The sequence below is a fragment of the Gymnogyps californianus genome, chromosome 6 (assembly GCF_018139145.2).
Source record: "Gymnogyps californianus isolate 813 chromosome 6, ASM1813914v2, whole genome shotgun sequence".
NCBI lineage: Eukaryota > Metazoa > Chordata > Aves > Accipitriformes > Cathartidae > Gymnogyps > Gymnogyps californianus.
Genome location: NC_059476.1, coordinates 6,472,241 through 6,616,419, shown reverse-complemented (window position 1 = coordinate 6,616,419; position 144,179 = coordinate 6,472,241). Strand labels below are relative to the sequence as shown.

The 144,179-nt window shown below is 39.3% G+C and overlaps 1 protein-coding gene across 1 annotated transcript; it reads left to right on the top strand.

The window, feature by feature from the left end:
* The first annotated feature begins 49,825 nt into the window (after positions 1–49,825).
* Positions 49,826–115,927, top strand: PLPP4 (phospholipid phosphatase 4). Its single transcript, XM_050899182.1, has 7 exons — positions 49,826–49,915; positions 71,594–71,702; positions 76,070–76,160; positions 79,533–79,596; positions 81,153–81,277; positions 108,205–108,375; positions 115,663–115,927. The coding sequence occupies exons 1-7, from the start codon at positions 49,860–49,862 to the stop codon at positions 115,860–115,862; spliced, it is 816 nt and encodes a 271-aa protein (XP_050755139.1). The 5' UTR covers positions 49,826–49,859; the 3' UTR covers positions 115,863–115,927.
* The last annotated feature ends 28,252 nt before the right edge of the window (positions 115,928–144,179 follow it).

The window sequence follows — 144,179 nt, the reverse complement described above, 5'->3', positions numbered from 1 at the left end:
GCTATGAAAAAACAAGAAGCAGCCAAGGCTTATTTATAGTTGTGTTAAAGAAGTAGCAGCGCAGTAATGCAATGCGTTTTGGAATGAGCTGAGCTGCAGGCGCTTACATTCAGTTTGCAGATGGGGCAGCATTTTGGGGCTAGGGCTGTTTAGCAAACGGGGACCCTGCTACTGGAAATTAGTACCATAGCTCCTAGTGAACTTCCACTTCTCATTCTGGCTATTCATCGGGGCTTGATTTTCCTGAGGGAAAAGGGTAAACATATGTACAATAATAAGGAAACGGGTTACTTCTTGTTTCAGAGCTTTGGTGGACTGTTAGAAGAAAGTGGCAGCGCTTGCTTGGCCTTTGTTAGTATCATTGCGTTTTTTTTTCAAAATGGATTTCATACATTCAGAATCCTGCAGCCTTGTATGATCCAGCGATTATCCACAAAAAGGGACACATGCATCCAGACTTCATGTTGTGAACCATGCTAGATTAATCAATTTACATTCTTGTAAAACTAGATCTATTAGTTTCCTCCAAAGCATCAAACTCAACTGTGTGTATAATGGTATGTAATGGTGACAGGACACGATTTACTGCAGCAAAGTCAAATGCAATTACCTGACTAAAACTAGCATGTGTTGTTGCCCTGAACTGATGTAGTGAGCCACACAAATTTCATTTACTCCACCCCTTCGCTACTTTATAAAACTCCCAAAACCATAAAAAGTGTTAATAAAAATAACAACAGTGACGGAGCACTCAAAATATTTACAGAATGATACTGTTCCTTCTTATTGCCTAAAATAGCATCTGGGTGCCGACTAAAATCACTGATGTGGAGGACTGTTCTCAGTGTTTTGGCTCTCCCGTTCTGCTGTTGCCTTCTCCATGCTGCTTCTCACATAGCCACAGTCTCCTGCCAGAGGAACCATGGAAGAACCCCTGGAGGTCTCAAGGACAAGAGAGAGGATGAACTCCCCTTGGTGTTCTCAAGCATGAACAGAAGATCCATTTGAATGATCCTCAGTGTTAATTTGCTAAGGTTTCTGAACATCATTACAAGGAATCAAGACAAAATTAAGACTAAAATGCTCTAAAACTGTTCCCCTCAGTTGCTTTGCCAGTGTTGAGCATTCTTTGCCTATTAAGCATCATTGTCTATGGAGTCCTGCACTTGCTTCTCCTGGAACACTCTCTTGTGCAGCCAGTATTCTTATTCTTTCGCCGATCCAATGCTAGAAATAAACACGCAAGACCTATACTTCTCTTCCAAGTTCCTCATGGACTTGAGTCCTTCTGATTTTTTCCTTAATCTGCCTTGACTGTGTTTTTCTGTGCCCGTTTGACTTGTGGAGCCTGTGAATCCCAAACAAGAGTCTCTGTAGGTAAATATAGGTCCCTCTATGCTAAGACTTCCACCTAAATATCAGACAGCAATGACCCCTGTAATTCTGTCTCCAGGAAACATTGAGGGATGGGTTCTACATTAACTACTTTTGTTTCACTGATATAGCACTGCCTTAGTTGTGTAAGAATGGCCTATAAATGCCACACGGATATGTTCTCAGTACAAAACATAGTAATCTTTTCAGGTATCTGAATTAATACGTGCCAAGAAATGAACTTTAGTAGCCAAACTGGATGAAAGGAATTGCAGATAAAATGAAATCCATGTCATCTTAAGGTAATTATCAAGTATTAATGAAGTCTTATAAATGTAGTTAAATCAAAGCTCATAGGTTTTAAGAACTTGAGACACCTGAGGTATGTGAGATGCCACTTCTCAGTTTTTCTTTTAACTCACAATTCATTGTGCATAATTTAGTCATATTCAACTCTTCATTTTGATAGAGATAAATACAAATTTGAGATCTTTTTTGGGCTGGATGTTCATTGCCTGGTCCTTGTGTATTACATTATGTGGCTCTTTCATAATTATAAGGATTTATCTACTCAGAATTCTTCCAAAACAGCTCTTCAGGCATAGTTCCAGCATAGGTTATACTAAATAGGAAAAAGACACTTTAAAGCTGAATTAGAGAGCCTAGCAAGCTAATTATTCTTGACTAGCTATTTTGGTAAACTTCCAAATGCAGACAAATCCTAAGAGTTCAATTAAATACAACCACCGAATACATTTATTGGAGTTGCTCTGTTATAGTAACTACTGAATACTTTTTTTTTTGAATTTCTCCATTAAAGTAATCATGATTGTTACTTTTCAGGACTATATCTGCCTTGTTTTATTTCTTATCTGTCAGCCAAACTTCACTCTGAATTAGAACGGCCCTTCAGTATAGAAAGCAAGGCTGCTATAATGTCATCTAGAAGTAGGGTGAGATCTACCTAGTTTCAAAACAGGCAGTTGTGTGGCCCACTGATTACAGGTTGTATGGAGAAACAAAACTGGGGTATCTGTGAAGTCTGGGGCACTGGCACAGGGCTCAGCTCCAATACGTACAGGTCAGTCACTGCTTTTGTCTTTTGCACTTGGATTCCTCCTTCTTGACGCTTCTTGTTCACCTGCCTTCCCAAGGATTAGTTGCCCTGAAATCCTTGTGCAAGCAGCGTGTGAAATAGACACAAACACACAAATCTGTACAGGATCAGTAAAATCATACTAGAAATCTACTATGAATTTGAGAAAGTTTGTTACAATTTAGAGAAACAATTTACATTGTTGACTTGTATTCAGTCATATTCAGACGTACAAAAATCACACTCACAGAAAGAGTGATGAAATGAGAGATGGTAGATGATACTACCATGGTTATGAAAGACTTTTGTGAGTCTTAGACATCTCCTGGAACCCTGAAGTGTACCTTGATAGGCTTTCGGTTTTGGGTCATGACTGCATCTGTATCAATAGTGGATTTACCAGTCTGGGGATAATAGTTTTCCTTTAAAAAAGCAACAAATAGATTTTCAACTAAACAGACACTTCTACATTTTGACTCTCTTCATTGCATCAGTTTCTAAATTAAAACATAGTTTTAAACTGAAAATGAAATTATTTCATCTAGAAGACACTGAAACAGAGATCTTAGATTTTTTAGGTTTTATTACACTTTGAATTAATTATATGAAGAAACTGAAAGAATTCCCTGAAGCTCTTAGCTCCACTTTTAATTTTGCAATATCTACCTTTCACACTAAAAAATCTTAACAAAATGTTCTAAAACTGTCACTCAGTGCTGTCACTTCTTGGGTTTAACATTTATTATGCCTACAGGCTGGGTACTGAGAGGGAATCCTGACTCAGCTGTGATCATCCTGGCAGATGTGACTTGGATTCTGACTGCAAGACAATTCCCTCTATAACAGTGAGAAGGGTAAATAACACGCAAGGCAGAACCATGTATTGCAGCATATTTAGAAAGTCATAGTTAGAAAAACATAGTGTACCCTCTATTAAATTGTGGATGATACTAAAGGAGGAGGAATAACTGCCAAACAGTTGAGCTTCAATTCGGAGGGGTCTTGAGGACTCGGACAATGAGAACCTTGTGAAATTCAACCAAAATGTTTTGCATGTGGGGTGGAGTAAGCCCGTGCATCAGTACAGGATGGGAACAGCCCTGCTGAAAAAGACGTGGGGTTTATGGTGGCCATCAAGCTGAGCATGATCCACCGGTGTGCTGTCACTGTAAACTTCACCAACTGCAGGTGTGGCTATGCTAGGAGGAGCATGGCAAGCAGACTGACAGAAGTTGTTATCCCTCACCACCTGACACTGGTGAGGCGACATGTGAAATACTGAGGCCAATTAAAGAAGGACATCAAGAAACCAGGAAGGGTGCAACTGAGGGCTAAAGGATGGTCAGGGACCTCGAGCAAGTGTTTAACCTGAAGAGGAGACTTTGTAACCTAAGAGCTACCTTCAGCTGTTTGACAGGGAGTGCCAAAGGCAATGGAGCCAAACTCTTCTGTGGTGGATGGTACAGCACAGGGGAATGGCACTCAGTTGCAGATTGGGAGGGTCAGAATGGACATGTTGGGAAAAACCTTTTCACTAGCGAAGTAGTGCCGTACCACAACAAAATTTCCTAGAAAGGTTGTGGAACCTCCCATCCATGGACGTTTTTAAGATGTGGGTTGACAAAGCCTTGGTTGATATCATCTGTTCTTTGCAACGGTCCCATTTCTAGTGGAAGTTTGGAGCAGATGATCTCCAGGGACCCTTTCTAATCAATATTTATATGATCTTAAAAGTGATAATAGCTACTGCATAACTTTCTCTCAGTGCATTTCATTCCATTGAAACCTTCTCCACAGAGCTGGTTTCTGCCAGACTTTTCATTATACTGGCTGCTCATGAGTTTTCTCCACCTCCTCCACCTAGTCAGACACTGTTTAGTTTACTAAAATTATTTTAATGGCTGTATGTTACTTAATAAATAACAACATACTAATTAACATTAGTATGTTAATATATAGCCATCCTTCAGAACTCATAATCTCACTGCCAGCTCTATTTCTGTTATAGACGCTATTCAATTACAGCCATCTCTCTGATCACAGATTTAAATTTTTAGATTTTCATCTTTTTTTTTTTAAGACCCACAGATCTTAAAAGGTTCTAAGAGGATATAGTTTATTTCAATAAGAATTTGTCCAGAAAAAATGCCCCTAAGGACACTGAAGGATCTGCCTTAGATCTGAAAGGTACCTGAAGGATACCTTAGAAAGAAGCACAGGTTATGCGCTCCAATAACAGTGGAAATTGATTTTTAAAATTTGGCTCTCCTAGCAGGGGTATGCTACCACCTGCTGCAGAACGCTGCAAAACTGTGGGGCACAGCTGGAATATCGTGTGATAAATGTGTCTGTTGATTTCTTTTAAGGGCAAGGGAATGCCTTCAGGAGGGTTTCTTCACTGAAGCTGTTGACTGAAATAAGAGTTTGTTAAATTTTGTTCCTCTTTGCACTGCAAAACAACCAAAAAAGGGAGAAAAAACTATATTTTGTTTTACTGTTGTGGAAACAACACTTTGAAGTAACAGCACCTCAAAAACTCTTTAAACCAGGTGCAATAAAAGCTTGCCAAATAGTCAGAGAATGTATTTCTTCAACTGCTGGCAGAAATGAAACAGAGCAAACCTGTCAAAAGTTCTTCCACCTACTCCAGCTGAAGAAATAAACCACATTAGACCTATTCTGCCATGAAGAATTGAACAGAATCCACTGACTTTCAGGAGCAGTACCTGCAGGTAAATTAGGCAGTAGAGTTCTGTAAATATAAAATGAAAAAAGATGGCCAAATGGCTTTTGATTTGGAATCCAGCAGAATAAGTTCCCTAATGCGTACAATAAAACACATTAGTGTTTAGCAGTGTTTAATGAAACCATTAGTATGATGGAATATTAACCTCATTTGTGATTTTCAACAGTTTCCCAATACAACTTCACGTTGTTCTAGTTTAATTGGTTTTGTCAAGTTGAGAAGTTTATTTGAGGAATAGAAGATGAGAGTCTAAAGGATTTGCCATATGTTAAACAAACTGTGACTCTGATAACTCAGCTCATTTTATATGCAAGGGACAGAATTAATGATATTTTAGATGGGTCTGGAAAATTACATTTGCTAACCCTCTGACCACATGATGGAAATCCCACCATTGCCATTAAGTTTTAAAAATGCAACGTCTGGAGCTGGTACACTAAGAATTCAGAAATTATATTACCTCTATTAAAATGAAGTTTTAATGTCCTGAAACAATTAAAGCTCAAATATTATATGTCTGTTAATGAACTTCATAAATATTTATAAGGTGCCATTAACGTGTACAGTCTCAAATGAGTAAGGAAGGACTTCAGCTGCCTTTGCTTAATTTGAAAGGATTGTGTCGTAACTTGGAGGTTACCTATCTATCTGTTGCATGCAATTCTGTATCCTTTTACCATAGTAAATCAGAGGTAATTACATTAATGCCAGTGAAATTATACCAATGTGAAAGCAGTAAATATGAAATATCTTACTGTTACACAATGTTTTTATTGGCTCCACTCAGTCTGCTCTTTGGCACCAGAAAGGCTGGTATAGACGCAAGGATACAACAGGAGCAGAGATGCAGCAGATTGTACTGGCAAGTTTAAATCACTATTTACTCATGGATGGGCAGGAAGGTACTAGAATTTTCAATTTTTTATAGTTGTGGTGTAGTATTTAAGAGCTGCATAGAGAAATCTTTTCAATGAGGTCCATATTATATTGAAATGCCAAGAAACCCTTGTTCCACTTAAATCAGGTCCAGTGAAGTTAATGAAACTTTACTCATGTAAAACTGACATGCCTGAGAGAAGGGATATGGCACAGTGGTTTTAGCTCTGGTTATAGCTTTAGACCCTGTTAAATGCTTCTCTTTGTTAAAAAGCCTTATTGTAATAACCCCCTCTCTGGCTGCAGTTGGGTAGCCATAAATACTTAGATTGGATAGCTGGGATAAGTGTCTGGGTAGCTGGGATACATTTCCTCTCTCCTCTGTCAAACCAATGAACCCAATTATATCAGGCATTTATGAGTATTTATGAGTATTTAGCATTCCTGCTTTTAGGAAGCTGTGGAAGTTGCTGATTAAAGTAACTTGAAAAAACAAGTTAGTTTAGCCACAGGCTCATTGCGCACAAAGAAAAGTTTTAAAAAGCCCTTGTTCTGTTTGTTTCCCCTTGTCTACATCTTAGTCTTTTCCTACAAGTTTTAATAAAGTGCTTTCAAACCAATTCATTCCAACTCTTGAATTAAGACTGGAAGACAGAAAACAATTGCAGAGTATGTGCTTCTGTAAGAGACTCATCTCCAGCCGTTGCCAACTTGACGGCCCATCTCTGTCCACTGCCTTAAAGTGTTGGTTCTGCCTTTGATATCTGTCTTGGGAAGCTCTTGGTTGGCATCACACAGCTGCATTCCCACATCAATGAGTTTTCATTGTATCTTTAAATAATATGATATTCACTCAAAACCTATCTTATTATTTCTGCTTTTTTTAAATTTCCCATTAGAAATAATAGATCTTAGTTGCTTTGTCTTGTATATTTGAGTTTCCTTACCATAGCTGCTGGATAGCAAATGATTTAGTAGATGAGTCTCCGTTTTTCTCTGTCAATAGCTCGCTGCATCACTGCTGTTAAACAGCAGACCGCAATGCATTAGTAATTGCCTCCCAGATGTAAGTGAAATGTTTATAGTAAGTGTTTGGAAACTTTAGCAGATGAACTTAAGTAGTACCCTTTCAGACAGCACTCTGGTGTTTTTCACAAATTACAAGTCCTCTTCTAGACTGATAACAGATGGAGTTTTCCGGGAAATATTTTTCCTCTTTGATTCTTTAGGTCTTGCTATAGCTGCCTGAGTTTCATCGTTGGAACTGATACAATTTTAGACATGCACAAAATATTCGTTTACTGGAGAAAGCAGAACAGGTTTGCTGATATGAGAGAGGTTCCACTTTGTTTTAATTATGTGAGAGATCAATAATGAGACAATTTTATTTGTTTAATCAAAGTTACTGTTTTAGCTTCCTGGAGTATTTACACAAGGAGAGAAGTACATTACATGGTTTTTGACGCTTACGGCCAGCGAGCACTACATCTTTAACAAAACTTGTATACGAGTTTCGCATACTGTACTATAATTAAAACTCTACAACTGCTGAGGTTTAAATCAGAGCTGACTGATCATGTTTAATTTAAATGTCTTAAGGGCTGTAGTTTGAATAGAACATAGGTACATTAGCTAATCCAGATTTTCTTCATACAGAGAAAGAAGTATGTAAAAATCTCTAAGACTTTGCTCCAAAAAAGCATATAAACCTATAGATTAATTCAGGCAACTAACGATTCCACTGAAGTCAGTGATACCATTACTTGCTTGAAGTTCTCTTTGCATTGAAAGGGTTGATATATCAAGAGCTTAATCTTACAGTAACCTTTTTCTTGCATCAGAAGAAAAACATTTTGATGGAACATGAATATTTCCCTAGCTTCTGATTCTTAGGGGACACAACAACAAGCTGCCTTTTGCTTTTGCATCTGGCATAGTGTATTCAAAGATCCCATATCACTTCCCAGGCTGCGTGGGAATTAATTCCATCCAGAGCAAAGCAGGACATTACTTACACCACTGGGGATAATGAAATCACTGTATGTACTTAAATCATAGTAAAAGAGGGCAATTTTTGGCATTAATTTTGGATTTAATCCAACAGAGTTTGCTTCTTTCTTTACTCCCCAGAATAAAAAGTATCCAAACTTTAACAAGGGCTTTTTGAAGGCATACAATGAACACCAAGCAGTTTTAGGGATAATTATAAACCAGGAATAATTACAAAGTATTTTGAATTGTGAAATTTTTCATCTCCCCTCTGTTTTGCCAAATCAGCATTTTTGAAGAGGAAAAAAATGTTGAAAAATTGTGAAAATGCTTTAGTTTGAAGTCTCTTGCCAAAGGTCATCCTTTTCCTCTAATGACTCAGTGAATGGAAAACTGGAGTGAGGTTTATGAAATTGTTGGTGTGTAAAAATATATTTAAAGTCTGATACTGTATCTAGTTTTCAAAACATCTTTAGATTCAACAGTTCCTCTTCAGAGATATTAGTACAGAGCTGCTATTGAAAAAGGTAATCATTGGGTAGGCGTCTTTACGTGGTACATACATATATATGGCACCTCATTAAGCTGAGTTGTGACATACTGTTTCAATACCCACTGCATTTTATGGCTAATTTTTAAATTCTTGACCAAAGAAGATTTTTAATGGAGTTCTGACATTTTTTTTGATAATCACTACCAAACAGCAGCGGGAATAAGTCTAGTCTACCTAATGATTAGGGCTGTTAAATCCTAACTCGTGTCTCTTTTCTGACTGGACTATACTGAAAGATCATGGGCTTCAATCATTTGGAAATCAAGCACAACTGAAGTATAGACAGAAAATTACATAAAGAATCACTGTTAAATATATAGAAGAAGGGAAGTATGAAAACCAATTTGCTTTTATAAGCTCTAAGCCATATCTTTGGCTCCAGACCTCCCAAATAACAAGGTAATAAATCCATATGAAAACTGAACTTGCTACATCTGTGCTGCCGTTCAGCTAGGCTCATTTCCTGTACTTCCAGGCAACTGCGGCTCTTAGCTGCTTCTTCATGAAGACATCTTAGAAATACCCATTTACAAACACAGGGAAAAGCCAATCTTTTGAAATTTCTGTGTTTCCTATGACTTCACAGCTGTCCCTAAACACAGAAGGGGAAATAACTGCAGTTAATTTCTGTTATCTATCAGCAAATGTTAACTACATTAATGAGATTAATTAGTCATTTAGAGGTTAAACAGATTAATTAGATGCTATCTTATTTTAATTTTCTGTATGCTAATGAATATTTTCTATTATACATTAATATACATATATTATAATTTTATGCATGCGCTCTTCTTGATGCTTCCATTTAAAATGATATTAACAGCTCACACACTCCAGGCAATATTTCATGAATTCAGTTCCCTATCATGTTATGAATGTCTTTTAATCAACTGTTTTTGCATGGAATCCTTTTCTCCTCCTCCATCTGCTAAATCATATTCAGGCAAACTTTTTTCCAGACACCAAGAAGTATTCAGGGGCTCTATCCATAGCTTTGCTTCAGTAAATTCAGTTTTATTTAGAAAGGCATCTACATTCATTCAGTTCTGAATCCCTGGCCACGGGGGCCACAGGCTCCTGCCCTGCTTTCTCAAACGAGCTTTGTTAGATCTTTGTTTTGAAGATGTCTCTCCTCTTCAAAATATTTAGTACCTCTGACTTAAAGTTGCATTCAAGCCCAGCAAATATTCAAGAATGTATTACTAGCTGAAAACATAGTCAAAGGTGTTAACCTCTCAATAAAGCAATAGGAACTGCATAGAGTTTATAGAATGTGACTAACCTCTGAAATATTTAGAGATGATCTTCTGAGAAACATGGGAAAAGGGTGGCTGTGAAGGGAGAGTTTAAAGGCTACTGTTCCATTTTCTCACTGTTAGGGCCCAAATTACAGGGCTGTCAGTGCTTTCACACTGAGAGAATTCTAGAGCCTTAATCTACAATTTACTAAATCTTACCAGGTCAATCCATTCCCAGCAAGGCACGACGCTCATTACCTGAGTCCTTCCACTGTATTTTTATTGTTATTACAGCGCATTTACAAAATGGCTTAATTACTTGTTTGACAAATATATAAATATTAAAAAGAAGGCTAGCTGTTCTCAAAATGTCAGCATATTCTTCCCTCATGTTCCCCAAAGCAAGGACTGCTGATGAATGTGTTTCATTATTCAGCGTAGCGGTATGACAGAAGCACCTCCAGCACCTTGTCCTGGCATTAGCCGCAACCAGAACTTACGCTCCTTTACTCCACATGTAACAAATCTATATTGACCTTCCTATTGCCCACTCAAACTTGGGGAGAAACCCTCCATTCTTAGTGGTTACGGAGGGAAGGACAACTTCTTAATACAGTGCAGTGCCTTTGGATACCAAATGAAGACTATTTAAGGTAATTAGAAGAATGTAATTTCCCATCAGCCTTTCATATGCAGATGGAAGATTTTTTAATTCTCTCAATTTCAAAATTCTTTTAAACTCCAAATGACTGCACCAGGTGAAAAACTAGTGAGTATAGTGTACTCTTTCATCTTGAAGCTGTTCTGTCACACACATTTTTCATGGCTCTCTCAAAACAGTGTATGAAAAAATTGCAGCTACTGATACTGGTAGACTCAGGATTATACCTTTCCAAAATTACTTGAGTAATGTTGCCTATGCAATGCTGAATCTCTTTTCTATTTGTAATAATGGCAAATAAGTTTTACTAATGATGTTTTGAAACCCATATTTTCAAAAATTATAACACCTGTACGTGTGACAAAACCACGAAAAATCAAACCCAGTGGCACATTTTTGCTTTTGTTTACATCTGATGCCTTTGTTTGGAAGTTCTGCATCACAGGTAATAACAATGAGGATACTCATGATCATAATGATCTTCCAAAGAGAGGAGTACCCAGAGTGAGATGTGTGAAGTCAGATGGAAGTTCTGGTGAGGATCTCCAGCTGCGGGGTTCTCCCCTGCTGAGACCCTCAAGCTTGGGATTTATTTGCAGACTCCACTGAGGCTTTGTGCAGATTCAAGAGACCCCGGTGCAGAGACTTTGCGTTGATCTGAATATACAATGTTTATTGGCAAACAAACTCTCATTTCAGGACCCCACCCTATTGTAGTAATATATTTTTGGACAGGTTTTCATAGGAAGAAGTCATCAGAGTTTATATTCTTGCTAGACCTGCACCTGCTTGTTGGAGGAAGAAGAAAGTCAGAAAGAGTTCCATTTAGTTCTAGTGTCTAGAATAACTTGAGTTCTTTTGCGATGTCCAGCTGATGTAAAATCTCGGCCCTTCTTTTGTTTAGAACTAACCGTGGGAAATTATATCACAATTTCATGTAGTGTTTGTGGACCTTGTCTTTCCAGTTGACAGTCGTGTCTGTGGGGATCTCAGTATCTTACAGTCCTGCGTGACACCTGACAGGCTCAGGTCGTGCGTCAGCAGCCCTGATGTCTGCAGCACTACCAATAACCACACTGAAAGAACTTGCCTCAAAACTTACTTCATTTAAACTCTTGTTGCACTATGTAGACAGCGATGTTACTATACATAGCAAATTGGGGACAAGTCCTAGGACTGTGGCTTTGGCAGCTAGGAGATGATACAATCTCTCTCCTTCCACTGGTACTGGCTAGACCACAAAACATGCCAGATGAGGACAATGTTTCTGGAATTTGTTTGGTTTTATTATTAGGTGTTTTCTAGCCATGTAAGTGTCATACTTTATGAATGAGCTATCTGAGCAAGTACTACAGCAAGGCCTGATCCAGTTGCAATGCAGATGTAAGTTAGGTCTGCTGGCAAGAATTTGGTAGAATTCGGTTCTATCTTGTGACCCAGCGCGTGTGCAGCCCCAGGCAGTGGTAATAGGGAACGGCCTTTGATCCCCCGATTTTAGGTAAATCCTTCCCTGAACAAGGATGTTTACACCATGTTCACGCTTGGATTTCACTTAGATCTTGACCTGCTTTTGTGGGAAAAACTGTGCAAAAAGTGTGTATTGAATTATTTCACTTTGTTTATAGGCTGCTGGAGCTAAAGAAACAACCAAACGAAGATGAAGATAAATCTGAAAAGAATTCTGAAGTTATCTCTATTTGGGAGAGTTCAAAATTACCCCATTTTGTTTTCCATTAAATCCTTTGCAATATTTAATCATTATTTAATTGACTTTATTACCAAGTTTTCAAAATTAATTGTCACTGGACTGGTTTTTGCCCCCCCTTTTTTTTTAACTAAAAAAACCACGTGATTTTCAGTGCATGAAATAGTTCTACTGAAAACTGGTTTAATTAACATTTCAGTATTAAGGAAAATTTTAGTTTTGACATAAAAAGGCTCTGGTTTTGCTAGTAAGTAATTGCAAATCTTTCTTCCTGCTTCATCTGCAAGTACATTTCAACCTTCTCAATTGCATTTTTTAATGGTTATGATAAAACATCTCTGATTTATTAGAAAACAGTGGTGAAGTTGACAATATAATTCTTAAAAAAGCTATATATGTATGCCACCTGTTTCCAGTAATGGCACTTCTTTTTTGAGCTGTTAATAGATATTTCTACCTAAATAAAATCTTTTTAGAAATTTATTCAGAACATTTTGGGTTTAATGAACTCTTTCTGAATTCAAAACAGGGTCCAAAAGATTCATCATCAAATACCTCAGGGCACAGTTTTAAGCCAGTGTGCAGTGGGAGTGTTTTGTAGAAATCCCTGGAAATCCATTGCGTGTACCCAATTAAATTAATGCTCTCAAATGTCAGGTTCACTGAGAAGCTGTAGGTTTTTGGACATTTCTAACTCAAATTGTTGGTTTGGATTCTGGAAAAAAACCTAAGTTTTATTCTGGTAACAGAATTTTCCCTGAAGATGGAAACCTCTGCTTTTTGATCAGCTTAGCTCCTAATGTTGAACTGATGCTCCAGTAGAATTCCTTTTGATAGTTTAGCCTAAATTAATAAGCAAGCAAAAAACCAAGGGAGTAATGAGCTTTGCAGTTTTCCTGGCTGTGAAAGTAGCAATACACGAACACTAGAAACAGACATACATAGAAAAACTGTACTGTGCAAGATGAAAAATTAAATCAGATGACTAACAGAAAAGGAAAAACAAAATCATGTTATTTTACGTTTTCTAACATTTATAATTGATTTGGTATTTTGTTCTATGTAATTGCTATTAATTCACTTGGGATTAAAAGCAATATCATATCATATTATCCCAGTGTAGTTCTCTTGGCATTCAATTTTAATATATTAACATCAAGCTAAAATTGTGAGTATAGATTTTGCCAAGAACAGGAGAGTAAGGACAGTCCCTGGGAAAAAAAGAGATGAGGTATAGCCGCAGGCAAGACGACTCGAGGGACTGAACAGGGTATTCGCATTATTTCTGTTTCTGTTGCTTCCATCCTAGTATTTCGCTCTTTGTCCTTAATCATGCTTTGCTTTTACTTAATTGCTTTCTGTGATGAATACAAATTCAATCGCCTCTTAACAGAGTCTTGCTGATCCAAAGCCAGAGATAGCTGTAAATGAGTGCAAACTGTGCATTGCTAAGTAAAAGCTGCAAAAGCTGAGGTGACCCGAGAGAGAGGCAAATCACACTCAGATTCAACTGTACTTCTCAGAATTTTCAGAGCAAGGAAGACATCCAAATTTTTCTCCAGTTACGGAACTGGGATTTTTTGCACATTTTGGGTACCTGTATTCCCCACTGGATTTTGAAATGTCAGAGAATACTCAGGAGAGTTTTCTGTGAAAATTTGTTTTCCACAATCATTTTCAAATTTCAAAAGATATTTATGATCCGATGTGGCATGAAGTTTCACATTGTGCTGGATCAATAAATTAGTAGGAAATTAGGGAGGCTTCTACTGGTAACCAGGCAGACAGGAAAATTCTTTCTGAAGATTTCCAACCAGTCTGAAGGCAGCAGCTAGAACAGCATTTCAACAGGATGCCTGGGTCCTTTAAGGATGTGGAAAAGCAGATGGTGAAACAAAGAGGCCCAGGTGATAGGAATCAGCTCAGAAGCTTGAGACTTGGCTAAAAGACTTAATAGACCTCCAGAGGAAGAAGAGGAAAAGACCAGGGTGGGGCGGAGGGATTAATCATAGATATCTCTTTTGAGATTAAAGGATACTACTTTTTTGTCATGAGCAACATGGTAGCATCTTTTTGGCTATAATTGGGTCGGGTTGTCTCATTCATTTCCCTAGTGGAATAAAAAAGGCATTTTGAAATACATGCTTCGTTTGCCGAGGCTCATATTCAGTCACAGAGACAAATGAGTAGACAGTATCTGCAGCTAAATCACCAGTTACAGCACATGGGCTGACCATATCTCTCACTATGTGTGGTTGTAATGGGTAGAAGGTTGTCACTGATACTTGGTTGAAAAGGTGGGAAAGGGTATAATTGGAGAGGAGGTACCTGGCAAGGAGGATGGAGAATGATAGGGTAGGAGACAAGAAAATGTAGTACTGGATCCTGTTGCACTTTTTAGGAAAGGCGGTAAGATCCTGCTTGAGGATGGGGAAATATGAGGTAAAGGGAGAGATGAGATGCTCAGATGTGTCAAAGAAGAGCTGAGGATTGACGCCCAAGTTAGGGTGGTTTGTAGGGTTGATGTGAGCCTCTCTGCAGGATGCAATTTCCAGTAATTTTCTGGCATTCCTGTTCCAGATATGTGCAGCATCTGGGAAAGAAGGTAATTGAACAATAAGACTTGGAGTGATAACTGGTGGCATGAGAGTAAAGGATCAGAACATGGAGAGAAAGTGCAGAAGCGATATCCTGAAAAGCTGGAGACAAGGGCTGATAAAAGCCCTGAGTCCTAGGGTTCCTGCGATCCCTGGGCAACGGCTGGAAGTGCTTAACAGAAAGGTAAAAGCCAGCAATTTGAATGGGGAGCTGCCAATAGCTAGCTAGCTGGTATAGACCATAACTAAGGGAACATCATTGCTTTTAGTCTCTCTCTCTTAGCATTCATGATTGCGAACACTTAAGTCATTTTTTCTGTGTAGTTTACTCATTAAGTAGTGTAAAGGGGCATTGGATCCTTTGCCTTTGCTTATGTGGCATATTTGTTAAAACACCTCTTTGAGGTGTCAGAGAAGGTCTTTCTCTAATACATGTGAAAATAAGGTCTGAACCACATTCCTTACTTCCCAGGAAAGTGCTCTCAGAGGGCTATAGGTAATCTTTGCAGAGGGCTTGATCTGCTATAGCTGTAGCGTTTTGTAAAATTAATTAAGTACTTGCTGGTTTGGAATGAAATAAAGATATCCACAATTGAGTTTACAGCCTACGGGTTGGAGTGCTCTCAGGGCACGGCAGAGATCTGAGTCTGAGACGCATCGCAAAGACGCAGGGAATATTGAATCAGATATGCTATGGAATAGCTCCAGCAGAAAAGACTAGGATATACCTAAGTCACTCTAGTCTTTAACCCACAATTTCCTGATCTCAGAGAGTTTGGGTCAGATGAGGTAGAGGAGAAAACATGAGCCAAATGATACTACTCATTTATTGCTGAAGCAGTTGCAAAGACAGAGCCTTTGAAAATCCTAGCAGATACTACTGTATACTCACTGCTGTACTGTGCATTTATTATCTGCCACTAGCCACCAACACTCAGGTTTGCTTGAGGAGCTGGATTTTGTACAAAGCCTGGAGTTAATAGGCTAAGGAGCTACTATCTTTTTTATAGGTGTTATTAATCTGACGAATTAACCTCAAGGCAAAATGTAATAATGTTCTCAGTCCAGTTTCCAATGGTAGGAGATTTGCCATTACAGAGTTTCGCAAAGGGAGACAAATAAATGGCAGTTTTGATGGCTGCTTCACGAGAAGTGTGAGGCCTGACCACCCCCTGCCTCCTCTCCTCATTTTTAGAGTCACACCAGATTGTATAGGTCTAGAGAGCAAAGACCGTTCATTTGAGAACAGAAAAATTTACAGTGATCCAATCTGTATCATGGCCAAATGGAGACTTGAGGGATGCCAGTCTTATGCATTCCTCAGGACCCTCATGGCATTGACCAAGAGGACTCTCCATCAGTCCAGGAGAAAGAAGTTCAAGAGGTCAGAGTTGCTTTCTGTCGAGGGTTATTTTCTTATCCCTTTTCTATAGTTTGAATTCCTCTGGGCAGCAATGGACTCTTTCTTAAAGCAAAGGGGTTTTACTGCTAATGCTTGTTGTCTCCCTGTGTGGCCATATAGTTTTCAGGAATTTCTGCCCTGATGCTCTCTCCTAAATTGGATTTGCTCATCAAGGGGGAACAGACCCCTTTTCCAAGGGGTTATGTTCAAAAGGAAGACACAGAAAAGAAAGATAAAGAAAGAACTGATAGTTCCATAGACTAGAAATTTGTGCCAGCTTAAGAAAAATACCGCAGGCTCCCTCATAGACCATGAAAACAGTCAATCAGTCAGTAAAGGAGCATATTAGCTGTTCCAGATATTAGAAAATTTATACATTGACTCTGCCTATGTAATCAAGTATATATTGTCATTATGATGGCTGCAATGGAGTTAAGCATTGTTATTACAAGTGGTTGAATCTGTATAGATTATTATCCGCTAGCAGTAATGTCACAAAGTTCAGAGAAACCAAATCCATCCTAGAACTGATACACCACTGAATGCATTTCCTTGCACCTTCTCCCACTTAAAATTACTGGACACACACTGAGTGGTCTCCAATTTAGGCTAGTTTATCTGTTTCAGCAGTTTTAAAAAAATATCAGATAATGAGACACTCATCAGATTCAAAACAGCCCCAGAACTGAAGGCATCTAAGAGCTATTTTAGAAAGCAGAGTTAGAAACATAATTACAAGAGAGACTAATGAAGGGCACCTCCTCAATTTCCCTGTGGCCCTTGCTAAGAAATTAAATCAAGTTTGTACTGGATAAGCATGACTGAACTGTTAGAAATGAGTGAAAGGAAAGATTAAAGCGTTATCTTCTAAACAATAAATACATAATGAACAGAAAATAAAAAAGAAAGCCATTATAATGACAAGAAAAGAGAAATTTAATGGATTGTATAAGACCCAGCAGTTAGAATTGGTACTAGAAAGAGTCAGTCAAGAGTTTATTTTGGAGGAATAACTCCCAAATTTTGGAACTTGTGTGGGAATAAGTTTCCCTGCTATTTCAAGAGTAGTAATGTTGAAGCTGTTTCTTGAGCCACCATCTGCCAGAAGAGGAAGATGAGGTGTCTCTATGGATAGGTAGGAGATGTAATACAAAACCTGTCAAAATCAAAATACATCTTCCCATTGGTGCCATTAGGCTCTGCATGAGGCTTTAGCAAAACAGGTCCCCTCTGATTTTGGGATGAATTTCATGTGAAATCTCACCTCAGATTTCTGGAAGCCACAGGAGAAGAGAACTGTAAAGCCAAATGTAGCTGGTGGAATAGCAATAATATGTTTTGCACAGCTGGGAGAGCAGCAGCGATTCAAAATGCTAAACACCACCAACCTTCATGTTCCAGAATTGTCCTGCATGCACAGGGATTGAAGAGGAGGCTAAGAGCTAAAAAGATAATACAGAAGTCCTGCCGTAAAGAAAAAAATATATGTTTCAATGAAGAAAAGAACAGATTCTGATTTTGGAGAGTGAACAACTGAGATGACCTCAATTAATTATTTCAGCTTACCGCAGCTGCTTGGAATAATATCAAAGCATTTAACATGAGGGTGCAAACAGCTTCTGCCTTAACCAGGTTATCTCTACTACCTTGTTGATTTAACAGAGCAGGACATGAGCCAAACTGAAGGGGTGTAGCCGAAGGTTTTACAGCTACTACCTAGTTGATCTTTCCTGTATATGGTTTGGTGGGGCTTTACATATTATCTGCAAGTTCTGCTAAAGAATAAATTTTATTGCACAATAAAATGTTCATATTGGGCTTGATCTTGCAAGATTCTTGCTGAATTTAATTTTTTTTTAATTTACTCATTGAAAAAAACAGTTCAAAATTTTAAAAATGCATTCATTTTCCCAAAGGCAAAAGCTGAACAGCATAGACAAGCAGTTTATATCCTGAGGGATATTTGTTCCTTGGTTTTGATGAGTAATTGATCGCCTATATCCCATGTTATTCTTCCTGATGTCTAACTGGGTAACTGAAACCTTTTAAGTTATAAACATGAGAATGGAAAACAATAAGTAGTTAATGCTGTCTGCTTCTGAAATTCAAATTTGCATAAAAATATGGGTGTTTGTATCAATGTTTATTCCCTAAATGTTTTCTATAAAAAATACAAAGCAGTGTACAGATGTTTCAGCAAAGGAATGGAATGTAAGTCTTGCGGACATTTTTTTAGCATCATTTCAGATCCCAAGACCTTGTTTTCCTGCAATCTCAATCTCTCTCACTCTCTGCTCTGTTTTGTTTAGCTAAATCAATTTACTTGCCAAATACAATGATTGTCAGCACTCAGGTTACCTCTATTTCTGGAATAAAAAGAGAAATCGGCAATCAGTTTGTGGAACTTTTCCAAATATGCCTAGAGGGCCCTCTTTAAAAGAGTATGAATCTTTGGCAAACAACATGTTGTTGCATTAATTAATGCTACAGACACTTGCTACACAAAATCAGAGGGAAGAAATGTCATAGTTGTAGCAGATATCTTTTTTTAACAGACTGGGTCCCTATTTATATTATGGGCTGCTGGAACTCCCCAGACTTCAACTACTAAAGCCATTTTCCTGTTACATCCTTTGCTTAATTTAGTAGTCTTAGAATAAATTACCTTTTTCCTACACAGCTTTTACAACCCTCTTATAATGGCAATGCTACAACTAACTCTCTTTTCTTCTCCCTTGTGGGCAATTTTTTTTTTTCCCCCACCCTAAAAGCTTAAAGTTTTCTCTCTCTAGTACTGCCCAATTCCTGTTTTGGAATATGTTCTCTGTCTTCAGTAGCAAGGTTATGAATATTAATACTCCTGCATTTCTCACAAGTTATGGAAGAAAAGCCCTTAATCAAAGACACTTGGGCATGTATGTGAAGGTTACCTAGTACATGATGATAGATGACGCTCCGTAGATTCCATAGCTCACCTATTTTACCAATTTCACGTCATGATAAGCCTGCCCATCTTATAAAGATATGAATAATTGAACCTGCTCCATTACAGTTAATATCTCTCTGAGAGATGTGTCTGTTGGGGAAAAATGATACACTTATGAACTTTCTGAAACAATAAAATTGATCAATTTTTGAGCCAGCTTTTCCTGTGAAGCTAATTCCTGAGTAATTTATTTTCACTGATTAAATCTGCTGTCTGAAAGTAGGAGTTAGCAGATCTACATGAGGAAAGCACAATCAGCTGCATTTGCAGATGGAGCCCAAACTCTCTGGAGAATCTAATGGAATTTGCATTGAATGAGATAAATGGTATATGTGTTTGTGTTTACTTACAGAAAAACAGGGAATCGGTCTAACACTTAGGGAGTTCTTTGCATTGCTTATCATGTTGTTCTGATGTTTCACAGAATGTAGCCTTTAATAATCACAAGAACATCATAATCAGTGAAATTACAACTGTATTGATTTTAGTGGTTCAGCTGGTGAAGGAAGGATGCTACTCTTTCTGGGATGAAAAGAGAAAGTGTAGCATTTCTGCTGTGAAAAGCAATTACACTAGGCATCAGCTTAGAGTCACTCTGTAGCTAACGTTTGTCCAGTGCTCCGTAACTAACTCATTCAGAATTTATAAGTTAAGACTAAACATCTTAGAGTCTACTGAGGAGGAAAGGCAGATGATAGAAATAGCTGCAGCAATATACACATATGAAAATAGCGTGCCTGTAATTAGAAATGCCACCTCTGGAATGATTTCTGAAGCTGATCACAAAGGATGGACAGATCCTTTTGGACAAGAAGAAAAGGCACAGACATGGAAATGGAAATGACTGAATAAATACTGGGCAGTAGAGAAAGATTATCCAGACATACTTTGAAAGGAAGGGAATCTTCTCAGGACAGTAGCTCCTATGACATTGTTCTGTGTGGATGGATTCAAATTGCATTCTGCCAGTCCCTGGCTGTCAGCACAACCTTTCAGAAAGGACAGTTGTCTGCTAGTTTTAGGGCAAATTTTTAAACTTATTTTAACTTGTAATTACAGCAAAAAATCCACATTGCTTCCTGACCAGATCTAAGGATGGAAAATAGATACGATTTAAAGCTATTTTTGCATCTTGCTAGCTTGTCTGAATATAAGTTGTAAATCATGACAGCATAGGACAGCACCTTGATTTCTGCTAAGGAAGTTCTGTTTTACTGACATAACCCTGACTACGCCATTGAGGGAGTAAAAGTCCTTAAGCTGACAGCATTTATGCATGCAGTGATTCCTTGGGTGCACAGCCTGTGCTTTAGCTCGTTCACCAGGCCCTTGGTGGACTGCATGTTGAGAAGCAGGAACGTGTATTTCAGGAGTAATCTGTATTGTTGGGCTCTACAAGCAACAATCTCATTATTACATGGCAGAAACGTCAAATGTTACACACCTTCAGCATTTGTACGCTCTTTTAAGGAGGCCCATTTGCTTCTAGATCCCTTTTCTCAGGGAAGTGTATTTCTGTAGGGAAGCATAATCAACCTTCTTTCATCAAAGATGGATAAAGGAACCCTAGTATACGTACTGGGAGATGAGAGCTGAGGTTACTCATACACTGCCATCACACTTCAGTCCCAGGCTTTCTACAGCAGAACAGACAACGAGCCTTCACTAAACTGGTATTCAGATTTTTGCAAAATTAAGCAAATAATGTGAGATATTTCTGTCACAGAATTTTTGGCGTTGATTTGAATTCAAGCAAGGACTTAGCATGACGCCCCCTGAATTTACAAGCTATTCCTCTATTTCTTCTCGTTAGCCTAACAAAATGCTATAGAATGGAAGCTGAAAGCTAAAATATCATTCAGCCCATATGCCTCATTTTTACACTGAAGATTTATGTGTGAGGTTAACTACATAATTATCCTGTTTAAGGCTATTGCTGGGTTCCTGAATTAAGAGTGATGGCATAGATGAACAAGTAAAGGTCATTCTTTGATGCATTAGTTCTTCGTTGATGGACAATTTAACACACAAATACTTTGTATTTAGCATGAAAGCTCTTTCATGAAAATCACATCCCACTGCCTGTCTTTATAAATATTAATTCACAAAATGCATGTACTTTGTGTAGCTTCTGACAGCCTCTGTGGTGGAGCTGACAAGTTAGTTGAAAAGAGAGAAGTACAAAAAAAAGGCTGTAAAGTTTACTCCAAGGTGTCAAAGGGCATTAAGATACATATTTAAATATAGAATTCTACTGAGTTGCAGAGCATAAGGATCAAGTTGAAGACACTGAGACAGATGAAGATGGAACAGTTAGCAGTATATTCAGATCTTAAAATTCACACTGTAGGTGGGAATCCTCCCAAAAGGGCTATGACAAAACAAAACTGCATACAAGCAATTAAGGTTAGAATCATCAAATCAAAACAAACAAACAAAACCCCCCAAACCCAAAAGCAAACGATGGTTAGTTTCTGAAGAAAAGCAGGGACTATATGCCAAACGATGCACAGTCTTTGATACGAGAAAGTACAAGAACTGGCAAAGGGATACATCAAAAGATATTGCCAAATTAATGGAAACTGAGATAGGGAGAAGGCATATGTACATAAGCAGGAAATCAAGAGAGATTTTTGAATAGTTGATCTGTTCTGCGAGGAGATAAGTCAAAATTTTCCTAGCAAATCAATAAGTACTAAGCCAGATGGAATTCAAAGTGGGAAAGGTACTAGGAAAGATGAACTGCAGAGCTGAAGAAATTGCCAGGGAAGTCTGAGGAAATAACTGAACAGATAAAGAGAACCAGCTCTGCTTTTGGGTATAGTGCACAATTCCTAGCAAAGCTGTGGTTCCTGCAGACATGAGGTCAGAGATTACCGGTGCACAGGAATTCACAAATCGTGCTGGTGAAGGATCAGCACAAGGAAATTCTGAGCCTCCATAAAACATTGTCTTAAGCAAAACTATTCCCCTAATTCCCATGAAAAAGGACAAGAATTTGCATTTATCCTGCTAGCACCATGACAAAGAGCTGATGTGCTTATCAGCATACTGGCCCCTTCTTCCCTGCCTGCTTTGGTTACCTATTACCCTTTTTATACGTAGACCTGAAACTGCATATGTTGTGAAGGGGCAGAGGTTTGGTTTGCTCTACACATGAATATAATATATCACTGTCTGTCCATTGGAGTGCAACACAGTTGATCTTGAATTCCAGCCATTCAGCTAGTCCAAGCAGCAAATAATTCGAAGGAGCAATCTTTACTGAAGTACTCCTTGTATAACAAGGTAACTTACTGTATATCACAGAGATAGTAACATCTCTTGAATTGGTGTCTTTTCTTAGGTGCTTTGCCTTTATACTGCAAAAAACAAACATGCAAATCTGATTTCAGTGATTAGGTGATCTGCCCACACTGCTTAGCTACTATAAAGTACCAGATTCCTGCCACTTCTCAAAAGAATCTGCAGCTTAGAAACAGATGCTATAAAACATTTATCTTGATTCAGGGAGATCTATATCTACTGTACTAGCACATGTTACAAGAAAATCTTTACAGAGCTGGATCATTAATTTCAACAAAAGAGAAAATACATCAGAAGGTATAGAGGGATTTTTCAAAATGGAAACAGGCAAATATCAGTACAATTATCAGAGATCATGTATTTCAAGGACCTGGCTAAACTCTAAACATAATGCTGGGATTCTTTGTCTGCCTGTGTTAAAACAGTACAATGAGTTCCCATTTGAAGACATCAAAAGGGTTTTATTTAATTTACCTTCTTAAAAATCTTTTATATTGGTGCTATACACGTTGCAGCATGGCAATATAGAAAAGCTATAGCCAGATTTGTTGCAGTCTACTTTCGATTTGGTTTCAGTAATAAAAACTTGTCCTTTCTTATTTTGGGTCTCATTTCTTACATTTTACAGTCTGATCACTTGACAAGGATTACAAGAGACTAAATCTACATTCTAAAAGTGTATTAATTTGTCTATACAATAATAAGGCTTTGAATATATATTAATTTATAATAATTTATTAAACTATACAGTTTGTTAATAAATAAAATTCTAGTTATTTTAATTGTATTAAATTATATGTGGTTCTACTCTTATGTGTTTTGTTAGCTCTGTATACAGAATACAGAATATTCTCCTGGAATTTAACCAGTGAATTTTGGCTATGGGATTCACTTTCCATTTCAGTATTACTATAAAGCACCTTTTATATCTCATTGTCAAAATAGTGGGTACACACTTTTATCTTCTCTTCATAATACTTAATCCACATTACTTGTGTTTATTATAGCAGTAACTGCCTAGATTTGAAGAGCATTGACTTTCAGTAACACAAAAAGTAATTTCATTTTTTGTGGGACCAAAAAAGGGTAGTGGCATTACTGAGGGCTAAGCTGGCTACATAAATTTATCTACTTTCATTGGAGCAACAGAAAAGTGGACCAGCCTAGAACACCATGGTGCTGAATTTATTAATTTTTTTTAGATTCACCATTACACCACAGAAAGCAAGTTAATAACTTTATCATTTTATAATTTAGATACTTAAGAAAAGACAGAAGATGAAACCAAAGCTAGCCTGTTATTAAAAACAGGGGGGGAAAGCATTTTGTGCTCACATTAACTAAATTACAAAGAAGTTACTTTAAATATTTTCTTTGGTAGTAGAAAAGTGATATTTCAAAGCTGTTTTCAGAGTACAGAAATCTTGAGCATGCTGGAGCAACTATTGTATTTTTCTTTATCCACAGCATAGTTAAGGCTGGGAGCCAAAGATTTTACTTGAAATACTGTTTGTACTTTTTCACCGCGCTTCAGGAAATTATATTGGTCCTTGCATTTATTTATTTTGATCACCCTACAGGGAGTCTACACAGTCATTGCGCAAACAAAATCAGCCAGTATGTCCATCAAACATTACCCATTTTCACAACTTTTTTTAACAGTTATCAAGCTACATAAAAATTGGAATGCTTCGTGAATTGGAATATGCAGCTGTATATTTTATGGCTGGCTCTGATGTGAGGTGATACGGGGAAGACCACCTTAGCACTTCTTTAATGAAAGATGTGATGATTGAATCTCTGTGTTAAAATCTCTTGTTCTTTAGAAATTATTTAGTTGAAATTTTCTGTGGATATTTAATTGCTATGTATTACGCGCAATATTTCAAAGCTTTACTATTCAGAATAAAGGAATTTTTGAGAATATCAGGGTGCAGTTTCGTAACTGGGTTCATCGCCTCAGGGGGTTATCTAACTTGACCTCCTCCAGCTGCGAGTTCCCTCCTGCTTCTTTGAGCAAGCATTAGTATTCATGCAGTTCTGCATGAATCATCAGACCGAAAATATAACCTCCAAAAATTAAATGGTTCATTTTCATTTGAATAGTGATATCACTGAATTTACCCTGTGGGCCACATAACACTAGCAATAACTTAAGGGTAATTATGTGGAAGCAGGATCAAGAGGAAGGATGAGATGGTCCCTTTTGGTAACAGAGCAGGCTTAGATTGGCTTGTCGTTGCCTTCTGAGACAATTTTGGGACAGCCTTTGCATGCTGATTACTTTAGAAATGTGGACTTGTGGTTCACAGATCTGTGGTGGTCACATCATGTGGCCTTCTTTGGAACCTGAGTATGAGAAAGCAATTTAGAAAAATTTCTAGACTTCAAAAGGCAGACTAACCTTAGGCACCTAGTCCAATCATAGAATCGTGGAATCATGGAACCATAGAACAGATTGGGTTGGAAGGGACCTTTAAAGATCATCTAGTCCAACCCCCAGCCATGGGCATGGACATCTTTTACTAGATCAGGTTGCTCAAAGCCTCATCTAACCTGACTTTGACAACCTATGTATCAAGTACTGTTCAAATCTGCGTTCTTGAGAAGTCTCGACTACCAACCATGGAACAGGAAAACTTCAGCTGGAGTCCTCATGAGAATCCTCACTTTTAAAATAGAGTAAATTCAACCTCTCTGTTAACTTTGATTTTTAAAAATTCCTTCAAATAAAAATGTTTACATTTCTATTGTTGATGGAAACATAACCACTCTTTCCTGTTTTCAGATTGCTACACTCCAGACACACCTGTCGTAACTGGATCCAGCCTCTCTTATGTGCCAACCTGAAGTACCTGAGAAGTTCCACACCCAAGAGGAAAAACACCTTGTGCCATCTCAGCCCTTTCTGTAACAGACTGCTGTTCTAAGGAGAGACAGTCACAGATTCTAGGAGATGTTGTGCATGGAATAATTTGATCATGGTCTGTTTTTCACCTTCTAGGCAACTGCAGTTACGCTACAAAATGTAGTAGACGTTCTTGAAAGTAGAGGTTATAATGTCATTTGAAGGGAAAAGTCCAATACAATTGTATATTCATATGTGACAATTTCTTCCCTGCTCTGCTATACCAGCACATATGGTTCTAAAAATGTGTTTCTTTATCTGCTGATTCAATAGCTACATAATTTAGTCCCTTACAAAAATTTCTTTCCTGGGATCCTTGCCAAAAGTTTAAATCCAGAGTGATGGTAGTTTTTCTGAGAGGATTGTATCTCCATGAAGAGCCAAAAAGACTGCATTGGGAAGCTGTCACATAGTCAGGCTTCTAGAGCTGTATATGACAAAGCAGAAAGCTTTAATGTCACTGTTAACAAATGTACTATCACTCAGCCTTATCATCTCCTGACGTCCTGTGACTCCCTCTTTCTAACTTCTTTTTATCTTCTCACTATCCTCAGGTACCTATCACTACAATAGCACTTGCTGCCCACCAAAAAAGAATTTAGACTGACTGTCATGGCTCCCTGGCTAATCTTCCATTTCTTTTTACCTTTCAAATGTAAATTATCCAAATGTAATGTTTTTCAAATTTTCTCTGTCTAAAACTTTAGGGATGTTCAAAACCCATCTCTGGTCCACTAGGAAAAATAATGACTCCTGCTACCGTGGATTCCATGGAGCTAATCTGAAGTATCAAAAAAAAGTGAGTTAACATTTGGATTTGTGAAAATAATATTTAGTTTATTGTAATGTAGATTATACGAGTGTAATTTCACATGCAAAGAGCAATGAGTCAAGTTACAAAAGAGGTTTGAAAAATAATGAGACTTTGCCTCAACATATATTATTCATTCTGTAGATATTAATACTTGTCTTCAATAATTCATGACCTGCGTTCATTTTTGTGGGATCCCAATGTTTTCTGACACAGGCTCACTCCTTGGCAGGGGAGGGAAGAACGGAACAGAAGCTCACATGGGGAAGATTACTGATTTTTGTAACATCGCAGACCTGAGCTGCTACTGGGGAAGCCAATATGTGAGGAGCAAGTGCTTCAGGAAGAAACCATTTGGAGCCTTTAGACAGTTCAATATGTAATTCTGGTAATACTATAGAGTTTTTTAACACCAGTTTCTGTAATGATTTATCAGAGCTAAGAGATTATAGTTAGTTACGAGTGTACTACAACTATTTTTCTTCAGAGCTATATCCTTAATTGCATTTTTACACAACATATTCTTGTCTTTTGCAAGCGAAGCTGTTTTTTGCTATGTGAACGCAGTTTGTCAGGGTGCAGCGAGGGCGGCTGTGGTGCGGCAGGAACTGTAGATCAAGCCAGACCTCAGCACTAAGCAGCTCCCAGGGGCAGGGGCTGGGAGCTTTCCCAGTGGGAAGGGGCAGCCCTCCGCTGTGCTCGCCTGGAGCTGGCCCTGGGCCTCCCCCTTGGTGGCGAGGAGATATGCTCGGGACCCTCTCACGTTTCACCGGAAAATTTTCTCTTTTAATTAAAAGTCAAATACTGAGCATTAGGGTTCAGGAATTAATATTCCAGCATCAAGATAACTTTCTTTTGTCTTGCCCTTGTTCGTGTCCCTCCCTAACCCCTCACTGCACCATGCTGGACCATTCCACCCTAGGGCAGCGTCTATAATCCCTGCTTGTAAGTAAGGATGCCTGTGGTGTGAATACAAAAGAATCCAAGCTTCTGTGTTAAAAATTTCATTATTTTAAAACCAGTGGCATCATTTTTGAGTAGCTGTGGGACAGGGTGGTGAATTTCAGCCTTACTCTTGTGAAAGATGGATATGGTTCATTCTACCCATTCATCTTTTTGAATGTTGCTACATTGGCTCATTTTACCCATTTACTTTGATGCTGTCAGGACTAAGGGAAAATTTCTGTTCTAGAAAAGCAGAATTGAAGGGAATTAGGTAACTTGTAGGCATTGCCAGGTTGGAATGAAGGGCTTTTCAAGGATCGTCAACATATGAATAGGATTACCTTGGATGCACTGGTGACCAGACATATTTTTAGCTTTTGGCAGACAAGAACGGAACCTCTGAAAACAGCATGACTGCCACTCAGAATGTAAGAATTAATATGTCAGGAAACTAGGGAAACATTTTGAACATTACAGAGGGGGAGTTGAAATTTTTGGAGAAGGGGACAAGGAGATAGCAGTGTCAAAAGCAGAGACATATTTTGAATTTTGTTTTTTCCCTTCTGATTTCAGGATCCTAAAATAACATGTTCCAAATGAGTAATAAATGTCAGGTCGTTTGCAAAAGTCTGCCTGGTGCCACTGCACATATTTGTTGTATTGATTTTGAAAGAAAGAGTTCCTAAATAGAGGCTTATGTTCATCTGAAGCAGGCTGGGAGTCCTGGTGAGAAACAGGGGCTGTGAACTTAACAACAAGTTATGAGAAGCAGTGATTGCCTAAGATTTAAATCTGTGTGGTGGGTTGACCCTGGCTGGATGCCAGGTGCCCACTGAAGCCGCTCTGTCACTCCCCTCCTCCACTGGACAGGGGAGAGAAAATAAAACGAAAGGCTCGTGGGTCAAGATAAGGACAGGGAGATCACTCACCAATTACCGTCATGGGCAAAACAGACTCAACTTGGGGAAAAATTAGTTTGATTTATTACTAGTCAAATCAGAGCAGGATAATGAGAAATAAAAGCAAATCTTAAAACACCTTCCCTCCACCCCTCCCTTCTTCCCAGGCTTAACTTTACTCCCGATTTTCTCTACCCCCCCCACCCCGAGCAGCGCAGGGGGACGGGAATGGGGGTTGCGGTCAGTTCATCACATGTTGTTTCTGCGCTCCTTCCTCCTCAGGGGGGAGGACTCACACTCTTCCTCGGCTCCAGCGTGGGGTCCCTCCCACGGGAGACAGTCCTCCACGAACTTCTCCAACGTGAGTCCTTCCCACGGGCTGCAGTTCTTCACGAACTGCTCCAGCGTGGGTCCCTTCCACGGGGTGCAGTCCTTCAGGAACAGACTGCTCCAGCGTGGGTCCCCCGCGGGGTCACAAGCCCTGCCAGCAAACCTGCTCCAGCCTGGGCTCCTCTCTCCACGGGGCCACAGGTCCTGCCAGGAGCCTGCTCCAGCGTGGGCTTCCCATGGGGTCACAGCCTCCTTCGGGCATCCCCCTGCTCCGGCGTGGGGTCCTCCAGGGGCTGCAGGTGGAGATCTGCTCCACCGTGGACCTCCATGGGCTGCAGGGGGACAGCCTGCCTCACCATGGTCTTCCCCACGGGCTGCAGGGGAATCTCTGCTCCGGCGCCTGGAGCACCTCCTCCCCTCCTTCTTCACTGACCTTGGGGTCTGCGGAGCTGTTCCTCTCACATCTTCTCACTCCTCTCTCTTGCTGCAACCGCTACTCCCCTGTAACTTCTTTTCCCCTTCTTAAGTCTGTTATCCCAGAGGCGCTACCACTGTTGCTGATGGGCTCGGCCTTGGCCAGCGGCGGGTCCGTCTTGGAGCCGGCTGGCATTGGCTCTGTCAGACATGGGGGAAGCTTCTGGCAGCTTCTCACAGAAGCCACCCCTGTAGCCCCCCGCTACCAAAACCTTGCCACGCAAACCCAATACAAACTGAAATGGTGCCCCTGTCAGAGGAGGGATTGGCTGATGTCAAAAAGTGCAATCTTCAAAAAGAATTTTAGCTCTCTTTTAAAATTCTACCTCCTTTTACAGCAACATTTAATCATTACCGTTGACTTGTGAACTAACCTTTGTACACTTATAGCTAATAATGTTTGGGATCTGCTAAAATCTGTGATACAGCGGAAGTCTCTAGGCTTCTGGAGACTGCTTGACTGCATTCTCTCTCAAGAGGTTGTAAATCAGCTTGAAATACGTCTTCCAAATGCAATGTCACTCTTAGTGCCAAGCTCATGAGACTAGGTAGCATATAATATCTTGTACATGTAAACAGGTGACTAAAGTTTAGCGATCTTATGGTTTAGATGACTTCATTGAATAAAATCCATGCATATTTTAAAATATGTTTCACAGTGGGATTATTTTTAAGCCTTACTAACCAATGTTGTCAGAGTAGCTTAAAACAAAGCAAAAGTGAAATCACAAAAAAATGACAAAATTAGAAAGCATTTTAACCCTCATGAGAACTAAAGTCTTAAAATATTTTAATTAGCTTCTGTTCATCTGCCTTTATTTTTATATTCCTGAATAGCATTATACTCAACCATATCACCATATATAGGTACCTCATAAAGAAATTTATCCCATCACAAAATCTGTACCAAAAATAGACACGATGACCTCCTCTCTGAAGATGCTGCTCTCTCTACATTGACTATGAAGGGAGTGTAAATGACCATCTTAAATTACACAACATATGAGATGACAAATTGAGGTGATATGAATACCACGTTGAATTCAGATTCTTGGATAAACATTCAGAGCTAGGGTTTTTTTAGGATCCAAATTTCTAGGAAAGTCAACAGGGCTTAAATGAAAAATGCTTTTCAGATTGGCCCTTTTTATACCTGACATCAGTATATCAATCCTTCCCCATTTCTTCTCTGACCTGCCAGTATAGATGTAAACTTCCTGGACCAGGACTATTCCTTATTATATAACATCATAGAAGACAACAGCACTGATTTAATTTTGTTCTCTAAGAGCTGTTTATAATAGGATTGATAAATAGTGCTAACAATAGAATGTATTATGTATTTTCATGTTATATTTATTAACTTATTAGCTGCTGTACAATCTCCAATCTGCCACAGTATGGAAGTGCAAAAAACTGAATGAAGACTTAAGACTGGTTTTACTCTGGACTTGTGTAGCATAGAAATGGAATAGGTATGTACAAAGATTATTTATAAAGTAGCAAAATATGCTGGGGGAAGACACTCCACAGAATTTCCTGTGAAATTCATCTCATAAAATAGCATAAAAGGAACATCATTTTCTGTTATATGTCAGCTGACTTTTCCACAAAGATCATTAAAATGTGTGTGGGTTAGTGCAGGAACGGACAAAAAGATGGAAACATTTTAGCAGCTGTTTAAGCATTTTAGGTAGGTTGCTTTGTTTACTGGTACATTTTCAAACACGTTAAAGGTTAGAAACACTAGGGAGAAAACGCCTACATAACTTTTCCCCTCCCGTCTCACTGAGTCCCACGAACGTGAAATGAAAGCATTCTTCAATGTATTTTTAAAATGTATTCTTATTTGAAAAGTCAAAGGCCTCTTTTTAAATAGTAACAACATCTTAAGAAACCATTCATTGACACGGATCTGAGGGGTCTCGGTAAGGAATTAAGTTATGAATACATGCAAGAGGCTTTACTCTAAAAACACTAACAGCCCTGAGCCAAGATGCACAGTAAATATTGAAAATGTGCTTACTATAAGCTGTAGCTTCAAATATGGCAAGGAAGAGGCATTTCCTAGGTTTACTCTTGTAGCCACACTAGGTATAAATCAGCAGAGTAACATGGCTTGTTTGTGCTCCTTTTTGTAGCAGTGAGTGATGTTTTATATCGCACTGATCATTAAGCATAAGGTACCAGAGATGGATCTCATAAAAAGAAGTAATAAGGATGTATTTTTCCTGTGTGGAACAAATCCACATAATTTAAAAACCCCATGTGTTGCTTGCACCTGCAATATATGTTTCATGACCGAGCAGAAGATGCCACTTATAATTGGCATTAGAACTCATTAGAGCAGCATTTGTTCCCATCTTCTTTCAGCGATTTGGACCCTGAATCCCAGGGCTTTAGTTAAACCTCTCTGAGAAATTCCCTCTTGTCTCCCGAGCCACTTCTGACCTGTCACTTTAACCTCTCTGTAGTCGAGCATGATTTTCCCTTTCACAAAAGAGATAATCTTGGTAGTTGCTGCATATTTCATTCTCATACAGGTCTCTGACCATCATAGAACAAAGATTCCTGGGATTTTTCTTCTTATTACTAGATGATAAAAAATTTTGGCTGTGCTCTGTTGCAGCCCACTTCTAAATTACGTTTGTTGTCTCTCTGAGATCTCACATCCTTCGGAAGGCTCCTGACCAGTTTGGGCCAGGATGCTGTCACTAACAGGTCACAAAAGTAGACAGGAGATGAGATGCTGAAATCCAGTCCTTATTTAGTTAGTTTTTCAGGCTAGAGATTTATGTGTGTTCTGTTCCTCAGTCAGCTTTAGTGTTGGCCCATGTAATCAGTTGCACACAGCATATTTGCTTCCCTTCTGGATTCCAGAACTGATGATTTGTAGCTGGCTCAACAGTAATGTGCTGCAGGATCTTCCAGGTCAGTTCCCCTTCATTCGATGGATTCTTGCCAGTGTGTGCTACAAATTCCCATACCATATGGAAGTTCATCTCAGCCAGAGGTATTTTGTTCGATATGCCTGGGTGTCTTTTGCTTTTCTTAGATTGTATAGGTCCTGCTCATCTGTAGTTACTAAATTCTAAGTAGAATAGATGTGCATTGATCAACTGGAGATCTAAACAAATCCTTACAAACTCTTTCCTTTTTTGTTACTCAGCTCAGTTTTTGGTGCAGTTACAATGCTACACAGTAACCAAGGTGTTTGCATAAGGTTAGATGGAAAATAGGAATTAACCTGTATATAGCACTGGAACTTATTTCCCATTTCCTGGTCTACTTCTTGGTTTTTCTTCACTAGTAAAGGCATCCTCCTTTCAGAAGTGAACCACTATAAAGACAGAGCATAGGAAGCACAAATATAAATGAGGAGAAACGTTTCTTTTTTGTGGTCTTCCAATAGTCACACCAGCTGTCCGAGACATCTATTTTAGCATTCACACTCTCATTTGGTCAATAGATAAATACAGGAAAAGGAATTCAGGGAAGTAGAATGTGACTGAGCGATAGCTGTAGCTGGTGGCTTGCCAAACAGCTCTGTTGGGACTGTCTGTGATTCCCCTCTCTGGTACCTTGCGTGGTTTTTGTGGAAGAGTGGACGGAGTCAGCAAAGGATCGTGTCATAGCAAAAGGGTCTGAAATGTATCCAAGCCAGCTCCAGGGAATAACCTGCTAGGCACTCCAGTGGAGTGACAAATCACTTCCGAGGTTTGGGAACCTGAAAGCCTGAATCGGTACATAAGCATTTACTGGTCTCAGTATTGCAGCTGGTGCCTGAAGTTGCGTCCTCAGTAGTGTATTAGCACCAGGAGTGCGCTCTCTGAGAGAATCTCCTGATCATTTCCATTTACCACATTTTGGTTGATGTCATTGTGTCTCAGAGCACAGAAACTGAGTTTTAGTATGAAACTAACTGGAAGATCCACCTAATCTGGAAACCGGAAACTCATCTAATGAGTTTTTTAATAAAAACTCATCTAATGAGTGCCCTCAGAGGCATTCAGTTCAGGGCACCAGCTGAGATACAGTCTGGAACAACCCCCCCAAATATACATAAAAGACACCAAATGCTCAGCACCATTTCACACTACAACCCCACTCCTAGTAGGCTGTGCTACCTGTTAACATATATACATATGCAACACATACTAGTAAGGATTAGAATATTGCCTTGTTTTCAAAACTTTCTCCCAGGCGTTCCTCATGAAAAGAACTCCAGAACAGCTGAAAGATAAACACAGATGTTACAGTAAGATTTTGCTCTGCTGGGATCCCTTTGTTTACCACATAACTTGTTTTTCTTTTTCAGATGCTCCACTCAGATAATCACAGCTGAAAGCACAGCACCTTAGCCCTAAGATTTTCCAATTCTGCCCACTCCTGAAATGAATAATTTGAGAGTTTCTGAGCTGCTCTTTTTTGCTCAAGAAATGTCATAGGAAATATAAAATCATTTCAGCATCCCATAAAGTTCCCACCCCCCTTTCATTTTTTAAGTGATCCCTACATTTAGTTGCAGTCCTGCTGAGGTAAAATGTGGCTTGTGCAACTCCATCTCTCTGTGGGACATTATTTTACTCATTTGATGACAGCCTTCAGAGTTTTTATCACTACACCATGACTTAAAAGCTGCTTGTTGCAGGGGCAGCCTCCCATCTGCTTTGCTATTGGCACGCAAAGTCAACTTACTACAGAAGCAAGGGCTGGGGGATGTTGAAAAAGGAAAGGAAAGCTGAATGTTTCACTGCAATGCCCCTTTCATTAGGTGTGAGATCATTTGCTGTGCAAGCAGCGAAACCGTCCCTATTCTCCGCATGTATGCCAAGATCTGCCAACTTGGGAAGAAGCTGGTAGTTCATAGAGAAATCACTGTTTCAGTAAAGCTGATCAGACACTCTACGTTTCTGTTGAAAATAATTCCTTTTTTTCTTTCTTTTTTTTTTGTTTTCCTAAGAAGCAAAATGTTTCTACTGTTTGGCCTTGCAGGAAAAATAAAAATAGACTTCCCAGAAATCAGATCCTTTTAATGAAGGAATTCATTGAATCTAAAACCTGCATTTTCCAGTTTTGATAGAGACTTTTCAACCTGCTCGTTTCAACTATTTTTTGAAACAGAGAGGAATTTAAAAACAAAACATTAATGTTTACTGCAATTATATATTGAACACCTATAAATGACAACATCTGCTTTACATTTTTACATATCTATTAAATGTAGCCTATCTTCTTATCTTTTATTAAAAATGACGTCCACTTGTGACACAAGCTCTAAGGTTGCTTAGCATGTGTAAATACCTTGGAAATATGGGGATATTTTTGTTCATGTTTCACAGTTCAAACTTCTGGCTGGAGAAGGTCACCCAGAACTCAGCACCACCTTGGAGCTTCTCGGCTCCCGCTAAAGGTAATTGACTTGCCTGAAGACACGCAGGTTACTGGGGAGAGAACACAGATCTTTGGGACTTATGGGAGAGAATGAAGTACCCAGGAGTTTAATCGTAAGTTGAAATAACACTGAATGTCATTGCTGCCTTTGTCCTAACAACGGCAATACAAAATGCAAGCTTTTGAGAGTAGGTATTACAGTGTTTACTATGGCAGTTATTTTACTACAGATATGTTGCAGGAAATAAATTAAAAATATGCAGTAAATAACAGTAAATGAAATAATAGGTAGCTTTTCCATATGGCATTGCAAGGTTTGATTCATTCAACAATTTGAGCTATTACTTTCATAATAAGTATATATGCAAAGTAGTGTATACGATACACTCTGTAATATCAAGTATGTTATTTAATATTTATGCAATTCTTTTAAGGATTACAAGTAATTCTTACAAGGCGAAGAACTCCAGAGGCTATGGTGCTTTGCTTAGCAACTGGTAGCTTTATCTCAATTCAGACTGTGATGGCTTTGTGTGCCTTTGAAATTGATATTCTCTTCAAAGAAAAAAAAGCTTTTATTTTTTTTTTTTGTCTCTTTCAGCTTGGAGCTGTTTTGAAATGAATTCAATTTTGAGTAAAGAGAGTGTTCTAAATTTTAAAATGTTAATATAAATACTGCATGGTGTCAGTGTAAAACAGGTGCCCACTGTGCACAGGACTGTCGTTTTGTTTATGTCTGAACTCTTGAACATCAAAAGTTTCAGACTATTGTGGAAGGGGCTTTATAAAAGAGAGCTGGATGACTCAATTAAAATTGCAAAGCATAATGGCAATATACAATTACATCTCAGGAACTGAACTTAAGTCTTTTTTCTCTCTCACTCTCTCATTTTTATCTACATGTATCATTATCATCTATACAGAGCTACATTTTTTTGAAGAAATACCTGATTTTTGATGCGTCTATATTTCTGATTTCTTTATTCAATGCACTTTACATTTCAGAGAGTGAATCAGGCACTTTAAACACCCAGACTGGCTGCTTATATGTTTTCTGAGCCTTATTTTCTGCCTCTAGATACAAAATAAGTTGCTGTAATAGGTTTATTGGCAAGAAGGAAAACTCACGAAGCTTTAGCCTCACTTTTCTGTTCTCTTGACAACAGCTTAGCATTGCTCTGATTCTGTGGAGAGCTTGAAAGACATGGAAAATTCAAAAGAAGCTGCAGCTCTGTACCACAATTAAGAAACATGGATTTCTCCCTTGCAGAAACTTGTGCTGTGGACTCTTTTCCATCATGTGTCTGATGCAAAGATGTGTACCTGTCTTGTGACCTACTGTTGGAAGACAAAAAGAGGACTCAGATCCTCCACTGATACCTTTAGAGCTGGAAACCAGTGAACTCTTACTTTCTTTCAAAACCCCTGCTCTGCGTGACTTTTTGAAAGTGTTTTGGATATAAATTGAAACTGGGCTAATTTGGATTACCATTACTACAGTGTCTACCCAGACAGCAGGTAGCACAGTCTCAGTTTTTCAAAGACTAAGTGCTCCAGCACAGCACTTTCCCCTCATATTATCCCTGGTAAACCAAAGTTACAAATTTCTCTTTCTGCCAGGTCTATGAAGTTCATACAGTTGGAGAAAACTATTGTGCCCTCATTCACTGAAAGGAAAACTGTGAGCAAATATCCAGTGTTCATGACCTACGAGTACTTGCAGATGAAAAAATGCACCTCTTATACCTATAAAATGATTGTGTGTGTTCTACAACATTTGCTAAACTTTTCCATTGCTGTCTTTTCCCAGTTTACAGTAAATTGAGATTATGCTTTTTTTTATCACTCTAGTCATGTAAATTTAAATTTAAACCTGGTAAACATAAACGTTAATGCCCTTCTCAAAAAGTCACTAATCAGATTATCACAATAATTAAATTACACAACTGTTGTGTCATAAAAACACAACAATAAATAAGTGGGAACATTGCCAGTAGTTCAGAGACCACTAAAGATTCAGTGGTGTGCCAATGAACAGCTTGTCAAACTGCAGATAATGTCTTCTCATTAAAAATAAATATCTATATCCTTACACCACAGTGAATATACCATGAAATATTAACTTCATGGTATATCCAGATGCTTCCTTTAAAAGCAAGGCAATAATAAACCCAAACGATGTTTTCTGGGCTAGGATCTAAAGGACCTCGTCCTGAAAGAAACGATGGGAATTTTCAGCCCAAATCTGTGGACTGAAAACAGCATTGAAACAAATCACAGCCTGATTCCCTTGTTCAAAAGTGGCCTTCTCCACTACCCTGCTAAACCCTTTGTTTGCTACTGTAAATCTAAAGAACTTCTTTTTTCACTGCCTCTAGCAGGAATTAGAGACATAGCCTTTCAACTGCTCTTTACTGTTGCAGAAAATTACAAAGGAGGGCAAGTCATAGTCACTTCAGAAATAATGAGAAATTGCGGTTATTTTTGGATTATATTGATGTGAGAATGCTTTGATATTTTTGTACTAATGTAAATCTAAACTTCTCTCAATTCCAGTTCTTGAGCATGAAAAGAATCACTCCTATTAACTGTGTTAATAGCAGCATTGAAACATCAGCTGGTAATTTATCCCCTTTCTCCATCAAGACCTATACTGCAGTCCAGTAAATGTTTTGATTATCCAGAGCAAGAAAATGAGGCTGGGAAAAGGCCTAACTCTTTGAAGGAGGAAAAGAAACCAAAAAGATTGGGGAAGAAAAGAAGAAAAACGAAGAATCAGAAGGGACATGGAAAAAGAGAATCAGAAAATCACAGAGGACTGAAAAGTAAGCGTAACTGAACTTGTCATTTGGCTCCAACAATTCATTAATTCAATTTATTCCACCTGAGTGTAGGAAACTTGGATGGAATGCCAGTATCCAAAAAACTATGTCCAAATTTCGGGAATGTTGGGCAAAATGGGGATCCACAGTTTTGGAATCACCTAAAAAAAAAAATGTGCTTTTTTTCATTATTATTACTAAAGTTAGCCTTTTATTTTGGTGTATACAAATAATGAATATTTCACGTCCACTATTTAGAAAATACTCGGTATTTTTTACTAGCAGAAAACAAGACAAGACGATATGAGTTCTAATAGTCAACTAGTAAGAAAATTACAAGATTGGAAGGCAAAATAAGAAGATTGAGGATCCTGAGAAAAGGAAATTCTTTTAAGAATTTTAATAATTAGAAAGCAGTCTGATGTGTTCAGGTATTCTTTTTTGCCATATTCAACACAAATCTAGCATAACTGATTACTTACCACATTCATACATTATCATTAACAACACTGGGGACCAAAGAAGGATGAATTATTCAAGTAAAAATTGTATAAATAGACACTTGAAGACATTGGTTTTTAATGTCTTTCTCTAAAAGTAGCAAGTCTCTTTTATTCGTACTACTCTTAAATAAAAAATTCAGTAGAAAAAGGAAAAGAAAAATCTCTCAGAATAATCAGTGAAGTCAACTTAATGGAAGAATAAAAAAAGAGCTTTATTGCTTACAGAGGAATTTTCCAGTGTGCTGAATTAAATGCATTCCTAAAGATTCTAAAGCATTTTAGCTAATGTATATCTTTGCAACTTTACAGTGCCAGCCCAGTGAAAGAGCCTCTAACTTAACTCTGGTAAGTACCTACTGCTTTCTTATTCCCTCTAGAACAAATTAGAGCACAGAACATGTCAAGCCTTCCACTAAAAGCCTTGGAAACTTTAACAGAAAGCCTGTTATATTTGTGGGCTGAATTGCTAACAAAGATGCTCTGTTCCTTTTTGTTTGCAGAGACTAAACATTCAGAGTAATATTAGGTTCTTTCCTAAAACCCAACAATAAGTAGCTAATCCTTATTACTCCTGTGGTACCACACCAATTATGATAAATACTGAGAACTAATTTCAATGCATATGGAATTCTGCAGGAATCCTACAGTTTCATTTAGTTTGAATCGATATCCTTTTCAAAACCATGTAATTTGTGGTTGAGTCCACAATAGGATCCTTTTGTTGGGTACTTGAACAGCAGAAAGAGATCCTTTGGCCAAAAATAGTTCTACAGTTCAATATTTACACACAGTAGTATTGGTATAGCATAATGTTAAACAGCTTTCTTTCTACCATCAAACAGTATAAAAGCTTATTCTTTAAAACTAATTGATTAAAATCTGTCTGCAATTGTAGAAAGTAAAATATGTATGAACTGTTTTTGCTCTGGTTTGCTCCATTATCATTATTTACAAATCAATACATACAATTTCATAATATGTTTTAAAAGTCAAACAAATATTTAACAGTTGCCTTTGGCTTTCCCAGGGAAAATTGCCCAGCAACAGAATTGCTTATTCCTACTTCTAAGAGGAGACACACTCGCCTCATAAAATGAAACCTAAATATTGATTACGTAGCTAGAGTGGCCAGCATCCACATTGCTGTAGCCTGGGATGGCACCAAGCTCGGTGGAGCTAATTTAAATCAGCTACCTATCATTTTACTTCATCGTCATCAACAGCTGTTACCATCTTCCACTTCCATACGGCAGTCAATCTCTGGCTTACCTAGAGAGGTGCATTTAGATTTGCCAGCTCATGGAGGTGCTGATGTCCAAAACTATAGGTTTATTAGATAAATGGTGTATACTTTCCCTGCTAGGCAACATTAATGGCTGCTGATCAAACTGGCTTGGAACACGGACTGCTTTATGTTGTAGAGCTGGGATTCAGCCACTGGGTTTAATTAATTAGCAGTCTTCACTTTGAGGAACTACAGGAAGATGTGCAAAATTAGCAGTAACACAGGCATACACACCCAGTCAGCTCCTTAGCCTACTCAAGTTGCAGAGCTGCTGATTCTTTAAATACAGATAATATAGAAGGCAAAGAAAATGAAAGAAAGTACTGAGGCTGTCACAATGCGGCTCAGGTAAAAATAAGCACCAAGCTCTCTCAGGCTTTCCCAGCCTCCCTTGCAGAAAATAATGAAATTATGAACACATTTTCTAGGCATCTAAAAGGCAGTACTCCTTGACACTTGCTCTGTCCTTCCTCTTCTTGACTACTGGTAAAATACATCCTTTACTATATATTGGAAATGATACAAATTAAACCACCTATCTTCATTTGACAGAAATCTACATCACGCTAGATGGGCCAGACAGCAATGACTTAGTCATAATTTATGTGCTTGTTTAAATACATAAGTAAGTGCTATGAAGCGTGAATTCCAGGGTTCAAGCTGGGGGGCAAAGTTTTGCCACTTCAGTCACAAGTAGCATGAAATGTTCAAATCTAATTTCAGTCTGCCTTCAGTGGCATTCATGGAAACTGGTACTAAATCAGGATGTTTCTGCCCTCCTCTGACCTGTGTTATGTGTCTGACAAAACATCGTTGATGTATCCTGATTAGCCATGGAATTAAGAGCGCTTCTTCTAGTTCTGCAGTTATTGACTGGACAGTTCAGCATTCAGTAAGGTAAGAAAGACATTGATGTGAGGATAAAGTAAATTGCTCCTTTTGCCGCAACCTGGGTGAATGCACCCAACATCACAACAGAACTTAAAGAGTGTTGTGGTTTAACCCCAGCCAGCAGCCAAGCACCACGCAGCCGCTCCCTCACTCCCCCCCACCCCGCTCCCAGTGGGATGGGGAGGAGAATTGGGAAAGAAGGTAAAACTCGTGGGTTGAGATAAGAACAGTTTAATAACTAAAGTAAAATATAACACTAACAATAATAATAATAATAAAAATGTAATAATAATAATAATAGTAATGAAAAGGAATATAACAAAAAAAAAAAAGGAAAGAAAAAAAAAACCAGTGATGCACAATGCAATTGCTCACCACCCGCTGACTGATGCCCCAGCAGCGATCCTCCCCTCCTGGCAGCTCCCTCCAGTTTATATACTGGGCATGACATTCCATGGTATGGAATACCCCTTTGGCTAGTTCGGGTCAGCTGCCCCAGCCGTGCTCCCTCCCAGTTTCTTCTGTACCTGCTTGCTGGCAGAGCATGGGGAACTGAAAAATCCTTGACTTAGGATAAGCGCTACTAGCAACAATTAAAACATCAGCATGTTATCAACAGTATTCTCACACTAAATCCAAAAGACAGCACTGCACCAGCTACTAAGAAGAAAATTATCCCAGCCAAAACCAGGACAAAGAGGAATGAAGTCCCTGGTGTTGTTTCCTAGTCAGGGTTCAGAAATGGCTTTTGCAGAAGCTCACAGCTACAACTTAGAAACTGGTCTCCTCATCTAGCAGAAAATCCTGTTTCTCCTCCTACATATCACTGACATGATCGGTGGCTGAGGAAGCCCACAGAACAGCAATAAAACATGATTCCTGCTGGGAAACCCCTGACGCATTCTTTTTGAAGCTCTCGATACCACTGCAGTGAGCACAGTCACCAGAACGCTGTGTTCTTCCAGTGCTGGGAATGCAGATCCCTGTGCACTCAAGTGTGCCGTTACAGAGTCCGATTCCTAAGGCTATGCAACAAATGGCATGCTTAAAGGGGAATGCAGTCTGAAGCTGTATTAATACACTGTCTCATCCCATTTTGCTGTTCCCGGGGCTATTTCCAATAGAATTGGGTTAGAACAAAATCCTGTTCTGAGTAGCTTCAATATTCTGGCTTCTTTATTACTCGACATCCAGATGAAATGGCTAGTAGTTGCAAAAAATCCACGTGAAACCTGAACAAATGGTCCTTTATTGTTACTGGGTACTAAACCATCAGGCCATATTCAAACTTTGGAGTGTTTGTTTTGCAACTTCTGTCCAATCCAACCGGCCATTTTATTTTGTTTTGCACTAGTCATGTTGTTTGTGGTTGTTCTTCCATTTACCTCCTATATTTAATTGTCCTGCTTCATTGTGTTTCCTTTTGGGTCAAGAGTCATTTGAAATGACTGTGGCAACTGTTGACAAGTTTCTACTACATTTACAAGCAAAAAAAAAAAAAAAAAAGAAAAAAGCAATTACACACCCATTTCATTGAAGTCAATAAGGCCGTTCTTGGCATGAAGTGTTACTTAGGATTAAAGATAGCAGATGTCTGCTTTAATTCACAGTCTCCTATTAAATACTGCACAAGAATACTAAATATTGTAAACGTTAAAGACTTTAATTTATCATAAGTTTATTATGGGAGCATTAATACTTTTATAACTGTAACCCCACAAGAATATACACAGTATATTGAGTACTAAAGCTACAGTGCTGCAAAAGTCAATTGGCTCATAAATAATATATATCAATTTCATATATACATGAATTTAATTATTTAGACTTATCAAATTTCACCGACATGCTGATTATTAGGTGCAACAGTGTGCCAGCTGAAAATATGTCCCTGTCCATCGTGGTCGAGCACAGTTATAAATGACAATATTTTGAAACACGTAAATCACAGCATCACGAGAGCAGGTAAAGCGGAGCCCGGCGGGCTCGCTGCCTTGGCGGGGCGGGATGCCCGGGGCGCGGCGGGTCCTGGCCGGGTTTGCCCGTGCCCCGCTACGGGCAGCAAGCACGTTTCTTGCAGTGTAGTTCTGGGCCACGAGATGGCTCCAAGCACATACATTCAAGCCTAATAAATTTCCAGGCTATATACTTGACACAATTTCATTAAATGGTAACTGCTGAAATAGGCTGATACATTAATTTTTAGAAGAACTGTTTAATTAGGCACAATCATGAGCCAATTGCAGGCACTTGTATAGTAACTAAACAGAAACATTAACAATTTGCTTTCATAAATGTTTAAGTATGATATCTAGGGCAATTCAGATGTGCATGGTTACATCACATTGATTGAGGTTTGTAATTCCTTTGAGCTTTGTTCTGTGAATTTTCTTTTGTCCGTCAGAACAGGTACTCAGGAAAGAAATTGTCAGCAGTATATATGGAATAGCAGGCAAGTCCATGATGATGGCAACTTCCCAGCTGCCATATGCATCTGTGTAGCCATGTACAGAATAAGTAAAATGTTCTCAGTCTTGACTCTGGTTTCCTTAACAAAACCCTCCATGACTTCGGAGTTACTCTAGTGCTAAATCGTGCACTGCATCCGTGTGTGTGGCGTAGATCAAACTCTCCAGTAAGACCAGCAGTGCTACCTAGGTTTCTCTAATGACCAGGACACTTCTTCCCCTAGTCAATCCTTACGAAGTTGTTGAAGGTTAGAACTAGAATAAAGTCTGACTTTTCATTGACATATACTGATTTCTGAACCCTTGGCACCTGAAGGCATTTGTCCTATACTAGGCAAAGATTGCTGCTAAGCCCTAGAAACAGGTTTTGTTGGTGCAAATTAAATTTTTACATTTCATACAAAATTAACTTACCAAAATTAGCAAGCTAACCTGTAATGGACTAAAAACGTGTAATAGACAACATCTCCTGAATGAAACTATTTAAACTCTTTTGTGCTGGCAATGTTCCACTACTCCAAGAAGTCTAACCAATTCAGAAAGCTAGAATTCTTGCCTGACGTAAACTGGCAAAAGACAGTTTAAAGTTCAAGCTCTTGGCTGCCACTCCCCTAGAATAGAGCTCTGCCTGTACTTCTGTCTTGGTTGCTTCAGATGTCAATCAGCACAAAGCAGTTACATCAGGGTAATTTTGTGAGTATGCGTAGAATAGGTGTGCAGAAGAGGAAGAGAAAATGAGGGCTTTTCCCCACGGTGACCTAGATTTAATTTGATTTAGGTCCCCACGGTGACCTAATTTAATTCTTCATGTCAAGCAGACATGAAGAAGAATAAGAGAAGCAGTAAAAGGTAAAAGAAAAAAATACTGACAGAAATAAAGACAGTATAAGAAAAGAGCTAAAATAGCCTTTCATTTATGTCTTTGAAAGAGTAAGTAGATTTCTTTAATAGATTGTAATTGCTGAAGAATAAAAAGCTACTCAGCTGTCATGCCAAGCTTGATTTTAGTGATTGTTTGGCCAGCTGTTTTTGCTTAGTCATCTGGTTGTCTACAGACTTAGGCAATGGGAAACCAGAGATTTTGTTCATCCAGACAAGTTTTAGTGTATGATCTCAATGGATTTGAACCCACATCAGTTTTATGTCTTGTGACAAATCTGAGTGTAAATAACTCAAAAATGAAAGTTGGCTGCCAAGCTGTACCTGATTTTGCATGAGAACTATGAACAGTTGACAAAATTGTCAAACTTTAGTCAATATCACTTGAATCATTCTTAAAACATATAAAATTACTTCACATATATATGTTGGGGTGAGACCCTTGCCTGGTTTCAGGGCTCATTCCAAACTCCTTATATGGGTTTACAAAGAATCAATGCTCTGCCTCCTTTGTCCTGCGAAAAACCTGTATCACTTAGAGCTTGAGCTATGTAGTAAGTCCTATCTAATATCTATGTAAGATATTATTATACGCTGGAGGCATAATTCTCACTTTCTGAAAGGAAAGGCTCTTCCTGAAAGTACAATTCCCGCTGACTTCAACAGTAGCATCGTCGTCATGAGGAAATACAAACCAAAGTTTTCAGCTCTCAGATATTCCCCTTTATATATAAGGTAACAATAACCAGTGATTTCATGGCTTCAACAGTGAGGCATTTACTCAGTAAAAAGCCTCAGTAAAGTTATAAAGGGTAAGAGAGAGCGTGTTTGGTCCATAGACAGCATGATTGTTTCAGATATGCTAGACAAATTTCTCTGTACGGTATCTTAAATTTCTAAGTTTGGCTTTTTTTTCTGGGGAATCTTTCAGATCTCAAGGAATCATAATTTCAATAGTAATAACAGGAATTACTGGTAAGAACTGTAATTTGGTAATAACACAAAATAATGGCCATTTTTCACTCTTAAGTAACATGGTTCTGAAGTATTTGTGTAGATCTGACCCTCCTAATGTAGTACAAACCTGTCACATAATCTTTCTCTGGGCAATCAGCTAAAGCATTCTGTAGATGTGCTTTGTACCATAAAAATTAACAACAAAAAATATAGGCTAGCTGTTTCTGGAATGAGCTCTAGTAATTAAGAAGTGACTTATGCAGATTTAAGAGTTTCCCATGAGGTACTCATACATATACATAGAGATTTTCTCAGAAATAAATTATGTGCTTGTATGTGTTCCAAATTTCTTATTCTCTTCATTCATCATCATTTTGGTTTAGGTTAAAAAACCTAAAATAGTGAATGACAGACAGAAGAGGGCTATGGAACTACAGCATTTTGGAAAAAGTTCAGGGAAAGAAGAGGAAAAAACTGTGGCTCTTGTTCACTGACTTATGTGAACTGGTCGCACCAGTTCAACTTAATGGAAGAGTTTCACATGGTTAATAATGTCACCACAGAATCAATGGGACTGACTTGGGCAGACGCCTAAATCTATACAAAGCCCTCTGGTTTTCATTAGGTATTCAGGCACACAAAAGGGCCTGCCTGCACAGAATGAAGTCCTCAAGTTGTGCTTGTGTCCTCGGGTTGCGCGCTGCCTTCAGCCTCACTGCCTCAGCAGGACTATGACATCCCTCTTACTCACAGGGACAACGCTTTAGTACATTAGTTGAGTAGCACAGGGACATTGATACTGTCATTGCCCATTTGCTACCTCATTCGGGTAAAAGAGCTGACTGTACACATATGCCACCTAAAGCCATGTGTAAGGTACGCTCAGAGTGCAGCTCAATCAACTTCCACTGCATTCTGCTAACCCAGGCAGAGTTAGGAAGTCTGAGAAAACCTTTACTCAAGAAATGGGCTAGTTTTACCGTGCAGATGGGCCCCAAGCTTGCAAGTGCTGACCCTTACATATGTGACCTTTACAATGAAAACTTGGACTTCTGAAAAGTGCCTAGATCCACAAAATTCTTCTTTTGAGAAAAAAAAAAAGAAAAAAGAGGCTGACACAATTTACAATAGAGGAGATATTCCATTTTGATATGTTTTCAATCAACAGGTACAGTTTGGGGATCTAAATGGCTCTTCCATTTGAAATTTATTTTCATTTCTGACATTGTAATTTAATTCGTGTGATTTTGTAAAAAATACACCAAAGCATTTGTATTTATATTCATAGATTAGACACTAATACTAAGCATGGAAAGAACAAAAAAAGAAAAATGTACTTTGCCCCAAAAAGTTTAAAAACAGAGTGAATATAATCACTACTTTAAAAGATTCAAGAATGAACAAATGTAAAGTCCTAATAGTAAACATCCTTTCTTTTCTATCAATGATAATAATGAGCTATTTTTTGAAATTCAGTTTTAAGTGGAACTTCTTGAGCGAGCACAATGATAGGAATTTTTCAGGATAGTTTTGCTATGTTTCATTTTGGAGATATGTGACAGATTTTAACATCCTGAACCAGTAGAAAGATTCCTAGCAACTTCAATGGGGCTTAAATATGACTTTCAGTCTTGTACATTTTTGCAGTGGTATCAAAAACAGAGGTTGTTTAAAAGTATTAATCTGAATTCTGAAATAATTGAACAATACTCTTTTTTTAAATTAATCCTGCTATCACTTCCCCTCCTGAAACCTATGAATTCTCCAACTGATGATGCATTCCTTAGGATCGAAATGATTTTCTTCAACTTTTGAAACACTACCGGTGAGTCTTCACAGATTATTTTTTCTTCACCTGTGCAGCCTGGGAATGCTAGATTTATCAATTTTTATACGAAATACTTGTCTCTGATACAAAACCATAAAAAATACATAGATGGAGATGGTGGAGTTGGCTAACAACGTTTTGGGCTGGACCTGTGATTTTTCTTTGACAAACCAGTGCATGTAGCCACATAAGACTAAGAAAGTTAGACTTTCATGTAAGCTTTTTAAGAATCCTTTATATGGAAGAGAAGCCATCATCAGCCCATGAAACTCCATGGACTTCAGAGCTTCCACAACTACAAGACCTAAGAATGGGCCAGACAACATTATTTCTAGTGAGGTTTTTTTGTCCTTAAGATCCCAGAAGAGTTACAAGCTCTTAGGAAACAGTCAGAAAAAACAGCTTCTGCAGGTTCAGTTGTTACCACCACTTAGGTTTTTGTCGTGTCCCTTTTGCTGCAAGTTTTTTATTTTCCACAGCTTTTTGGTAGGATAAAGTTTATCTGCTTTGATGGAAAACCCAGTCTTTTTTAAACTCAGTTTACCATGAGCTGCAAGATTTTGCCCCAAGGCAGGTAAGAAGCAAACACACATCCTGCTGCACTGCGAAGAGCTACAACCTCCAGAAAAGCCGTATCAGCTATGCAGCTGTTTCTGCCTGTGAACATCTCTTTGTGGACTGAAAGTAGGCTGCAGGTGGCTCAGCCTTCCCTCTAAGTATACAGTTGAGGAAAGGATTCAAGTAGCTTTCTCCTTTCTGCTCCCCAACTGGAGTCAGTACAAATAAGAGACTAATCCTTGTGAGAGAAAAATACTGAGAACCCTAGCTAGCCACCCAAAAAGCTTGATAGCTGCCTCCATCGGAGTGGGATCAGTTCTCTCTCCTTTGCAGTCACACCTAAGAAAATGAAAAGCATTGAGAGGACTTGATGTGCCTCTTGTAGGGGTGGGATGAACAGGATAGTAGGTTGTTCCCAGGGTCATTGTGGTTTGCTCTGAGAATCTGCTGCAGCGCAGTGACTCTGCACTGCTCCTACTGCAGGGTTGTAGCTTAATGCCACAATGTAGCCTGAAATCTGTTCCTTGCCAATTATCCCTATAACTCATATTTGGTTTAAAAGTCAAAGCAAGTTTTGTTCAGCAGCCAGCTGCAAGCTGGGTCTAGTTTCGAAAAAATCAATCTGAAGTATTTATGCTTCATAAATCACCATCAGCTGATACATATTGGAGAATCAGAACACTGCAAGCAGATAGCTGCAGCAGGACAAATTTTGTTTAATTTCTAATTATAACTAGTATTGTTTATTAGCTCCGCTGATAACAGTTGAATGATTCCAAACACTAATACAAATCTGTAAGGAAAATCTCCTCTTCTGTAGCAGGATAGTAGCGAAGGTACTGTAGCAAAGTCAAAGGGGCTGAAGGATCCACAGGCTGAGGCAACACAGTTGAAGAGATATACACAATTCCAGGACAAAAATGAAAGAGGGAAAAGATGTGTGACTGGTAACTGTTTCCCCTTTAAATACTAGATACATGGCGTCTAGATGCTCAAGCAGAGCAAACGCAGCTTACCCGCTTGTGTCACCTGCCTCCTCCACAGTTTGTGTGGAACCGGTAACTGCAGTACAGACTGCCAGCATTATCTGATAGTCCCTGCAGCTCCTCGTTTCATGACTGGCTTGATTCACACAAATTATGAGGCTATTTCTGTAAGGAAGAAGGACTATTCATGAAAACAAAGATTTTTCTTGTGCACACCTAGCAACAATGTACATACACGTTCAGTCATTGGGGGCACAAACTGGAGGAAGTACAAATACTTGACAATAGAAGACAAACCAATTGAGTGCCCTCAAAGGAAGGGGACATGTCCTTCACCACCGCCACCAGCTTAATATGGAGATTTCACAGTTTAGCTTTGTTTCCTGAAACAGAATTAGATTTTTTAAAAGCCAGAATATAAATAGTTGACCAAGCTCTGTCTTGAAAATTAGTGAAATAAGGCATACAGGGGAGAAAGATCTCATTTAAGTAACACTAACATTTTAAGTGCTCTCTCCAACGCCAGTCACACACTTGTGTTTTCTGGGCTTCAATCACCCTCCTTGCAACAAATCTAGCACTGGTGTAGTTATCTGTAGATGAGGTTAGTACGGAAGCTTATGCCTCTGTTCTTCCACAAACACGGTCAATAAAAGTTTTACTACATGGTAGTTAATTCAGAGTTCAAAGCTTCCATTTGATGCATAGTGGATATATTAAGCAGATAGGTTTAATAAAGCCTCTCTGGCATTAATTCTTTAGCAATAATCATGTAGTAAAATGAATTGGATCCCTACTGCAATATTAATGGTTGTTTTGTAACTATGTGCAGTATTAATAGCTATGAACACTTTCCTGAAGGACATGCCTTCAAAGACCACAAGAAAGCAGATAATTAAACACATTTAAATGTGAATTGGTTTGCTGCATTTCGTGGCTTAAGGCTGAATCTCTCTTACAATAAAGATGTTCAGGATTCAATCCCTCCATGCAGAGAGGAAGTTAAATGAACTCTGTGCAAAACTAGGCTAAGGCAATACAAGGATTAGGGTGGCTCAGAGCTTGCCATTGGGAGGAATGGAGGATGGATTGGAGGAATCACAGGAGTAAACCAAGGCCATAGTTGTTTTGCTGCCTTTCTCCCATCTCAGCAATTTGCTGTCCCACATAACTACCTCCTCTGCCTGTTTGTTGAGCTGGACCCAGCGCTGGGAATGAACGGACACTGAACTAAACACACATGTAGGCTGTAACATCACATACCAGGCAGAATCTGACCAAACGAAGCAGGAGTGACATGCTGGGTTATCTGCACTAAGAAGTAGGGTTTAAAATGGCACGAATGTCTAAATGGGTGGAAAGCCTGTTACATACATACTGCAGAAAGTATTCAAACGTTGTTAAACCTTTATGCAAAGATTAAGTAAATGCGCCGAGCTCAGTGTCAGCATGGGTGGTCTGGTATGTAACTGCCCGTTGCACAAACGACCAGCAGTTTAAGTCCTTATGAACAGCCGCTATATCCGTGCCTTAGTGGTGCTACCCCCACGATTTTTTTTTTTTTTTTTTTTCTTTTTTCCCCATCCTTTCGGGAGCGCAGCGTTTCGTTACGCATCCGAGACGAACACAGAAACGCCAGCGTACCGTACCCAGGAGGTCTGAAACCCAGCATGTTGCAGCCTGTGCCACGGGACGCAATGTCAGCCCTTTGCGCTGATGGGCAACGCGTTAATTTCTTTCCAGCTAAGGATGGGGGAGCGTTGCATTAAATGAGACAGAGAGCGCGCTCTCTACGTCCCCATACGGCACCGAAGGGACCCAGGGACCCCCTCCCCTCAGCGTTAGGCGGGGGCAAAAGCCCAGGGCCTCCTAGAAGGGCCGTCCCAGGCCGGCGGGACCCAGGGCGGGCGGCGCAGAGCCGCCCCGAGGGGCCGGGCGGGACGGCGCGGCAGCGGCAGCGGCTCGGCAGCGCCGCGGGGGCGGGGAGGGGAGGGGAAATCCCCAGGATCCCCCGGCCCCCGCGTAGGGAGACACCGCGTTAGTCACCGGGACCCTCCCCCTGTGCCGCCGCTCGGCTCCGCCGCGGCAGTGGCCGCGTCAGCCTGGCGGCAGCGCCGCTCCTCGCTCCCCTCACAGCCCGGCCGCGCCGCCGGCGGGACGCGGCGCCTCCGTGAGGCGCGGGCAGCTGCGGAGGCTGAGGGGCGGAGGGGATGGAGGGGCCCGGGCGGCACCTCGCGGGGCTCTGCGCGGCGGCGGCCGCCCTTCCTCGGGGCGGCGGGGCGGGCTGCCGGCGGGCGGCGTGAGGCGGCCGAGTTGCCCCGGGTGCCCCCCCGCCCCGCGCGGGGAATGAGAGGCGGCGCCGCGGGGCTGCCGGAGCCCGCCGGGACCCACCATGCGGGAGCTGGCGATCGAGATCGGCATACGGGTCCTGCTCTTCGGGGTCTTCGTGTGAGTAGCCGCCGGATAGCGCGGGAGGGGGTGGGGGGGGACGGCTCCAGCCGGAACGGCACCAGCCGGTACCTCCGAGACTGCCTCAACTTTTCCGTCGTCGCCCGGGGCCGCTCGGGCGCCCGAGTCCTTCCTCACCGCCGAGTGCGGGGTGGGGTGGGGGTGCGGGGTTGTCCGCCCCTCAGCGCGGGCTGGCGGCGGTTAACCGCCCCGCAGCCGCGGGCGGAGAGCCACCCGCCGGTGGGCTCTGGCGGCGAGGCGGGCCCCGCGGCGGGGGAGCCCCCCCCCCCCCCGGGCTGCCGCCGGCCCTCTCGGGAGCCCTGAGCGAGGGGGAGCTGCCGCCGTTCCTCCGTCCGGGGTGCGAGAGGGGGGGGAATTTTTCCCCGGAGTGAGCCGTTGCAGGAGCCGCGGGGAGCCCCCTCTGCCCTGCGCTTTTGCCGAAGACCCGCGGGAAATTTTTGTCGGAGAAACTACAGTTTGTGAGAGAAGTGTGCAAAAAGCAACCGAACAAAAAGAACCCAAAAACCTGCTGCTGGTTTCGGTTGGACGATTCTAGTCTCTGCTGTAAGGTCTCACCTGCCAAGGCTGTAAATGCACCTCAACAGCTGGCTTGCAGCAGTGGGAACCCGCAGTGAGTGAGCTCTGGGGCAGGCACCCTTAGTGGGAGAGCTACAGCGCTGGTGCTTGGAGCTGAGGAAGGACCTCAGGCTGAACGTGAGATGTAACGCATCGTAGCTGGGTTTGAGAGGCATATCTGCACGCTGGTATGTAGGAAGGAAAGTCATGAAAATCTGGTTGCTGAAAGATGTGCAGCTATCGCTGCAGGAACGCTTTCTTTTTGGCTTCTTTAGGAGAAAGCAGTTAGGTATTATTTTGGTCTGTATACTTCAGGCAGGCTTCCCCCTTTTCAGGGCTGTACCCGTTTCTTCTTTCTGGCAGTTTGTGTTCTCCATGCATTTGAACAATGAAAAGTTCCCCTCTTCATATAAGTTTGCATTTCAGTTGCTTAAGGTGAGTATTCTCAATCTTTGTGATCTCTCAGAAGTATCACAGAAACTAGATCAGATTTTGCTACTGTTTACTTATTTGTCTACTTAACGATGGATGCTGTTGGGCACAGGTGCAGGCAGTAATAGGATAGGGCATCTATTAAGCTGTGATACTGACTTACAGCTGGTGATACTGGAATGCTTTGATGTGATTCCTTTCTGAACCTCTCGGTTAATGAATAACTTGCCCAATTTACTGGTATTTGAGTTTTTCCTCAGTGCTCATTTCTCTTGAATATGGATGCAGATCTTTTTATTTGTAGCATGTTTGGTAAGTGTCATCCTCTTCCTTTTAGGATAAACTTTGATACCTTCAAAAACCTGTAAGGTACCTTTGATACCTTTCAGTTCAGTTTCATCTTTCTTTGAAAGTAGACCTGTTTCTTTTAACAGAACTCTTTTCTGGAATATATGGAATTACAAAGGTGAGCAAAGAGCTTGGAAACTGATGCTACATCAGAACCTTTCCCTTCATTATGATTGCATGTGTAATTCATCACTTGTGCTATCCAGTAAGAGACCTCTTCATATAGCTTATTACCATGATATGTAAATCATGCCCCATTATAAGTAGTAATCTCTAGGTTATGCTTGTCTTCTGTCCTCATTCCCTTTCTAAAACATTCTGTGATTTTTCACTATTCTTTATGCCGTGGTTCTAAAATCAGCTGAGGGGTGGCTAAAGGAAATGCTTTTGGTAGAGCCACCATAATGCCAAATGGCAAGTGACTACGCAAGCACTTTTCACATTTTCACATAGCTCAGCTTCTTCCTTCTTGGAATTCTGGCGGATAATTCTGACATTGTAAGAGGTCATTTGGAGAATTCATTGACTTCTAAAAGTACCGAACATGTAGTATTCTAAATTCACATCATGGATGGTGTTTAGTTTTATGAAGAACTGCACTTTGTTTGTAATTGCTGCAAAAATATAATCTCTAGCTAGACCAGAAGAATGGCTTTTATATTCAGATAATCTTAACACCAGAGTAATCTCTTGCTATTGAAATAGTATTCAGTATTTCTCTCAGTTTTTCCAAAGAGGCAGCTACTCATATTTTGGAACTTTTGTGTTACAGAAGTTTAAATACTGTGTTTTCTGTGGTCTTGTAGGCAGCCAGGGCAAGGATTTTTATGGAGCGTTGAGTTCATTGAAATATCTCTTCAAGTATGACCAATTACTGGTGAATTTGGAAGCCCTGGGACTGGAATTGGGGCCGCAGTAATGTAAGCTCTACTGCAGAAGCTATTTCTAGGAATGAAAAGGCTTGTAAGGTTCCCACCTCCCTTGGAAAGGAATGCCATTAACATCAATGAGTTGAGGCTAGGTCTGAGATCATCTCTGTTGTGAATGCCAGCTGCGACATAGATATTTGTCCACCAGGAACTGGACTGAAAAGAATTAGTTCATTCTGAAAAGGTGTTGATGACTTTGGGTCACTACCAACCTTTGTAGTCTTAGAAATCTGACCTTGAAGATAATGGTTCCATAGTTATTTGCCAATTGTGAACCATCTGTGCCTCCCAGATGTCTTTTTATCTTCAACCTACTGATTAATATAACTCAGAGTAATATACTGGCATATTTTGTACCATAAAATGCAAAAGAAAAAGGTACATATTCCATGTTGTACTTTTGCTTGGTGATAAATGTCATTTCATAAAAATGGAGGTGTGAAAACTTATGTTGATCATTGCTGAAATTGAATGTATTGCCAATTTGGATGTATTTTACAGCAACAACAGCCATATTTTCTATACTTAAGACTGGCAACCTTTTTTCCCCCACTTGCCATAATTATCAACTTTAGTCATTCCACTAAAGGCAAAAATCTATACTTGTTATTTAAGTTCTCTTCTGTCATGCAAATGTACACCATTCCAAGTAATACACATTTTTGATGGTTGTATATTGGTTTGGATGAATTCAACAGACAATTGGTGAGGATAATGGTAACAACTGACTCAGTTTTAGATGTTGTGTTGTTAGCAATTGCTAAGTGTTCACTTAGCAATTAAAGATAAGTTTAGGTATTGAAATTAAGCAACTCAAGCTTCTGTGTGTTTACAAAGATCTGTGCTGAAGGGCATTTTAGCCCTCAGGATTTACTACTATTGAAGGAAGGATTAGTTAGGAGAGATTTATTAGAAGAACTACTGCTGCCTGAAATTCAGAATCAGGAGTTAAAAAAAAAAAACCAACAAAAAACCAACCAAACCCCAAGAACAACTGGTTGCAGTCAGAAACATGCTTGATGCACAATTTACTGGGAAGGTAAATAGATGTTCTTTGAGTACCTTCAGCAAAATAGCTCTCAAGCCACAAGTTATAAACTGTAAGGAGAATAGCAATATTTCTGTTCTGCCCTACAGTTTTTCCCAGTTCCTTAACATTAACAAATTCTTTTTTAGTTCTCAATATATTTAGCCTTATACCTTGTCATGGTTTAACCCCAGCTGGCAACTAAGCCCTGCACAGCTGCTCACTCACTCCATCCCAGCCAAAACCAGCACATTCTCCACCCCTTATTCCATGCCATTTACGTCATGCTCAGATCCCACACTATCCAATACAACCTCATTAACCACCCCCCCCCTTCCCATCCTTTGATATAATACACAGATATCATTCCCTTAGGCTATGGACCACCCCTATAAAATGCCCATAAAATGTCCACAAAATGTCCACTAAGTTCATTTAGTCCATGACTTTGGGCTCCATCTCTTATGGTGGTCACTCAGGACAGGAGAGGTGGTGTGTTGCCTGGAGTTATTGGGCACCAGAGCCAGCTCAGGTCGAGTCACTGCTGTACTTGCACTGCTTCTTATAAGGCTCGTCCTCCATTGGTTCAGGTGGTTCCTGCTATAGTAATTCCTATAACATGCAACTCAAATCCTGTGGTACAACAATTTAAAGGTATTTCCATTACAATCTCGCCCCTGGTCCCTTTGGACCAGACCATAGGGTTTAACATTGCAATGAACTCCTTGCCCCTGCTCCGGCTTGGACTTATCCACAAAACTGCAGTCTCTTAGGGTTGTACCTGCTCGAAGTGGAGCTTATCTATGAGCCACAGTCTCGTCAGGGGTATACCTGCTGCTGCATAGACTTACCCACAGCCACAGTCCCTTCAGAAGTAAACCTGCTCCAACATGCCTACCCATGCTGCGTCCCTCCAGGGTGTACCTGCTCTGTTGTGGTCTTATCCATGGCCACATGCTTTGAGGTGCTCCAGCATGACCTCACGCGCAGCCACTGATGCTTCAAGCGTACCTGCTGCAGCATGGACTTATCCACAGCCACAGATGCTTCGAGGTATACCTTCTCCAGCGCGGACTTATCCTTGGGCCACAATCCCTTTAGAGGTATACCTGCTGTGGCACAGACGTAACCACGGCCACAGACGCTTCGAGATGTACGTGCTCTGGCATGGTCTTACCCACTGCCACAGATGCTTCGGGTGTCCTGCTCCCACGTGGACTCATCCACAGGTCACAGGCCCTTCAACTCGAGTTCGCACTGGATTTCCACCCTGTCCAGTACAGCAGCACAGAAACAGCAGCGATGCCCTGGCCATCTGCCAGCCCAGGCGCATCGCCATTGCTGTTATCAAAATGTTCCCAGGCACAGCAGAGTAAGATGATAAGCAGTACAGCAAGCAGTGAAATCAAAAAGCAGCCACTAACGAGCACTAGATTCTAATATACAGTGAGGCAAGCAAGCCCCATGGCGAGTGCAGAAGCCTGTCAATTAATAGCTAAACAGCAATAACAGCTATGAATTCAATCTAGCACATTCCAATCAAATCTGTCGTTATCTCGTGGGTTCAAGACCCACGTTGGGTGCTACAAAGGACTGTCATGGTTTAGCCCCAGCTGTGCAACTCGCACAGCTGCTTGCTTGCTCCCCCCGCATTGGGATGCGGGAGAGAATTGGAAGGGTAAAAGTGAGAACACTTGTGGATTGAGATAAAGACAGTTTAATAGATAAAGCAAAAGCCGTGCACGCAAGCAAAGCAAAACAAGGAATTCATTCACCACTTCCCATCGGCAGGCAGGGGTTCAGCCTCTCCAGGAAAGCAGGGCTCCATCACGCGTAACGGTGACTTGGGAAGACAAACGCCGTAACTCCGAACGTCCCTCCCTCCTTCTTCTTCCCCCAGCTTTATATGCTGAGCATGACATCCTATGGTCTGGAATATCCCTTGGGTCAGTTGGGGTCAGCTGTCCCGGCTGTGTCCCCTCCCAACTCCTTGTGCACCCCCAGCCTGCTCGCTGGTGGGGTGGGGTGAGGAGCAGAAAAGACCTTGACTCTGTGTAAGCACTGCTCAGCAGTAACTAAAACATCCCTGAATTATCAACACAAATCCAAAACATAACCAGCACAAATCCAAAACATAGCCCCATACTAGCTACTAAGAAGAAAATTAACTCTGTCCCAGCCAAAACCAGCACACACCTCTTGACTGGGCTGAACTGATCCTAATAAGCATAGGTGGTTTGCTACTTACTAGGCAAAGAAAATTCTCATGCTATAATTTGACCGTTACATTGTTACTGCATTATGCAGTTTCAAATATTTTTCAATTAAACCTTGACTTTAATCAATTCTCACTTCATATTTTTGTTTGTTTAGTTTTTTATTTATTAAGAAATATCTGTGAGTACAGAACTGGATTTTTTTAAGTGAAATATTTCAGGTAAGGTCTCAGAAGTAGAAATGGTCTATTGTTTAAGATAACCACGGTGAGCATGTACTTTGTTTATAGAAAAAATCAAACACTAATTTGAAGAATGATTGAATTAGGGTCTTGAATCTCTGTTTTCTTCATTTTGTACTTATTCCTATGACCTTGAGCATAGTCTTAAGATGCCCGATTAATGCTAAAACATGTTAAACATGGCCAGTCTTTCTGCTCCATATGGACAGTGGCATTTGTCACTTACTGAATGCTTGATGAAAGCAAATTGTTTTGACTGACTTGGTTTTATTCAGTTAAGGCAATTGTAAAAAGATTTGTGAGCAAGCCTGATATTTTTACACAGGAGTGATGCCCTTAAAACAATGTTCTTCATCTGTCCTAAAAAGAATTTACTGAGTGGTAGCTCAGAGTGAGCCTGTAATTGCCAGTAGGGATGTCTTAGTTTCTTAGCAAAATGCATGTTGTTCTGTTTTAGGTATCTCCTACAAGGAAAACTTTTTCATCTGTTTCAGAAGTTTTAGAAGACCACATCATTGTCTTGGTAGGAAGACAGAAAAATTTGCATGTGTTGTAGTATATTTAGCCAAATGACTTGTCAACAGCATATCACTGACGTTTCTAGAGCTGTCTAATTGATTAAAAAGACAGTCTTTCAAGGATTGCTTCATCAAACCTCAAGCTCTTCAGTGAGTGTGATGTGATTAAAATATAAATGTCACTCAGAGTAATTGGATATCTTCCCTACAGCACAGTCTCATTAGCAGCCTCCCTTGGGAATAAATGTTTATCTACAGGCTAACATACGTATATATTACACACATGTGAGTGTACAGTGTTGACTAATGCTGACATCTTGTGTGTGTGTGTGCGCCATGTTCAGACTCTGGTTTAAGTAAATAAAAGCTGATTCTGTGCATGTTGGGTTTCTTACAAGTTTACAATATTAAGATTTTAATCAAGTTGTGAATATGCATGAAATGATGTAGCGTGGAAAGCTTTCAAGTAGCTTTCTTTGTCATGAGTGGTGATCTTCTGCATATTCTGCATATGTTGCCTTCATAAATGATACTATGTATTGTCTTGTTAACACAGACAGAAAATTAATTAGCTGAGGCAATTCCACAATGCTGCAGTTCCGCTTTGCTCTTCTCACAGTTTGTGCTTGCCTTTTCTCTGTCATATCTACTGGATTTTTGGAGGATAGACTGAGCAGAGAATCACGAGCAGTCGGAGATCTGTAGGTAATATAAGCAAACTGGTATTGAGAAGAAATCACCAGTCTGAGACATTAAGATTTATTTTCTCATACTGACACGAACACTGCCAAATTACACAAATCAGTTGGACCAAGATTTCATAGCACCTTTTAAGCCTGGGCTCTCTACCTGAGTGTTTCAAAGCGAAGTAGGTATTTGGCCATATGAGCTTCTTAGTCTTTTTGTGTCCTACATTCTTGATTTGAGTATCCCATAATTCTGACTTTGTTTGGAACCTGATTTTTGGCTTCTGATCTTAAAAGCCTTTGATTTCATTTCTCTGGACCCTAATTTCTCATCAAGAAAGGGAGAGTAATACTTCTTTTTCTCACCCTTTCTTCATTTAATTGATAAATTCTTTGTCGTGAGGTACGTGGACAGTAGCCAAACCCAATGAACATTGAATATGCTTGGAGCTTTTTCAGTGTTAGTTTCACAAATAGTGATGATAATAGGAAGCGAGAACATCAACATGTTTGATTACTAACCTGTTTAAAAATAGGTACTGTATTGTAAACTGTAATTTAGATGATACTAAAATGAGGGAAAGATTTAGTTTCATGGCCCAGGTTGAAGTCTAGTTCACTGAGTAGGGTTAATAAACAGTTAAGGCTTTCCCTTAACTGCTATAAAAAAGACCTTAGCTTCTCTGGTGCTTAGGATCTGAGAACATATATCAAAGGTTGCATATTGAGCTCCAGTGGCAAGCAACAGACTTGTTCCAGTGCTCAGCAGAGTCTGTTAGACCTTTGAAGTGATGGAAGAATTAGAATGCTGTGGAGCTTCTGTAACTCGCTGAATGCAGCTGATGGATCACAAAGTAACCCGAATTTTAACTTTGCTCAGCTCTGCGTCCTTGAGAGGTTACTGTAAAAACAAAAGGCCATAAATACCTATTATACCTAGTGTAATATGAAGCACACAACAAAATGACTGTGTGCCTGTCCTAATATCCATGAAATATCACCGAGCTAACAGAGACACTTGGTACCTGGCATGCCACTGAGCTGAAGCTTGTTTTCATTCTTTTCTTATTTTATTTATTGAAACTAGGGGAGGATTTTACCAACTTTGATAACAGCTATTCAGAAGAAAGCGTACCTGTCTTTTTGTGCACACTTTGGTCTGTGCAAAAGATAGACTGTTTTATAGCCTGTTGTATCAATACTTTTAGGTCATGGAACTAAGTTTATTTCATTTGTCTTCCCGGAGTCCCAGGGTGGGAAAAAGGGGGATTTAATGGCAGGAATTCTAATTGTCCTGTTAATAGGATGGGATTTACAGTTGATGTCCATGGCCAAACTCGCAGCTGAATACATGCTAAAAAAGGATGTTATTGTAAATGCCAAAGCATCTGCTCCAGACTTTTGAAGAGTAAATGGTGACTTTGTGTCTCTTCTTGTTGAATCCTATTTACTCACTGACTTGGGCACTTTGTATTTATTTGCTCCTAGCCCTGACTGAGGACATTTTATAGTGAGAATGCTACTAAGACTGACAGGGTTTCTGTAAGGGAAATTTTTCTTTAAAAAAATTGATTTTTATACTTTGATCTAAGCACAGTCAAGCTGTGGCACAACTGTGTTTCTTATGGCAAAGACTTTAATAAAAAGTACAGTCTTATTACTGAGAATGCACTTGTACCTGGCACAGTAAACCAAGATCTTTATAGTCTCCTAATCTGTTGGTGGCTTTGAAAAGCAAGTACTTGGAGATAGTTGGCAGAATTATTGATGCTAAAAGTGGATTAAGGATTACATTTAGTGTGTCTTGTAACTTTTTTCTGTAGTAAGCACTGTACTGATACTGAACAGGGGATGTCTGAGTGCTGCATCTACATTGGCAAGGATTAGCGGACAAAGAGAGAAAGCTAAAGACAATACATATGTCCCTAGTTGAAGTATTGGTTGTGATCCACTAGTGAACATCTGGGACTTACACTTGAATATTAAGGAAAGCTTCAGTGGTTCCTGAATCAGAATAGTTGCTTTACAGATGATCCAATTAGATTGTCTTCATAGAATAGACAAAGTTGTCATCAGAGGTGGCACTTGAACTAAGCTTTTCATAACTACATGGATTTTAAGGTACTTTCCATTCATGTTTTTCCCTTGCCTTGTAAATGGTAAATTTGTGATCATTGGACCACAAGTCATTGCTGTGCAAGAAACTCTGTGACTGATCTATATGATTGTGCAGAAAACTAGATTAGGAATGTTTCTTTGTTGTAAATCAGATTGCTACAGTCACTGTGTATTGTATTTGTTTATTTCTCTGCATTACAAAACACTTCTAGCTTTTACTATCCAAATGGCTAAATATTTTCCTTGTTAAAATACCACTGAATTTTAATTAAAATTGCATATAGATAAAATGCAAGAAGTGGGAATTGTTTTACTCTAGGCTAGAGTAACAGGGTTTACAACTGGTGTTTTCATAGTGACTGACTGATTAAGATTACTTATGCAGGTGAATTTCAGAGAATTGGGGAGGAGTGAGAAAGATGGTAGGAGGAGTATAGAAAACACCTTTTCTGAGAAAAGATAGAAATAATTGAGCTGTTTAATCTAGAAGTCTGAGGAGACATGGTAGTAATCTTCACATGTAAGCAGCTGCCGTAAAGATGTATGAAGAATGCAAACTGCTCTTCATGTCCTTCGGGAATTGTACAGAAAGGAAAGATTTTTAAACTTGTAGCAAGGGAAACTTAGGCTGAGTGTGGGGAAATACAACCTAATTATAAGGAATTTTGAACGCTGTCATAGATTGCCTGAGGCACGTGTAGAATCTCCACCAATGGAAATTTTAAAAAGCATATCTTGGGAGTATTTTATGTAAAGTTTTGCGTTGCTGCATGGCTGCGAGGAGACAAACTAGGTGGCCTTGTAAGCTGGCACGAATCAACTTAGTGGACTGAGGTTTATACTGCCTGAGAGCGTCCCAGTGTGCGGAGAAAAGTTGAAAGGCATTAAAGCAAAATTTCTTGTAAGAGATTTTTGGCTCATGTTGATGGGCAGAAAAGGAAACGGTGTTACCAATTCAACATGACTTGGAGAATACTTCAGCAAAGACTGAGCAGAAGCTGATGATCCTTTCTGGCTGGAGGGCAGTGCCACACCAGATATCACATTCTAAATATTCTGCATTGACGAGATTGTGGGGAAAATGAAATCCTAGATTAGGTGAAATGTTTCACTCTGCAATCTTGCAGTTCAACATTTTACTCTATTTTGAGTGAAAGGATTTACTACTTCTTTAGAATTTATAATGGAGGTGTAAATGTCAGCTCAGAAATGTTTCAACTTTGAAGGATCTGTGGCACCCTGCCAAGCGTTGTGAAGCCTTGCAAATCGAAAACAACAGAGGAGACTATCATTTGATATCAAGTGTTATATTTTCATTAGCTGCCAATTTTCACTAATGGGAGAACAGATCTAATAGCCTGAGTGTACTCTCATAGCCCGCAGAGAGGCCATTAATAATTTCATTCATCTAGTGTCCAAGGTGCTTTACAAGAGTGTAACTATTGCTATTGGGCTTTAGTGAGTGCTACAAAATGCTGAAAGTGATGTTCCTGTTCCCCATTACTGTATCTTTTTTTTTTTTTAATCATTATTAATGCTCTGGAACATGTAGTTATTCACACAAATGTTTTTGGATTGAGTGATTTTAATATAGTTGGGTTTGATTGTGAATATCGTTAGGCAGGTCTCTTTTTCCCTGAGAATAATGAAGTCATTGCATACAGCAACTGTGAAGGAAAAACTGGAACATAATAACTTGTAAATTTGTATTACATTTAGTAAATAACTTGGCCAAAAAAGTGTCTCTTTATTAATACTGAAATGTTTTATTTTAAAATTTGCATTTTTAAATGCATTTTTTATTAAAATGAGTTTAATGGATGCCCAAACAAAATATTTCATTTCCGTTTGGGTTAAAATGATATATTCCTGCTTGACCAAAAATTAATGTTTTCATTTCACATAAAGAAACCCTTGATTGAGCCTTCTAGATTGTGCCATAGTATTTCTCCCCTCTGTCACTTCCTTACCAGCTCCTGAGTTTTTGGTCCAAAAAAATGGTCTGAGAATGTGTTTTGGCACTTAGCTCTAGTTGTGGACAAGTTGTTTGATACTACTTACTCCTCACTTTTATTCAGCCTGTATCCCTCAGGTACAGCATCATGTGGGGATAGGCTTCATGGCCATACAGGTCCTCTTTCAAGGCCATGTCTCTGTCTATCCATCATATGTTTAAAAGGAACAGTGGTGCATAGCGAATGGGATACAAATCATACACATTCATGTAATAAACATAATCTAGACTAAAAATAACTTGGCAGCAAATTATCAAGTCGTGTTGATATGATTAAAATTCAGGTTCTGGTGAAAAGCTGAGTGAGTGAGAAAGAAAATTTCTTGTGTAGAAGTGATAGGTTTTTGATATGCGGCTTTTGAAGAGATTGGCTGAGGGGGCAGTGGCCGAAGGGAGATGAGATCCTGCAGCATGGAGGAACATATTAATGTGTTTCAGAGATTGCTCCTGAATAAGCTGGTAGGGCCAAGCTGTCACTTCGAACTGATTCAACCTTGTTCCAAGCAAGATCTTAAAGAGCTATTGCAGGAAGGACAGGAGTGAGAAGCATTGAAGTAACGGTGAGCTACAAAGGGACTTTCGGAGAAGGAGTGATGGAGAGACAGAAATAACTGAGAGGGAAAGCTTTGGTCACTAAGAGAAACTCAGCATCTTTGTGAGTTTAACCTCTGACTTTCATTTCAGGTCCAAACCTATAGCCACTAGGAGTGTGGCACGCAGGCATGAAAACAGAAGAAACTTTATCAGACTACTCAGCTCTATCAAATTGCTATGAAGCTAGGATAGTTGTCCAAGGAACTGTTGAGAGTTGTTTGGCTGAAAACAGTTCGAGAAGTAATAAAAACAAGCATTAAAAAACATCAGAAGTAGTTTGGTTCATTATTCAGACACATGCTTAGGTGATTTAAGCCTATAATATGAATTCTGTTTTTCATTTTAGAATAATGTACAACTGCCAGCTTTGAAAGTTCTAATGGCTACATCAATGTTCATTTACTGATGATTTCCTTTCTCCCTACTCCCTCCTCCCCAAACATACACGCATTAAAATGGCTTTTGTGAAATAGCTTACATCATAGGGTATATTTAATAAAAATAGAGCATAGAGGCAACAATTAATACCATAAATCATGCTTTTTATTAACTAAAATGAGAGATACTGCAATGAAAACAGTAGCCAATAGTTTTCACTTTGTTGGTATCTGTTATTTCTGTAAGACTACCACCGTTGATTTCTGTTACAGTAGTGCAGCTCTACTGGATTGCCTTAAGTATTGTACATTGTCATAGTAAGTAGCAGCTCTGACCTGTTTGCCTTGTGCTTGAAGTGCACCACTGCTCTATGTCAGCAGGGATCACAAGAACTGAACTGCTTTTTCACCGCAGGAGCAGCTAAGTACCAAAACAAATACGTTTTTGTTTCAGAATGGTTTATTTTATATTCTGCTGACCAGAAAGCAAAAGATGCAAAGATCACTTTCAATATTAGGTCAAAGAAAGTTTTAAAAATGTAAAACAAGCCAAAATATGTCAATTTGACTCATTTTGCAGTGGTTTTTTCCTGTTTCAGTATAGCCACTCTCGCCTCCTGCTCTTCTGTTCAAAGCTGCAATGCAGCATGACCAACTGTTCCCTTTTTCTTCCTTTCACTTTGCTCATTTCCAAATATTCCACTTCTGTAAGGAAGAAACGATGGTGAAGAGGTTGTATCTAAGCTAGTTAAGTAGTTTAATGCCTGGATACCTATTTTTATTCCCATTGAATGGGAGTTTTCTAGATTCAGTCACTTCATACTGGCAATAATGATACTCAGTGATATTTAGTGCTACTTGCATTCAAAGTGCTCAGCCCATGAGTAAGGAGAATGTATGGTTTGGAAGTTTTTGGATTCTTTTAGGCGTATAAGAACAACTAGCTGGCTATGTTAATTGCTTGTTCTTGTGCTGTTCATGCATGCTCAGATAATCCTTTCCCTTTCCTCTTAGGTTCAGTATGACTGAAATAATGTCACAGGAAGGAAATTGTTTACCCAGAGAGAGTTCAAATGCCAGGGATTAAGAAAGCAGTAGAGGTATAATTTAGGTACTAAGGAAACTAACATTAGGTTCTAAAACTCCAGGCTATTCTCTTTTTTTCCACATTGTGAAAAGATTGCTGGTTCACTATTTCATATTAGGTGTTCTAAGAACATTTACATATCATTTATATATTATTTCATAAGTTGCAGGACTCCTGTTGTGAATCTATATTGTTGTTTGTTCAAGATCTGAGCTTTTAACTGAGCCCAGACTCCCCAGCTGTTGCCTCCGTGCTGATTCATTTAATTCATATTGTTTCTTGAATTTGGACCAAACAAGGAAGAGAAAATTTGAGCAGAGGGGTTGGCTCTGGTTTTAACCTGTTTCTGTGTGTATGTATATTCAGTGTGGGTACATGTGGCTCAAGTCACGTGCTGTAGCAGACTTCAGCCTAATCTCAGGCACAGCTGATGAAGCCTTTATAAATACAGCCCCAGATGCTATATCAGAGAAGGGTCCAGTGCCTCAATAATCATTCAGAGACACTGACTGGCACAGGCTCCATCATCTAGTTAGACACATTCCGGTTGAAGAACCTGTCTCGCATCATGGTTGGCTTTGTTGGCCCAGTAATAATAGCTCACCCTGACTGGGGTGCAATGCTGGCTGCAAGGAGGAGAGTAAAGAGGGTGGCCGTTCATCTTTGGAAGGAGTCATATCCCGATATATATCTGTTAAATCAGTGGATATATGAGGCAAATCTGGGAAACCTGCTAGTAAGATTGAAGAAAAATACTGGAAACTCTCCTCTTTCAGCACATCTGGGAAATATGACAACCATGGTAATATGTATATTTTTAAAAATGCATCAGAATTTATTTTCAATCACTTCTTAATCAAAATGATTTCTCATGTATCTGAAGGGCTAATGTGGGCATATGTGCTAATTAAATGTCACACTGCAATTGCTAGCTAATTTAAAATATTCAGAAATATTTTACATCAAGTGATAGTGACTCATTTGAAACCAAACCTACCCTTGAGAACCAGTTCTCTACTTGCCAGTGACACTAAATAAAAAAAAAATAAATATTGCCCCCACCCTTTGTCCTTCTCAGTCGCAGGATTTAATTCCATTGACTTTTGGCTCCTTCCTACGTAAAAGTGCACCCACAGAATTAAAAGTGGGGAAAGCTGTATACATTCAGATTAGAATATCAAATGTTATCAGGAAGTGGTACGAAGGCTTTGTTTCTAGCTTCTCAAAAATACAGAAATTTAAAAAATGCTATCAACTTGCACTATTCCCAGAGCTGTACTGGGCACTGAATAGGGACTGAATGAAAGAAGCCTCTTGCAACATTTTTCTTACCATTTACTTTCTGCCAGTACTCCTCTCAGTCTTTGTAAATACTTGCGCCTACAAACAAGTTACTGCAAGTGAAGAGAGGCGTCAGATCTTCTCATTTCTGTAGCAATAAAAACAGCTTCTGAATTATCTTTGTAGGGTGTTCCTGGTGAATATTAACTACCCTGTATCCTGCAGGACACTCAAACCCAATAAAGCTCCATATTAGGATTATAGATTGTTAATCGGAAGTGGTAGGTGTATACACTGCATGGCATTGTATTGGGAAAGAAAAGGTTTTAGCTGTTAAAAAGGTAGAGGTAATTTATTGATACAGCTGCTTCTGTATCTCTTAGTGTGAATGTAAATTACTTAATGAATTGGTTTGAGTGCAGTTACAAGGTGATGGTTATAATAACACGTTTCCATCAAAGCCTATGAAGAACCAATAAAACATTAATTTCTGTTCTCATATACATGCTTCTTATGCAATCAATATCTATTGCAATATAAATTCTAATATATTTTAGAATTTAATTCCTTACTTTTGATTTCCATGGAGAAGTTAAAGCTATTGCTTTCCTACTTGAATGCTTGTCAGCAGTGCATACTTGGCCTATGTGACTACCAGTCCAGTTAATGAGCAAACTACAGCGTTAGGAGTCTTCCTTTGATACTGATCTTGACACTTCGTGCTGGAGTGAATTGTCCTGCCTTGCCTTGTAAAACAGTGGCAGAAAATATCAAATCTCTTGATAGCCAGTGTTGTGCCATAACTATAGGGAAAGTTTCTCTTTCTATCAAAACTAGAGTTTATATTATTGAAGTTATATTTTTAATTCATGTCAGCTTCTTCCTTGGTGTAATTGCAGTTCATCATTAATAATTGGGCCTTGGTCATATTTTTTTGTACCCCAGTACATAATTACTTTCTTGATGGCTGAGGAACTGTGGATTTCCCAAATTACTTTAGAAATTAAATGGCTCAGATCTCTTTCCTTATGCTACCCTCTGAGCTACCACAAAGCTGTCTCATCATGCCAGTACGCATAGACAGCAGCATTTCAGAAACTGCACTCCTCCAACTCTGTGGTGAGCAGAATGACGGTGATAAACCACAGGCATTGTTTCTTATCTCACCTCATCACTATCCTGTCTGCTTCAGTTCTGTTAATTTTGCATTCCAGCCACGGACCATTTCAAGCTTTTCATACCTTGTCTTTGCAGCGAGTTCCTGAAATAACCACTAAAAAGTTATATTCTTTTCCTTAATATTACCTATAGGGAATAAACAAGACTAGATTTTCTCATGGCATGAGAATAAGTTATTCTCTCCAGGTGTATCAAATAACATGACATGAATGCTTTTCCCACTATTAGTATGTTTCAGAATGGATAAGTTGAAGTCTTGGATTCAAATGTGAGCAAAGGCGATGTGAATAAACAGTGTTCAATGCAATGTACCCAGCCAGTGTAAACACTAGGCTCTTTCTGTTTAGCCTAGGTCACTTGTTGGAAACCCCTAAAGCAAATTCTGTCTTTCAGAATATAATTTTCTTACCTCCACTGCTGTTGTGCCCTATAATGTGTTCTACTTTATGGGTCTTCATTCAAAATGTTGGGGCTGCAAATCTGTTGTGTGAGAATCTCTCACTGAGTTACGTATTGTGTATATACTCTGTAATTAGGCCAACCTATACAGAGCCCTGCCAACTTCAGCGTCACTGATGCTGCTCACAGCTATGCAGTTTTAGTGTCAGGACAACTGATTGCACAATTTAACATGGCAGGTACACTATAAAAGCTTTTACTACTAGATTTGAGACCTAGTTTGGGGAATACTCAAGGAAATATCCGTGTAAGAAAGTGCACAATGGAGTTCCAATAGCACAGTCGCAGCTAACCTGTTTCTGTGAGAGAGGTCTGCGGTGAGTTTGCTCACACAGAGTTCTGCAGTCAGGGAATCGTTGTCAGAGCCAGACTTTTTTTCCACAAGCCCTCAGAGGTAATTTATAAGAGAGGTTCATGAACACCTGCTACCTCTTACTTGCTCCAATGAGGAATTGCATACAAAGCCATTTTAGGATCAGATCTGCTTATCAACAGATGAAGCTTAGAAAAGAGGAGGATTGGTCATTAGGTATCCGGTATGAAAGACTGAGTATCACTATCACAAGTTTATGTTCATTCTCTTCTGGCACTTTGTCATGCCATATGTACTTCTCTGTCCTCTCTTAGTTACTGTCACTTGTTACTTGGGACAAGCCTTGTCTGCAAGAGACAAGGCAAAAGGCATCCCCCCCCCCCCCCCCCCCCCCCCAACAAACAAACAAACACACCCCCCCTTGTACATCCTTTAGTTGATGTTCAAAACCAGGAAGCAATCTCTAACCTTCCAATGTGCTATGAACTCTTCTGATGAAGCAGATATCTAAGTCCTCAAGATTGCCAGGACCAAAGCCCCTGTGTGATTTCATATTGTTACTCTCTGAAAATGGAGCTGTTGGCCAGTGGCAGTCCTTGTAAGGCTAGTAGGTGCTTCTAAGGTAAATGCTAGCCATGATTTCATTGCTGGTAGCTTCCATCTTGCTCTAACAGGACATAACAATACAGACCTAATGTTGGGCCCATCTATCCTATTCCTGTTCTTGTTGCTGGATTGGAGACATACTTTTCTACTCTAACATTTAAAGGTTTCTACCTTGCCAACTTTGCCAATGCAGTACTGCTTATTGCTCTTTCTCTGATTTTAGCAACTTCCGAATGTCATTGCTTCTTGATTTCATGCTGCTGAATGCCAGGGAATGGTAGCTACTGTAAGCAGTGTTTGAAACAATAAGGTGAGGTGCTAAAAAATACCCTGCTGTTACTTATGGGAGATGAAAACCATGGTGGAAGCACAGGTCAAAGACTGTGAGGATATTTATGCAATGTTTGATTCATTCACTACCAGTGACTGGTTTCACAAAAAAAAAAACCATTATGAGTTCATATTATCACGAAACTACTGTGTACTTCTGCCTTCATCAGTCTGTGATATGGTGCTTGCATAGAAATTATCTTAAAGGGCTACATGCTGTTAAATGGAAATGAAGTTAACGTAACCTGGAAGTACTTGTGTCCTCAGAAAAGAACAACATTTTTATTTAGTGTAGTGTTGTAGGCAGTAATGTTGGGATATCCAAAGCAACCTCAGGCACATGAGCACCTGTTCCTCACTGATGTTTTTAGTGGAATTAGGGCTCCCATTTCCCTTAGGTTGCTTTGAAAGTCACAGTTAAAGGCTCTTGAAGTTAATGGAAGTCCTTTTATGCCTTAAATATATGTTATCAGGCTGAAGTGTTCAAAATCTTGCTTGTTAAACTGTTAAAAATGTTGGATGAATATGTAAACATGCAGAAAATGTAAGGCCAAAAAGCTAATGCTAAAATTTCATGTACTAATACAAAGTAAGCTTCCTAAGTTGCCCACCTGCTACCAGGGGACATTATAGGATTGAGCTTGTATTTTCAGCCATAATAGAAAATGTCTAGAAACCAGTTTTCTTTATCCAAGGTATACATTAATTTCTAATAACACCTAGTCATTTAAACAAGCTTGTGCTGGCTTATGAATAGTAACAGACTGTACTTTTGGTTAGGACGAAGGAACATAAATCACTAAGTGTCAGGCACCTTAGAAACCAGTATGTCCTCATGACTGTTTAATAGAGTACAAAGGGAATTGCCTTCAAGCTAGTGAAATCTCCTATCTAGTTGCCCATCGGTGATGCTTCAAAAAAAGAAGAGAATTGTTCTCTTATGAGTCTTGGCATAAAAATTTAATTAGCAGCTGAGCTCTTTCTGAAGATGAAAAAAAAAAGTGATTTCTTTTTACATAGTCACTTTCCTTTAGCTGTTTACTTTGTATTTCTGTATTGTTCACATGGACAAGATCTGCTGCCTTCTACATGTATTTTTTTTTCTCCTTCAGTAGTGATTTTGAAATTATTTTACCTGGTTTCAGCAATTTTTTTTTTTTTTCCATAATTTTTCAGCATATTTAAACACTGTTCTTGGAGGACATTCAGAACACAAGTCAGAGGAAGAAATGGATACATAATCAGATTTAATATGTAGTGGATACAAAACTGCTGTTATTAAATAAAATAATAATTATAATAATTATTACTGTCATTGATAGATTTGTTGAAATGAATCTTTCTTTAGAAGAGTACAAAGATAGTGAGTATATACTAATCAGAAAATCAGTCCTCAATTGGAATCAGTTACTATTTATGTTATTTATTATAGTTTCATCTCTTTAGCACATGTGTTATTTTGCTCTTAAAGGAATTAAATCTTACGACTTGGCACATATTTGCAGTGTCATAGTATGATTCCTGTGAGAACTATGAATTTGATTTTTGTTTAATTCCTCAGATTTAAACAACTATACTTTAATCTTAGTTTTCTTATGTTACAAGGAGACAGGAAACAAAAGAACAAGAAGAGCCCCAAACCTTTAACTCTGCTGGCATTTGCTCATCATATCAAATGTCTTAATGACAAATTAATTAAATCTCTGGTCTAATGTGACGTTTTCCAAAAGTGCATTGGTGCATGGATGTACTGTGATCACCTTGAAGCAGAAATGTTTGTGTATTGTTTGCTTTTTGCAGTTAGTAGAAATGCTTCAAGGCTGAGATATGTCAAAGAACGTCTCTCTGCTTCAAGGCGTTCCTTGGCGTATCCATCAGTCCCAGTGCTTTGAGAACTGCCTCAAAACAGTCAGACCAGCAGATACCTGAGGGAGTATGTCAGAAAAGATGTGACTGGCTGAAAGACATAGTCATTGAAACTCCTCTGGCTTCTTTAACTTCTTGTATGCCCAGACATGCCTGTGCTTCTCTATTTATTTATGTTTAGATGACAGCGGTGAAATACGTTCTGGCCATGGATCCTGTATACATCTTCATAACAAATGTTAAGTCCTGGACAGTAAAGCTGTGAACTTTGCTACTCAACTCTCCCAGGTGACACGCGTTGGATGTCATACCCAGGCCTGTGACTTTACTTGGCAACTGAACCCTTTCAACCAGCAGTTAATTGCTTCTAGCAGCCATCGATATCTTTGAAGATTGAAAATAAAAATAATATACTTTAGGACTGTCAGTTGAAATTTGGAAACAAAGTTGCTTGCATTGTCTAGAAATCAACCTTTATCTTTCGAGTTGAAGAGAAAAATTGTAAAATGAATTTTTCATATATGAGGGGTTTTATTTCCTGGAAATGGTCGTCTTTAGAAATATTTCCCTCTTTCATGTCTTGCGCAAGCCGTTGTTTTTTAAACTTAAAAAAGATTTAAGTTTTCATTTTGAAAACACTGAAACAAAGTGTTTTGACACTTCTGAAATTCACCTTGCACCTTCTTTGGAGAGCAGGGTCAGACTCTGGATTTGAAGAAGCTGAGAATAATAGTAAATATTCTCCTTGCAATACCAGACTCCTTAAGTTTCCAGAAGAATCCCGTTGTCCATGTAGGTCAGTAAGGGAAACATGCCTATTGGTACAAGTGACAAGACTGTGTTTGACTTGTTTGGTCCTCAGATTTTGTTGTTTTCCTTTAGGAAAAAGAGGTCGGTTGGGCTCTTTGGAGTAGACAGAGAGTTTTGTACCTTCTGTCTAGTGGGAGTCTGAGTGTGCTCAGGTAAAGGGGGTCAGTAGTAGTCTGTGCTGGGGACATGGGAGACTGTAGCTAATGCAGAGATCATAGACTACAGTGAGAAAATGAAAAACAGCTGGTCAGGCCTCAGAAGGGATAAAAACAAGGCTTTCCTAAGATTTAGAAGACTGGATAAGGCTTGCTGTTTTTTAGGAAATCGCTGACCTGGCTAGATTTGAGGACTCATCTTCACAGGGGGGAGTTACCTAAGTATGGTTGAATTTTACTCTGCTTTACAAATTGCTTTGAGCTTTTTCTGTTTACAAACTCAATTGTTGTACTTATTACTTGTATAAAACCTGGTTTTGGAGGGGTTTAAAGCCCTTGGGTTTGGGAAATTTACAGTAATAAAAAGCTTTGGGCCACTACACCTCTGTGTTCTGGCTCCATGGGCTTATTAGGTAAGACCAATCTGCAGAAAACTGGTCTCTGTGTCTTCTCTCAACAGCCATTCTTTCAGTCCTAGTAAACTAGCCCTGAAATGAGTAATGTAAAGTAAAGACAAAACTTCCCAAGAAGAGTTAAAGGACAGTGGAGGACTGTGTGGAAAAAGGAGTATGGTTTAAATGAAGAGAGACAATTTATGGAGTCCTAAAAAGCTTTTGAAACTTCTTACTACAGTCAAAGATCACAATTCCTGCTTCCTCTTTCAGTGCTGGACAAAAGATACTCGCACAAATAATTTCCTTTCTATATAATGGTGTAACCTCAACATTTTATTTTTATGCTCTTCATTTCAAAATAACATAATTACAAAACTGGGGGGGGGGTTGTTTGTTTGTTTGGTTTGTTGTTTTATTTTGTTTTGTTGTTTTTTAAGAGAGCTAAATGACATGAGAATGAAATTAAAACGGTCGGTTTTGGTAGAATGAGACATTTCTGGTAGAGTTAGATTCTTCTTAAGCTTGACAGCCGAATCAAAGTACTGGTAATCTGAAAAAAGAAAAAATGTGTTTCTACAAGCCCATCCTGTTTTAGGAGTAAGTCTCTTTTGGAGATATTCTCTAAAGTTATCTGTTCTTTCTATCAGTAGAAGGAATTGTCTGGACTGCTTCTTTCTCCTTGCTTTGTGATCCTGCAAATACAACTTTCATACTTCAAAGTCTGGATCTTGACATTTGAAAGACACATTTTGTATTCGATATCTGGTATATAATTTCTTCAGTGTAAAACATCTTCTATGTGATTTTTCTAATCCCATAATATTCTTTGCACACTTTTCCCACAAAAAATAAAATTACAATTTTCTCCACAGTGAAGTTTATGGAACTTTTATAAAGTTGTAGAATATAGACTTTTAAAAATCATTTTCCTAAGGGTATATTTATGAAAGTTGTGTTACTAAAAAGCAGTGAGGTAGGATAGCAATGTATTATAAGGATAATTCATGCATGCTATACCATAATTAACTTGGGGGAAGTTTTAAATCAGCAGGACTCTTCTGGGTTTTTTGGTCATCATTTCAAATTGTGAAAAAATTGTATCTTTACTTATTATTTTCAGTTTTACAGAATTTTTGGATCCATTCCAGCGAGTTATCCAGCCAGAAGAGATCTGGCTGTATAAAAATCCTTTGGTGCAATCAGACAACATACCTACGCGTCTTATGTTTGTAAGTACTAAAGGTTTATTGGTCATTTGATGGCTGTAAACTAAGTACAGTTTCGTTTGATAAGCAATAGGAAATCTTTCAGAAGTATAGGATGTTCCTTTGGTTCTAATGACAATTGTTTTCCAAACCAGCGATGTCCAAAATGGCAAAATGTAGGATATTGTGGGGAGTTTCTAAAAAGCAGCATTACCAGGTGACTGAATTTATGAATGTTGATTTTACAGTTTAAGATTTAAGCTAGTGTTAACTTAGCTTAGCTAGTTGACTAGAGAAATAATTAGAGAAGCTTTTTGAATTAGCTGGTTGGGTGACCTGACAAAACTTTGTCATGCTCTTATTACGTTAAGTGCTTAAATTTTGAAATCCTATTTGTTTTAGGCATGTTAGCCACTGAGATATTTGCCTCTAAATACTTTTTTTTTTCCCCCATGTAGACAAAACCTTTGTTTTAGCTTCTGCCAACAAGCGTCCTAAATATATCATAGAGCTGCTCTGCTGTCACCATTCTGGCTCTCCCAGCACAGCTCATGCTGACATGCAGACTAGCTGTCTGATTTTGATGGTTTGTCTGGTTATCAAAACTCATGGTTTTGATAACCTTCACTAGCAATGATTAACAATCGTAATAATCTACCAATACAAGAGTGCAGTAAGATAGACCACTGCAGAAATGCTAAGAAATTACAAGTATAGTTCAGGCTATTAAAACAAGTAGGTCAGGCTTTGCAAAGGCTTCATCTGTCAAAGTGGAGATTTTGCAGGAATGGGCATGGCAGATGAGGTCAAATCCTAGTACTCTTACGTCAAAGCGTCTTTTCCTGTGTCTTCAGTGAAGCCAGGATTTTACTTTTCAGATTAAGGCTTGAATTCAGAATAAATGCAAATCAGCTATGTAATTTGTCTTCTATGTTGTTTTTTTAAAGGATCAGGCCTTCAGTTACAGAAACTTTTTAATTAAGTAAGGAACAACTTGAAGGTGCTTCCTATTTATGAGGCAACAATATATGCCAGCCTTCTAAGACATGCTGAAGGCCTGGTTTTAAATTCACCAACATATTGTTTATATTGCATTAAGAAGAAGCTCTATTAAGGACTTTTTCAGCCTGGATAGGTGAAAATATATGTTCTTCCTGAAACGGAAGACAGCTGTGTAAAAAAAAAAAAACAAAACCTCCACAAAACCAAACATTAAATTGTTGTGCTAGGAAAGACTGAGTTTAATTCTGCCATTTTTCCTTATGCTGAGCATTACCTTGCTACATGGTTTCTCTGATCTGTGTTCATAACTGAAGAGTTCAAGAACCAATAGTGAATCATTGTACAGGGGTTTGCTGCAGTGGTGAAACTATTTTTGAAACCACTTGGGATAATCATTAGTCCATCCTCTGTTCTCTAGGCAGTAGCCACTGGGAAGCACAATTCTGGGATATAAGTGTAGTACATTTCCCTGTTAACCACGTCCACAGAGCCAGCTTTTGGTATACTTCATGGCGGGTGGAACTTCCAGGCAGCTCTGAGTCAGTAACGTTTGTATAGTCTGTGTTCTCTTTGTGGCTCAGACCACTGACATCTCAGTAGCTTGGTGAACAGCTTCTTAAATCAAGAAACGTAGATAATTTCTAAATGTTTTTTTCTTATTTCTTTAATTAAAAAGAGGAAAAATCCAACTCTAGCATTGATCACAAGCTTTCGTTATGTAAAGAAGTTCTTGCCACTAGTGTTGTACCCTGATATTGAAACGTATCGCTATGGCTTACCAGAAAGCAATCTCTAAGACTTTATGAACTGCTGGATTATTTTATATGCTGAGAGATTTGAATTCGAGAGAAATGTGAATACCCAGATCCAAATTAGACAAAGCTGACTTCTGCATGGGTAGCAAGCAAGCCACAAGGACTGGAAAGACCTGAGCCTTGTTCTGTCTTTCTATCAGTGGATATTCCTTGTCTTGGAAAGTGTAAGATACTGTCAACTTCTCTTGAATGCATGGAAGTATGTGGGAGTCCCTATAAATTTAGGATATCTCTAGCTTGCCAGGATGAATAACGAATGAGAGAGATTTTGTCCATGTTTCACAAAAGCAAGGCAATGTTGGAATATTTCACTGCTGGAAAAGAAAACATTACTGCGATGCATCTGAGGAGAGTGTTGCTCATTAGACTGTTGCCAAATCTGTTATGGATATGAGCCATACAGAATCTTTTTGCAAAATAAAGAAAAAGGAATCTTTAGCAAGCCAAACTTTCTTTATATGTGCATTTTGCCGCGGAATAAAAAACACCTTCCGGCTAATGCTCTTGTGTAAGGAACAGCAATGTACTGCAAACATGAATAGTTCTTCATCTCTCTCAAAAATCCATATGCTTGTGAAATATGAGGAAATCTGCAGTTTTACCAGATTTGTAAAGATTGATTGTGAAGTGGTTTGGAACAAGCTGCCACTTGAATTCTATTCTTTGTTGATATTTTCTGCTGCTCCTGCTTGTTCAAAAGATTTCTAACTCCTTTAAACCACCACTATAAGCCTGTCAGCCTGGCTATATTTCTACACGTTCTTCAACAATGGAATGCAGATATCTTTCTTCTTTTCTTTCCTGGTGGCAATCCTTACGTTTTAGAATGACACTAATAATTCTAGGTTTTGCTTTAACCTTTTTTTATTTCACTCTTTTTCTCTGAAAGCAGAAATTAAATTATTGCTGAGGACAGAGAGAAGTGAACATTTCTGGAGCAGTAACATGGCACTGGCATCCTAACTTGAATCTCACACACACTGTAGGGAGAAGGGAGTTTTAAGTGGAAATGGTACATCTTTTTGCACAAAACCTTGTGCCTGCCTTTCTAAATTTAAGAAAGGGGAGCATACTCCAGACTGTGTTTTAATCTGCATGGCTCACCGAGTTAAATAATATTTTGCAGATGCAAGTGAGGGGAATCTGGTCCAAGATGCACTACCAAAATAACAAATATAGTGCATTTTCATGTTGTTCCCTACTCAGATATTCTAAAAGCATAAAATGAGGACTGGGATTAATCTGTATTATAAAAAAGAGAGTCACACGTCTTTTGTCATAACATGCCTGTCCTTTCTGTTTTTCATTTCAGTGGGGCTGTTTAAGAAGTAAGGCACTGTTCAGCCTCAGTAAAGGTAGCATAATCTTACTTAAGCCCTGGTGCCCCTTGTGCCACATACAGCTTAATTTTTGCCTTGTTTAAAAAAACAGTTACTTTCACTTTTCTTCAAGAGAATAAATGCTTTTGAAAGACTTCGATTTGTTTTTGAAAAAAATGTGATTGTGAAGATGTTTGTAGATTCCAGAAAGGAATTGATTAACTTATACCGGAACCAGCAAGAAGCATAAATGGACTACCTTGCCTACAAGTTGCCTTTTACCTCTGCAATTGAAGATCTGAGACAGAAGGGATGATGGAAGGACCAGTTGGGAACAAAATCAGAGTTTCAATGGCAAGCTACTAATGAAAAACTCCCTAGTATTGTGCTTGGGAGAAACCGATATGTGTCTCTGGAGAAAGACAATAAATACCTGCTCTGGGAGGACAGACTGCAGTATACAGACACTGCACGAAGTAGGATGCTTTTCGGGTAACTGGCACATTTACAGTGAATCATCAACCGTAGTCCAAATTGCTCTGTGATGATGGAGATGCTGTTCGTGGAAATCAAGTGTGTGCATTGATGTGCAGATGCCGTTTCGGGTTCCTTGTAGGAGGAATCCTGTCCTACAGCACTGACAGTAAAAGAATGTGGTTCTGCTTAACCAATGAGTATACTTGTAGATGTTCAGGTGTTGTTTTTCTGTTTTTGAACAAAATCAAGCAGTTTGCTCCACATCCAAACACTTGTAAATGAAAGAATCATGACATGATCTTCTCGATGCATTAAAGAATGACAGTTAAAAAGAAAACAAAAAGTAAAATAAAGAGCATTTTAAAATGTCAGGAAGTTGGTGCTGGAGTCTGTTATGTTGAATAGAGTCTTACTGAAAGCACAGCCTGGATGGGCTGCCTTCTGGAGCCATGCTTAGTGTGGAAAAAATGTACAAGATCTGTATGGATCAGTGTATGAATTTTGTGGACTTTACAGACTGTTGCTTTTTCATTGATGAAGCTGACATTTTAAATGCAGCTCCAGGCAATTACAAATCAATTATAACCCACAGTTATATTACAGTTTTAATGTATTCGTTGCCCTGGAGTTGCAAAGACAAATCATCCCACTTTGTTTAAGGTCAGGAGTTTGATAAAGATCATTCAGCCTTCCAGTTTAAATGGCGCTAACTGGAACTAATTATTAATCAGTTGGACTGAAAAGGAACTGATGCTCTCACACTTGTTATCTCTTACAGGCAATTTCGTTCCTTACGCCACTAGCAGTCATTTTTGTGGTGAAAATAATCCGGCGAACAGACAAGACTGAAATTAAAGAGGCTTTCTTAGGTAATGTATGTCATATTTCAAGATGGAAAATGTGTGATAGCTCTCAGAGATTGATTCCAATTGTAATCTAAGCCTTGAAGAAAACCTGTCTCTGTTACAGTCCATTACAGTAGTTTTCAGTGCAGTTATAGTCGCAAACCATCTCACAAAAGCCTTTGTTTTTATATATGTTTCTAAATGTACAAATTCTGTGCCTTAATTCCACAATCTAGCTAGCAAGGGCCAGAATTCGATCCACAAAGACAAGACCATCTGAGAGACTGTTCAGATGTATATTTTTCTGTCACAGCCAATCTATTCCTTACCTCTTATTTATACTTGCAGCTATTGTAAATTAAGGGTTTGACTGGAAAGTCCTGTGAGACTCAGCTGCTTAGTGTAGGAAATTACTCCTCTCATTGTTTTCTCTGACCTTCTCCTGGAGTTTACTGTTCCCCATTGCAAAATCCGTGCTCATGGCTCAGCTTTTCTAATCACAAGCTGATGTTTCATCTTAAACTGCCAGTGGAGTTAGATGTGCACTTAATCCTGGACTGTGAACTGCTATGGCTGTGTTATGGGTGAGGTCTAATTACAGTTGTAGGCAGCAACTTCAAGCAGAGGAGCAGGTAGACAATGGGGATGGTAACTCTTAAACTGTTCCAGCTAATTCTGGCTGTGCCTATCTTTTGAAATCTTTTAGTGGTATATGCCCAGATCCTTTTTACATAGATACTGCCAGAGACCAAAATTGACTAAAGTCCTTTCATTGGTAGAGGATACTCTGAAGCACTAAGAACTGCAAATGTTTTTGTTGGCAGTATGTTCGAAATACACCTAATTCTGAAATTCTGTTTTACTGGCTAATTTACACTTTAATTTATTGGCCCTTAGATCATAAGGTCAAACCGATACTCAGCCTTGCCTTAGCTAGATAGACTGTAAATGGCACTATGGATCTGCCTTTGAAAATTTTTTTTAGACAAGGCTGGGTTCCCATAGCTTGTTCTTTCTCCAGTTGCTCTAACACAAGTGTGAAAAGATCCTAGTTTTGTTTTGGCTGCTGCCAGTCATTTGTAGTAAGCTCTGAAACGTCTTACAGTGATATTTTACTGACAAGTCCATTCAGTAGAAGTAACTCTGATTCATAAAATGCATGCAGTCACAGTTCTGAGTTTCACTTTCTGTGAAGGAAAGGAGCTTTGGATTAGTTTCTTCATCACTTTCTCACCTTTTTGTTCTAAAGAGACATTCATTTTTTTCTGCTGTTCTTCCTTCTGTTATGATTCCCTCTATAATGTCCAGGAGAAAACTTGCCGGCTTCCCCGGTATTCTTGCTGCCCAGACTTTAAGGAAATCCCAGCCTTGATGTTCTGTTCTGCAGGGTACCCCTGTTCAGTATGTGCCATAAGTGTGGAATTTCTTGCGGCTTATTTATGTTCAAATGTACTGTATGATTCAGTATGTTAATGTGTCTGGTGATGTGAAGCTGATGTAAAGATTCATTAACTGTGGTGGAGCTTTGCTGATTTGCTGAGATCTGGCACATAATATTCATAATGAATGATCAGGAAGTCCCCCAAAAGGTGAATTTCTTTAGGCATCATACGTAGAAGAGATCAAAGGTTAAAAGGATGTGAAAATACTTTGCCCCTTGTATAGCCATTAATATAAAGAAGGTGATTCAGTGCGTCTAGGGTAAGGGGTTCCCTAGCTTCCTAATGTAGGTGCCCTTTATCCTTCCCCTGGAAGTGCCTACATCTCTCTACTGACTAGATTATATGATTATATTTTGGTGGGCAGTATGAATCTCCCCTAAAGGGAACAAAATGAGAGCAAATGCAATTTGCTTATCAGCTTACATGCGCAATGTCATTTGATACTTGGATTGCCATTGTAAGGAATATGCAACGGTGAAAGCATGGTTCAGTCAGGTATGCAATGAACAATCAAGACAAAGCTCAATGAAAAGAGTAAAATTTACCACATGTCTCAGAAAGCAGATGTCTCTACATCTCCCGTTTTTTAAAAATGAGAATGTAGGGCTGTGACATTGCTGGTCATGTGCATTTAACTTTGTGGAAAATTTCGGTTCACCATGCAATCACCATAAATAACTGAGAGAAAACAATTGAGAGGAAAAAGAGAGCATGGGATTGAGCGGTCACTGTGAAAATAGGTGTTGAAAGTGGAAGACTTTTTTGAACAATATCAATGTATCTAGGATTGACTTGTTCTTTTATTTTTGCTGGCAGCTATTGCTATAGCCTGAGAAAACCCTTGGTTTTGCTTTGATGGAGGACCTCCTTTTTTTTGAACTTAAAGAAAAATAGATCCTATAACATACACATTTTTATGATCTATAATATCCTCAGGCAATGATTTTATGGAGACAGGATCAGTGCTGCTGAAGTGCAGCATCTGGGGCAGCAGTCCAATGAGAAAATAGCTCGTGTAGCTGTCATAATCAAAAGTTATATTACTGTAACTGTTCTGCTGGAAATCAGAGATTTGCCTGATAGGTTTTTTTCTGATGGGAAATAAAATTCAGTGGCTCTTGTGTTGTAACAGGGAGCTACAGTGTGAACCGCAACATTAAATCAGTTTTAGTCTAAAGGGAGTGTATGCTCTGGATTCAAGTGCCACTGAAATCAAGGCAGAGATCTCCACAGGCTTTAGATGAGGTTCTTCAGAAAGTCTAGGGACTCGGCATGCAAGTACAAATAAAAAAGATGATTCAGTCATACCTAGTATGACAGTTCCTGTTTATTACTCCAATTTTATTAGGAAAATTGGTTAATCCTGGGAGTAAATGTGAGGGGAAAATGTCAAGATTTTTAGTCAAAGCATCCACATCCTTTTGAAAGAAAAATAAAAAAAAAATCCAATTTAGTTTTAGCCAAAAGGCAATTCTTTAGCCTGAAAGTGGACTGTTTAATTGCATCATACATATACATATCTATACATACATAAACACACACACACATATGTGTATATGTCTTATGTATAGGTCTTTAAAGGAATTCTCCTTGACCCAAAGAGCGTAAGATTTTTATCTAGTAAATTGCAAAACTGATAAACACAGTACTTGATTCTTTAATAATTGTTTCCATCTGATGATTTATGCCTGTGCAAATGGCATGATAGGAAAATAGGCTTTGCATAAGGAAATAAGATTTCTCAAGAGTAAAAGCAGAACAAAGTCAGTCATGATTATGATGATGCTCTGGGGTCTGTCATTAGTCTGGGTAATAAGAAAAACAGGAGGCTGCAAAGATCATTCAGTTTTCAGTCCAGTAAAGGTTTCACTCTGTAAATCAAATGCTGTAATGCTGCAATTTATAGCTTGGTATTTAGGTTATTATTGTTCTGTTTGTTCATTCTGTTTTGTAGCTGTTTCCTTGGCTCTAGCTCTGAATGGCGTCTGCACAAATACTATTAAATTAATAGTGGGAAGGTAAGTCTTGTCATATTATAAATGATAGCTTTAACTGTTAAGAGAAATGAAGACAGATTGACAAATACAATACATCTTAATAAAAAGATAGCAGCTGCTCCAAAGCACGTTGAATTAGAACGGAACCCTGTGAAGCTGTCCTTTCCCTGGTGCAGGTGTTGTACAACTTCATTATGTGACATTGAACTGTGGCAGGAATCTATGCCCTTGTGTTTTGTTATTTGTTTGACCAGTTGGCGGATCCAGACAAACAAGGAGTTTGAAAGGAAAGGTGTGAGCTGAAATCAGTTCATTAAATTGGCAACACAGAAGGGAAGAGTCACAGCATGTGGGAGTTTAGATGCCAGTACCACTAGTCTGATTAAATAGGAATCAATTGAGTCTCTATATAACCCAGTGCCTGCATTTTGTGTGAAGCATATTACTGAATGTGGTATTTCCAGGTAACATCAAGATCCATGGCAGAACAAACCTTGGAGCTAAGCAATAAGTGGACTCCTAGGTAGGCCATTTTTTCAGGGAAGCATAAATTTGAATGAAGGGCTTAGAAAAATGCTAGCAAACAAAACTCTCTGGAAAATAATTCTTTTTAGGTGTTTTTTGGCTCTTTATCAAAATTTTGAATAATTTCAGCTGAAAAATATATATTTGACTTGAATTCATACACTATTAGAGTCCAATGCTGCGTTTGTTGTTCACTGGTTTTGCAGCATTGAGGAAGCAGTATTTGTGCTTGGTTTCTGATGAACCCTCTCTGCTACAGTACTGACACCCTGACAGTAATGGTACTTGGCACTTTTATTTTAAGAGCGCTTTAGAAATATAATTAAGAATGTCTGCACCATCTTCTTCAGGCAGACATGAGCTCATTTTGCCTGCACTCCAAGCCAACTAGTTGCTCTGTCAGCTTGTCTCTGAATCTGTGGTCATTCGCCTTGCTTCTCTACATGGTTTATTAGCTCAGGATCAGTATGACACCAGTCAAACCTACGTGCTATCATTCAGCTCAGAGCAGGGTCAAAAGAAACTCGGAGGTTTGTTCAACGCAGTTAGAGAGTCAGCATCAAGGCTGGCATTAGAATTTGGAGGTTGTTTTGGTACCAGTTTTGTAGCCTAAGTTGTAGTCCTGTTCTCAGCTAGATGTGTCGGCAAGACTTGTGCAACTTTGTGGGGTTGCTACGCTACTTTGCTCTGTCACTGGAAGTGCTGTGCAAGATTGATTGCTCTAGGCAAGAGTAACCCTCCGTGTTTGTTTTCAGAGACAACTGCCACTTGCATGCTGCACTGGAAGCTTCCCTGAGAGAGCCTGCCTGCAAAAAAAGTGACCTTGAATTGAGGGACATGGTTTAATGGTGGACTTGGCAGTGTTGGATTTACTGTTGGGACTCTATGATCTTAAGGGTCTTTTCCAACCTAAATGATTCTATGATTTCTGTTGCTGTGTTAAGGCAGGAGGGAATGAGCTCTGTATGTAATAAGCAGTAAATAATAAACACTTTGAGGTTTATTTGTTACTACAGCTTTTATATTATTAATATCCATGGTGTTTTTTGTAGACCGCGTCCCGATTTCTTTTACCGCTGCTTTCCAGATGGAGTAATGAACTCTGAAATGCACTGCACAGGTGATCCAGATCTGGTGTCTGAAGGCAGAAAAAGCTTTCCGAGTATCCACTCTTCCTGTAAGTTCATTTAAATGCAGTGCCTCTTTTGTAAAAAGCTGTGCTATCCATGTTTTGGAATTGCTCTTTTTTTGTTAGATCATGAACCTGATTTTTGCTGGAGGGGCCTAGACTTCTGTCTTAGGTCACCACTCCCAGAAATTTCTTTCTGGAAATGAAGTTGTGAGCCTGTGATCCTTCCTTATCTTGAAAACCACCTGACTTCACTGAGAGCCATAGCAGGACTATCAGTAGAGTGAAGCACTATTCAAGGTTAAAGAAAGTCGTGTGGTTCTGAGGGGGTATCTGTTCCCTAATGCAGACCTCTGTATGCAACCTTTGTCTATATCATAAATATTTATTTTGTTATATTCCATTGAAGTATGAAAGGTGACAAGGCATGTTTGACCTGCATAGTTTTGACAAGATCTAGTTAATATCCTTCAAGTACTAGATCTATTAAACCAAAGTTCAAGTCACCAAGACAGTTCAACTGCTTTTATGATTAAGGTTTCTTCATGGGAGGTTGTGTGCTTGAAGGTGGAAGGGGTAGAAAGGAATACACAGAGATCACGTTGCATCATTTTGATGCTGTTCATCCTAATGAACTAGGTACAAAGTGAGGTTCAAGAAGTCTCTATAGCACTAGAAGCTATTGTAATATGCCAGTACAAGGATGATTCTTTCATTCCCTGTTTTCTTACTCTTTTGACAGTGTCCACTGCTGGCTGTGGCTAAAGAAGGGATCCTTGTCTGTGTGGGCCTTGATTCTGAGGGGTTCTTATACTTCCATGTTCAGATGTCTACTGCCACTGGACTGCTTTGCCTGGGCACAGGCAGGAGTAAATGGTAGCTCTGTTCCCAGCTCAAGCAAGCAGAGGAGAATAGGTAGAATGTCCTGACTTTTCTGTCAGCATGGCAGCACAGAGGCAGCATGTAATGGGGGAATAGGTATATCAATAGTATCTTATTTAGAGGAGCAGGTGGGCAGCAAACAGAGGTAGATTTGGCACGGCTTGGAGTTTCTGTGGTTTCTTGTCTGCTCCTAGGACAGCACAGTCACTTGTGGCTCCATTTGGCTTTGAGGTGGTCCTCAGTCTAGGTCTGATGGTTTGAGCAGTTACTCCTAGCTTACGCTGTATCCTGACAGCTGTTCAGGTGGCTTTATGAAAACTGGTATGCCTGATTTAATTAGTTGTATTAACTCAGATGTTTACAAAGGTTCCTTTCTCTGTCTTGAGGAGCTGACTTCTAGAGTGTTTTATGTCAAGTGTCTAATAAAACTTCTTTTCATCTGTAAAATAACTTGATTACTGTGAGCTTTTTTGGTTTTTTTGGCCAGTATTGTTTGTTGCCTTGTGCTCTTCTGTTTCCGAGAACTGCCAATTAAGTACCAGTAAGTCATATCTCTGGAATCCTTTTTTCTGATCTTTTTTTAAAGTAATTTCAAATTGTCTAATTGTGCAGAATTATATATTGCAAACAAATTGGGTAATGAGATGAATGAAATTCTGAGCTGATCTTGCTCCCTTTTTCTTGTTTGAGTCCCAGAAACAGATAAGGGAGTAGTAGATGTTTGTGGATATGTTATAAGCTTTATAGTCCTAAACAATAAACCAACTTATCTGTCTCAAATTTTGTTTATAAGCTTCGATTACATTAAAGAGACAATAGCAGAATATATTGTGCGCTGTTTAGAACAAATGGTATTTATTGCTATTTGTAGTCTGTCTTCAGATCTGGTTGTCACACTTAATTGCAATCCTCTTGGTTAAGTATTTTGTCAACGTATAACAACAAAGACTTAAAATAAGTGCATGTATACACTGATGTACTAGAATTTACAGATTAGCCCTCAGCAAGTGTTATAGTTGGTCACTTTCCTTTACTAAAATGCAATAGTTTACTCCGAGGCTGCAAAGTGTGAGTTACAGAAGACACCCAATGTGCTTTTGTTTTTGCACAGACTAGAAGCACTGTATGTGTAGCATGCTCTGCTCAGCTCTGGCACACATACTCGTTCTCTTACTGAGACTACTTGTCACGCAGTGAAGTGCTTTGTCCCTGTGCCAGTGGGGCAGCCATAGAATGCATACTGGGGTTTTAATTTTAACTGGTATTGGTTTTGTAAGCACTGAGTTACGTTACTGTGGCTCACACAAAATTCAGTTGGAGCAGAATGATGGCCCAGTGTATTTAGATCAAAATTATGAGAACAGCTTTCTCCGTCACTGACTAATATAGTATTAGCATGTGGCTGAGTTGGCTATATTTCCCACTACAAAGCCTTTTATTACAATGTGATAAGAATGAAAAGATATTATATATACAGTAATTTTTATCTGTTGGTAAGTGTATGCTAGAGTGAGGCAATTCTGCAGCTGCTTGAAGTACTTAGCTGTTTGAAGCCTGATGTTATAATATCTAAGTCTCTGATAAGACTGTGTTTTGAAGCCTCAAAATCCATACATGTTTTAGTCTCATAATGGAGAAGGAAACCATTTTGATTTGATAATCTTACAATGCTAATGTCTGCTCCTTCCGTGTAGCAAAATTATTTAGATAACCAAGATTGTCAGTATTATTTTATCAAGAATAGTTTATAGTTGTGATAATAAATTTAGTTTCTTGCTGTTACTTCATCCCACTAGATTGAAGAGTGAAAAGCAAAAAATATTATGGGAAACACAACATTATACTACCTTCCTGGACTTATGAAGCAATGAGGATGTTTAGGATATAATAATTCACGTTTGGAAATTTTGCTATAATTCTATATTTTCAGTATTTTTTTGTGTGTAATGTATGAACTATACCACCTCTACCTCCCACTCCCTGTGAAAAATTATTCTCTCATCTCAGTTTTAAAAAGCTGTCCTTCCTGCCTTCTTAACAGGTAGGTAATTGCAAACTTTCCTTCCATAAACTCAGTCCAAGATTTTTTCCTGGCTCCCTTCTCCCTTACTTCAGCATAAGATTGCTACTAGGTAAAATGAAGGAGTTCCGTTCTTCAGATTTCTGTCATCCTTTCTCTGTTTGTTGTAGAATTTGTGAAGCACCACCAAAAAAAGGGTTTTTGTTTCTGTTACTGTTTGTGGATTTTTTCCTGTTTTCATGGCTGTGGAAATATAAGTGGAGAGGATGAGAGCTGACAGAAACTATAGTACTTCTCTTGGAATGATAGTTACAAGTAGCCCACTACAGTTTGGTATTTTCTGTTTCACTTGAACACATGAAGAAAATGAATCACAAGTAAAAGCTGCCAGGCAGCTCATAAAGAGAGGTTAAAAGCTTCAGTCAAGAGCCATTTTCACCTTCAAAACAGTTTTTCTTAGAGCATTCCTTGGACAGGCTGTCAATCAAAAGCTTTGTTATACCAGGATCTAAAACCTCATCCATGCAAAATGAGGCCTTTAACAAGAAAGTCTGTGGTGCTGTGAATGTTGTGCTATAAGACTGTAGTGCAGGGATTTATAACAAGAGTGACAGTACTGACACTCCCAGGTGGCCTGACCTGACCTTGCATGCTCAATAAAAATGTTGTGAACTACCTGTTTTCTACTTTAAGAGTCAACTTGTGTCCTGAAGGAGACTGCGTTCTCCTTATTAGAGCACAGATGATTTTCTTGGCTTAAATTACCATGTCTTTCATCTCCCTGTGCCAAGGAGTGCATGTAATACAAATAAGAAAAATATATGGAGCACAAACTGTTTTGTAAAGCCAAAGAGTGACTTGCAGATAGATGCAAACTGTAGTTGCCTGAAACAATTGAGGCATTTTGTACCAAATCAGAACAGGAGGTTGACCCACATGAAGCCAGTGTTGTTGTTACTGCCTTCTCTGAACGAGGAGCAGAACTCTACCTGCAGTGGCTGCTGAAAATGTACTTTGAGCTGGCGTACCTCATTCAAGGCTGCTGTCTCCTGGCTCTGTCTTTTGCAGTCCTTTTCTGGAAAGACTATTGAAGTTAGGTGACTCCTCTCGATAACTTTTTATAACAGCAACTTGAGTTTAGAATCTACACAAGTACAACCCAACATTCAATGACTCCATTGAAATTCACCCAGTAGTGCATGTTCTACTGGATCAAAGAAGTCCCTGGACCTTCTGGATTGTTTGGAGCATATTTTACCTCTTTTCCAGTTGAACTGCCAGTATGTCTTGTTTGAGGGAACCAACATTTGGGGCTAGGGAGCCAAGACTCCTGCCTGAGTCCAGTAGCTCAGAGATGTTCCTGAATCCCAGGTTTATATGTAGCTATTCTGACCAAAATGCTTCCAAAATGTAGGTCTATTTTTCCATATTTAGTATTTCCATGGTTTTATAATCCATTGGCAATTTTATGCTATTTAAAGCTACTATCTGTGAAGATACCGTGCAGCTTCTCTATGTCCATGCTTCATTGAAAGAATGATGTTTACAAAGATCATAAATGCAGCATTTCTTCCTCCTCCCTGTGTCCTTCCTGTGTGCCTTCTGTAGAGTTACCTTGCGGAGAGCCTTCAGGCAGCCTGCCTTGGAGATACCTCATGGCATCCTAACCTCTCAAAATATGTGGAGTAAGCACACATACTCTTCTGGGTTTGTTCTGGATGTACTTTGCAAGCTTGTTACCCAAATAATAAGCAAGTCTCTCTCAAACGTGGCCCTGAGAATAGTGAGAGTTTCTGAATGTCCAAAAGCCCTTACACCATCTGAAAGTGCTGACCATAGTAAGGAGTGGAGGAATTCAGCCATCTCTGTGCTGAGCTTCCAAAGAATCTTGTTTGGTGAAGTATGATGGGAACTGCCCTTTGCTGTTTGTTTGGGGTTTTTTGGGTTTTTTTTCGGCATAGTTTCCCCACTTCAGCCTCCTGATGTGCAGCAGAAGTGAGAATATATTGTTTCCTCAGATCACTCCTTGCGGTGCTGGAAAGTACATAATGCAACTGCTGATGGACTGATACAACACCCTTCACCATTTTTCTCTCCTTGCAGCAAGATTCAAACAGCAGCAGCAAGCAACAGATAAAAAATGAACGTGAACAACCAAATGAATGGACATACAGACAGAATGATTTAGTGTATTTAATGAAACAAATGGAACAAATTATACAGAAATCAGTATAAACCTTTTATTGTCTGGAATTAATAAGTGTAATGATTACCCGGCATACCAATCGGTGAAAAATGCAATGTATGAGTAAAGAGTATTTAACTGAATGCAACACATGAAAACTCATTGATAAGGGGAAAAATATGGTGAGTGAACACAGAACAGTTAATTGGATAAGCCACATCCATAGCTGGTAGCTGAAAAGATCACTGAATTTGCAGGCATACATTATACTAATGGGATGGATAGAAAGCTTTTTGTAATTGATTTCTTCCTTTTTATCTCATGACTCATGTCATTTTGACATTTGCGTCAGGCTGACAAGATCTTTCCACAAACAAAATATGAACCTAGAGTCCTGTAGTGTTATTTATCTGAAAATCAATAATACCTAACTCTTAATATTTGTTGCTGAAGAGTTACCATCATGCAGAAGCCTCTTATTAAGCTTACTTATTGCCCAATGTGTTACTGTGCAGAGAAAGTGTGTGGGAAATAAATGCTTATAATACCAGGATTAGATCCAGTGGAGCAATTCCAGGTAGGCCAGATATTCAGTGATTAAAAACTGGAAAAGAAAGCAGAAGAATTCTTTTCAATATCAGTTGTTTGTTACTTTAAGTAACTGTATGCATTTGCCAGTTCAAGGAAGATGTCACAATGTGCCATTCTTTATATAGGCTACAAGCAGCGACTATTTGATTGTCTGGTATTTATGTGGACAGAGAGGTCTGAGTTTATTTTGGTGACGAAATTTGGAATTTTTATGATTACCATGGGATCCTGAGGGAGAAAGTCAGCTTTCTAGTCCCTGTTTTAGTCTTAAATTACCATTGCTATAATGAGGTAAATGTCTTTGTTTAGATAATATATCTAAATTTCTTCAGGGAACGTGTTCAGCCTACAAACCATCAGGTTTTTTTCATGCACTAGGAAGACTGATTCTAGTTGTGAATAGAAGACTATATGTCAAGTACATGTTTAAATAAGATGACAAAAATACTGAGCACATTTTCCATATGAGAGCTCGCATTTCTGTAAAGCACGTAGGGTTCATGAGTTGTGGCTTACATTTGTTGCAAAGGAAGAAGGGAGAAGAATGCTCTGGGACCTCTAAAGAGTTCTCGGAGAGGTGCACACAGTTACAATACCAGATGTAGCTGTTCCCCCTAAATCAGTCATACATTATAGCTTTAAGAGATGATGACAAGTCCAGATTTCAGTTGCACACCAGTCAAAGTTCAGTTCTTTTCCTAAGCACAGCGAAATGTTTTAAAATACATGAAGTGATTAACATGCCCGTTCCTTCATTATATAGGAGATTAAACCTTTACTTTCCAGGAGTGGGAGATATAAAAAGTTAAGTTTATTTGTTGTCTGTCTCTGGTTAGATAGTAAACTGTCTTCCAGGTCCTTGGCGAGTGTCTATCACAAGGATGCTGGGGTGGACGGAAGATGCACGGCAAGTCGCCCATCACAGTTGGTTAGAACTTCCATTCACAAAGAATGATGTCTTGTTTGAACCACACTAGTGCTTTATCAGCTGATGCTGACTTTGGTTTTAAAACCCTCTATGTTCTTACTCCATTAATTGAAGCAGCAAAAGATGCATGTTCAAATCCAGCAGTTTTACAAGCAGAACCAATGAACTACAGGAGGTCTGTAGCTGATACACTACGATTATGCTGCTAGAGGAAGCGGTGGTCGTGACAGGGAGGCAGAGCAGAAGAAAAGAATATGACCAATAAGGTAGCTGTGATGTTGCCATATCACCAGTCAGGTGGCTGTAAGAAGGGGGAGAACTAAAGGGGCAAATTCTCTTTTCACTTTGTGGTCCTGGTAATGACACAAGTATAAACTAGTTCTATCAAATATTGCGGGTTGTTGTTTTTTTTTTTTCCCCCCCTGTTTTGAACAGTAGAGCTCAGTTAAACTCTTGGACCCTTAATATGCAAAAAATGTTCAGAGTTTGCATATGAAGGTTGGGAATATCTGCTATCCTATATCTGTTTTTGGAAGATTTGGCCTGGAAGCCATGTACGCTGAAATCTTACAGAGTTCAGTCTGGAAACAGATTTTGTCTTTCAGATCCACACATAGATTCGCGAACACTGAAGATGGAAAAGCCTTCTTGTATCATTTACAGTGTATCAGTTCATTGCTATATACAGATGACTCCTGACTAATTAAAAAAGTTCTTTTCTTATATTAATTTTAAGCATCTTACATAGTAGGATTTTCCTGCAGCTTAAAATTAGGCTGGTTATTATATGGTTTGTGAGTTCAGTCTAGGATAAATACCTCTCTCTGATCTAATCTTGAGCCACCTAATTGGACATTTCTTTTCTGAGCTTGGTGGCTCATTTCAAATTGCTCTGAATTCATCATGTCAGTATGATTCTCCTCTATTTAGCTACCGTGTAATACTACAGTTTACTATGTGTTCCAATAATTTGCTGCATAATTAGGTTTTTTTGCTGTCATGCTAACTTCGTTTTCTGTACTTATGTACATTGGTAGCACATTTGCTTGTTTTTCTCGCCAAGTATGCTAACAACGAGTTCAGGAGATAATTCTTTGGGCTACTGCACTGTGGAACTCTCCAGGTATCGAAAACATTGGAAAACATCTGATCATATCTGAAAGAATTACATGGTAGAACTAGATACGACGAGGAAAAGGAGGGAGGGATGCGTGGTGTGCTGGAATGAGCAGCAGTAGGTGAGAAGTTACAGTCTCCCTTGGTTCTTATATTGTTCATGGGGACTGGTGCAAAGAGGCCTGACTGCCAGCTAATACAAGGACCAGGATGATGCTTTAGGAGCTGTCAGAGCATCACTGATATTCTCTTTTAAAGCCTGTTTATACATTTCTTGGCAAGTGATATAGAGTGATCATCAGTGCGTGTTGTAATTGTACATGCTGTAAGTTGCCTGTGTAAGGGTAAGCTTAGATGTGAGGTTACTGTCAGATAGTATCACTTGTGGAATGTGCTATGAAGAACAAGTGTCTGAAGACAAATAGATGCCCTGTAAAATAGATGCTATCACAATATATGCTCTAGTCTTCTGAAAAATCCCGTAAGGCACTCTGTAATGCAAAGCAAGGAAATTAATTTCAGGATGCATTTAAAATTTAGCAATTTTAGAAGTGGAGCAAATGAACTAAAGCAGATTTCCATTCCTTAGGTCTGAAATCTTTGAAAGGCTGGCCTCAGTATCTGGTAGAGTTTTATTTTTTCTGATTGATTTAACAAAAGAGACTGTCAGTTACAAATAGTTTAATTACTGCTGCCGAAAAATAATTTTATGTAAGATCCTTTGAAGGATCACAAATTCATAGAAATCCAAGTCTTGTTCCAATTGCTGTCTAAAATTAATTTCCCTAAGCTTTTAGCTGTGAAGATTTTGGCTTAAAATATGAATCCAGATCATCTTCCCAAGTTGGTGATACCAAATTTTGGGTACAGAGCTCTAAATCAGAGGGAGAAAGACCTGACCCATGGCTTTTTAACTGAGTCTTTGACCCAGAATTCATCTGTACAAATGAGGACAGGCCACCAACAGCAAACAAAAAAGTGCTGCAAAAGTATTATGTTTTTATGTTAATATAGTTTAATGAGTGAGTCTTGACCCGTTGCCAAAACCAGGTCAACTTCCTGATTAGATCTGACCTTAAGTGCTTGCTTATGTTCATATGTTACTTACCAGAGCAGTAAGTAGATAAATAAAGGAAGTAGACACCACTGAGCTGGCAGTCGGAAATATCTCTGTACTGCATCCAGCCACAGAACGGTCTTGTCTTCGTGTCTGGTTGTGAATGTTGTGAACTGTGATGGTAGAGAGGGTTGAGGGGAGCATAGCATAGAGAGTGTGGGGCTCTTACTGTCATAACCTGCCTTCTCTTTCACATTTGTTGACTGTTTATTGGGTAGTCATAAGAAAATATTAATTTTTTATTATTATTAAACTGCTAAAGGAATGTCCAAAGCCAGATCGTGTACAGAGAAAGGGTATGTCCAGAGACCTATTTCATATCTCAGCTCAACAAGCAGTAGAGCATTCTGATGTAAATATAGCTTTGCAACAGCTGCAAAACCCATAGTATTGTATTCTGATCTGCTTGCCATGTAAATGATTTCTGAATGGATTATCTCCTGAAGCTTTCTTAGAAAAAAGTAGCAACTCAGCAATACAGACTTGCTTCAAATATTCTTCAGTAAAATAGTTTGTTTAGGTTAAAAAAAAAAATCCTAGACAGTCAGATATCTTATATGCTGACATATAAGTAGTAATGTAGTAATGAAGTCCTTGTACAAGCAAGTATGGGTAAATAATAGTAACACAACACATTTTATTTAGAAACACCAAAAATCCTGTGTGAATGAAATGCCAAATTGTTGACCCTGTTTGCTTTCTTAGAGGAAGTGATTAATTCATCATGCTGTAACTCCCTTCAGGCTCCTATTCTACTCAAAATATTTGCAAGCAGATTGCAATTGCCAGAGTTTTGGCCTCAGCTTTATTTAGTGACTATTTTTAAATGTGTTGTTTCTGAATTGTTCAGAACTATTTAAGGTATATTTTTCAGCTAAGGGATTGCTGTCATAAATTTGAGGAAGTTGCATGAAACTGGTTTTGATACCTTTGTGCTGAAGGAAAAAAGAATGGCTTGGTGAGAGTTTAATTTAACCTCCTTGGAGCCTGTACTACTTAGTATTGGTAGTCAGTGGCAGATTGAGCCCATGATTGTCATGAATACCCACATATGCATCTTGAAATTGATGTGTCTGCTATGAATAAATGAATAATCGCTTGCTAGTCTGGTTTGTATCAGCTTATAGTTTGATTCACAGAATTGTTAGGTTGAAGGTGCTTCTGGAAATCATCAAGTCCCAACCCGCTGCTCAAAGCAGAGTCAGTGAGAGCAGGTTCCTCAGGACAGTGTCCAGTTGAGTTTTGCACGTAACTGAATATGGAGATTCCACAACCTTTCTCATAGGGAAACCTGTTCCAATGTTTGACCACCCTCTGTTGTTCCTTACGTTTAAATGCAATTTCCTGTGCTTCAATTTGTGCCCATCGTCTCTTCTTTTACTGGCTACTGCTGAGAAGAGTCTGGCTTTACTGCCCCCAGTACAGGACTTTACACTTCCCTGTGTTGAACTTCAGGAGATTCATGTTGGCTATTGAGCCCAGATAGAAAGACCCCAGTTGATGCTGGTGGATTTCACATCAACTGACTGAAAAAACAAACTTGAAAAAAATTAGTCAATTGAATAACACAGTGGCTGCAGAGATAATTAAACTTACAATTTCATGTTGGATTGGATAGATTCATGGGAATAAAATCAATTAAAAAAATAACATTTTCTGTATAAAAGTGCTGTACTAGCAGCAAAATAAATAAAATACTTATGTGATTTTATTTTTGCAGCTGCAATTTAGTTACTTAAATTAGTTTGAAAAGTTGACTTTTGGCTAAATTGTGCCATTGATTTTTTTTTTTTTTAATAGAAATGTTTATTGATTCCAGAGGTTCCTTTTTGCAAGGAAAAATCAAGGTTTGAAGAAATTATTTTGTGGTAACATCTCAATTTGATTTGTACAGCTTCCAGAGTGAATGTTAACATAGTGCTGTACAAGAGCTCTTACTTCTTGTGTGTGTTTTTGGTTTTGGGTTTGGTTTTTTTTCTTCTTTGTATTATATTGGCTGAAAGAAAGTTGTAGATTCAAATTACTGTTGAATACAGCTGAAGAAATCAGAGAATTTAATCAGAAATCTGAATTGAAGCGTGTAATCAGAGTATTTGGTTGTGGGGACAATAACAGCGACTGTTATATGTTTTTTAATTACCTCCTTAATGAATGAAGGTGTCTTGATATGTTTGAGAGAATAATGGCCTTTTAGACGTGAAGAAGAAAATTATTTTCTCTGCCTTTCAAGCTACAGTTTACACTTACCTCACAGTCTTCATAGACAAGATGGTAAATATGTAAACACTCAATTTTTATGTATTGGTTGACCCCATTTTTATAAGGAATTCATGTTTTTCAAAGAAACAGTTCCTTTCACTGTGTATTTTTAATAAATCGCACTTTTTATACAAATAAGACCTAGATAGTAATACGTCACTGCTAGTGTAACTGACATGTGCAGTGGCCCGATTTGCAAGGTTGTAACCGGTTGTAACATCATGAAGAATTGATTTTTCACAGTTTCGTTATTCAGGATGAGCCTTCGCAGGTATAAACTCATCGCAAATCAAGGTAAACATCCTTTTCCAACATAGGGCATAACCTTGCTCTGATCAAAATCAATGCCAGAACTGAATTGCCTGGAGAATTCTAATCTATTAATAGTCATCATTACTACATCAAAGAAGTCATCAGCAAACAGCGTTAATAGGAGCAGTGGCCAAGGAATTAGGATCTTAATACCTACTGTGCACTTTAATATAGCGTTAAGAAAACATTGCCAGTGGAGCATGTTACACATTGTAGATTCTGTTTATATTAAAAGTAGGATATGCACATTATAAGAGTACTGGATATGAGGTCATCTGTGCTTATTTGTTGGGAGAAAGAACAGTGTCTCTAAAAAAGGAGGTACAAACAGCACTAGGAAAAAAGTGGTTACCCTTTTCTGCTGGCATAATAAATGAGATTACATCTTCAGACCAGTCCTGAATAGTAATTTCCTACTTTAAGTAGCCAGATTCCATTATGGATGACAGCAGTAATTGCTCAATCTGTTGTAACAAGCTTAAGAACATATAAGAAAAATTCTTCTGCAGAGGTCCCCCAGCCCTATCTTCGAATAAGGAGAGAGGAATCTCAGCTGACTTTTTTCACTGCATTAACATTTCTTCCTTTGTGAGCAAGGTCAGCCCCCACATCCTGCAGATATTAGGAATATGCATGCCTTTCCCTCCAGCATTGACATATTTTCCAGAAGTGGAGTTTCTGTGTTAACTTCTTAGCACTGCTCTTTAGTAAGGCTCCTCACAGAATGGAACAGTCTCTACTGGGAAGCTAATATTACTGTCGATATTTGCATTTGATGCTTGTCATTGAATGCAGGTGGCAGTAGGGGAAATGACCATGTGCATCACCAACCTCATCCCTTCTTGTCCAGGAATGGCAGTACACCCAGCTTTAGAGGCAGTACTCAGGAGATAGTTCCCTTATCCAGAATAGAGAAGGTGAATGCTGAAGGTCTTTGCTCCACCCTTTTTCTAGGATGGATCAACAGTTAATTTCCACAAGCCATCAGGAGTTTGAGTATAAACTGCCTCAGGTGCCAGTTTATCAAGCAGCTATAATGCATTTTATTGGGATAAACAAGGTGGCCATTTATCTGCCTATTTTCTTTATGAAAAGATATAGCCATGCAGGTGTGCTGTCTTTGTCAATGCTTACCACTTATCTGGCTGAGAATATACCAAATCTTAAGGTGAAAGGAAAGGTCCTTATCTTTCCATCAGTTTCTCTGCAAACAATAGGCTTGCTTCCAAGCCGTGTAAGAGCTCCTTGCTTCTCACCAGCACCCAGCCTTTTTCATTAAAATGACTAAAAGAACTGAAGCATGAGGTGTTATATCTCTCTGCTATCTAGCAAAATTCAGCAGACCTTCTTGAAGAAAAGCTGAAAGTAATGTGATTCTTCATGGTAACATGTTATTTAGCAATAGCAAGGACTGCATAAAAAATCAGAAATTGTACCAGATAAGCCTATTGCTTTCTTGATCTCAGGACTGTGATTTGCTGACTTGCAGTCCACTGTAATTGGTGATTCACATAGGATACCAAAGAGGTGGGGGAGGAGTGGCTTTTTATTTATTTTTGCTTTTCCTAACCTGGAGACTAGATCATGCAAGGAACTCAAGAGTAGAGTGAGACTTTAGAGGAGAGTAAGCAAAAACATGGAGTCGTCTTGAATCCTGGCTCATTAATGAGGAATAGAATGAACGACTCTGTGAGTGAACATGGTTCTTCCTCAAGTGCTGGAGAGCTGAAGTTAAAAAGTGAGCTGGAAGTATGAGTAAATCTCTGAGCTTAGCTTCGATAAACCAGTTTTCCCAGCAGCTATTGCTGTTTCTTGGTTATTATAGCTGTTCAGTTTGCTTTCACCTGTATAGAGAAGAAGCTTAATTACCTTTCAGTCTAATTCTCCCTTTTCTCTTGCTTAACTTTAACTTTTCAGGTAAAATTCGTAAGCTAAGGTTAAAGTATATGCTTGATTTCACAGCCTGCAGAAGACTTTGTTGTAATGTAGACTTTAGCTGTATGTAAAGCTAAGACCATTGTTCTTCTGAGTGACCTTTTCAGTTAAAAGGACTTTGAGTTACGCTGGAGATCTAAAGATCAATTTTCATCTGTGAACTGCAGTGACAGCTCTTCTCTGGAGCGAAATGGGTCAGAAAGCTCAAGACTAATTTGAAAATGGATGGCTATCAACTCAACTCAGACAGAGGAGGCTGGCACATCAATTTCTGACCATCTTTAAGGAAGAAGTCTCATTACAGCACTGGCAAATACTGAGATTCCTTGACATTGACATTGCAGCATAGCGCTGACATCACGCTCCGAAATCCATTCGGTATGGTTTTGGGTAGCATTTCTGTGTAAGAACAAACCAAATGTAGAGTTGTTTCTAAGGCAGATATCTTGTTAGCTCTTCCTTAGTAATATATCCTTCAGTGTGGAGTTTTCTTTAAGGTAGGTAAGCTCAACAGTGGGCTGTTTTAGGCAACACTTGGGAGGTAAGAGAAGCTTGGCTACTGCACTGTATATGAGAAGCAGGTAAATAGCCCAAGCAAAACCATGGCTTGGTTGCACGTTCATTGTATTCACTGCATAAACGTGTTTCTTTGCTCTCTCCTAACTTTAATTTGAGGTCAAACCCTGGCCTTGTGAAGGATATCCCTTCATCCTCCTCTGCAAAGAGGAAAATACAGAACTATAGGTCTAGTCAGAATTCCTGTTTTGAGAACCAGAAGCTGATATTTGTGTGTGAATTTGCCCCCAGCCCCATCAGCTGTGAAACATTTTGATCAGCTTCGATGAGGAATGACTGCTAGAAGCAGTCCTTGCTCTTAATCTTGATAGGGTAATTTTCTACATCTGTAGAGACGAAGGGTAAAACTTTCTGTGGCAGCATTTTCATTCTGATCAGGCATATGCTGTTGAAGACAGTGTTATGACAGTCCCCTCTTGTAGCACTGTGTTTCACATCATGGTGTGGTCTTCGAGCCCACGATAAGAATAAACCAGAATATGTATAAGAGTGTTCTGCCTAGACTAGAGCTACTTGGAAGTAAAATCAACCATTCTGTTTCCATGGGGACTTTAAATCTGTCTACAAGGTGGTCACCTTCATGAGTTGGGGTGTGTGTTTTCCACTCTACAGGAGCTACTGGTTGACTCAAAACCCTTTTGAGCGGCAAGAGTGATAGAGCTGACTCACATAAGTACATGTTCTTGTAAAGCAAATAACCCTGAGTCAATCCAGAATTATTTCAATAAAGAGTATCAACTACAATTCTGCTGTAAGCAAAAGAAAAATAAATCAATGAAACCCTTGAAATTGAATTATAAAGTTAAAATGCTAGGCACCTTTCTTTAGAGGTGGCTGACTGATTTATCAAATTGCAGAAATCTCAGTCATAAAGATTTCTGAAAACATTCATTTAGGTCTCTTGAAAACAAGGGGATATTAAAAGTCTCGTGAGATAAAAGCTATGAGATAAATGCAGGAAATCAAGCATATTATTTATGCCAGAAAGAGAAAAGTACGGAACATCTGCAGAAAGCTTGTTTGGATTTTGCTGTTACTGTCAGTTCTACGTAGAAAGCACTACCTACTACAGATAAGTAAGTACGTTTTTTTTTTTCCTCCTTTCTACAGAGGACTGAGCAAATAATGAAGTCAGTGTTTTATCTAATGAAACCTACACAAAAAATGTTTATGCAAAATATTTTTAAATCTAATACTGCTTTGTTGCAATCAACTCATTTCTCTGGTGATTTTCTCTTGAGACTTTTAGTTTTTGCTTGTTTCAATCTGAACTAAGACAGTGGTTTTAGAAGTCTCTCTGTCTGGGGTTCCTACATTCTGTTTAAACAACCAGAAACTTTTGGAGAATGATTATGTTGGAAGTTTCTGATCATATTGGAAGGCAATGTAGGTTGGACTCATGGGTGAAACTGCCAGTGGATAATAGCATAGGAGGTCTTCTCCAAAAAAATTCACTTGCGGGGGAGGAGGGGGGAAGGAAAAAGTCTGAGGGAATTAATCAGAAAATACAAATCAGAATGGTTGACCAGATTTTTTTGATATCATAGCATTTCCACAGACACTTGGGACTAAATATGATTTGAACTGGTGAGGGGTGCTCAGTGATGCAAGAAGTTCTCTATCATATGATTAGCCATTTTAGTCTTGTATTAGCATGTCATCTTTGCTGATCTCTTCTCTCTGGTAGCCAGTGATAGGACGTGTGGGAATGGTTCAAAGCTGCACCAGGGGAGGTTTACACTGGACATTAGGAAGCATTTCTTTATGGAGAGAGTCGTCAAACACTGGAACAGGCTTCCTAGAGAGGTATTTGATGCCCCAAGCCTGTCAGTGTTTGAGGCATTTGGACAATGCCCTTAATAATTTGCTTTAACTTTTGGTCAGCCCTGAAGTGGTCAGGCAGTTGGACTAGATGATCATTGTAGGTCTCTTCCAACTGAAAAGATTCTATTCTATTCTATTCTATTCTATTCTATTCTATTCTATTCTCCATCTTCCCTGCTCTGGCTGTCTTCCTTCATTACTTGCTTGAAATCAGTAAGTTTGTGTGGATGAACACAGCAAGATCCTGTCTAGAAAAATGGAACTACTAGTTGCTGTAAATAACAAAAAAGTCTAAAGGCAAGAGTTAAAAGATATTTATGTTATCAAGCAATAGAATAGTATATTACTTTCTGGTATTGTTTAGTATGGCAAGGAAATGAAATGAATGAAAACGAGAGTATCACTGTATCCAGAGAATGCCTCTTGCAGTAGGGTAGGTAATGGGTAGGAGTTAGATATGAGGAGCAGGAGTATAATTTGGATGTGCCTATTCATGGGTCTGGCCTTGATTCTGTTACCAAAAAATGTTATATGGCATACCTTGGAAATGCCTATTTATCTCTAGCAATTATAGTCTTGATAACTGGTTCACATACCAGTGTCTGCATTTGTTTGGATGTGTCCCATTCCTCCTAGCTAAACTCTGCTTATTTGGGCAGAAAGCGTTCTCAAGATTACTCCTAAATTAGTTTTCTGTCCAGTCCACTCCTTGGTTTTGGGGAAGGAGAGAGAAATCTCTTGTTTTTTTCCTTCTTTAAAACAGTTATAAAGTCTCTGACAGTCAGACTAGGAGTCTCCTTGGTGTGAGTTGTCATCTTAGACAGGTAAGGACTACCACAACAGTTCTTAAAAGAAATAGCACCTTTGCTGTTGACTGGCTAATTGGTTAATATTTTATTTTCTCTTTATCTCCACAATTAACTGTTCCACTCAGTGTTGTTTGTCACTGTATAGTGCATTACCATTGTATTACCCCCAGGAGTTGCCTTCTCTGATGATATCAAAGCTGATTATGCAGTTCATGCTTGCACCATATTTGCTTGATGAAGCACTAATGAAATGAATGTAGTATTTGTGGTGTGTCTTGCTGTGTCACTAAAAAGAAGAAAGGAGACTGGAAAATATTATGTCTTCAGAGTGAAAGGACAGCTAGCTCCTCCTCTCCTTTTTCACTAAATAATTGAAATTAGTCAGTTTTAAAAATGAAAATATTTTTACATTTTAAAAGCCATTCATTTGTTTGAAAAATTAAAATGATTTATGTGCTTTAGAGTGAAGAAATTATTGAATTTCAATAGAATTGTTTGCTATCCTGTGATAATTTATATAAAATATTACTGCAGTACATGTAATTATAGTTGAGTATCTAAATTTGAACTGTTAATTATCTTTAGCTAGTAATTTCATGGAGGATAATCATATTTCCTTCAGTTGAAAGTGAACATTTTAAGTAACAGATGAGCTACGAGCCACAGGTTTTTGGCAGTAATTGCTGCTACTCCCCTATTTTCAAGATAAATCTCGTAATTAACAGCTGTATGGCAGTGTCTCTCCGAAATATTTCATCCTCTTGAAGAATCCAGGGAAATAAGGAATGGATTTCTTAGATATGCAAGGAAAAAAATAATCTCTCCTGTGGGGTTTATTGGCTTCTTAATTCAAACTGCAAGTGTACTCAGGAATGGCTGTGTTTAATGCTTTTACCTCTTCTCTGACATATTTACCTCTCAGTACTCAATAACAAAGGCTGTTTGAATTCATGAGGGGCTTGAGATGAACTCTTTAAAGTTTAGTTTTCCAGCTCTAATAATGAATCAACTCTTGCTAGTCTGTTTGAGGTTCAGATTATGTATATGTCTCAAGCATACCTCCAAAAGACTTTCTATTTTTCCTGAATTTAAAAAAAATGTGCGTTTTTAATACATGATATCATGTCAGTGTAAAACAGTGGTTCCTCATTGGTATTTATCCTACCTAGCAAACATGTTCTATGCATTGTCTTTTACACTGTAGCTTTTAACACCATAACTTTTTTTTTTTTTAATGGTAGTATATGGTAATGTATTTTCTCCTTTTCTCTGCATGATTAAAGAGATTAATCCCAATTCTACTGTGTACTCCAGAATGGACAGCAACTTTATTTTTGCTGTCTTCAGAGGATCTAGACTGAATTGGAAATGAAGATACCCACTTTGCAGTCCCTGATTCTCTCAAGAGAGTTATTTAAAAGTTTCTCTCAAGAGAGTTACTTACAAGTTTGAAGCGCAGCATTAAATTCAGTGACGCAATAATGTTGCTGTGCAGCCACTCTCGGTGTCCTGGTTCACTTTGCTACTTAAAGTGTGGTTGAAGAAGGCTTCAGATCGCTTGCCTTTTTTTCCCCCCAAACTCTTCTTCTTTACATAAACCCCCCGACGATAAGTTCCTCTTGCAAATGGTGGATAGACCAGGCTTCATTGCTTTGCACTTTGCACTGTAGCAGGAATAAATAACATCTTCCTGTTCTTGCTGGGTCTTACAGCATGAAAAGAGAAGCAGAGATCTTCTGTATAACCCTTACTGCTCTGGCTGTACATGGTCTTGGTATTTCCCTAGTTTCTTTTTGAAGTATTTAGGGGAATTATGTGCAGGCAGCACTAACACTGGTATAATCCAGCAAACTCCTTAACACTGCCTACCATGCTGTGTCGTGTGTTTGACGGAAGCATTCCGATCCTCCACTGTAAAAAGTTTCTGTCCATCAAGGTGCTCTTCAACATGTCTTTTAACTGTATTTTACATGCTAATCTGTATACTTGTGCCAGTTCGCTTCAAAAAATTTTTAAATTAAATGCACATCCCTGAAAGATTGATACAAATACCTGGCATGGTGAATGGAAGGACAAGTAGTTGAGCAGGATGTGATCCATTATCAAGGATACTACCGATGGCGTATGTATGGCAAAGCAGGAAGCAAGACGTTACCCCGATCCAATGTGTGGGACTTGGTATATTCCAATGTTGAACTGGAAAGAAAAAATTGCTCTTGACAGGGATTATTTGTAGTTAGATACCTCATAAATCCTCCAGTGACAATAATTTGTATTAGAGTTGGAGAGCTGATGATCTAAAGCTTGTGGCTAGATACTGTATTTATGCTAAGGTCTAGCAGAAAGAGAAATTTATTCTCTGGTTATTGATAATTGACAGGGTAGTAGCTGTTTAATTAGTACTGACCTGTTTGAATTAACCTGGTAACTCTTATCTCAGTTTTAAATTTTTTTTCTCAAGAAACTAGAGGTATAGTATCAGGACTTTATTTCATAAAGGGATGCACATCTGATCTAACAAAAAAAATTCAGTCAACACTTGGTATTCCTGATGCCTGTAAGGAGAAGAGTGCATTAGCCAGGGACCACACTAGAGCAGCACCATCATGGGTGTGTTCAAGGACCAGTTACATCCTGATGTCATTCTGTCCTAGGTTTAAATCTGATGCAAGTTCATTAGTTGGACCTAATTTCACCAAGTGTAATTGAGAAGCATGGAGATCTTCGCAGTAAGTAGAGAGTAAAAATACCTTGCAGAGAAAGATGTCTTTCTGGTCTGATACAGTTGTATGATTAGGGCTGAGTTTACAAGACAAGTCTCTTGTAGCTTATATTAATGCTAAGCTCGCTTTGATTAGTGCATGAGTGCTGACCCCTTCTCTTCAAAGTAATTCCAGAATCTGAGCCCTTTTAGGCTTGTCTTTACTGTATTCTCAGAGAAAAGGGGATTTGTTCAACGTTTCTGTCAACAGAAATGGCAAAGCAGGCAATGGAACAGGTTCACTTTTAGGACTTTTTGTAAATGGCATCATTAACTGAACAAATCAGAACTTAGTTCTCATTTTTTGGTAGCGATGAGATGCACCCTGAGACCACTTTAGATATTTCAGGTGTAATGAGGTATCTTGAAAGGTGCATGAAAGTAAAATATGTCAGAAAAAACAAAAAAGGTTCACAAGAATTCACAGTGACAGTCCTACAAAAACAACCTAATGACTAATACTCTACGTACTTGCTTTTCAGATAATATAGGTCTATTTTTGTTCTAACATGTCGCTGTCTCCAATATCTCCTTTTTTGTTTCCCAAGGCCCTGCATACATTTGTATTTTGTGATGTGCTTTTCATGTTGCCTCTGCTGAACTGTCTGTCTTTGTGAAAAGAAATTAATAAAGCTAAGCCAAAGGGAAAGTGATTGACTGTCCCACTTGGAAAAAAAAAAAATTTTTTTTTGCCTGTGATAATAAGCTCAAAACGTTCTCTGGGAATTGTACTTCTATAAAATCCTCTTTGAATTGAATTTCAGCATTAAAATTTATGCAGCCTTTTGGTATCATACTTTTTCCTTCAGCAAAGATAAATATTTCAGTCTTTGAACAGTGTGAAACTGAAAACGTTCACCAGTAGCCCTAGCTAAAATTGCAGTAGGCTGCTGTGCAATTCCAGTGATGAATAGTATGTGTTTGCATTTGGAAAATATACAGTAATCACTGCAGGTATAAAGCATTACAGACAAAGAGATGGATCATTTTCTCTGATTGTTACGTAAGCCATTTGAATGGTTGTTTTGCAGTTTCATAATTTGTTGCCACTTAAATAAGTTGAGGATTTTTTCTTCAGCTCAAAAACTGCTTAGTGTAAAGAAGACATGTATTGTGTGCTTAGCAAAGCATCCATTAAAACTTGAGAAGCTGAAGATCCTCATGGGGTAGTTTAATTTCCAGAAAACACCCACAAAAGCAATTACATTTTTAATGAATAATTTAGTTGGGGTGCTTTAGATCAGATTCTTGTTCACAGTTTCTCACTTTATGCATTTCAACTTGGTAATCGGTTTGGTCCATACAGATAGGTTTTTAAACTCACCTAGATCCCCTGTCTGGAGAGAATCAGATGTCAGGATGGGGTCTGCGGTGTCTCCAGATGCTATCATCCTCCTTATTTCTTCTGTGAACTTTTTGTTTTTTTGAAGAATGTGATAGAAACAAACTGAAAGGTTGAGTCTAATGCAGTTTTATTTGTTCCAATAATGATAATGCCCAAGAGAAAGCTGTTTTTTGACATGCTTGAAGTACCACTGTGGTATAGTTTTAAAATGTGCCTTCCAATAGCGGTTCCAAATATCCCACCTACACAAAACAAGGTGAAAGGCACTCTTTTAAGTTGTTAATTCCTAAACTACTAGGATGTAAAGGTCGAAACAGCACTTTCTTGTCTTCACAGAAGTCTACAGCTATCCAGTTAGTTTTAAAAACCTATTCAATTGGGGTTTTTTTGACTGTTCCATTTTTTTACCCTCTACCGGTTGCTCATTCATTACATCTGCAAGGCTTGGACCTGGTACCTTTACAGAGTGCCGTTATCCCCTACAAGGTTTTCCATGGTGGCAAGGTTCTGCACCCTTTGATCCAATTGCAGGATGAGGGCTTAGTACATGAACTCCTCGGGCAGAAGGCATGCCAGGTTTTTGGTTTTTTTCTATGAAGTATTTTGCTCCTGTCATTGCTGTAACAGTAAATAAACATACTCAGATACTTCCTTTCCCTTCTGCCTCAATAGGTGCTTGTAAAAGTGTTTGGATCAATCCTGCATGTACTTGATTATTGTGAAGCGGGAGCAGCACTTCTTGTAGGAAGGCTGTTGGAGAGCCTTACGGATTTTTTGCATACATAGCAGAGTTTATATTTCTCTTTCTATTGTAAGTGTTTTACTGAATCAGATCCTCAGATGAAGATGGTTCATGATGATGTTAGTTTACAATTTGATCATAGTTTTGTCAGTAAGATCTTCACCAGGTGGTTGGTGTTACAAGTCCTCTTGCATCTGAGATAATTCGCCGCCTCTATCTTCATATTATTTCTCTGAAAATTATACTTCATACAAACTCACATTCTGGTGCTAACTGGATCATACTTAATGGTGTGATATATAGGAGGTCAGATGAAAAGATCAGCTGGTCCGTTCTGGCTGCCAACTCTGTGAACTTTTGAACAGTCCTTATTCAGCAAGCAAAATAGGCAGTGTTATCTGCAGAGAAAAAACCCAGTACACTTTGTGAACTGGACCGACTTCAAGTTGATCGATCCTGTGTGTAACCGGTATTCAAAAGTCTCATTCTGAGAGTGGGAATAGGGAATTCATTTTGATGAGCAGGGAGAGACAACTTGCTTGTGCTCTACCACCCTGCTGACTTGGATCGTATGACAGAACTTGCAGTACACTGTCTGAATAGTTTATAGCCATGTTGCAAACAAAATCAGTTAGACATCTTTGACTGGCAGGTCTACATAACCGGTAGGTCTACATTATGAAAAAGCAAAACAGCTAGAACAGGTATAAAAAGGAATGGAAACTGATTTAATTTTTCACAAACTAATGTTTATTCATGACTGAGAGACTATCTAGGTACCATTAATATTATCTGGAGAGTACATATGCATTAGTAAAGAGTCTTTGTAGATAATAGTTTGAAATAAAACCATATAAATAGAGCAAAAACGCAATACGTGTGGATTCCAGTGATTCCCTTAAAGAAACTTAAAACATGAGTAACATGCACTATGAATCTCAACTCCCTTCAAAATCTGTTCAGAAAGGTATAAAGATTTGCAAATCCAGGATTTTTACTGGTGTTTGAATAGCCCGGTTGGCCCTAACCCAATTATCTGATGCTATCAGCAGATCAGGAAATGGAAGTAAACAGTAAGGGGACAAATCAAATATTGCTTAATGTGTTTTCCTCTAATTTCAAGTCTTTTATCCCCTTTAAGTTAGCTCATAGCGCCTATTCCTGTAAGACTTAAATTTTCCCTTTTCTTTCCAAAATTCCCTTCATGTCTGTTAATTTCCTAAGAAACCATAGCTGCCTTATTTAAAGAGAACAGTTCAATAACAACTTTCAGAAGGCAGAGGGAGAACAGTGAGGCAGCACAAGCCTTGAGCTAGGGCACAGACCCTGGCTCTCCAGGAGCCGAGTTTCATCCTTGACTAAGCAAATCCCTTCCACTCTCTGCACGTCACCTTGCCTCCTTTGCCTGTGCACCTTTAGTTGCTAAGCTTTGTGGGACAGTGTCCTCTCCGTGTGTTTGCATAGCACTTAGAATAATGGTAACCTTGTCTCAGCCGAGACCTTTCAGAGCTGCTACAATGCAAATATTCCATTTTCTGTCTTTCAATATGTTCACAAAATCTACGGTGTTTTATCAAGCCCTGACAGAACGTGTGGCTTGTCTCAGGAGAGGTTTTCCTGTGTTCAGCAACTTGTAGCGCCAGGACTTTAATTTGAGTTAGCTACACCAATTGTTTAAAATAGCTCATTTCTTTATACTGTGTGTTTGATTCATTCCTTTCTCCCCTTCCAACACTTAAAATCAATTAAATATTTATGTCTGGAATTTGCATCAACATCTATCTTGAGTTAACATTGTTTTAAACTAAATCAGACTGATTTTCTTATTTTCATTTGTGTCAATGTCTCCAAAGAGGGCTGGTTGGTATTTTATCTTGCTCTTGCCTTCTTTATATAACAGGAGTATTAATTTCTTATGATCTGGGAAGAAACCAGCTTAGCAGAAGTATTTGTGTAGATGAGAAACCTTGCTTTGCTGACTCTTTGGAATCTGTCGTCTTATGCAGAATGATAATTTTTATTATAACGTTAGGCAGTATGTAATATGTTAGGGCATGTGATGTGTGTATGTGTGTGTGTGCATTTACTTTGTGATACAGTGAGATATTGAGTCAAGCTGGTGCAGAAAAAATGCTCAAATATATTTTACTGATTGACCAATTCTTCAGTGTAAATATCACCTATAGGCCCAGGCTTCTTGAAGAGTGAATTCTTTTTCTTAATGTTATTGACTGACAACGTCTTCAAAATACAGCCATCAAGCAAAGTTGCCTACATGGAATGCACAGCAATCGAGTTGTCTTGGAATATATAGTTACCTTTATAATGGATACTCCCACATCCCAGAGCGTTTCGGTGTTAATTCTGTGTTCTTTGCTGCTGACTCTGCACACGCTGGGACTATTGGGTCAAGCAGCTCTTTCGGGATGTGCACGCTCCAGGATGAGGGAAGTCAATCTTACAATATTGCAATGTAAAGCTGCTTTGCAGAATATTAGTTTCATAGCCACAAGCTAGAGCATCATTATATTACTTTTCCATCTTATGTTAGGTGTAAGTTCCCCTGGAGGAGTGTTTGTGAGTCTCTTTTCTTCCTGACCTTTAGTTTAGAGGAACACATCAACCATCTAAGGCAAAATCTGCCTTTGTGTCTAGTGCAAGTATAGAACCTGCTGAACTTCCATATTCATTCATGAGCACCTCCTTCTGGAAATGTGGCAGATCCTGAAAAAAACCAAATTCTGGGGAAATAATTTTTTTAAAATATCACAAGGTTTACTCTAAAGCCCATTTAGCTAAATCTGCTGCTGCTGTCCACCACACTGACAATTGCTAGTAAAATTGCCTGGCAAATGCTAGTAATCCTGAATACGAGTCTATGTGAACTGAACACATACTCTATAGTTTGGGCAATATTGCTTTAAGCCCTCTAAATTGCTAGGCATTGTAGATTGCCTGAATATAAAGCCGCAAAGCACTTGATGCTTCTGCCTGGGAATACTGTCTTCAGATTTCAGTTCATCTTCTTCTAAAGATCTAAAAAATAATAACCTGAGATGGAAAATGGAAATATGAAAATAAAAATAATTTTTTTGAGAGGAAGTATTTGAAAGTATTTATTCCAGGATTGCACTTGATATTGAATATCCAAGACAGATTTAGTTTTGCTCACTCCATTTACTCAACTGGAAGATGGAATGATGCAGACGAGTCCTGTCCTTGCAGTCTCAGGTAAGTTTATACATGTTTCTAGTTCCAAAGGTCTGCAGAATGGACAACCCTATGTCTGATGTGAATGTGTGTTGTTAGCCATCAAAAAAAAAAACAAAACAAAACTATAAAGAGCTGCAGATCTTTGATACAAAACACAATGCCACAAAAATTATCTAGTGCAACAGGAAGAGCACAAAAGAGAGCAATGTTGTCTTTTGTCATATTCCAGTGACTAATCTAGCAACTGTGAGAGGCACAAGAGAAGGTCTACTCTGGAAAGCAGAAGAAATGTTTATTTGTTGTTTTAAGTGTGTCAGTCCGCACTGGGTACTAAGAGTTGGAGAGGATGTTTGGAAAGGGAGGTGGGGTATTCCAGTTTTCTGAGATATGTTGTCAGGATCATAGATTTATTTTTTCCATGGTGGCTATAGCCTGGTGCTCTGACTATGCGTCTCTCAGCCTGTTTCTGTGTAAGGCATGCTACTCTTAGGCAAATACATTCATTTCAAGAATACCATGATGCAGAAATGTCAGAAGAAATTATTTCTTCTTGTCCAATAGATAGTCTGAAAGGCAAAGCCAGTTTATATGACTCTCAAAGGTCTGTACACAAGAAGGTAACCCAGTCTGCAAGAAATCTTTTATTTATTCAGGATTGTTTGTTATATTTTAAAGTTTGCCTCCCACTGTCTTCTGACAAGTACGGAATCAGCACTGGTTGAAAAAGCTTCTAGGAAACAATATATTTGGTATAGTGGTTTGATGACTAATCAGCATTCTGTCTCGCTCCGCCACAGCCAGTCTAAAGAAGTGATTTATTTGTGTGTTTGAAGATGAAATGCAAATCTTCAGTAATTGCATTCAAACAGCTGTGTAGTATAAACTTATGAAACCACTCCATTGTACTGTCAGCTAAAATTGACCATCCCATAGATTTATCAGCAGAACACAAAGTAATTATCACATCTAGTATTTGGGAACATGAGGAGAAGGGCATTTGAAAAGCCCTCGCAGGAGATTAGAAAAAAGATGCATGTTTGACCCAGCACTGATAGTGATTTTACCATTAAATTCACTGATAGCAGAATCAGAACAGAATTACGTATTATGAATGTGACCTATTACCTCTTATAGAGGTGCTTAGATATCACAATGATAAAAAGTATAAAGGTAGTCAGAAAAAGGATTTCAAATGCTTGGATAAATATTTATAATTTTGCTATCTGTGGTTTATGTGCTCATGTTCTATTTTGATCTCTGCAGTCAGGAGCAAAATAGAGTATGACATTTGTGGAGAAAATAGAAGATGTGTTTCACAGAGCTACCTGTTCAGCTGCAGCACTAATTTTCCTACAGCAAAAAAAAAAGTTCAAATGTTTTTTTAAAAAAAATTAAAAACGCATATTAAAAAAAAAAAGTCCATCCAGTATCTCTCTGGAAGGTGAATAACTGCAAGAGGGAAGAAGTTCAGTACAGAAAATTGGTGCCTGAGTTCTGTCGTCACTGCCAGTTGTGCATGTTCTATAGAAACAGGTTAATGGAACCTAAAAATCTCATTTAAATGTACTTCAATTGCAGTACAAACTGACTGAATCCTTTTCTGCTTTGAACCTTAACTTTTTAGAATAGGTCTAAAATCAGGAAAGACGTGCTGAAGGTTAAGCATGAAAGAGCTTTTGTGACTCAAGTTAAAAATTTGCCTAAATGTTTAATTTAATGTGCAAAATAAAATCAGGGATTCTTTCCACAGCCAATGTAATTGGTAAAGGTAAATTGCTAAAGAAAAAAAATTCAATTGCTGTTGGATAGATGAATGTCTAAAGGTACCACAGTATTTGCAGACACGTCAGATTATGTGAAAGCTGAGTATCTATGAGAAGGAAGTCAATTTGCTTTGCAGTGTTTGCTTCCCTGACTGCTTGCATTGCTACGTAACACCACTGCTGTGGAGAACACACGTACGTCACGGATCTTGTGGGAGACTACCTTTTCCCATTGAGCCCCCAAAGAACTGTGGTTTTTTAAAGTTTGTAAGATCATGATTGCTTTATTAAAAAAAAAAAAAACAAACAAAACAAAACGACTCTCTACCTAGGCAATTTGCTACATCCCTTTAAAATACTAAGTTATAACAGCATCATTTATATGGTGACATAGGAATGACCATTCAAATTATGAAACTCCCTCAGTTTTTTGCAGATGGGTCTTCTCAACTTACCTTAGCTCCTAATATCACCCTAGAAGGTCCAAGAATTCTCTGCAGTAGAAGGATCCTGCTGTCAGATCTTAAAGGATCTCAAGGTATAGTATCGTACAGTGTTAATGACAAAATAGTGTAATTATGTGTTTTTCTTTATCAGTTGCATTTTCAGGCCTTGGCTTTACCACCTTCTACTTAGCTGGAAAGTTACACTGCTTCACGGAAAATGGCCGGGGGAAGAGCTGGCGGCTTTGTGCAGCAATTCTCCCACTCTACTGTGCCATGATGATTGCCCTGTCACGTATGTGTGATTACAAACATCACTGGCAAGGTGAGCCATGGAGATACCTTTTTTCTACTTTTTTTTAATTAGCCTTGTATTTCTTTGATTTTTTTTTTTTTCATTAAATCACATGAGTTAAAACACGATAGTATGCTATAGATTTTCCTTGCACCTGGATTGATGCTGAGGGTTTCAATGTCCGAAAATACTGCAGGGGCCCTTTATCATGCTATATTTTTATGTAGACAATGTACATCATCATATTGATATACAAATCTACATCAGTGGGTTTTTTACACCATCATTTTTTACAAATGTACATCAGTGCCATAGGTGTCTTGGATGGATCCAGCTGTAGGCTGGATCTGGCCCATCAGAGCAGCTCTGTCGTGTGGCCCAGTCCTTGCCTACTGCTTTTCCAGGTACCTGCTAGGTACCTGTTGGGTATGTGAGTGATTGCTAATATGTGGTTGCATGTGCATTAGACTAGACTGAAGCATCTGTGTGTAGCGAGTCGTTGCAAAGATGCACTCAGTCATTTGTCCACATTCTGGTCATTTGACGTACACGATGTAATACACTGTTTTTCATTCAAATCAAAGTATATTGGGCATGAGGTGGGTTCATGGCTCCTCCTTGAGAAGTATAGAAACGTTGCACGCCAAGCTACATAGCATAGGTTGTAACAGATTCTGCCCACACTGAAAACCTTGCTGCAAAGTTTGATGTTTTCTGTTCTTTTAGTTTTTTTGGCCAAGGTTGTAATTGCCCCCAAGGTGACAATTCCACACTTTCCCAAGTCAAGTCCTACTTAAGGAAGAGAAATATTTCATCTTCTTGTTACATTCTATTAAAAATGATTTTCCATAGTTTTGGGTTGCAGATATGTCGGGGTTGCTATTTTGTTATACTGACTAGATGTTAGCGTGATGGATTCAGTATGGTACCATACATGTGGTACCAATGAATATTCATTAAATTGTAACTGCAAATAAGTGCTGAATGTATTCAATATGATGAGTAGGTCATTGAAGCAGCACGCAGTGTCTTTCCTGATCGTAAAGTACATCCACAAAGCTAAGGAAACATGCCACACAATCTTAAATCTTACCTTTGTGAGGGAATGACAGTTATTGACAGAATGGGAGATGGCTCTTAAGACTCATAACAGCAGCATTTGATATGTGGGTGAGTTGTATAAAATGTCTGCTCTTGGATGAACCTGCATCCTTAAGTGTCTACATATAATGAACAACAGGGAATATTCTTAAGTGAAGCATCAACAGTCTGAAGGTGCTTAATCCTAATCTCTTTTTCATTTATTTCTTATTGTTTCTAGTGGAAACTTTGGATCTTCATATTATGTGAGCATTCTCATGTAAATGAGGCATTGTTATAATACAAGGTACCTAGAGCAGATACCTTTCAGGAGGTTTCTTAGTGAGGTTGAGTTAACTAGCACTGACCTTCATAGCTTCAGGGCTATGCCACAGCATCCTCTCTTCCCTCACGGTAGGCACTTCTGGAGTGCAACACCAGTCAGACCGGCTGCATCTGTCACAGGAAGACTGTTGTCTCAGAGTCCTTTAAAATTCAGGTGTGAGATGTAACTGCTGTAGAAGGCTATGCTATTTATTAATTACACACTTGTATTACTAAGTTACAATTCTATGACTTCATTCTATTAAGTTAGAATTATATCATGCCTTACCCTCCCACGCTGAGTCTTTCGGACAGGGACCTGGTGGACAGTCTGGTAGGTTGTCCACATGGCTTCCCTCCAGTGTCCACAGGTTGACTTACTACTGTCTGTCAGCATGTACACTTTCACTGTCAGAAAATTGTACCATCTATTATTTCTTTTACTATTTCTTGACCCTCTTTTTCACTGCCTTTGTACCTGTCTTTCTTCACTCACATCTCGTACTAAGTAAACCAGCCTGTAATTACTTTTTCCCTATTTGTCCCCATACTCCTATCAGAAATACCAGACTTGGTATTTCTGATACTGTTATGTAGGTTGTCTTGGCTTTGTGTGGTAGTGCTGGTACAGTACTGCTGGCCTTGCAAATTATACTCCCCTCAAGGTCCTGAGTGTTCCTTTCAATTATCTGGTTCATACTGGTTACATATTGTTTAACTATTTTCTAAGACTGTGATGGGCTGACCCTGGCTGGATGCCAGGTGCCCACCAAAGCCACTCTGTCACTCCCCCTCCTCAGCTGGACAGGGGTGAGAAAATATAATGAAAGGCTCGTGGGTCGAGATAAGGACAGGGAGAGATCACTCACCAATTACCATCATGGGCAAAACAGACTCAGCTTGGGGAAATTAATTTAATTTATTACCAGTCAAATTAGAGCAGGGTAATGAGAAATAAAACCAAATCTTAAAAGGACCTTTCCCCCACCCCTCCCTTCTTCCTGGGCTCAACTGTAGTCCCGAGTTTCTCTCCCTCCTCCCCCCAGCAGCACAGGGGGACAGGGAATGGGGGTTTGGGTCAGTTCATCACATGTTGTTTCTGCCGTTCCTTCCTCCTCAGGGGGAGGACTCCTCACACTCTTCCCCTGCTCCAGCGTGGGGTCCCTCCCACGGGAGACAGTCCTCCACGAACTTCTCCAACATTGAGTCCTTCCCATGGGCTACAGTTCTTCACGAACTGCTCCAGCATGGGTCCCTTCCACGGGGTGCAGTCCTTCAGGAGCAGACTGCTCCAGCCTGGGTCCCCTGCGGGGTCACAAGCCCTGCCAGCAAACCTGCTCCAGCCTGGGCTCCTCTCTCCACGGGGCCACAGGTCCTGCCAGGAGCCTGCTCCAGCGTGGGCTTCCCACGGGGTCACAGCCTTCTTCGGGCATCCCCCTGCTCTGGTGTGGGGTCCTCCATGGGCTGCAGGTGGATATCTGCTCCACCGTGGACCTCCATGGGCTGCAGGGGGACAGCCTGCCTCACCATGGTCTTCCCCACGGGCTGCAGGGGAATCTCTGCTCCGGTGCCTGGAGCACCTCCTCCCCCTCCTTCTTCACTGACCTTGGTGTCTGCAGAGCTGTTCTTCTCACATATTCTCACTCCTCTCTCCGGCTGCCGTTGTGTAGTTTTTTTCCCCCTTCTTAAATCTGTTATCCCAGAGGCACTACCACCATCGCTGATGGGCTCGGCCTTGGCCAGCAGCGGGTCTGTCTTGGAGCCGGCTGGCATTGGCTCTGTCAGACATAGGGGAAGCTTCTGGCAACTTCTCACAGAAACCACCCCTGTAGCCCCCTGGCTACCAAAACCTTTCCACACAAACCCAGTATAAAGATATATCATTCTGTTGGTTCCCCTACATAGTTTCAATTAAGTACAGCTTATCTCTGTCCCGCCGAGCACTTTCTTATCTCATAGAGCAGTCAGCATACCAGAGCAAGACTCATCCATGCTTTTTCTTGCTCTGTTTTTTGTATTTGTGCAGCATCCTGTTCTCTCATAGCTGCTTAATCACCAGCCATTAGCCTTGACATGTTCTTTAAGGAGTTCCCTGGTTTCATGGAGATGCCTTGTCTTGTTACAGGGCTCATTACTCTTCTTTGCTCACCGACACTTGGAGTCGGAGAGAGCCTCCAGCACAAAGCTGCTGAACGTGAGGTGCATGCCTCGCCAGGCTGGCAGGTGGGACAGACGGCAGTTACGAATCTCATGCTCAATGTGTGACACTTGGCTGGTTTGAACTTTCCATTAAAGAGAGAGAGAAGAGTGTGAATGAATGTGAATGGGAGCGTACAGGTTTACTCTCAAGTTTTGAACGCATGTGTACAGTGAGTACTATCTCGTGCCAAGAGTAAGAATTATTTATGTACTGAAACATGTGCTATAAGGCAGATTGTTATGGTGTATTTTATATATGAGAGAAGAAAACTACACCCAAGGGGTTGTGACTGTGTCCATTACAGCTGCTCATATTTTTGTCTTTGAAGTTTAAGGAGGTGGAGCTGAAGACTCAGCTCTTCCCAAGCTAAGAACAATGCTGGCAGACATTATCCTGCAGGTGACATATGCTTTTGTCTGTGTCCTGGTTTCAGCTGGGATAGAGTTACTTTTCTTCTTAGTAGCTGGTACAGGGCTGTGTTTTGGATTTAGTGCGAGAATAATGTTGATAACACTCTGAGGTTTTAGTTGTTGCTAAGTAGCGCTTATCCTAAGCCAAGGACTTTTCAGCTTCCCATGCTCTGCCAGCAAGCAGGGGTGCAAGGAGCTGGGAGGGAGCACGGCCGGGGCAGCTGACCTGAACTAGCCAAAGGGGTATTCCATACCATGGAACGTCATGCCCAGTATATAAACTGGGGGCAGTTGGCCGGGAGGGGCGGATCGCTGCTTGGGCATCGGTCAGCGGGTGGTGAGCAACTGCATTGTGCATCACTTGTCTTTGCTTGGGTTTTATTTCTCTCTCTTTTTTTGTTATATTCCTTTTCATTACAATTATTATTATAATAATATTTTTATTATTATTTTAGTATTATATTTTATTTTACTTTCGTTATTAAACTGCTGTTATCTCAACCCACGAGTTTTACTGTTTTTCCCGATCCTCCTCCCCATCCCACTGGGAGCAGGGAGGGGTGAGCAGCTGCGTGGTGCTTGGTTGCTGGCTGGGGTTAAACCATGACAGTGGTTAAAATTACTTACTCTGTCTTTGTGATAGAGTCTTAACTAAGCTGTGGGGAATGAACAAGGACCATCAATATGATGTCCAAGACTTAGCATACTGTAGGTGAAAGATAGAGTGGCGTATCCTTACATTAAAAAGCCATTGAGTGGGCTCAGAACATTAATATTATGAGTACTTTATGAGCTCTCTTCAGTTTGGCTGGAGAATGTAGTATTCAAGATCTTAGTGTTGGTACTGGTGAATATTAGGATATTTTATTATGAATCCTGAATGTATTGACTGCTTTTAAGTCCCTAGATCTCTGTATAGGCTTCTAACTCTGAAAATGTTAATTTAATCATTAAATAAGTGGAAATTTTGTATGAGAAAAAGTAAAGATAAATACTGAGACTGAAAGAATATTCTTTTACCTTTATGGGCAAAGAAAAAAAAAAGGAAGCTGTGGCTACCATGAGCTCAAAAAACACAGAATTGTTGTCTTCAAATACAGAAATCAAAATAGCTGCCTGTGTGTTTGCTCATTACCCCCAGTCAAGGTCAGTAAGCTAGAAATCTTTGGCATAAATCATGTAGTGAATTTGTATTACTGTGGTGCCCAAACTGAGGCCCGGAGTTGCATAATTAGCGTCTAACTGTTTTGAAAGAAATTGCCTAGGCAAGTTTTCAGCAAGTCTTGAAATACCGGGGAACTTATAGAGGACTGGCAGAAATCTGGTGTTTATCCATAATTAAAACTAGTAATCATAGGCTTGACCTCATTGTTAAGCAAAATAAAAAAGCAGCTGGAACAGTATTCAATCAACCACAGTTAAAGGAGGGTAACCTGAGAATTGCAACCAACGCAGGTTTATAGAAAATGAGTCTTGTCATGATAACTAGATTTTTTACAGGTTGATTGATGCTGTAATAGTATACCCTAGTGAAAATTCTTGCCCTTGGTACCTTTTGTACCATGACAGTTTGATAGGGACAGTCTGAGTGGTACAAAATCCAGTATGGGTAGGAGAAGCTTCTGTCTGTTTGCAAATACTGTGTATACACAATCACCTTTTAAAAATCTCACTTGAGTCTCTATTACATTTGTTTGTGATAGGTTTGTTACATCCTTCTGCATGTAAGAAGAGAACATAGGCTTAGAAGGGATCTCCTAGGTCATTCAGTCTAGTCCTCTTCCTCAACAGACAACTGTGACTTATAATCACATTTCTTAAATTTACCCATCTCAATATTAAATTTTTCAGGTTTTCTTGCCCTAGCTATTCCTGTTAAAAGGCTCTTCAGAATCTCACTCCTCCGATGATTACAAGCCATTTATTACCCACTAAAAATTAAACTACATGCCCTTTGTTCTAATATCTACTAGACTGACAAACTACGGCATTTAATCTGTGTTTAAGTGTTTTAGACAAAAATAATTTGTATTGATTTACCCTTCTTTGTCATTAAACTCAATGATTCACTATTTTTATTACACTGTGGTTTCTTTGTAACTGAAAGTAAAAGATGGAAACAAAGGTATACACAGATGATATGGTGCTTAGTAAGTCTTGTTAAAATAAAATATGGTATCAAGTCATATTCTAGCCAGTGCCTTTTGCCTCACTTTCATTATTGTTTGTGTTCAAATCTGAGGCTTTTAAAGTCAGTGTGTATTTTCAGTGAAATTTTGCTCTGGTTGCTTGAAAATGAAACACAAGATCGGGCGAGCATATTAGTAAGAGGCAGGGAGAACCTGACAACAGAACGAATCCTCTTACCCGTCAGGTGCTATGCTGTTCCCACAGAAAATTTAAAATTGCCCGTGTGTGAGAGCTGCAAATACAATGGCCTTATTTTATCTTATTTTATTTTCTGGTAGGAGTATGGGATAGTAAAGAGCATCAAGGAAAGATATTCAAAAGGTGTTAAATCAGTTAATAGGCATGCTTAGTCTTTGACCTTTCAGGTGCTTTTAGAAAGAATTCACCCAGCTTGAAATTGTTTTTGACAGCTGTCTTTCTCAGGGGCCTTTCAGGAGCTGCAAGTGAAATGAATTGTTCTAGTTACAGTGGCCCACTTCCTGAAGGAAGATAATTTTCCATCTTATATCCTACCTGCTCCCTGTCTGCATTGGAGAATGCCTTCCACAATACAAAACAGTCAAGAGTAGATCTGGCGCTTTAGCTGCCGTCTTTCCTGGGGGTACTTGGGCAGAGACAAGGAGCAGACTGTAGTCAGTGCAATCGTTTGAGGTGCACCTACCAGCAGGAATGCTCTGGGTGCTGTAAACAGCAAAGTTCAGCTGTATTGTTCATAAATAGAAAACCTGGTGGTGGTCATTGTAAATCATGGCAAACTGGAAGAAGATACATGGGTTGCCTACCCACAAATGTTGGTCAACGGTGAGCTGGAACATCATGAATGTTTAATGCCCCATGGAGGCCGTTCTATTCCCCTTGTTCATCTCCTGAAACATAGCCAACCATCTATATTTTGGGTATTCAAAATGTTGGAGATGTCCCCAACAAAATACTGATTTTATGTGTCCTACGTGATTGTGGTATTCGGCTCCAAATTCTTTATGAAAATTTGAAGTTCACATTTTCTGGGTTAAACACTTCCAGATCAACCAATTGTCTTTTATTTACAGTTGTCACTACTGGCTGACCTTTCCATAGTAACATGCTTCTGGTTTTGTTGCTTTTCTTATCTAGATGCTTTCGTTGGAGGGATCATTGGCCTCATTTTTGCTTATATTTGCTACAGACAACACTACCCTCCCTTGGGTAATACAGCTTGTCATAAATCTTACGTCAGCCTGCTAGATCAGAACTCTGTGAAGAAAGAAGAGAGACCTACAGCAGATAACGCTACTGGCCTGCCTCTAGAGGGAATAACTGAAGGTCCCGTATGACTTTAAGAAATGTGCAGAATGAACTTTTAGCCTTCTCACGTTTCCTCCAAACTGGTCTCTTAACACGGTGTTTCTTACTGTAAAGAAGTTTTTTCTTTTGTTTCTTTCCTTTTTATAAAGAGAAATTAAATATTTTATTTTTAATGCCATAATATCATCATACTTTTAAAGTTAAATTTTCAATTCATATTGGCTTGCTGAATTATCTGTTTTCAGTCTACTGCAAACAGATAGACTACTTGAGGGAAAGGGAAAGAACGTTAATAAAAACAATCCCATGTGAAGAATGGTTAAGAGAGTAATTTTAAGAAGATGTGGTTGAGGATATAGTAGATCTGGAAACAGATTTTCTGAAGTACTGAGTATCTCCTAGAAAGTTCTGGTCGTCTTCAGCACTCATTGATTTTGATGGGTGGTGAGTACACACAGCACTTTTCATCAGATGTTCAGCACCTGTTGTGGCCAGCCATTTCTTTGTATAATTTGATAAGTTAGGGCATCATCCTTACGTTTATCTTGTTGCCTTGTAACATTAAAAAAATCTCCACATGCTGGTAGAACTTCATATTAATTGTCAAGTTTTGACAAGGTCATTCTGAGCTACTAATGATCAAGCAGCCGAAAGGTATGAATGGTTAAGTGGTTGTAAGAGCCAAGCCTCGTGCATTAGTAGTTCCACAGGATGATTCTGACATTCAAGAAATGCCACACTGTTAAAATTGTCAGCTTACAATAACATATATGTTCATAGGATGGATTAGAAACTTGGTATTACATCATTAGCAATTTTTTGAGAGCTCTTACAGTAATTACCATCAAAACAAAATGAAAGGAAAGAACACCCATGACATTCAACAAGCTGAAGTCTTTAAAACAAATTTTTAAAAATCCTAAAACGGTGAGGATAAAGAAACACAATGTTTTCTGTGAACCTCGGTGTGCCATGTTCATTCTTGTGTAGTGACTCACTGCAGCATTGGCGATCTAAAGAAATGCAAAGATTTTCATTTGTGACTTTGGATGCACAACCATGACTGCTTGTGGTGGTCTCCAGCACTGTAACATATCCAGAGGAATGCTGGAGACAGTTTTCCACTAGACCCATTCCACATTTTCAGCTCATCATGTTCTTGAGCATGGTGTTTGCGAAGTTCAGCTTGGTACCTGAATTGAAACTCACCTGAATGAAAACACTGTTGGTATGGAGAAGATTACTAAGTGTATGACTTTAGTTAATTTATTATTGGTAGGATCCTGTTTTGTTATGTATGCACTATGCAGTATACATCACATTCCTGTGAAATGATGTACCTTTGGATGGCAGAATGTCAGATTCCAGAATTTTTTTTCTTAGATGTCCTGTGAAAATACAGGCAAATGTTCCAGACCACATTTTGGCAGCTGAACATTTCTTAGCTGGAGCTGCTGGTTAAAGCGATCAAGATAGCGTTGATCAACGACCATTATTACGGTGCTTTAGACTGGAGGAGACTGCTGCCATAATTATAATTTATGTGTTCCTGTTGGAATAGGTATTGGCCTTGTAGGCATTTTGTGATTCAAACAGCTCAATGTCTTTATGTAAGGCTTGTCATTTACTTTTCTCAAAGGTAAGCTTTGTAGATTTTTTGAGAAGAGCTCCTTCCTGATTGGCAACACCTGAATTTTGATAGAAAGCAAGTAAATTAGAATCCCTTTAAAAATCAATGTAATAACTGTGTACAAGAGGATGCAACCTTACTATGTATAAGCTTATATGATATTTGGAAATAACTATAAATAAGAAATGACATTAAGGAACAGAATGTAATAGGCATGAACCCAGGAGGGTTCTGTACAAATTAGGCCTGACCTACTTGTAAAACTGATACCAGTTTGACTGCGTCAGTTAGAGGTAGGATTTTTTATTGACAGTTACAGTATTCTGAGCTCTAGAATAGAGACAGTTACCCAAACATAACTGTGCTTTTGCTGGTGTATATATGCTAGGTCACAAAACTAGCATCACCAAAGCAAAATTATTCTGGCATTGCATTTGCACTGAATTTGACAGAACACTCCTCTAGTGTAACTGAGGTCTTATTCTAGAAATCCACACAGTTTAGTGGAGGTTTAATCTTTCTATAAAGTTTTTAAACCATCCTACAGAATTCTGTAACAGGGATATCATTTTCTATTACTTCATATGGGAGGATTAATGAAAGCCCTAGAGTAAGGGTATCATGTCTTTACATTGTATAGGGCTTAGCCATTAGCTTTTTCTTTCAGCAGGAACCCTAGTCTTCCAGGTTATATGCAAATGTTAAAAAAAAAAATCTTAAATCAAAATTAGAAGTTTAATACTGATGCATAGAGCATTTTGCATGTTTTTATATAGATCTGGCTTATTCTCAAAAATGAGTGGGGCCTCCTAACTGTGCTGTACACATTCCCAGTGTTTTAATGGCTTTTGATACAAACAAGCTATCTTCTTTGGGATGGGGAAAGCTTATACAGCCCTCAGATGAGTAGTGGCTGTTAAAAGATTGGAATATGAAGTGTAATGCAGCATAAATACTTACATTGCAAGAGTAACCGGTGAACTTTGCAAAGCAGAAAAGAATAACATTTTAATGGGAATAATTAAATTGAAAGTCATAAAATAGACAATGTAGAAGCTTTGATTAAAATGTAATTAGAATTATGAAAGACTTAATGAAACGAAACTTGCGGAGGGATCTGTAGGCGCTGTAATTACCAGTGCAAAGTCAGTGTAGGGAAGGCATTTTTGTGGATCAATGTATTTTAATCTCATGCTTTCTCAACGTGAAGGAAATGTAATGTTGTAACGCACCAATAAAACAACACATGAACGTGGGTTTGTACATCTGTGTGTTATCATTTTTTTGCGAAGAATAAAAGTTACTAAGTTAGTTTCATTAATAAACCACGTGGAGTGTTACAAAAAACAAGCCCTAATGTGACTGCATTATTGATAAACAACAGCAGTTCCAAAAGTCATTACTGATACCACTAAAATGGAACAGCCTTCCTCCTTTAACCAAAATATGCTATCCAATTTTCATCCAGGAAAATGTGCAGTCTAAGTCTGCAAGGTTGACATTTTGAAATATTTAACCAGCTAAACTGCAAGAGCTCCCTTTCATCTGTCAAGTTCCATATCTCAAATAATACCAGGACTGCCATATTTAATAACAAATGTGGTTAGACTAAAAAAGGATAACCAAATCTAATCGAACACAGCAGAAATATCCTGAAACCAAGAGAAGCACGAGATTGCAAACCAGTCAGCAAAATGTCCCCATAGTGAATGCGTATCTCAGGCAATGTGTTAGGAATAGAGCTGGAGCATTTATGCTGATTCATTCTCAGATTTTGCTGTGTGCAATTTAGTCTGATTTGGCCCTCTATTCTTTCCCCACGCATACAGAAAGTTCTTTCTATTTAACGTGAAAAGAGAACCTCATTTTCCTTCTTTCTTTCCGTGGCAAAAAATACCGTGCTATGGATTGGAAAAAAAAAAAAGGGCCTTATTTTTGTTTTACAGTACTAAAATTCCATTGACTTCAGTGGAACGGCTCTGGATCACTAAGCCCATCACACCCAGTAGGTGGAATAAAGCCTTCACACAGTTTTTGCTCACACTCTTACATTTTGAGGAGTATAATTAGCAAAATATTGCAACTAATTTGTCTGCAATTTTGTTTTCTTGTGATAACATATATCTCTCCCGAGTTAGAAAACTGTTGGGTTGCTCTGACCTAACGGAAGGGGAAAAGTCTTGAACACAGCAGCATCAGGATGATAGGAGTGAAAAGGTTAGACACGTTTCTGTTGCTTTTGATGTTCAGAATGTGTTCAGAATTGCCACAAGCAATAGGTAACAATGATTATAAAATTTCTGTATTACCTGCTCACCAGTGTTACTGCTTACAGTAGTGCTGTGCCAGCTGGGACAAATACAGTACAGGTCCTGTATTGAAAAGTTACACTATGTTTATATTAATTCACAGAAAGAAAACAGAAATTCTGCTCTTCATTACACCAGCGTAAACTCTGCTGTATTGCATGGAGTTACTTCGCAATAATACTCTTATCAAAGCCAAATTTGAGATTTCGGTCTTCTGTCACTGTAGGCTGGATCTTGCTTCCAGTAAACTCTCATCAACTTAAAGGTGAAAAGGAGAGCCTATAGTTCCTTTCCAGACATATGTGTTACATTGCAGTAGTCATCCTGTTGTGGATGTGCTCTAAATAAAGTTTCAGGGCTTGTGTGCCTAAACATTTGTCTTGGGAAGGACAGTCTAGAGATTCACAGTTACCATTTCGACAGGGCAGGAAAACCTTCAGTGTCCATCTGTATAACGGAGAGCTTTAAAAGCTGCATGAGCATCTGTCTAACGGAGAATTTCTTTCTTGCAAGAGAAAATGCTGAACACTTGCCATTTTTCTCCAGAATTCTCATTGATCAAAGTCTAAGCGTCCTCTCCAGATGTTCCAGTGTTCTTCTCTAATTTTCTTCTCAATTCTCCTAGAAAGGCAATCATACATATAGGCAGCTCCTTTTATTAAGAGCACTTTGAAAAATTCAGAATGGTATAAATGAAATTAAAAAATTAAGCATATAAATCAAAATTAACAAACTTTGCAAAATTCAGTTTTATGCAGAGAAAGCAAAAGAATGTTGTATTGATCAAACATTATTTGTAACTATGCATTCAGTAGGATTGGTAATCTTTAGGTAATGCTGTAAAATAAAATTCAAGGCCATGCTAATACGCTTTAAGTCCAAAAAGAACAAAATTATATAAATAAACAACAGTATAGCTAGTGGATTAGACACAATGTAAAGATCAGTTAGAAATAGTTCCAAATTAGTTAATTTAATTGGCTCCATTTTAAATACAAAATTAAAGCACCTACTAGGGTTCTATTCCCACAGTTTAAAGTGTATCTTAAAATTGCTAAGCAGGACCATATTGTTGAACAGTTAGGATTAACACCCACAGGCGTAACCTGTAGGCATATTTTCCATCCTACTCTTTCCCATCTTTCCAGGGTATATAACCTCACCTACTATCTTAGAGTACACTCCATAGTCATCTGGTAAGCAGAATTTCTACATTGCTCTCCTAAGAGGCTAAAACTAAATTAGAAGTTTCCATTAGGACACACCCAGTTTCATACAGTTTATTATATAGAGAACTCCTGTTTTACAGGTGCGCAAATCATTCCCTGCTCAGGAACATGCTCTGAACAGAGAGAAAACATCATTTTGCCATTAAGTTAAAACTTGCTCAACATGTATAAAATTAAAATGACAAGACTGGGCGGATAATTCCTGATACGCTGAATTGAACTGGGATTCCTTTCACAGATGCTTGGCACATTGGCTGAGTGCTATAGGATTTTTGCTTAAACTTGCAGAGATAGCCAAGAAATCAGCATTCAGACGATTCAGGCCAGATTTGGATCTTGTTTGAACCCAGATAACTATACTAAAAACATCTGAGCCACAATAGATGTATGCTGAAGTTACAGAAGTAAAGATCTGCCCGTTATTATTTTGCTGCCAGCTTCTGAGAAAACTTTCTAAAGGGAAAACCAAGAGGCATTTGGAGGTAGCCCACATTATGCAATCTGCGTGGCAAGGTATGAATGGGGCATGAAATAGAAAATCCTCGCTCGGTGCTTTGACTTGATAAAAACAACACAGCGATGCATTCAACCAGTTCATGAGTATTGCAGAATGTCAAGCATGAAATGCAATTCGACCAGCTCCGTAAACCTTAAAACTTTGGACTGAGTTTCTCTGTTAGTTCACCAAAAAAGCTCTTAATTTCACTAGCAGCTTTACAGCTGTCATCCGTTATTCTGTTGACCTACTAGAATTTAACACTTGATATGAAGACTCAATTCACATGGTCTGAAACAAGTTTATTTCCAGGAGTAGATGGAGCTGGGCACAAGGAGGCTCTGGTTTTTATTCCAATGTTTATATACGGTTTGCTTTTATTTGGCCTCTTGTTCACAGGTATAACTGTGCTTTTGAATTACCTCCCCCATGTCCTCTGAGCTCCTTCACGTCCCTTGTTGTTCTTTTCATCTCCAGAGCAGCTACTCTACTGATGAGGGGAAAGGGAAGAGAAGTGTTTGCTGACGTCTACACATACCTTCTCCTGGGTGGTGTCTGTCTCCCTCCTCTCCCTCTTCCATCCTCTCTACATTAATTAGAGGATTTTAAAGTCATCTTCTCTATTGTTTTGCTGTATATTCTCTTGTTCCTGTTTGAAAACTGCCTTTTTCTCAAGTCACAGCTTTAAACAGCTTGATATACACAACAGACACCCCTCCTTTGGGGCACTGATTTAGTTCACAGACTGGCATGGTTTGACCTAACATTTTGAACTCGGTTATTTCCACACTCGGGGAAAACAGCCAGCAGTTACTTTGGGATCAGCTGTTTGGGTTAACTTTTACTCTTTGATGTAAATGAAATAAATAGGCTGACGCTAAGGGATCTGCACACGTGGATCGACCCCAGTGAGATAGCTCACGGGATCGCAAGCATGGCAACTTGAGTCTGCCCTGCACTTCCCTGCCCCTCCTGGGTTAAGCAACGCAGTGCAGTTCTCCGAGCACCCAGCATGCAGAATGGAAATATCTGCCCAAGCTGCATGAAACCTGTTCCAGACCTGCTCTGTGAGTAGGAAAACAAAGCCTCTCTTCCTCACCAGCCCCTGCTGCTGCTGCCCTAAGCAAGCCCGTATGAGGAAACACTATGTTTAGATCTGCACATTGGAAAATCTCAGGAATGGGAAAATCTGGAATACCTGCACTTCATATGAATAACAAATGGAGAAATTGAGACCTCTGAGTAGCAGTAGTCATACTGGGGCTAAACATAAATTAATAACGGCAAACCACTGAAATAAAATAGCTTGGAATATTAAGAATTAAATACGTATGTGTAATAACCTGTCCCAGCTTAATCCCTTACATAGACACTTATCCCAGAGTGGGAGCTTTTGTATTTGGGGTTAACAGAAGCATCAATATCCATAAGCTTCCCAGTCTAATTAATGCACTTCCATGTTATAAACATTTACCCACAACACAGAATGCAACTCTTGAGAGACTAGATATCATCACAGAACTGCCCAACTGAATCAAAACAAGCTCCAACAGGAGGACTCAGGTTGCCGTTGTCCGATACACCAAACTTCTCACTCTTAAGCCACAGGACACTTTTAAGAAGTGGCTTTTACAATTCTTAGTATTGCAGTGAGAAAGGGTAATAAGTAGAGAGAAGTGTCCAAGTGCACTTTCACTCTCAAGTTGAAGGGAATTCGTGTCCTGATCCACAGCTGGAACAGAAGCAGATTTCTGTTCTTCACATTTTTGACGTTATAGGTTGAGCAAACGCACATCTGGTCTGCGAGATGCTGTGAGTGACTCCTGAGTGCTCTTTTACGAGTGTGGTTTGGAGACAACAATTCAGAAAAATTCTCACTTCCTCCATGATGCCTTCAGAAGGCAGCCTACCAACACAGTTAGTTACACTCACAGCAGGCTAATGTTTCAATTCTAAGAACCTTCTGAGATGACACAAAAACTTCTTAGTCTCTCCTGTCATCAAACACCCTCAGCCTGGCACAGGTTTATCATCCATTTAAGACAGCATGAATCCTGATGTGGCTACTTCAAGAAGAGACACAGCATACCTAATAAAGCTGCTCTTCTTCAGACCACTGTCTAATTGAAACTACGTTGTTAGCACTATTCAGTGAAATACAAAAGCTTTGTAAAATAATTTGTTCCAATTCCCCTTGTTCCGCATTTCCGGCACTGTGACGTTACTGCCGTTAGAGGCCTGTTTCTCTCCTCCAGCTGTTTGATGTGTGGTCACTGCACCAGAATGGAAACAATCTGTGAAATAAAGATGACACTAATCTGCCGTCATGGGAACCATTTATGTGAGAACCATAGCTAAGGCCAATTTTGCCACTATTCTAGTTAGCATCACTCTCTCAAAGTGACTTTCTGACACCAATCAGAAGATTAAGAGTGAAGAGATGCTAATTAAGATACATGCCCCTTATGTAATTGCTGGAAGAGATCTAAACAAGGGAATGTTTGATTTATTAGTCCCAACAGCCTTGCCCATTGCCCCTTGCTGGGCACACGGAGTAGGTGACTCTCACTGAAGGCTGACTCCCAGGAGTCACATTGCTGTCAAAAATCTCCTTGAGCTTTGTATTCAATTCCTTGTATCAGGGTCATTAGGAGGAGCCCTCAGTTTATTGAGCGCGATGTTTACAAATCATTTATTGTAACTCAACAGACTGTTGAATAACTATCTCCTTTACCAGACAGGCTGAATATACAATACTATGTATTAGTCTGTATTCTGTGCACATCATTTCTTATCAGCATTACAGAGCATTTGTGTACACAAAAGTGCATTTCATCTTCATTTCCAGTCCAACGGATTGAAGCCACAATAAAAGATTCAGATGTGAGTTCTTATTGAAACCAATATAACACTGTAAAAAAGGAAGGGGAAAAGAACATTATGGCAATGTCACAATGTCACTCTAATCTAAGAGGTGTAAGCTTGTCTATGGAGTGAATGTGCTGGAATTCATATCTGCAGCATTGTCCAACAAAGATAAAGCAACTTAAAACATCCTCTGTATCAGGGAGTGTGAAAAAGACTGGAGCTGGCCTCTTCAAACAAATCATTTCATGAAACAAAGGGCTAGGAATCACATTTCCGAGGCTTGTTTGGAAAACAGGAATTCTATTTCACAAGCATGTGATGGGTTAGAAAATAGTTTTAATTCCATATGTTAATAAACCTCAGAATTTTAGGAATATTTTAATGGGAAAAAGCTTACGATCTCTCCATACAGCTCAGTGTCTAAATCCTTCTGCCAGCATGTGGAGAACATTATTTCCACCCTTGCTCTTTTGAGGCTTCCAACCCACTCATGACAAGCAAATGCCCATAGTAACAGGGTTATTCTTGAGTGGGTGATTTGCTCCTTCCTAATTTGTTCCTTTCCTAATTCTATCCTGGGCTGAGAAACCTCCCCCAAAATGTCAGTGCAACTCTTCTGTTTCTGTGAATTGTTCTGATGGGAAATAGTTTTATTTTAATTTTTGACCAGTTTATTTTTAACATCAGCTAGAGTCCCCTCTTTTTTAATGCTAAAAGAAAACTCCTGTGCTACTAACCCCCAAAAGAGATGAGCACAGCTGATCTGAGTATCCAGTTCAGGCTAATGGAGAACAAGCACTATCACAGACAAACCCAGCCTCCTGGATCAACATTTTAAGTAAGAGCTGGCAAGCTTGGAGAAAGGACAGAGAGCTGGCTTATGGTGCAAGGAGAGATGCTACAGGAACTCATGACTAGTAAGTGGATTTACGTTTTTCCATGAAGAGATGAAAACAGCCTCTATTCTATTTGGGAATTCCCAAGGTAAATGGAAATGAATTAGTTGTCAGTGCATTTCAGATGGGAATTTGCAAAGTTTAAGCACTGCATGGTTTAATGCAATAAAATTGTAGAACAGCTTTGTGTTATGGATAAAGGGGAGGCAGAAGAATTGACCCTGTTTCTTGATGGCCCTTAGTTTGTAGAAGGTTTCTGCAGCAGGGTGAATCACAACTGGTCACCTAGGGAACTTTTTCAGCTTTGTATTTTTTTCCTAACTCTTAATAAATGAAGAAGCACCAGAGTTTGTGTTCTTAAGCATATTCCTATCTGCCATTAAATAAAGGCTAGCTTCTAACTTCAAGTGTACAGGCTCATAACCAAGCCAGGCTATTAATCTCTTCCATCTTTACTTTTATGGAATGATTATTCTGAAGAAGTCAACTAGTTTTTTGAGCGTGTATCTATTTAATGCTTATAGTAGTTTCTAAGGAGTTATATGGAACTGTTAGGCAAGTAAATACATATTTTGCCATTATGTTGTCCTTGCTAAAAATAAGAGGAAAAGTTACACTACTTCTACTACTATCTTCCTGTAAAACTATAGTCATGACAGGATGGTTTATTGAGTTTAATGGCACTGGTAATGGCTATGCAATAAGAAGCATTTATAATGCAGTAAATGCAGCTATGAAGAAAGGTGCTTACAAGTTAAATCATAGAAAGACTGCCTCATTATGTTGTGATAATCCACTAAATAGCTAGAGTCGCTGCTGTAATTAGTATTAATGTTCAGAATCGTACGTGATGTGTAACACCCGCAGAACCTAGTGAAGTAAATCATACATTAAGGACTGTAAGCTTGCTTTTCCTCTGCTAAATCTTTGCTGGTAACATTGCTGACATTCACCTAGGTACATCAAGATTGTGAAGAATTTGTTTAAACACCAGAACTAACAGGTGCAATGCAATCTGAAACAATCCTGTGACCTGAATTGCAATGTCTTTGCTAGGAGGGACCAGGTCAAAAATGTATCTTGTTGTCAGCTGAACTCAACTAAAAGTTTTTCTGTCACTTCCCCATCATGCTGAATTTTCACTTAGTTTCAAAGGAGGGCAAGATTTACTCTTCTCAGTGTGTTAAAGGAATAAAGGTTAGGTTCAAAGGGGGAAGCTAATCGCACAATGTTCAGGTAAGTAGAGAAAGATTCACAGATACTTTCCTCTTCTAGTCCTGCCCTCTGTGTAGCATCACAACTGATATTTTATGGTCCAGTGATGTGCTTTCGTAAAACACACCATGTCTTTCTTCAGGCTAAATTGCACGTTTACATTTTGAGTCATTTCTAAATGCTTACATTAGTGCTCCCACTAACTTTTGTGAGCTAATGCTACTAGACAGGAAAAAAAAACATCTAGAAGCTGAGTTTTTAGGTGTGAGGTTTTTTTAAATGGGGTCTCAGTATCTTTTGTGTGTGGTGATTGCTCACTATTATTAAACAGTGATTCCCAAAGGTGATTATTTAAGAAACTAAGATTCTCCTGTGAAGCACTGGCTTTTACTATTTCAGTCAAATGATGGTTTCTTTTTCGCTTTCAGCAGTGCGGGGTACACAGCTGAGCAGTTCTGATTTTATTCGGAGGAGCTGGAACTGGCTCAAATAAGTGGGGTCTGAGCCAGGTTCCACCCAACATTGGGCCCTTAAATGAGGCTTAGTGGCTCTGGGCTTTCTTTATAGTCAACAGACCATTCTGTATTTAGACTGCTCTAGAGGAGGTTTTAAACCTCCAGCTGCAAGTGAATCCCTGACTCTAGGATGAATACAGATATCTGTCTACAGACCTGATAAGGAAAAGTTTACGCCAAAATTAACGTCATTACTGGTCACTAAGAAACAGAACTTCCTCTGATCACTGCTGAAATCAGTGGAGGCCTGTCCTGGTTTCAGCTGGGACAGAGTTAACTTTCTTTTTAGTAGCTGGTACAGGGCTGTGTTTTGGATTTAGTGGGAGAATGATGTTGATAACACACTGATGTTTTAGTTGTTGCTAAGTAGCGCTTATCTTAAGCCAAGGACTTTCCAGTTTCCCATGCTCTGCCAGCAAGCAGGTGTGCAAGGAGCTGGGAGGGAGCACGGCCGGGGCAGCTGACCTGAACTAGCCAAAGGGGTATTCCATACCATGGAACGTCATGCCCAGTATATAAACTGGGGGGAGTTGGCCGGGAGGTGCAAATCACGGCTCGGGAACTAACTGGGCATCGGTCAGCGGGTGGTGAGCAATTGCATTGTGTATCACTGTTTTTTTTTCTCCCCCCCTTCCTTTTTTGTTATATTCCTTTTCATTACTATTATTATTATTATATTTCATTATTACTATTGTTAGTATTATATTTTACTTTAGTTATTAAACTGTTCTTATCTCAACCCACGAGTTTTACTTTTTTTTTTTTCTCTTTCCTCCTCCTCACCCCACTGGGAGGGGGAAGGGGGAAGCAGCTGCGTGGTGCTGAGTTGCTGGCTGGGGTTAAACCATGACAAGGCCAAATATAGTTGCGGAATACTAGCATTATACTGTGCATTATTTTCTATAAATTTGTCCATGGTAAGGTGAGCTGGCAGGCATGTTTATGCTCTTAAACAAGCCATCATAAACTCAAAATAGTTCTTTACATGAGATAAACTTCCCTGAAGTCTAAAAGTGGGTCAGTCAAACTGTTCCATTTCAACAAATCTTAATATCAATTATTCACACTGATACTTAAGCCCTGATACAATCTTTCACGATTTCCTGCTACACAGTAAATGCAGATAGTGGGATGGATAGTTGTCTGGGGTACACATGAGTTGAATCACTTCTAATCACCTATAAATGTTTTTGGTTTTTATTCCTGATAACATCCAGTGAAGGACATGAAAGTGCTTGAGGGATAAAAGTAGCTCTCTTGCTCTTCTGGCACTAAATTCCACTAGGCAGGAGCTGTTTTCCCATTCATCCTTTGTTCAGTGCTTGTTACAACGAAGGCCATGGATGCTACAGAAGGAAGTTACCATCTTGGTACTCTGAGGTCCCCCATAGCTCTGTAATATCCGAGCCTCAGATTCACCTGCAGTAGTGTAATTGCCAAAGGAAAAGAATCTCACCAGTTAACCCTTTCCAGGGTCACAGTAACCAGATGTCAGAACACTCATTAGAAATGTAATATTGCAAGTTATTGACTTGCAGTTTTGTTCAATGAAATGTAAACATGACTACCATGAGAGGGTTTGTGTTTTTAGTCAACAATTAATTTTGAGGCCACACATATCGGCAGCAAAAGTGTTTATTGCTTAAATCTGACAGAAATAATTTCTAATGCTTAGGGCTGTTCATCCCCACAGAAGTGGTGTCCTAGGAGGAAATAGTGAATTGATGACATTTTTTTTTTCTTCTATTTCTTTCTTTATGGTTAAATGAGTCCAGTGAAAATGCCTTCCTCCTTCACATGGTGTGTTCCTAAGGAAAATACACGTCATACTGGATGCATGGCAATATTTCAGACAACAATATTTGCATCAATACCATCAACTTAAAGAAGAGCCCCTGAATTTATTTGCACTGAGCATAATAGCACCCTGTTATTCTACAGGAGAAGCCTGGAAGAGCACCCCTCTGACTGGCCTCCCTTCCAGAGGTACCACTTTGATGTCTGGTGTTTCTTGCTGGATCCCCATTCTCTGTGTTGTCTCGTGCATATCCCTTCCCACACATTGAATATAATACTAGCTATATGATCATATTTTCTAAGAATATGTAGTTCTGCTACCCTTTTCCTGAAGCTTCAGGATGGATTTGATCCTGCTGGTACTGACAGCTATTAACTCCCCCAAAAATGTACCCACTTTTCAAGTCTGTAGCTGCCGTCCATGATCAAGCTTTGCCTCCAGGACGGGAGAATGTGGTTGAAGTGCCCTTTCCAGAACTTCCCCAGGATGCGTTTCAGGGCATCTTTGGTAGCCAAGCTAGTAACTGCTTGAATGGGGCAAATGAATGCGAAGAGTAAACTTAGACATTTTAACACCACCACCACGACCAAAATTACACTGCAGCCTTGGAAAGCTGTGAAGCTTGTATGAGCCCTGTATTTATATAGGCAATAGGTCTGGAATATTTCAAGTCATTAAGTATTAATGTCTAGTTCTAGTTAGAATCTAAATTTTTATTAAGTGCTAGGTATTAAATAAACCTTTCTTTCTGGTACTTAAAATCAAGTAAGTTAATTATTGATCATACATATTATGCTTTTCTCTTCCTTAAGTTTTGTGCCAAGTGAAAATCCTGATTAGAATTTGGACATGAAAGATGGGGTTACTCCCTGCTTTGTTTGTGGATTGTTTTATTCATGGGCTGTGTTGGGGTTTTTTTTCCCCCCCTTACAATTTTATTGGACAACCGAGGGCTGTTCATTGTTAGATGACTGTGTGCCGTCACCCTCCTGTTACCTAAGTGTGCCTGGCTTCAGGGTCACTTCTTATTTTATTGAAATGGGATCACAGCAGAGGATTGAGCTAGAGGAACAAAGTCAGCAGCTGACCGAGATGCTTTGAGCTGAGCATTTTGCTTTTGTGCAGGCAGTGGCTGCCTTCGTTTTGACTGCCTTATCTTCATTGCTAAGTAGAAAAGGGAGATTCAGGCAATCTTTCGAGGCAAAGGTTTATCTTTTTGAAAACTTGAGTTGGGGAATGGCTGGGGTGAGCCCCAGAGGCTTCCTCAGTGAAGGGCTATTTTATCCCTTGTGCAAAAGCACACTCCAACAGCCTGTCCCTGAAGCAGATGGAGATTAATACCATTCACCTGGCAGGGCACAGACAATTTATTCTGGATACAGCTAGGAATATAGTAGAAATGGTTTCCCTCAACTCTCTTGTTCATTCCAGTTCTTGTTACTCATGAGGCTGTAATGTGGAAGGAGGTCTGGTTTTCCTTCTAAACCTCAGTGACCATACTTCACTTGCCAAGTAGTTATTTGTCACGGAGACTTTACAGCCGTATGCCGTAACTCATTTCTGCTGTAGTCCCTCATTTCTATTTTAATGAGGGGAGCCATGGAGTATGGAAAAGAGCTATATGCTGTGCACTATAAACCTTGAGTCTGGGACTACAAAACAGATGTTCCTTCTCAGCAGAAAAAGGAACAAAGACAACTTGCACTTGAGCATACATGCTATACAAGAAATAACTGGAAATATTTCCATTTCCTCCGCAGTGTAAGCAATCACTAATGACCTACTGCATTTCTGTATGGTCCAAATTCATGTCAGCTAATTGTTTTACAATTTAGCAAGTTGGGAAATTCCTTACCTGTGAATGAAGGAGACGATTGATTTGCCACGACTCTACAATGAACTCCAGAGGCTACTTGCTTGGATTTGTCAGTTCCATAGGCTGTGTTTTAAATGTAAGACTAAATTAAATTGTTCCATCTAGCATTGCAAATTACCTGCAAAATCCATAGAAATGTGGCTTTGTGCACAAAGATGAAATATTGCAAGCATTAGCGACCCATATAAGAGATTACCAGTGTCTCAGCTGGGCTGGCATCCCCTGGGTGGGTATCCATGGAGCACCCATTCATTAAATGGGTGAAGGACAGCAGTGACAGCATGATTAGCCACCAGCGTTATTAAACAAAGTCCTGCTGCGAATGGAAGCCTGTGAGACAATGTGTTATCAACATGGGGTGTGTGACTGAGAAACAGGTGTCTTCCCTGGGATACTGGCTGGGCATTCAGGAAGGTATCCCTCATCCCATGGGAAAGCTATAATTTCTTTACATGCAATAGTGATTAGAGACCTACTCTACCTTGATATAAGCAGGAAGGACTGTAGTGATATTTCTCCCTGCCTCTGGCCTTGATCCAAAGCCATTCATTAATTTAAGTTGCTTTTGGAGAACACCTTTAACTTTTCAGGCTTCGTGCCTCCTAGTAGAAAAATGTCTCAAAACCATTTTATTGATATATTTGGGATCTTCTCCTTTGTGTATGTTCCAGGACAAGAACATCTGGAAAGCTGCAGACAATGACACTAATAAATTATCCTGTAAACTTTTTCAAACCATGCAGTCTGAATTTGGGTCGCTCATTTGCGAATGAATCTGTCTATCCTTGGTGAGATAGATGTACTGTAATGACTCCCTGGCACCTAGCTGCAGGCCATTTAAGATATGGTTAAGCTGCCTTCTTTTTGTGTCTCTAGCTGTTGGCCAAAATTAAAATCAGAGCACTGTGTAAAGTGCAGTAGTGTTAAACGATGCGACGGCGGCAAGAGATCAGACCCTGGACCTTTAAAATATTTGGCAAAGTCTGAAATGGAGAGAAAATAGAAAACCAAGAAACAAGGCAGGGCAGTGCAGACTACCTGTCAGAGTACATCTGTACTAGGAAAGTGGTGGTTTCATTTGGAATTCCAGTCTAATTTTCTAGAAATAGCCTAAAATTTACATGTTCTACTTGTGTAAAAATAAAAAAGCACATACAGAAAAAATAAGCAGTGATGATTTCCATCATGCATGACATGAAAGAAAATATTTCAGGGACTTCCACTAAATACAGTTTGTAATTTTCAGCAGAATGAAGATGAACATGTGGGATTAATTCTATGTATTCTGAGCATAACTTTAAGATCTTAAAGATAATGAAGAATCATTGTAGAATATTTTATTTCTGAAATAGTAGGCCAAATTCATCACTGTCGCATGACCTTTTGATGCCTAAACAAGCCAGGTTTTTTACCCCCAAATAGTTGTCTATAGTATTGCTTTTGGTTTTCTATTTGAGGACTCTGTCCCATTCCTGGGTGTCAAGAAACTGCACATCTTTTCTAGTGTTCTTTCTTGAAGTGCAGCGTGGAGTGTAATGGTGATGTTCAGCTTATTCTTCACTACAAAATCAAAACTCAGCCCCAGTTTACCCACATCCCAAAGGGTTTTGGAGGAGGACTTCAAGCAACCTACCACTTATGGTAGTAGAGATGGGTGCTTTTGAATAATCCGTGTTCTGAAGTTATGAAGCGGCTTGATATGAAGGCCAAGGTTTCAGGCAACAACAGTCCTCAAATCTAAAGCTTTGCTTCAGGTTAGTACAAGCTTTTAAACAAGCAGGGACCAGGAGTTTTGCAAGGAGTCAAGCTCGTTTGTTGTGCCTTGTTACAGCCAAGTAAATTGCTTCTTTTTAGTCCTGTATCCAAAGACTCAGAACAACGTCCAGGATGTTCAGGAGATGGCCTTGCACATCTTGAAGCCAAAAAAAGAGTCCACTGCAATTCAACAGCAAGTTTGCCATCCTTAGGTGACCATCCAATTTGCTGCTAATTTATTCTGGGAAGTTATCTATCACTCCAACTTTTCTGTGATGGTTATCTGTAATAACTTTACATATTTATTATTATCCTACATCTATATCTTATGTCCTATTAAAAATTACATTAATCCATATTTTTGCATGACAGAAAACACTGCATTGACTCGTAAACTATATAACTTCTCCAAGTTAAACCGCTGTTTACCTTGTGTTTGGGGGGGGGGAGCTATTGCCAATATATAAGCAAATAACTATTTGCATAAGCAAATAACTATTAAAGATGAGAACATTTATCAGCTAATATTAATCACAAAATAAAGATTGGATTTCCTGGAAAGAAGCATTTGTTTCCCCAGCTGTCAGTTTAATGCCTGTGATATTCCACTCAGGAAACTTCTCTGTGTTTTATTTGCACAGCTACTTTTATAAGGATCCACTGTTTGTAACTTATGCATCTCTAATTTATTTTTAGCTTGTATATTAAATTTCATAGAACCTAGCATGTTCCATTTCTCCAGTTAACCTTCCCAGTTAATAGTACTTTGCACATGTCCATCAGAACAGCGTATTTTAAAGAGAATGTTGCTTCATAAAAACAAAATTAATTGTTCAAAGACAGACATTCATGTGGCAGCAAATTTTGTAGCTTGCTTGTGTAAGTTCTAATATTCAGTAAAAGCCTTAATGATGCTATTAAAATAGATCATTCCTATGTCTCTGGAGAAGGAAGGTTTTGCAAAACCGGAGACCCCTGAGGAACATACAGTTGAACAGCAGCATTGCCTGCACCCCCAGTGCTCCGTGGTGCAGACTGGCTGCAGACGTCCTCTGCTTGCAAGGATTCCGCCCCTTGATCAGCAAATAGCATCAGATGAGTTTTGGCAGGAGTTCTAAACTTTGGCTTCCTGACTGGTACTTCTGTACCTCTTGAGTTTTTACCAACTGTTTATGTATGAACGGCTTTTATTTCCTCTACATTAATTTGTCATGCGTTATCCATTATAAATGATATACTTAATTTTAAATCCACCAAGGGATAAGTCTGGAAATACTTAAGGAAGACTATGGATCAATTACACCGAAAGCTGGCTAAGTAACCTACATTTATGTTTACTAATGCATTTTAATGACCGATGGCATACCAATCACTATAATAGTGCAGCTCTTACATTCCAGAGCAGGTTAAGCAACAGCTTAGCTGCAGTTACGTACCTATGCAGAAAGCTGGCAGGAAAATCTTTCCTCCCAGGGACAGCACACATTTGGCACACTGCACACTGATGCCTACCTCAGTGTTGTGAGGGATAGACTTACATGGCCACAGGCTTGAAAAAAAATGAGGTCAGGGTCAATATTTAACCCCTGGCTGAAGGCCCTACGACCTGATTACGCTGAAGGTAGCATCTCTAAAGTAAAAATCAAAGCTTGGAACAAGAACTGGTGGTAGAAAGTCTGAGACAGAAATAATCAAACTGGAAGTAAGATATCGCTTCCCTAGGTGAAAAGATGTATTCCTAATCCTTTCTGACTGTTAATTATAAGTAGTAGTAATATCATCACACACATCAGGTCTGTGTGTCTTTCTAAAAGATATGCTCTAATTAAATCTCAGGTTAATGGGAAGTCAGGCTAAAGAAAAACCATCATATTTTGTCTTGTTTAAAATCCATTAATCTATGTAAGTGGATGATTAAACTTGCAACCAGGAAACAATCTCCGGCTTCAGAATTTGGACTCTGGCTGTGACAGGTAAAAAGGTTAAAAGGAAAAATTTCAGAGAAGTTCCTTAGGTTGGAATTATTTCCTTTTCATCAGTTTGCGAGGGAAGCTAGGTTAGGTCTTCAGGATATACTGGAAGAACAAGGATGCTAAATACATATCATAGATTTATTTCAGCAGTTTTAAACTTTTTTCGCCCCTTTCCTCCCCCTCACCCCACAGTCTTTTTTCACTGACAAATACATGTTTAATTTTCCAAACATCTATTGCCAAAGCTATCAGGAAGAATTTTTATTGTATTTTTTCCCTACATATTTTTATCTACTAGGAGATAATGTCTTTTTGGGGTCTTTTTCACTTTATAATTCAGTAGTATTAACCTGGTAATGCACAGAAACAAATAGGCATATATTTTATGTAGCAATTTTGCCAGCAAAAAGAAATTAAGGGGGTTTTGGCTCTGGATGGATGAACTCTCAAGGGAGATCTACCCACTGCACTGAAGACTTAACATACTAAGTGTAGCTTTTCTCCATAACTTATCTCTGAGCCTATCTCCAAATTGTGGAGCAAGACTGAACCAAATTATTGGATTTATATTTGTTTAGACTTGATGCTCATAAAAATACCTTACCACCTGGCATCATTATGGTTCTCATTACAATTTTCCGATTAAGCAAATTCTATAAATTTTTAACCCTCCAAAAAGTAGGGATTTGCAGTAGTGATGCGTCTGTTTTGGTAAGGATATTCACGTATCCTAAGCTCCTGTTGGATTGCAGCTAGATAAAGTATTCTTGCTCATGCACTGTCCTGGGAGATCGCCATGCTCTTGGAAAGGAAGATACATCTCCCACAGGGGACAGTGGTTATCAGCAATTCCTGTGCCGATATGGACGTTTTTGCAGGAGACTTTTTTTCTTTCAAAGGAGCTTTTAATGCACACATACCAGATACCTAAAGACTTGTATATTCTGCCGTATGTTTATACTCCTAATTATACTTTCAATCATATTTATGCTTGGGGTTGTTGGAGAATTAGGCAAATCCTCCACATAAATAGGAGAACATGAGGGCTAGCAAAGATGTATGCTGGTAGACTGTAGACCTTAGACTGTAGACCTCAGACTGTAGACTTCAGCCTGGTTACATAGGTAATACCCTACACGGCATTGTTCTGTGCTATTTTCTTTGTGAGAGTATACCGTTAGGAACATAACAAGTCTTAATGTAATGGGTAAATAATAAATAATATAATTGTTTAAAACATCAGCTTAAACTATATGTGGAAAACCTGGAGGAAGCCTTGTTTCACATAGGTACAGTTCAGCTATGTTTTCTAGGGTAAGAAAAAACATTTCCAGTGTGGGATGTGTCCTCATCCCATCCGTTCTCTGGCACTGAAGACTTCCTAAATTTTCAGGTAGCTCTTAAGCTGATTACCAGTCACTTGTTAAATGCAGTGTGCAAGTTGTCACTGATCGCTGTTTCCCGGAAAAAAATGCCTCTAGGAGACGTCAGCCATCCTTCGTCTGGCTTAGGGTGCAATCCTTTAAGAAGGGACAGTCCCCTTTATCTTCCTTTTTCAGGCAAAATACAGCAATGGCCTTCATAAAACCCAACATTCATGAAATACAGAAAGCTGGTGCCTGTAAGTATTTCCTAATACCACCTTGTTTTGTACTGATCTGTAGTTTTTGTATTAGCAATGCTGCGGTCGGGTAACAAACTCCATTAGTTTTGGTTCTGATGCCTTCAGTGCTGCTGTCCCTGCTTCTTGAAGTTTGTGTTTCTCAGACTTAGTTGAAAAACCCGACTTAGCATCTTCTACATCCACCTTGGGGACTGCAGATGACCTCACCTACTATACTGTACGTACGTTTGGAGAAGCAACTTCATGTAGCCATCAGACAACTTTGGATAACCTATCCTACTGCCACTTATGAGCACAGTCACCTATTTTTGATGCATCCTGTGTTGTGGTGGTGGAGTTGTGACCCCCAAACCAAGCTGTGCTTTGCATGCTCCCTCTGTCAGCTCTCATTGCTCCCAGCATCAGTTCTGTAAGAGCCCTTCCAGCTCCCAGGACCCTTCCCAGCCCAGCCAGTGCCTGAAGGACAGTGCTGCTGGCTCAGCCCCTGTCTCCTGCAGGGCTCACCCTCCCCAGATCTGCTGGGAGAGCTGTGCTGCTGGGGCACTTCCCGGACAACTGGCTGAATTAGATGTACGTGGCAGTTGCATCTATTGTTGCTGTTCCTGTGTATTTAGGTCAGTGAGAGCGAGCTGTTCGTACAAACAGCCAGCTTATCATCGAAGCATTGAGACCGGTATCAACTATGATAAGATGCTGCAGTGCTGTTTTAAGAGCATTTTGACAACTGTCAAGAAAACTTTCCATTGCTGCTGAAGCTTAACTGCTCAGGCCTTTTCCAAAGCTGCTCTTCCCAACCTCACGTTACTGGTGTATTTGTCTCCTCCCTAGCGTTACACTACTTGCCATGCTTCTTTCTGGAGTGCCAAGTGTAGCTCAAATAGCTACTACAAATTTGGTATTTTTTAAAAATTATTTTTAGGGATACCATCCGTAAACCCAGTGATGCGCAGCATTTAAATATTTTCATTCTCACTCAGAATTTCTGCCTTTGTAGGCAGTAGGATGTGTTCCTCTGTATCTGTTTATCAGGAACTCCTGGGTCTATAAGCAAAGGATTAGGTCCTCTTTCCTTATGACCAGATAACACACCGCAGCAGGAGAGCCGGGGGGGGTATATGGTTCATGGACCACACAGATCCTTTCAGCTCTGATCTCTGCCTGCTCTAGGAATCCATCCTTACTCTCTGTATGGGATGTTTTATTCCCCTGCATTTCTAATGAACTGACCCTTTGCATCCACATAGCAGCCACCATATTTTATTAAACTTCCCCCCCAATATGCGTTTAGGTCCCACACTTTAGTGAGAGCTTGCTCTCCATGCTCTGGCTGTTTGCTTTCTGTTGCCTGAGGCATCTGGCCCCATCCTGGCGCATGCACCAGCATCTGACACCATCACACAGACAGGACACTTCTATTCTCCAGCTGATAATCACTTGGATGAACAGTTTGCTGCTTTTCACCAAAAATGTCACATTCATTACAGAGCAGTATCTCTGCTTTATTGGTTTCCTCTAAAATAAGTGCCCCCAACCCCAATCTCACTTTTTACAATTTAGCTCACTATTGCTCTATCTGCTGCTTTACAACATATTATAGCAGATGCTTTTTGCCTTACAGCTTTGCAAAAGCTGGTGGAAGAAGTTAGTTTTTTCATTAACCCTTCTGATAGCCAGCTGTGCAGCATTGTTTCTGTTGTGGGGATTTGTGCTTTGTCTGACTCTTGACAAGGTCTTGGATTTCTACATTTCTAGTGCTGTCAATTGCTGCTTTTTTTTGTTGTTATTCCTTCTGCTGTTATTAATGAGCTCTTTCCCCTGTGTGCCTGTTCAGCTTAGACCTCTTCACTGAGTAATTTTGATTTTTCTATTGCATTTATAGTCCCCAGTCTGCTGAGACTGACTGGGTCCCTTTGCCTTGCAGGTGCTAATTGCCTTGTCAGGGGCTAATTCTGGGCCAATTGCACTTCTGCGTGGCTTTTCTCATTTCTCATACCAGTCACGGTAAGATCCCAGAAAGGACTTGCTTAGCCTAAGTTGTAAAATTTTTCCATTCAGTCTAACTGGTTGTCGTGGTTTAACCCAAGTCAGCATCTCAGCACCACGCAGCCGCTTCCCCCTCCCCTCTCCCAGTGGGGTGAGGAGGAGGAAAGGAAAAAAAAGTAAAACTTGTGGGTTGAGATAAGAACAGTTCAATAACTAAAATATAGTACTAACAATAGTAATAATGAAATATAATAATAATAGTAATGAAAAGGAATATAACAAAAAAAGGAGGGATGAGGGGAAGGAAAAAAAACAGTGATGCACAATGCAATTGCTCACCACCCGCTGACCGATGCCAGAGCCACAATCCGCCCCTCCTGGCCAACTCCCCCCAGTTTATATACTGGGCATGACGTTCCATGGTATGGAATACCCCTTTGGCTAGTTGGGGTCAGCTGCCCCGGCCGTGCTCCCTCCCAGCTCCTTGCACACCTGCTTGCTGGCAGAGCATGGGAGACTGAAAAGTCCTTAACTTAAGATAAGCGCTACTTAGCAACAACTAAAACGTCAGAGTGTTATCAACATCATTCTCACACTAAATCCAAAACACAGCCCTGTACCAGCTACTAAGAAGAGAGTTAACTCTGTCCCAGCCGAAACCAGGACACTGGTGAAACTGAAGAAAATACCAGTGCTTTTTCATCTCCCTTTAAAGCATGTATTTTGTGTGCTTCATGTGAGTGCATGGCTCCTCAAAACTCCTGGAACAGAATTTCATTATTTAAACTCATCTTCCTGAGTTAACTGAATACTGTTAAAACAGCAAGTGCCTCAACAACAGATATTGTCAGAAACAAGTTGTCTTCTGACTAGTTTTGTTAGTATCTGTAGTTCACAGGTGCAGGGTACTTACGTGTTCTGCTATTCACCGCTCTTTCCTTCCATTCTTCTGAGGCTTTAACTACCATCCTGCTACTTCTACTATCTTCTACTCAAGGTGTTTTTGTTAATTTGCTTTGCTTCTGCTAGCTGTGTTATTTGGAAATCACTGAAGGACACTGACAGAGGTTTCCATGCTAAAAGCCCGAATTCCAGCTGCTGGGCTGAGGTGAATAAGATGCTTTGCATAAGGCACTTGCACTTTCTAACTCTCTTGCTTGTCAAGGTGGTTCTTCAGAGCAACCAGGATTTTTACCCTGAGGATTGACTGACTTATCTCGTTACAAATAGAAAAATAAAGGGTTAGATGAATCCCTACAAAAAAATCCTTATGTGGACATCATACCTCAGAGAACTCCAGCAAGGGATAATTTGGTCCTTTGTTAGAGTCCTATTTCTTCATGATTAATACCAACTTGAGGTTGCCAGTTGTCTCAGAAAATATATGTACTGCAGCAATAGTGTGCCTGGCCTTTCTGACTGCATCCAACTGCAAGAATATGTTTGTATTACCTGATGGTTGAGTGAAGTTTAGTAGATATCATTACTGTGCCAGTCAATAAATAAATGAGCAGAAAGGCTTACTGCAAATTGTGTGTTTGAGGAGAGTCAACTCATTAATCTAATTATCTACAAGCTCTCTAAAAATGTCTTATTGACTGTGGGTGTTGAAGCATCAACTCAAATATAAGGAGTTGCACAGCCCTGAGCTGACGACAGCCCCCTCCCTTCAGGCAGTGCGGCCCTGTTGCAAATTCCCATTCTCATTGCTGACCAGCGTCGAGCAAAGGGGATGTGCTGCCCCTTGCTGCTCTGTGTGTGAACAGAACAGCAGTTCACAGTAATGTGTTCCTGATACAGATGATGAATGATAACCGGGTAAAGAAAGCATCCACCCCAAAGAGAAGTTATCTTGATTTAACGGTCTGTATGCAAAATGTTTGCTGATATTGTTAGCCTAATACAGTCAATTGTGAAGCTGTCGTGGTTTAACCCCAGCCAACAACTCAGCACCACGCAGCCGCTTCCCCCTTCCCCCTCCCAGTGGGGTGAGGAGGAGGAAGAAAGAGGGGGAAAAAAAAAGTAAAACTCGTGGGTTGAGATAAGAACAGTTTAATAACTAAAGTAAAATATAGTACTAACAATAGTAATAATGAAATATAATAATAATAGTAATGAAAAGGAATATAACAAAAAAAAGGAGGGATGAGGGGAAGGAAAAAAAACAGTGATGCACAATGCAATTGCTCACCACCCGCTGACCGATGCCAGAGCCACAATCCGCCCCTCCTGGCCAACTCCCCCCAGTTTATATACTGGGCATGATGTTCCATGGTATGGAATACCCCTTTGGCTAGTTGGGGTCAGCTGCCCCGGCCGTGCTCCCTCCCAGCTCCTTGCACACCTGCTTGCTGGCAGAGCATGGGAAACTGAAAAGTCCTTGGCTTAGGATAAGCGCTACTTAGCGACAACTAAAACATCAGAGTGTTATCAACATCATTCTCCCACTAAATCCAAAACACAGCACTGTACCAGCTACTAAGAAGAGAGTTAACTCTGTCCCAGCCGAAACCAGGACAGAAGCCCACACTGACTATCAAGCATTGCGCGTGTGTCTTTATCTCACTAAAATATAAAATAGTAGGTAAGAAGGCAAATACATGGGATTTATTCTGCTTTATACTGATAAAACTTGGATAGGGCAATCTTAAGGCCCATAAGCCAAGTCTACTGGCTTTTAAACTACAAAGTTGTCAATGTACCAGGCTCCCTCCACAGTTTGTGTTGTCCTTTTTGGAGGAGTAACAGTGTCTCTCAGGGCAGAGAAGTGACCTTGAACTCTAAGGATGAAGCCTGGAGAAGCTCCTCAGCCAAAGCAGACACCAGCCAACATTTGATTTCAATCAGCCTAAGCCCTGAGGCTGCTTTGAGCTTGATAAGAATGCATGACAATTTTGGCTCTAGGTCCATGCATAGCTGAGGAAGAGCGAGAGCACAAACCCCAGTGGGAGGTGTGTCCGGTTTACTGGCAGAAGGTCGTCTGATTGCTCAGCACTCGGGAGGTTCCTTTAAAGCAAGTTTTGCTGATGTTTTCAGTGCCAGTAGGGCTCAATAAAGAATTGCCACAGAACAGACCAATAAAGCAGTAGCCCACGTGAAAACATGGGCTTTCAGTATTAGGATTTAAAAGTAACCCCAACAAGGATGGCTGTTTCTTTCTTCTAGAGAAGAAAGAACACACAAAAGGTTATTAGCTTACTGGGAACCTTATAAAAGGAACTAAACACAGATGAACATGAAATTAAAATATTATATAAATGCACTGGATAATTAGTTTTATACTGGCTTAATTAGAACAAATCCTTTCCCCTTGCCAATAATAATAATTACAAAGATGTTGATGCTTTAATAAATACACTTGATAAGGAGAAGTTGGACTTAAGGAATATTGAACTATTATAAAATGAGGAAACAGTTGTATAGGGAAAGTGGTCTCTGGGAGAGCCCTAAACCATCATAACGTAGTTCATAGAAGTGGTATCAAGTGAGCTATGATGATTTGCCCAGCAAGTCCAAGAGTATCTCAAGCTAATATGCTTAGCCCAAAATAAACACAGACGTCTTTAATATTCTCCAAGAACATATTTAAAATCGGAAAAGGGAAATGACAAAGTGCTGAAAGCCAGTTTCATAATGGAGCTTTAAAAATGCACCTGAAGTTCTTGTGAGTGCGTGATTTAGGCCCTTGTAACTCTCTGCTTACGTGTTCTAAATGGATAATTTTGCTTCTAATGACACGCTTGTATTCAAACAGGCAGTTAAATCCTTCTCAGCTCTTTTGGACTTGCAGATAGGGACTCCAGTACAAAACAAACAGGGGAACCTTCAATTTTCAGGCTATTGAAAATCTGAATGTAAAGTAATAATTCTTAACCTCTAATTTCTTACAGTCTGTAAATTGTCTGCATTAAATAGTTAACTTTGTCCCTCCTGCTAACAGAACAAAGACCATACTATTTTCCTTAGGAAAGTTTTCCAATCTGAGAGATATTGGAATTAGGAATATTTTCTATGCACATTAAGCTTTTTACTACCTGTTTAATAAGGATCTGAGTAATGTGGCTTAAAGCCTCGCACCTACAAGTTTATCTTGAACAAAGTAACGAGGAACAGCCAAATCCTGAAACTCCTATTGAAGTTGATAGGAAATTTGGAATGGCTCAGAATATCTGGGTGGGCTTTGGATTTGTGTTGCAAATGCAGATTTGATCTTTCTTTGTGTTCAAAGACTGAACCAACCTTACCTTCTGTCATCTTAAAATAAGCTGTAGCTTTGTATCAGGTAATTTGATTAAAAATTTAAAACCCATGAGATGGACAAAAGATTACTTGCAAAACCAAGTTTGGTGGTATGAATAGTATATTCACCAGCACATTTGAAATGAAATGAGATCTCAGGAATTTACTCAAATACTTCAGTAAGTCCACAAATGTGAGTATCATTCTGATTTTTCCCGCCTGCAGAGGCTGTGCTGCTTCTGCCTAAGGGAGATAAGAGGAACTTGCAGAGCTTTAATCCAGACACCAATGCTGTTCCCAGAATCAAATCAGACCTTGTCTTTCTTCCACATTCTTGCACCTTCTTGAAGTAGAAAAGGTGGTGGGTATGAGCAGCTGCAGTGGAGTTGGAGCATAGCTCTTCAAGTGATTTTCAAGGACACGTGTGCCATGGTCCAAACACTGCAATTAGATCTCCATGTGCTGCCAGATCCATTGCTAAAGGCAGCGAGGCTTGATGCCCACTGGAGTTTTTAATTTGTAAGATCTGGGCTGTCCTAAAAGACAGACCGTAGCAAGAAGTCCGAGATCTGAACCTAATGGCCAGGGCTTATATCCAAACTACCCTGAGCTTTTCAAAGATGTTTGGGCTTGTGCTTCCATCCAGCCCATGGCAGTTGCTACAGGTCTGTCAACAGCAATCTTCACCAGCTCCAGCATGGACTCGCTTGGTAAACATGTTACTTGAAACTAGAAAAAAATGGAGTTGTAGGTAGTTAACACACCAAATCCACGCAGGAGTCTGAGGACTGTCATAGCTGGGTGCCGCAGCATTGACCACAGGTTCAGTTTTGGCATCCCAGCAAGGTTGATGGGAACATCCCTGGCCTGATCCTTCTGCCAGAGTTAAATTTCTGCAGCGAATGTCCCTGCGCAAACGCTTCCTAACACTGAAAGACACTCGGGCACATAGACATACTTGTCTGGATACTAGTACTTCTATCTGAAAACATGGATATAATCTCTTTCCAAGTGACTGGAAAAGGGTGCGTTTCTGTCTCACCAGTAAATCACACAAAGTGACTTGGCAACAGTTTTGTATCACAGAAGGTTAATGAAAAGGAAAACGGAAAGTGTTCAGATAATAGCACCACATCTTTTTGCTCTGAAAGTGCTTCTGTTTATGCTGTCATTATCTTGGTCTTTAAACAGACTAAGAAAAAAAACAGTATTAAAACAAGTTTATGGAGTAGGAAGCTAACCAGCGAATGGGAAACAGTTGTTATGAATATTTATGTAATGTGTAATGAAGACCACATGCGAGAAAGGACTTCATTGATCTAGACTGAGGAGGGGGAAGGGCGTTTTGTTAATAATTTACTAATTTGGCAAGATGAAGGCTGAGATTTAGGTACAGAAAAGTGGACAGACTTACCTGAGGCCACACACTGAGTCTGTGGCTAAATGGAGGAGGCTAAAAGGAGCCTGTGGCTCCTTTAGTCTGTGGCTAAAAGGAGCCCACAGCTCCTCAGCCTGCAGGGCCCTTGCACTCTATAAAGGATCTCCATAGGCAGAAACACTCAGCAAATTCACAGGCAGTTACATGCTCCAGGCTGGGATTCCTCAGATCATTTACATCCATCACTTGCAATTTGCCGTATTAATTCCACCAGCTCAGCACAAAAACTTGAGATTTATCACAGGACTAATGCTATCGTTCATCTCATGAACTCTCCAGTCAGAGCTGCCACCAACTTAATTGCACTGTAAGGAGCTGCTGATGAAAAACTACAATCTGCAGAGAAGGGACACGTTAATATCAAAACTCTGAGTAATTTCATTTTGTATAAATATCACAAGTTCTAATTGTTTATATGGAGCCTTTTAAGTCTGAACAGCTGCAAGACAATAGAAACAAATGTTCTTCAATTTCTGTGGGTTTTTGGCATAAACCTTTAGAT

Excerpts from the sequence above, each read along its gene's own strand:
- PLPP4 (XM_050899182.1), top strand. The coding sequence starts at position 49,860 with ATGCGGGAGCTGGCGATCGAGATCGGCATACGGGTCCTGCTCTTCGGG. Across the intron at positions 49,916-71,593 it reads CTGCTCTTCGGGGTCTTCGT|TTTTACAGAATTTTTGGATC; the intron begins GTGAGTAGCCGC and ends TATTATTTTCAG. Across the intron at positions 81,278-108,204 it reads TCCGAGTATCCACTCTTCCT|TTGCATTTTCAGGCCTTGGC; the intron begins GTAAGTTCATTT and ends TTTCTTTATCAG.